Raw genomic sequence first — 124,607 nt, 5'->3', positions numbered from 1 at the left:
CAAAAATTAGCTGGGTGTGGTGGTGGGTGCCTATAATCCCAGCTACTCGGGAGGCTGAGGTGAGAGAATCGCTTGAACCCGGGAGGTGGAGGTTGCAGTGAGCTGCGATCATGTCACTGCACTCCAGCCAGGGTGACAGAGTGAGACTCCATCCAAAAAAAAAGAAAAGCAGGAGGAAATCATCTCTCCTCTCCTAAATCTACTCTGAAGATTCCTCCAGGAAGGAGGGCAATCTGTCTCACACACACTTTGATATCTCATTTTTACTTCATCTTAGAGTCTTAGTGGAAACTTCAGTTTTAACATACTGTAACAGATTGTTCCACACATTTTTTGGTTGCTAGTAAAAACAAAACAATTGAAACTGGCTTCCACAATAACTGGAACTGGTTGGCTCACACAACTGGAAGGATCTAGAGATTGGGTGCTGTTTCTCTGTGATTCCCTTACTCAGATTGGGCAAAATTGAACTTGACAAGGCCAAGTTTTTATTCTGAGCCAATCCCTATTGCCAGGGGAGCAGCATGGGCAGCCAGGGGTAGGTGCCATGCCTGCCCCAATCACTATGGAAGAGTCATGGTCATCCTGATTGATCGGGTTAAACTGCTAGGGACTCATTCCCGGAACTGGTGGTGAGAGTGGTGGAAATGGACTCAACCTTATCCAAATCTCCTAGTTATATAACTAGGAGGTACGGGGTGAGAATGTAGTTTAGGAAGCAACTACAACCACGAACTATGAGGTCATCTTTTTCAAGCATCTCATTTTGTCCCCCCATAAATATGATGATTTTGTGGTTAGCTGAGGTTTTGTTTTGTTTTTTATTTTTTTGAGACAGGATCTCATTCTGTCACCCAGGCTGGAGTGCAATAGCATAATCACAGCTTACTGCAGCCTCGACCTCCCAAGCCCAACCCATCCTCCTGCCTCAGCCTCACAAGCAGCTGGGACTACAGGGGCGCACCACCATGACTGGCTAATTTTGAAATCTTTGTAGAGACAGGGTCTCTCTATGTTGCCCAGGTTGGTCTCAAACTCCTGGGCTTGAGTGACTCTCTCGCTTCAGCCTCCCAAAGTGCCGGGGTTACAGGCATGAGCCACCATGGCTAGCCTTGTTTTTATATTCATAATATTAATACAAACATACTTGTGCCTATAGAGGAATTCATTTTGCATCAGCCAACTTCATGACGTGCAGGAGGCATCATGCCTACAAACCATGATATTTTAAAGGATCATGATAATGTTTCAATTTTTTTAATCAAGAGAAATAAATGAACTTATAGGTCTAAAAATGTTTTATGATATCATTTTAATATAATCATCTTCATAGCAATGTGACTATAAAATGAAATTTTTATTAATTGTTTTAAGGAGAGAAAGGCCTACTAAGGCAAAAATAGGGCCCCTGAAAGTCACCATGCAGCTCGGCCTTGTATTCCTTCTTTCCTGGGGCATCGTATCATAGAACTTAAGTATTGACAACAGGAACCCAAAGTCTGAGACAAGATGATCCTTTGAATCCCAAAGTAACTAGCCACTTACTTAAAGAACTCATGTGGATTGTATCAATGTTGTACTAGAGATATTATGCTTGAGAACAACAGTCCAGGAAGGTCAGGCTCGGCTCTACAAAAGCAGAAGGGGCGAAGTATGGTGATGCCTGCCTGTAGTTCCAGTTACTCGGGAGGCTGAGGCAGAAGGATCACTTGAGGCCAGGAGTTCGAGACCAGCCTGGGCAACATACTGAAACATCATCTCTGAAAAAATAAAGAAAAGAAAAAAAAAAGGAGAAGGAAGGGAATTCTATGGGTGAAAAAAAAAGCCTAAATTATCTGAAGCATTTTCTTCCAGTAAGAAGCTGATTAACATGAGCATGGTGTGCCAGGGTTTACGAAGTATTTTCATGAATATTAGAAAACTTGATCCTCATGAACAACTTGGTGTACTACTGAAGAAACAGACTCCATTTACTCCATGAAGAATTAGACTCAGGGAAGGCAAACAGCCTTTTCCACAGTTCCCTACACTGTTACTACCTTGTGGAGGGAGGGGTAAGTTAACCAGGACCACTGGTAAGTTAACCAGGACTCCAAAGCTTTTGCTTTTTGCTGGTGGCTGTAACATTAAAATTGGAAGTACATTTACGTAAATAGTTTATGCAACCAAGCAAAGTAGGCAGTGACTTCGGGGACACCCAGAGCGTAGTAGGAACAGAGTAGGTCCTTGCAGGTAGTTTTCTTCCCAGGTATACCACCAGACTGTCTGTGGTGCAGCTGGCTGGTTCCCCGCCAGCTTTCCCTCCTGACCTATGGTGTTTTAGGCATAGGCTGGCTTTCTGGGGCAGCTGAGGAAATCTGTCCTTATCATCAACAAGGGATGCTTCTTCCTTGCAAGGACGAATTGTTCCTTGATCCAAGCAGCAGGGACACTTCCAGGCTTTCCAGGGGCACTGCTGCTTCCTCAACTTTTTCCTTGCAGTGACAGCCTGAGTGATCCGGGGCCCTTCCCAGGGTCTCATTCCAGGAATAGCAATGCGCAAAAGGACCCTGTGATGAGGGACTCCTCTAGCCCCTTCCTTCTCCACTTCATGGAAAGGAGGCCTCCAGGAGCCGACAAAATAGAGCAGTGGTCATCAAAAGTGGAGCTGCTTATATACAACTATAATTAGTCCACTTACAAAAAAGAAGAAAAAGGGTGGTGGTCTGGCAGTGTGGCTCACGCTTGCGATCCTGGCATTTTGGGAGGCAGAGGCGGGAAGATCGCTTAAGGCTAGGAGTTCGCGACCGGCAACATAGAAAGACTCCCCCCCACCCCCAAAAAAAGGTTGGGCTGCCAATACTGACAACGTGGGCACGCCTAGGAGCTTGTTAGAAATGCAGATTCTCGGGCTACCTGCTACCTGCTGAACCAGAGTCTGTGAAGATGGATCCTGGCGATATGCTTAAGAAGCTCGCCAGGTGGTTCTTAGACACTCAAGCTTGCAGCCCGTAACTTTCTCAGTGACGCTGCCCCTCCCACGGAAACGGGTGAATAATCCTTAGGAAGACAAGCAAACAGGTCTGCAGCATCAATTTCTTCAGGCTGGAAAACCTGACGCAGGCGCAGTGACTATCACCCCAGGCCCAGCCCACACGGCGCGCATGCGCACTAGAGGCCGCCCGCCGTCCCGCCCCTTTAAGGCGTTTGCCCCTTCTCGGCCGCCGCCACCGCGCCCCGCCCCGCGCATGGACAGCGGCGGTTTTTTTTTTCCCGTGGCGCTCTGGGGCGCGGGCGATTTGTAGGTAATGGCGGGCGTTCGGTCACTGAGGTGTAGCAGAGGATGCGCTGGCGGCTGTGAGTGCGGCGACAAGGGCAAATGCAGCGACTCCTCGCTGTTGGGCAGGAGACTCTCAGAAGACTCGAGCCGCCACCAGCTGCTGCAGAAGTGGGCGAGCATGTGGAGCTCCATGAGCGAAGACGCGTCGGTGGCCGACACGGAGAAGGCGCGGCTGGAGGAGGCGGCGGCTGCGGAGGAGAGGCCGCTGGTGTTCCTGTGCTCCGGCTGCCGGCGGCCGCTGGGCGACTCGCTGAGCTGGGTGGCCAGCCAAGAGGACACCAACTGCATCCTGCTGCGCTGTCAGTTGGGTCGAGCCGGGCAGGGGGGCGTGGGCTCGCTTTTTTCCAGGGGTGCCGCGCCTGGGCGGCCCGGGAGGAGGCGGGGGCTCCTTGGGACTGCCCAGGGACTTTAAGAGCAAAAGGTTTGAGAGTGTGAGCTGTCGCAGGAAAAGGGGAGGAGGGTCACCCCTCCACTTTGGCTCTCGGGCGGCGGGTTCTTTTCTGGGGTCGCCGATCCCAGAAGAGCAGCGGTTGAGTCAGCATCATCGTGAGCATTACTTAGAAACAACGGGCAACAAAGAATACACTTTTAAAGACCCTAAAGAAAGAGAAACAAATGGTCAAGTAGACTGTAAGCGCTTGAGGTGCAGCCAGTACTATTACCCCCCACAGAAATTAGCGGGCTGTTGGTGGATCAGCGGATGCCTCTACAGTCTCCAGTGATAGAGCCGCAGAGCTGTCGGAACACAGTGCTAAGAGGGAGAAAGGGAAGGAAACTTGCAATAAAAGCACCAACGACCTCATCAAAATTGGCGAGGAAGGAGGATATAGCAGAAGAGTTCAGAAGAAGGCGGGAATTAGTTTCTAATCCTGGTTCTACCAGTTACCTCTGTTGTTCCACTGTTCCCTCCTGGCTCAGCTTCCCAAGTAGCTTGGGACTACAGACGCACACTAACACCTGGCTGATTTTTTTTTGCAGTATTTAGGGATAAAGTGGTTCGCATATTTTTTCTGAATTGGTGTAAGAATGGCTGTTGTTTTTGGATTGTGGTTTTTCAAGATGAAGTTTTTTCTCTCTTTGAATACTGTAAATGTTTCGATGGCAGAAATTCATCACCGGCTTAGCGACGTTTCTGGAACATTTTCCTTGGTGTAATACTGGGAGTAAAGGAGCACACCAGTGTCCACTAGTTAACTGAAAGTTGAGATTAACTCTTTGCACCTATTAAAATCAAACCAGGCCGAGCGCGGTGCCTCCGGCCTGTAATCCCAGCACTTTGGGAGGCCGAAGTAGGCGGATCACGAGATCCGGGGATTGAGACCATCCTGGCCAACATGGTGAAACCCCATCTTTACTAAAAATACAAAAATTTCAGATCAGCCTCGCCAAAATAAAAAATTAGCCGGGCATGGTGGTGTGCGCCTGTAATCCCAGCTGCTCCGGAGGCTGAGGCAGGAGAATCACTTGAACCCGGAAGGCGGAGGTTGCAGTGAGCCGAGATTGCGCCACTGTACTCCAGCCTGGCGACAGAGCGAGACAACGTCTCAAAAAAAAAAAAAAAAAAAAAAAAAATGCAGATTTTTGGTCCAGTAGGAAAAGCTCCTTGTTTGAATGAGGTTAGCTTGCTTACATGTTTTTAAGGGATAACGTGTTTGGTGTTACAGCTTTCATTTTATTTGTACTTTGTTTCAAAAGAGTGTATTTTTTGCCATGTGGGCGCTTTTCGTTGTTTTGCTTTACTTATAGAAAGGCTGTTATTTTTGTTATTTAATTTTTATATTAATAGCTTTTAAATTTAAAACATAGTTCTAAAATAGTAAACAGTTTAAAATTTAAAGAACTATACATTTTTTGATTTATCAGATTTAGATAATAGGATTTAACACCTCCTCACCCTCCCAGTAAAGACAAATAAATGAACTCGGATTCATTTCCATTCCTTCCTTACCCAATTTGAATTAGTTTAATTATTTTCATTTTGTCAAGGTTTATACATTTACATTCTGTACATTTACATTCTGTTCTGTAGCTATAACAGCCTTACTATGATTTTTAAAAATAGGATTATTTATTTAATAGGTTTTTTTTTTAATAGGGTTATAGTGGGTTAACAGCCCTCTGTTGCCCAGGTTGGAGTACAGTGGCGCAATCATAGCTCACTGTAACCTTGAACACCTACTCAAACTATCCTCCCGGCTCAGCTTCCCAAGTAGCTTGGGACTACAGACGCACACTAACACCTGGCTAATTTTTAAATTTTTTGTAGAGCCAAGACTCTTGCTATGTTGCTCAGGCTGATCTCAAACTCCTGGCCCCAAGCAATCCCCTGCTTTGGCCTCCTAAAGTGCTGGGATTACAGATGTGAGTTACAGCACCCGATCCTATAATGTTTATATAAATTATTTTCCCAACTCCAGTACTCATTAACATAAAAAAGCTGCTTAACAGCGTTTTCATTCCTGAGTTGTTTGATTAATCGTTAGTGTTCCCCACGTCCACATCTCCAAGAAAATTTCCAGTTTATGTGCTAGAAAATATTTTCCTTTTTTTTTTTTTTTTTTTTTTTTTTTTTGAGACGGAGTCTTGCTCTGTTGCCCAGGCTGGAGTGCAGTGGAGCAGTCTCGGCTCACTGCAAGCTCTGCCTCCCGGGTTCACGCCATTCTCCTGCCTCAGCCTCCTGAGTAGCTGGGACTACAGGCTCCCGCTACCATGCCCTGCTAATTTTTTTGTATGTTTAGTAGAGACGGGGTTTCACCGTGTTAGCCAGGATGTTCTCGATCTCCTGACATCGAGATCCGCCCGCCTCGGCCTCCCAAAGTGCTGGGATTATTTTCCTGTTTTTATACGTGAATGCTAGCTTTGCTGCAGGTACAGTTCTTGGTCATGCTCTTTGCTTTTGACAGGTGCTGAGCAGCTGGTGCAAAAGCGTTGAGACTAGAGTATGGTCAAAGAGAATAAAGTTAAGAATTAGGGAGGAAGGAAGAGACCAGAAACTGCAAGGTGTTGTAGTTTGTTCTAAAGACTAGTGAGTCTTTAGAATCTGTTCTAGTGAGTACGTTATTATGCTAGCTTAGGCAGGGGAGTAATGTGACCCTGCGTTTTCTTTGGAGAAAGCACTGAAGGAGGAACAAGTATGGAAGTGGGAAGGTCAATGAAGAGCCAGGGCAGTAGTCCAGGCAAGAGGCGGTGCTGGTGGTTTGGGGGCTGGAGTGAGGTTTGTGAGGTAGAATTGATGGGATGGATCAGTGGAGTAGATACGGGGGAGCAGGATGAGGAGACGAAGAATCAAGCATGACACCCTGGTTTCTGATTTGAGCAAGCAGGTAGATGGAGTTGGAGTTTACCGAGTTAAGGTAGACTGTAGGAGGCCGTGAAATCAAGAGTCTGTTTTGGCCATTTTAGGTCTGATGTCCCTTCTTCATTTCTCTTCACCCTCTACCCTGTCCTTTAGTGTGTCCTAGACCTGGATTCTTTGGGAATGTTTGCTACTGCCTCTGGAGTCCAGCAGTGACCTCTGTCCAAGTCATTGTTCAAGTAAAAGATGTATGGCTGGGATCCTGAAGACCCTCTCAGTTACTTTTAGAGACATGGGCCCTGCGTTTGAAATCTGGAGATATATGTGTTGGCTATTTGCATCTTCCTAGGTTTGGAACCCAGTTTCACTATCTGGCAGATAATTCTTTGCAGTCTGTGATTTGAGATTCTCATGGTTCCAAGTTTACTGTGGAATGAATTTTTCCCTCTAATTTTAGCCATTCTATTAACGTTAGTGGTTTTCAGGGAAAGGAAGGAAATAACCTTTTAAAATTTTTCTTAAATTTTTATTTAAAATTTTTTTTGTAGAGATGGAGTCTCGTTATGTTGTCCAGGCTGACCTCGAACTCCTGGCCCCAAGCCATCCTCTCACCTTGGCCTCCCAAAGTGTTGGGATGACAGGTGTGAGCCACTGCACCGGTTGGAAATAACTCATATTCTGCCATCTTTTCCCAGAAGACCCCAGTATATTTAGTTTTGAACCACTCGTGTGTGTGTGTGACTTTGGGCTTATTTTTTGTCCTCCGAGTTCTAAAAAGTTGGATTAGAAATTCTCTGCACGTATGTTATAACGAACCACATTAATAAATTAATGTTACTTTCTCTGTTTCTAGGTGTTTCCTGTAATGTTTCTGTGGATAAGGAACAGAAGCTATCCAAACGTGAAAAGGAAAATGGTTGGTGAGTAAAACTGTATTTATATGAATATGTTAGAAAATTTTTTTTTAATAAAAATCTTTAAAAGGTCATTACTAGTAGTAAGATTACTTGGGATAAAACTTTTCATGATAGTAAAAGATCAGTCATTCGCATATATCAGTTCTTTTTTTGTTTTTCTATATCCTGTTTTAGAATGGAGTATATCAGTTTTTGAGTGGTTGTGGTCACCTTTAGATATTGAAAAGTTAGAGTTTCTAGATTTCTAAAAGCATATTCTGACGCTCTCTTTTTGGATCTTTGGGCTTGGTTCTGAAGAAAATTGAAAGTAAAAATAGAAAAAGAAGGTCGGGCACGGTGGCTCACGCCTGTAATCCCAGCACTTTGGGAGGCCAAGGTGGGCAGATCACCGGGGGTCAGGAATTTGAGACCAGCCTGGCCAACATGATAAAACCCCATCTCTACTAATACAAAAAGTAGCCGGGCGTGGTGGTGCAGGCCTGTAATCCCAGCTACTCAGGAGGCTGAGACAGGAGAATCACTTGAACCAGGGAGGTGGAGGTTGCAGTGATCCAAGATTGCCACTGCACTCCAGCCTGGGCAACAGAGCAAGATTCCGTCTCAGAAAAAGAAAAAAAAGAAAAGGAAATACCTGTATTATAAAATCTCAGTGTTAAAGGGTGCCTTAGGCTAATGCTGCCACCTTTCTCATGTTATGGCACACATATATGCTGCCGTCACACACACAGCCTATTGGCAAGAGCAGACAACACAGGAGCTCCAGCCATCTGAGGCCCTGTGTGGCTACTTCAAGGGTTGAGGGGACAAATATCTTGCCATACCTGCCACCCATGTGCCATAGTGACGCCTGAGCAAACTGAGCGGGAAGTGCTGCCCTATATAATTGTTGCTCCAAATGTAAACTGTATCTTACACTTGCATATGAAATAACTTTGGGTGGTACACAGTTAAACAAAAATTAAATATGTATACATTTTAATGTGTATTACAAATACTGGCTTTTCATTTTTAGTGATGCTAAAGTATCCTATCAAATAAAGTATATTTCAATTTAAAAAAAATTACTCTGTGCACTTATGACCAAATACCTCCTGATGATCCCACCTCCTAATACCATCACATTAGGAGCTACCATTTCAACTTATGCATGTGGTAGGGGACAGAAACATTCAATACTTACTCGCTCCTAAAACCCTTTCAATTTCTTGAGTGATGGGGTGATAAGGGTATCTTTTGTTACCATGTTTGGTCTTAGTCCCCAGTTCTGACAGAAGAGCTTCTAAGATGCTTGGAATCTCTGGAGTGATAATAATGTCATTTTGAATCCTAATGAGGTGACTGTGGCTGGGGGGCTCCCATGTAGCTTCAGGATTGGGGGCCAGAAGGACCAAGGCATGATTAGAGGGCTGGAAGTTTCAGCCCTACCCCAACCTCTTCTCCCACCTCCATGGAGGGCAGAGGGGCTAGGGATTATCAGCAATGATTTAATTAATCATGCCTGTGTTACAAAACCTCCAAAAAACCCATGGGTTTTAGAGAACTTCCAGGTTGGTGAATATGAGATGCCGGGAGGGTGGTGTACCTAGAAAGGTCTTGGAAGCTCTGTGTCCCCCTTCTGTAACCTTTGCCCTATGTGTCTCTTCCATAAAAGTGAAAAAAAAAAAAAAATAGTTTCTCCATTTAAGATAAATTAGTAATAGTACAGATAGTTTGTGGATGTGACAAAAATTGTGGTGCTGGCATACAGGCCATAAAATTTTGGAAAACCCACCTCAAATCATTTCTCATTTTGTAGTTGAAGAAAGTTAGGCCCAGGGAGGCTAGAACTTTGCTAAGGTCACAGGACTAATTAGCAGTAAGAGCTAGGACGATGCTTGTTATCCTTACTGCCTGTGAAGTGCTCTTTCTTCTCCACTTCCTAGCTCTAGCCATTTTGGTATCACCATGATTTTTGTCCTGTTTGCATACCAGCTACCAACTGTGCTATTACATACTAAATTTTTAAAATTAAATCAACTCAAAATTTTTATTTAAATTTGTCTTAAAAGGATTATTTTTACTATCATAAATATATATTTGCCATAACTAGAAAGTAACTCTGAAGATAATTACAGTGAAAACAAATGTTATTAGTTCTAGTTGAGATGTTGTTGCCTGGCTGGTTCTCTGCCTGAGATCTGTTCTGTTACTATTAAAAGATTTGCGACTATGAGACAAGTGTCAAAGACAGTCTAGCACCAAACCGAGACTTTCTTCTTTTTTCTAATCAGGATTGATAGAGAATTCACTCTCTTTGGTCCAGAGTTATTAATACTGTTTGTTTGTATCACCTAAACCCATCGATTAGACTGCCTTCAGTTATCTTGGACTTCACTAGGGTTGTGTGCTCCACGCTCCCATGTTGCTTTGGGATGCTTGCGAATTTTTTGATAGGCCCATCCTGTGGAATACCTGCCTGAGCCATTCTGCTGATGGTCAGCAAGAGCACTGTGGGCTTTAGAAATACGTTGTGAAGGTAGCAGTGCTGTTTTCTCTGTTAAGTCTGACTTTGTCCTTTGTTGAGGATCTTACAATCGGATTATTCCTTGTCTAACATTACCTTACGATTGTTGGCACTGCCTTCTCAATGTTATTGTTCAATGAAAAGGGTGAATGCTGGCCAAATTCTTGCCAACTGTGAAAGCAGAAAGATGCTGCCTTAATAGTAGCTACTATCTCTTCATTGTTCCACAAGAGGATTCTAAAAGTGTGAATGGGTTTGTTCCTATTTTTGGTGGTGTTTAGGTTGATTTTGATAACTCGGGATAAAACAGTCTTATTCATGGCTCGGTGTATTTGGGGAGTTCAAGCCTCTGGTTTCTCTGAGTGTCCTTTCTTGGCTGATGACATTACATATTAGTTTGCTGTCTTGGTAATGGTGTGAGGCGGTCTCATAATGGTAATGAGTTTGATATATAGCATGGAGGTTTGCCTGTTCACTGTGAGTAATTTAGGTGGGATTTACCGACATGCTTTTATATTTCTCATATAAAAATTTATACAAGCTGGCTGGGTATGGTGGCTCCTGCCAGTAATCTCATACTTTGGGAGGCCACGGTGGAGGATTGCTTGAGGCTAGGAGTTCGCGACCAGCCTGGGCAACATAGCGAGACCATTTCTACTATAAAACTAAAAAAGTATAGAAGCTTATAAAAGCCCATAGATACTAAATATGTAATCAGTGGCATACTATCCAGCTAATCACATCATCAGTGAGAATTCATGACTTAATCAGATGGTGATCCATTTTATTTGTTCCATATGTTGCTGTAATAATTAACAGCGTCTCAGTATCTGTAAGTAAACAATGATGTAGTCCAAGCTGTGAGTCTTGGGTAGCTCCCTTTTGCTTGACAGCAGGAATGGATATTTAGTGATGACAACTGTTTCACATACTGAGTAGGAGTTAGAATACTTTTGCAATAAAAATCGTTTGTAGTGTATGTTTTACTACTGTGATCACTACTAGATTTAAATCTCCAGTTGTCATTTTGCTGTGTGTTGGAATGGTAATTTTAGTATATTTATAGAATGGTAAATTTGGATGGGTCAGTTCAACAAGGCGTTTGGGAGACACTGGATTCTAAGCCAGGTTTTAAGGAGACATGAATAGGCTTTAGGGGAGGGTATATTCAGGTGTGTGGAACCTGAGTTGAGAGAGAACTAGAATGAAGGAACAATTACATGGATTGTCATCTAACTTTAGAGACTTTTTTTTATTAAGCCAAACAGTATTACCTTCCACTAGAGCAGAGTTTGGTAAACTATGGCCTATGGGGCAGGCACCCATTTGTGAATACGAGTTTATTGGAACACAGATTATTCAGTTAGTATTGTCTATAGGTGCTTCCGTTTTACAATGGCCGTGGTGAGTAGTGACAGACACCATATGGCTGGCGAGCCTAAAATATTTATTCTCCACTTTATTACATTAGTACCAGATTGAGGAATATATTCTAGAAAAACACCACCTCAATATCCTCTCTTGTCACTTTTTTGTATGTCCCTTGTCATTTGATACTTAAGGCATCATGGCCTGGAGATGACTGTCTTTACATTTTTATTGTAAATATCTTACTACCATTTTTTCCTATCCTTTATGTATGACCTAGTGTGGTGAGAATAGCATACTTTAGAAACTGAAGTGTTTATGGATTTTAACAGTGAGATTTTTATTACAATGAGTTGCTGCTTTGTTTCCTAAAGCAAGACACTTCTTTATTGCAGCATCCTTGAGACTTTGTGCTGCGCGGGGTGCTCACTCAATCTTGGCTACGTGTACAGATGCACGCCCAAGAATCTTGATTACAAGAGAGACTTGTTTTGCCTCAGTGTTGAAGCCATTGAAAGGTAAGTTTGATATATAAATGTTTACCTCACAACTGGTGTTTCAGAAAGTTAAGTTTGCAGAGAAATTGGCACGGAAGTGTCAGAACTAAATCAATCCTATTTGGTTAAATATATTTTCAAGTAATGATTTCTAACAAGCCAGTAATTTTGTTGTTGTTGTTGTTTTGACCTTTAAAGAAGCATCTTTATTTGGTATTGGAAAAGTCAGACACTCTAAATTGTAGGAGAAAACACTGTGAGAAATTTTTTTGGAATAAAAGTATATTCAGTTGTTTTTAAAAATTGAATGTAGTTCAGTAGGATATTGCCGCCCGCCCCCAGCTTTTAATTTTTATGTATTTTAAAACTTATTTTTTTAAGATACGGGGTCTCACTCTGTCGCCCAGGCAGGAGTGCCCTGCTGTGGTCATAGCTTTCTGCATCCTTGAACTGCTGGGCTCCAGCGATCCTCCTGCCTCAGCCTCCCAAGTAGCTAAGACTACAGGCATATTGCCCGGGGTCTTGTGTTGCCCAGGCTGGTTTCAAACTCCTAGCCTCAGATGATCCGTCCGTCTCGGCCTCCTGAATAGCTGGGAACAAGTGCACACCACCACACCCAGCTTGTATTTTAACCTTGTACCGTACTTCAGTTATGTTTTAGGGTCCTCTGAAAAGCAGATTGTGTCAGAAGATAAAGAGCTTTTTAATCTTGAAAGCAGAGTTGAAATAGAAAAGTCTCTAACACAGGTAATTTTATTCTGTACATTTTATATCTTTGTATGAACAATTTGTCAGTGAGGAAGTGCTCCCCCACAAATGATAATTCTCATAATGTCATCTGTTTTGATCGCAGGAAGAGTGTGTTTATTTCAGTTGTTAGTAAAGTTGATTTTTGGGGAACTCAAATGAAGCTAAAGCTTAATCAACAAAAAAGGAAGACATTTCATGTCAAAATCAAAACTATATATTCGAACTCTGCAAAGCTAGAAATACATCTTTGATTCAAATCAATATTTTGTTTGATTCAATTCTTGTGGTATAAGTAGCCTTGTTGTTGGATGTTAACATTTTCTCATTGCCAGATAGGTGAGATGGTGATGATTGTATGAGAGAGATGTAGATTATAGGTTGAGAACTACTGTTGATAGAATTATGCTTTATTTAAAAAAATTTATGCCTCTAAATAGTTTTGTTAAACACTGAATATCTACCATGTAATGTATGACATATCCAAAATTGCATTAAGTGTATATCTTAATTATATTTAACCATGTATAATTTTTAATTATATGTGTGTTTCTTTATTTTTTTATTTTTTCAATTCAATAGATGGAAGATGTCTTGAAAGCATTACAAATGAAGCTGTGGGAGGCCGAATCCAAATTGTCCTTTGCCACTTGTAAAAGCTGAACTCTAGTCTGTGTCCTCCATTCTGCCCCCGCCCTTCCTCCCCTTATTTGTTAAATGAAGCAACATAGTGAGACACCGTCTCTACAAAAAAAAAAAAAAAAATTAGCCAGGCATGCGAAACGCTGAGGTGGGAGGATCAGTTGAGCTTGGTAGGTCGAGGCTGCAGTGAGCCTTGATCATGCCACTACTGCATTCTAGCCTGGGCAACAGAGTGAGACCTTGCTCAAAAAAAAAAAAACAAAACCCAAAATTGCAGAATTACTTTTCTAGCTATATTTTATGGTGAAGAAGTGATTGTTTCTCAAAATCCCATTTTAAAGCCATTTTATGGTACTTGTTGGAATTGGGACTTAGGAGTTTTGATTTTGATAAGAAACTGGGATGATTTTTTGAACTTTTTTTCCTCTGTATCACATTTATTTACTATTTTTAAAAACTTTATTTGACCTTTAACACTTGGGACAATATTTATTATAAATGATAAGAAAAGTCTTAGAGGTTTGTCTACCCACGGTGTCATGGAATCTTCTCTGAAAACTAACGCATAAAGTTCCCTGGAGAAATTGGTCAGAATGATCTGTCAGAACCATGTGAAAACTTGCTCAAGAGCCGTTGCATATGTATAGTAGGATTTTACTTTTTCCTGCTTATGTACTACTATATGCTTAAAAAACCTGGAGAAATACCAAAGAGGAATAACCATCTCTGAGGGTGGGATTCTGGGGGAATTTTTGATTTTTCTGTTTTCTATAACGTGAAACTTTTGTAGTATGTATTTTTATAATTGAAGAGAATAAAGATTAAAACAAAATGCTTTAAGATTGACTTTTACAAACTGAATTGTATTTAACTGAGATCAGAAATCCTGCTGCTGTGAAGTCCACACATTACTGAGCATGGCAGTGTGAAAGGCCTGCTCAGGAATATAAAGGTAACCCCAAATTTCCCCAGACCCCTTTGTTTCTGGTTGCGAGTTAGGTCACGGAACAGTACTCAGTGTATGACTGACTCACTCAGCGTCTGCTCAGAAGTTCCCTGATTATTTGTGAGAATACTAAAGTTCTCAGAGCGAAAGATCCTAAGTCACATTGACTGGATCATGCAGGATTCTTGTGTTCTTTCTGAGAGATTGTCGACAACCTCAGTTAAATTTGAGTGAGTCCTTTAGGCGTTCTCTCTCGCAGACTCCTCTCCCACTAGCAGACTGTGGTGCTGTGTAAGCAAATGTCAACACCCACTGGCAACAAGGCAACATCCAGCTGCAGTAAGCTTGATGTAGTCCCAGGTGTCTGTCCTCTTAGGTGCTTTGGTGGCACCTTGTGTGAAAATGCATTCCAAACAGATGAGAGAGCATTTTAGCCACAAGACTCAGCTAACTCTCTGGTTGTGCAGGTTACAGAGTACTCCAGCAAGCATTTTCGGATTCCATTCCAAAGCCCTAGGCAATTTGGCTCCCCGATTCCTTATACCCTGTTGATACTAGGGAAGGGGCTGTACAATATTTGTAGCCAGTTCACTCATCTTGAAAACTCATTTCACCAATGAAAAGTAATTTTTAATATCGTGGTGCTAATTAAGATTCTGTTACAGGTCAGAAGATAAATGTAGCTCATGCCTTAGTGGCTGCCTCTAGAGTGGGCCTTTGATTACCTTTCCATCCCTGCACGTGTATTCCTGTTAGGGTTCTTCACATGAAGTTAACGAGGCTCCCCTGGGCTGCAGACAGAAGCCAGCACACATTTGTATTACATGGTCTCCACTGAAGCATCTAAAAGTCAATCCAGCAAACACTGTGTTTCATAAGACAGTCTTCATCTTTGGCCTCAACCTGTGGCATCCCTGAAGGGGTGGCCTTGCCATCACAGTGAGAGGGACTTCCAAGGCTGGGGTCCAGGTGGGAGTGCTGCATCCTGTCTGTGCTGCATGGTGACACTGGCGGGAGAGGGGCCTTCCCCTGTTCTGGGCCACCCTGTCCTGGGCCACCTGTTTCTCTGAAGCCTGGTGGCGTGGCTTTTCTGGCTTTCTGTGAGGTCTCATCAGAACATGTGTGTGTGAGAGTGTGTGTGTGTTTAACTTGTCCCATATATCCACCTGCTAAAACCTGCTACTTGAGGCAACAAGTTTTTGTTTCTTGTAATTGGAAAACCCAGTGTGTGGTCGTTTCTGGTAAATGAGCCCTGGGGAAGCACTGCCTGTGGGCAGGAGTAAGGGTCCAGAAGCAGGAGACGGATGTCCCAGCCCAAACCACACGGGACCCAGCAGAGGCTTCAGACAGATCTCCCCAGAAGTTATTCCTTCGGCCATTTTCATAAAGGGCACTCCCTAGTTCTTTAGGGAGCAGATATGGAAACTGATTCCAGAACCTGGTATGCGGCCTTTAAAGATTGTTGTAACTGGGTGTTTGTAGAACATTGTGCATGGTTTTCATCCCAGAGTGTGGGTGCTGTCCTTGGCAAGTTCTCCAGTCATGCTCATACATTTCCAAGCTAAGGAGTCCACAGGACGCATCGTTCTGTGTAGCATCGATGCCTGAATGGCATGTGTCCTACCCGGCTGATTCTAGTCAAGCATGGAACATTGAAAACGCCCAAGACCAGGAGAGGGACCCCTTGCAGAATCAGATCTAGCTTTTCAGTAGGAACTTCTTGAACCAAGGAGCTGTGAGCAAAGTTTCCCCCAGCTTGTTTTTGAAGGAGGGTCTTGGGGGTAGCAACCAGAAATCCAGGGTCAAAGTCCCAGTTTAACTGCTTTATTAGCCATGTGATCAGGGGCAAATCATGTAATCATCTGTTTTTCCATCTGTATAATGAAAGTATAATAACCTGTCTTCCCTGCGTCAAGGATGATCAAATTAGATAATGCATATGACAGTACTTTGAAAGCAGTAAAACATCATAAAAATAAAGGATAAAGATTTAGCCTTATTTAAATAGAGTCAATCTGATTCAGTCTTCTAGCCAGTCTATTTGTAAGATTCTAATGACATAATCTGAAATGCTATATGTTTTTTTCTAAACTATGTAACATTTATTGGCTTTATTTTTTTCCAGTTGTAAACATTGCACAAAATTTGAAAAATAGAAAAAAGCACAAAGAAGAAAATAAAGCAGATAATCTTACAATTAATAATTATTCACATTTTGGGGTATATCCTTCTAGTCATTTTTATATTCAAATTTGGGATCATACTGATCACACTATTTTCACTTAAAATAATTCCTAAAAATATTTCTATATAATCGAATATTATCTTATAACCTGAGTTTTAATGATCACCTAGGATGAGAACCGTATTTAAAAGCTTGTTTAAATGTGATTATATGGTATGAAATTCACACTTTTTAGTGGTTTATTTAACAACTGAGTTTACTAACCAAATAAAAGATAGGGCGTGAAAGAAATCTTAGACCAGTCACCTCTTTGTCTAGCTCCAGTGGTGTGCAGGGGAGAGCCAATTATTAAATTTTCAGGAATTTTGTCAGCTGGTCATTAAACTGTTGGTAGCTTGCAATTGGCCATGACGGGGATATTTACACCTGAGAAATCAGAAAGTGCTTAAAAAAAAAAAATGAAGGCATCTTCCCCCACCCCAGCTGGGTTTGCAGCATATTGCTGTGTATTCCTTCTGTACTGTTTGACTTAAAGTTGAAAAGAGAAAGTGACTTCTCTTCAACACCCAAAAGAACAAGTCCTAACATCTTTTTGTTTAGTACGTCTAAAATGACACTCATTTTTTTTTTAAAGTTAGCCATGTCTGGAAATATTTATTTTGAGACGAAGTCTCACTCTGTTACCTAGGCTGGAGTGCAGTGGCACGATCTGGGCTCACTGCAACCTCTGTTTCCTGGGTTCAAGCAGTTCTTGGGCCTCAGCCTCCCAAGTAGCTGGGACTACGGGTGTGTGCCACCACGCCTGGCTAATTCTTGTATTTTTATAATAGTAGAGACAGGGTTTCACCATGTTGGCCAGGCTGGTCTCAAACTCCTGGCCTCAAGTGATCTGCCCGCCTCAGCCTGCCAAAGTGCTGGGATTATAGGCGTGAGCCACTGTGCCCAGTCTCATTCTAAGACTTTACGGATTACAGCCACATTCTCCCTCTCTCCTGGAGAAAACCCAAAATACCTGAAACAAATGACTTAAAATTTTATATAAGTAGTTGATGTTATGTACATCTATTTTGCTGTCCCCAGATAGGATAAATAACTGGGCAGTTGCTTGCCAGTGAACACCCAGAGACAGTGCGTTGGCAATCACTTTTGAACTGAGGGAGAATAACATTTTTTGATCTAATCTGACATATTTTGGGTATTGATCATTACTTTTTTTAGTGAGAGCTGAGTTCTATCTGTAGGCTAATTCATTATTTAGGCAGCTAATCATGAGGGCAGTCATGGCCAGTCTACAGAGTTGTAGTTTCTTTGGGATAGTCACACCTGTTTAAATCCCAGTGATAAGCTCAAAGGTAGAGAAGGGAGGGGAGGATGGGATGAAGAATGGATGTGCTGGGGCCCAGAGTTTTATTGGCCTCAATGTGATTTCAAATAGAACTGGCCTCATTTCCTTCAAGTTGGCTCTGTCGACCTCTGCTAATTAGCTTAACAAAATTAAATGAACTCTATAACTCTTTTTTTCCCTGAACAATTACCACCATGGTTTTTAGTTCTTCTCTATCTAATTTTAAGGCAGAGATGGACAAGGTGACCCTTCAAGGGCTCTTCAACCTTCTAATTCAGGTAACCCTGAAAGGAAATGAGAAATGTTGAAAGGGGGGAAGTGAGACCATGAACCAACTGTGTGGATTTGAGGAAATGAGATAATTTAGGTCTTTCCAGGATGTCGTCTGTTGTCACTTTCACGTTTCTCTCCATTAACCGTTGTCCACCCTTACCAGGAGCTGCGGGGCTTGTCATTTTGGGGGCTTCTTGAGAACAGTAGAAATTTTGAGAAAGTAAAACGTGTGTTTGATTGCATAACATTTTCTGAACCAAAAAGAAGAGCATGTAGCCATTTTGAGGAGAAACCTTAGGAAGCCTTCCAAGGGTTTTTCTCAAAACAGGACAGCTGCTTTTTGACTGTCACAACTGCTTCCCTAGGGATGGCTTTTCTTTTCTAAGATAGCACTTAACGATCATCTAGGAGGTGCCGAGCACTGTGCTTGGGCTCCATGTGTGTTACTACCTCATTCTTACAGAACCCTCTTCCATAGGAAGCATCATACCCGTTTTACAAATACAGAAACTGAGGCTCAGAGACTTTAAATTGTCTGAAGTCCCACTTGGCTAATAAGCAGACCTAGTGCCTTCCTTCTGTGCATGGCTGCCTTCTTCCCTCACTCTGAGCTTGTTTTTTAGCAGTAAAACACATAAAGGGACATTGCGTCAGTTAATATAGTATTAGCAATCTTAGCGTCTAGAAGGGTTCGGAAATCCTGAGCTTCTCTCTTTTTCTTCTATAGAACACGGTGAACTCAGCATGAGTTCCCTCCTCTGCAGTTGTCCCTCCGTTGAGATTCTCTGGCTACCAGATCCCCAGCCCCTCTTCTGCCCAGAGGTACTATCTGGCCCCTCTTTCAGGCCCTCACCTCTTCATGTGTCTTCTTGGCTGTGTCGTGTGCCACCTCCTTCGAGTCATTTCTTTTACTTTATTGTGGTTATCATTGCTGGGCATTATATTTTACATTTGTTTGTTGGTTTAATGTCTGTCCCGCCATTGGAGTGTTAGCTCCACGAGGGCAGGGATTTTATCCGTCTCATGGCCTGGGCCAAAAAGAATGCAGCCCGGTAATACGTGCTCATTCCATCTTCAATGGAACAAATGAATGTTGCTGCATCGAGCATCTGTTTACTCACATCTTCATTCTCTAACCACTCTATTGATTCTTTATCTTGACCTGCAAGCATACTTACATCTCATCGTGGTGACAAAGAGCCCTCCCGTGGCCCAGGCAACTCGCTGAACTGCTGTCTTCTTTTTAACCGCACTGACTGCCCACTCAGGACTTCAACGCTGGGCCTTTGGTTGTCACTCCAGGCATCTTGCCGAAACTACTCTCTTGAAGGTTGCCAGTGAGTTCCTACAAAGTGATACTGTCTTTCTGAAATCGCTAAAATTTCCAACAATTTAAAATTGTCCTCTCCTTTAACATTTTCTTCTTGATTGCCCGCATTTCTGAGTGAGGCATAATGATGTATGCAGGGGCTGGATGCCATGGGGCCTGGGGTTTGTGGTAAAATGTCGGTAAAGTAACCACACAGCGAAAGGGATAGTATGGCCCTCATCTTAATCTCTGCTGATTAATTATGAATGGGCATGGGTGCAGGTTCATTATATCTGCACTTTTGAGTGTGTGTGGTTTATTTTATATCGTCTCACTCTGTCGCCCAGGCTGGAGTGCAGTGGTGCTATCTCGGCTCACTGCAACCTTCGCCTCTGGGTTCAAGTGATTCTCCTGCCTCAGCCTCCCAAGTAGCTGGGATTACAAGCATATGCCACCACGCCCGGCTAATATTTGTATATTTAGTAGGGATGGGGTTTCCCCATGTTGTTCAGGCTGGTCTCGAACTTATGACCTCAGGTGATCCTCCTGCCTTGGCCTCCCAAAGTGCTGGGATTACAGGCATGAGCCACTGCACCTGGCCTGTGTATTGTTTGAAAATTTTTATGAAACCAAAAACAAACAAGTTTGCTTTCATCCTTTGGGCATGGATGGCGTCCGACTTGCCCAGTGGCCTCCTGCCTCCTTGCTGCTGCTTTGCTGGAGTTCACCATCCTCCTGCTTCTCCCGGGCTCTGCCTTTGCCCTCATTTCTCTCTCTGCAGTCTCTCTTGGATACTTCTGCCCTGCCAGGATTTCAATGATCATTCCTGTGTCTCTAATTCCCACAGCCCGCAATTGTCTCCCCGGGTCCCTGGTCCTGAGTTTCTAATGATCTGCAGACATCCCCTGAATATGCCGTGTGTACACTCTGTGTCTCACACCTGACCCTTTTCTATATATACAGTTCTTGTCCTTCAAGATCTTGCTTGAGTGCCACTTCCTCCAGGAAGCCCTTGCTGATTTCTCTGCCAGATGTCATTTCTCCCACTTCATTATTCTTAAATGACTTCAGCATGGTCTGACCTTATTACTTAGATTTTGTATTCTAGTTTTGTGGGAACTGTTCCTGGAATACTAGGGTTGTGTTTTCCAGAGATCCAACATGTTGTGGGACCTTGTACACTGGAGGCAGTTCATACTTTGTAGACCAGTTATGATGGTAAATGGAAAAATCTGAAAAAAAATAAGCTGAGAAAAATGGTTCCACCAAAGTATTCAAAATTGCTTTTCATATTTCAGAATTGACATATAAGAGTAAAAAGAAAGTACCCCAAACTGCAGTGGTGCTGTGGGGCTAGCATAAAATGTTAATCAGGTAAATAGGAACTCAAGGGAAATTTACCAAATTGAGCTCATTTACATGTGTAATTACCCATCTGTGATCATTCTACTGTTGTATTTATTCTGTCTTTCTCCTCCCACACTGGGTTAAAAATACTTTGTATTAAAGATTTTCTTCATAACCAAATACAATGAATTCTTGGGATTGGGGGTAGGGTGGGGTGTGAATGCCACTCTGACACTGGAAACAAGATGCTGGAGTGGGCCTCAGTGCGCGCTGTCTGGGTGCGAGGGAGAAGTCCGGCAGATACACATTAACGCCACCTTCAGACATGCACATCCCAAGAGAAGACTTGGAGGCAATGGCATTGAAAACCACCTGCCGCTTTCAATGATCAAGAAAGAAACCTGTGGCTTTCATGAATGCGGAATCCATAAGACACAGCCAGATGCCGGCCTGGAATGGTTGCTTCCTGCAGTAGGAAGGTCCAGAGTAGGCTAAGGAAGTGTCAGGCAGCGGGCGGTCTCCTCACAGGACACTCTTTCTTAGGGGGAAATGATGACCTCGAGGTGAGGTAAGGAGTCCCTGGAGGTGGAAGATGCGAAAGAAAAGTGGCTCCCCAGGCTTCTCGGTGCTTGGGTGTGGGAAAGAATTGTAACCCCTGGGAGGCCAAGGCGAGGCAGAGAATGCCCTCCAGAGGCCTGCAGTCCTGGTGTGAGGAAGCCCTTATAGAGGAGACCTGGCCAACCCTTCCCTCGAGCCCCTGGCCACTCTCAGCGTGGGCATTGCCTGAGGCTTATCAGAAATGCAGACCCTGGCTGGGCACGGTGGCTCCCTCCTGAAATCCTGGCACTTTGGGAGGCTGAGGCAGGAGGATCACTTGAGTCTAGGAGTTTGAGACCGGCCTGGGCGACATAGCAAGACCAGCAAGACTCTACGAAAAAATAAAAAAGTTAGCAGGTGTGGTAGTGTGCACTTGCAGTCCCAGCTACCCTGGAGGCTGAAGTGAGAGGACTGGTTGAGCCTGGGAGGTCGAGGTTGCAGTGAGCTGCCATCTCGCCACTGCACTCCGTCCTGGGCAACAGGCCTATCTCTAAGTAAGTAAGTAAATAAAATGCGGACCCTCACGCCTCGTCCAGGCCTGCTGAACCAAACCTGTGCTGCTGCAACAAGATGCTAGGTGGTCTCCAGGCACGTTCAAGTGTGACACGAGCTGGCTTAGGGGACAGTTCTTCCCGGCTTTCTTGAATAAAATGGTTCTTTTATACGTTGGTGCGTTTTGGTGTGATTACTAATTTTGCTGAGTACCGTAGTCATTTTTTCAGTGTCACTGTTTGACACGCTGTAAAGTAGGTTAGTATCACTCTCAGGCTGCGAGTCGGACTTTTTTGTTTTGTTTTCCCAGTCAGGCCACAAGGGGCCGCATTTCACCATGTAAACATTCATCGTGTCCAGCCTGTTCACAACCACAGTGGGAAACTCAGTAGCTGCAGGAGGCCCTGTCCAACACGAAGGTTGCCTCATTGCAACCTGACTTTATCCCTTCACTCTTGTAACCAAGATTCTTAATTAAAATAAAATAATAGTCAAGTCCCCCCCGCCCCGTCCCCGATGCAGCCCCTATCAGACTGCTAACAGCTTTTTCAGTATTCGTCCCTAAAATTGCTTACATCTACACTCGCACAGGATTTTCCACAAGGCACTAGCATTCTACACTGGAAATTAATTGTGTTTTCTCTTTCAGTTTTCTGTTTTCATGACTCAGATTTGTTACTAAATCCCCTCCCCCAATGCTTTCTGAGTCCTTAATGCTGTGTTTGCCAGCTCAGTTTGGAGTTGCCAGCTGAGAGGTGGCAGTCTTCTGGAATAAGTACATTTCTGATCACCTTGCTAATGTGTCTGACTCACACGAGACTTTGCAGGAACCCTCTATCTGTATTAATGCTGTAGATTCCTTTGGAAAGATTAAGGAACAGTGCTGTCTTGTTATGGGTCAAGACATCCAAAGAACATTATTTAGATGACAACATTGTCCAAAGCTTTAAAGTGAATTCAGGCAACTACATTTTATGCCAGACTTCTATTTGCTGAAACAGATCAAAAAAAAATACTCATGCATTAAGTGATTATACTCTACAGAATGTAGCAGAGGCAAAGTGGTATTCTGTGAGGTTCCAGCACCCTGGGAGTCCTGGAGCCTTGGGGTCTGTGTCCTACTGAGACTCTAACAACTGGAGCAATTTCACATCCCTGGCGTCCATTTCCAAGCCTAGGTTTCCTCATCTGTAGAAAGAAGGGGTTGGATTAGGATGCTCCATAGGTTTCCTTTTAAAAGTAGTCTAAAAAAGCAATCAGAAATGTTTTATTTTAATGAAGTATTGATTTGAAATGGAAACCTCGATTGATAGCTGATAGAGGCTCATCTAAAGCATCTGTAATCTGATGGACATTGACAATATTCTACCCATTAGAGAGCCAAGACTACAAAAGAAGCTTAGAATAGAAGAGCCGCCCACATCTGCTGCTGTTGTGTAATGAACAGTTGTAGGTGGCACCAGGTGCATGTCTTGAAGAAATTCTTGAATCAGCTCATGGAATTCTGAACTGGATTAAAACATGCGCATGTGAACATTTTATTTAACAGCATCTCCGGCTGCCAACATTTCATCAAGAATCTTCATTATTAAAGTGCACCGGTTATTTCTTTTGCCATCATTTGAGTTACTCTCTGTGAAGAAGACAGATGTCTTGCTATAGTCATTTCACTTGCTCAAGTTCCCCTGTCCTCTCTCCTCCATCGCTATGTCCCCCTTAGCGAAGCCATAACCAATCAAAACTTAAGTGAGTCAGCTTTGGATGTCAGCCATAGAGCAGGCGAGCCAAGTCCCGTGATGCCAGCCCCTGGGCAGAGTTTCCAAGGCAACGACTGCTGTGTTTCTCTCCACTCTGAAGGAAAACCTGGGAGAATCCAGTCCTGATGTGGCTGTTAAGGGAGCCTGGGTGGGGGAAAACAATCTGTGAATGAGCAGACTTTCGTTCTAGCCTGTTCTTTTTTTTTTTTCTCTGTAAGAATGAGTCTTATTCACGTGTATTTTTCTGCAGCTCTGAAATGAGGATTTGAATTGAACTGTTTGAGATGGGTGGTTAAAAGAAAATATACACAGATCATCAGTCTGAGAAGCACTAGATGATCATCCAGATTAAGAAGTAATAAAGTCAGAATTCTCACAGGAACAAGAGATCATTTTTGTCACTGAGTACAAGAAAGATTAGCATGAGCCAAGACACAGAGGCTGAAAAAGTGGCAAGAGACAGTCCCCACTGAGAACAGCTTCCATCTTCAATGTTTTTCTCATCATCAGTAGGACTATAAAAATTATTGTCCAAATCACGGCACATTTGCGAAAGAGGGAACGTCTAATAATTAAGTCGGGATGACAGATGTCAACTGTCCTGGGAAAACCAGCACACGTGTCACCGTACTTTGTGTGCCTCCCGGTAAAGAGCCATTGAACAAAGGTGGCCTCACCTACCGGAGTGTGAAAGCCACGAGGCTCAAGTGAGAGAGGAGGATGCCAAGTCATCCGATGAAACTGAGTCGGGTGGGAATGGAGTAGAGAAATGAAAGAAATGTGGACAGATTTGAACAGCAGCTCAGGGAAATCTGATGATAGATCAAGCAGAAATAGATTAAAAAGACTTCGAGGCAATGGTACTCTCTGAGGGAACACAATTTGGGGTGGCCCAGTCAATGGTTTTGTGATTTTGTCCAGTAAAGAGTATAGTAATTCTCTTTAGGTTTGAGCAGCAATACATGAGGTTTCTGGGGAGAACAATCCCAACATAGTAGACATGAAAAAAATGTTTAATAATGAATCTTCTGTTTCCTAAAGAAATTCACTAAAAGTAGACATCATTAAGCTTGTGAAACACGTTTATGGTTATCCTCAAAGAAGTCAACTGGGTTTATCATCCATAGCCAGTTAGGGATGAGATAAAATAGATGGAAATGATTGAACTTTTACACTATTAAATGTACTTACCCCAGGTGTAAACACATGTTTGTTCTTCTTCTTTTTTTTGGGCGGGGGGGACAGAGTCTCGCTCTGTCGCCCAGGCTGGAGTGCAGTGGTGCGTTCTTGGCTTTCTGCAAGCTCTGCATCCCGGGTTTACGCCATTCTCCTGCCTCAGCCTCCCGAGTAGCTGGGACTATAGGCGCACACCGCCACGCCTGGCTAATTTTTTCTGTATTTTTAGTAGAGATGGGGTTTCACTGTGTTAGCCAGGATGGTCTCGATCTACTGACCTCGTGATCCACCCTCCTCAGCCTCCCAAAGTGCTGGGATTACAGGCCTGAGCCACCGCACCTGGCCAAACACACATTTATTCTTTAACCAGATGGGTCTTCCTGCTGGAATAACCTTGAAACTTTAAAAAGTACCCAAGAATGCCAAGTGCGGTGACTCACGCCCGTAATCCCAGCACTTTGGGAAGCCGAGGTGGGCAAATCACTTGAGGTCAGCAGTTCCAGACCAGCCTGGCCAACATGGTGAAACCCTGTCTCTACTAAAAAAATACAAAAATTAGCTGGGCATTGTGGCACACACCTGTAATCTGAGCTACTCAGGAGGCTGAGGCAGGAGAATCGCTTGAACCCGGGAGGCAGAGGTTGCAGTGAGCCGAGATTACATCACTGCGCTCTAGCCTGAGCAATAGAGCAAGACTCCGTCTGAAGAAAAAAAAAAGTACCCAAGAAATGCATTTTTACCGTAGAAAAATTAGAAGATTCTACAGAAAACTGAAATGAAGATGATAAAAGCACCTATAATCCAAGTATCCATAATTAACCACTATTAATATCTTAGGGTATATCCTTCCACATGATTTCCTATGCATTTTATTTATACATATAATTATAAAAAGGACAGCTTGCTGTGCATATTCTATATTACTATATTATGAATAGTTTGCTATATCACCAAATATACTTTTGCAACTTTGTTTCGATGACTGCATAATATTTCACAATATTGAATAGTTCACTTAACCAAACTCTCAGCATTATGTACTAGGCTGTTTCTAGACTTTTTTGTACTACACACAATGTAGTTTTGAACATCTAGTGAAATCTTTGTGCCATATAATGAATGAATCTGGATTATGTGAATTTTGTGGGAGAACTGAGGCTGTTAAATCTGGGCCCGGATTAAGATGTGGAATGAACACACAATAAGAATAAAAGAGGAGACGGGTTCTAGGTCCGGCCCAGCATAGAACCCTGAGCATGTTACTTAAACTCCCTCTGGTTAGTTTTCTTATTTATAGTAACATGACAAAAGTTAGACATAATTATTGAAACCTTGAACTGGTTTACTGAAAGGATTAGATATGGTAAAGGTGTGAAAAACCATTTAAAGTTATAAAGCAGTTTACTTTTTTTTTTTTTTTTTTGAGACTGAGTTTCACTCTTGTTGTCCAGGCTGGAGTGCATTGACGCAATCTTGGCTCACTGCAACCTCCACCTCCCGGATTCAAGTGATTCTCCTGCCTCAGCCTCCCAAGTAGCTGGGATTACAGGTGCCTGCCACCACACCTGGCTAATTTCTTTTTGTATTTTTAGAGACAGGGTTGGCCAGGCTAGTCTTGAACTCCTGACCTCAGGTGATCCACCTGCCTCTGCCTCCCAAAGTGCTGGGATTATAGGCATGAGCCACCGCGCCTGGCCAAAGCAATTTACTTTTTCTGGGGTCAGGGGTTGGAGTCTCGCTCTGTCACCCAGGCTGGAGTGCAGTGGCGTGATCTTGGCTCACTGCAACCTCCGCCTCCCAGGTTCAAGTGAGTCTCCTGCCTCAGCCTCCCAAGTAACTGGGACTACAGGCACCCACCACCACACTCGGCTATTGTATTTTTAGTAGAGATGGGGTTTCACCATATTGGACAGGCTGGTCTCGAACTCCTGACCTTGTGATCCACCCACCTCGGTCTCCCAAAGTGCTGGAATTACAGGCGTGAGCTACCGCCCGGCCAGCAATTTACTTTTATAGGGATTTATGATTTTTTTTTTTCAAAATGCTGTTAAAAAAATTCTATTAAATCAACTAAAACTATTTCCAATTTTTTGACTTTCTCCAGGAATACAAATTTTTATGAACCAATTGAATGTTGAGTAATTTGGAAGCTGTGGTGCCTGAATGGGTGCTTTTGGGGAGAAGCTTCTAGGAGCGTTTTGGGCTAATCAGACAGCAGCCTGCCTTCTGAATTATGACAACCCAAAGGCAGAGGGAGCAAACGCTTTGCAAAGGGTCCCACTTGGTGGAGGGGGAAGTAACCCTCGCTGTGTGATCACAGTGGGGGCAGGTCGCTCACTCTCCTGCTCCCCTCCCTGGGGCTTGCATCAGCCAGGAGTCTGCTAAAGCCTGCTCTGTAAATGGAGTGATCTGGGCATGATGCTGTCCAGCCCCAGAGACAGAGCCCAGCTTGCTGTCAGAGATAAAAATGGCTGTTGGAAGTGGAGTCAGAAGAAAAATATGTTAATAATGAATTCTGGGAATTTCAGCCACCCTTGGGAGCAGGCCTAATGGGGAGTGGGGGGAGGTCAAGTAGGTAACATGAATGGAAACCTTGCAGGCCAAATGAGCTCCAAAGGGACAATCCTCAGCTGGAAACTGCGCATGCCCGCTGTGTACCTGTCACTCACCAATAGGATGCAGAAGCATTGGGAGAAATGCCTCTGACCACACGCAAAGCGGCATGGAGCCTTCCTTCCCTCCCCCGCTCATCTGCAGGCCATCAGTGCACAACTCTGATGCTGGGGGTCGTTGAGGGGGGGCACCATCTGCATGGTGTTCTATGGAGTGACCCCCTAAAGCACATCCCACCCTTCTGTCCTCGCCCAGCTGGAGAGGTCCCGAGGACAGCTCCCCTAAAGCACATCCCATCCCTCTATCTTTTCCTAGCTGGAGAGGTCCCGAAGGCAGCTCCCCTTCCTTAGTTGTCTAAGCCTAGGAGGGATCTGGGCATAGAGTAGATGCTCATTGTGTGCTCACCAAATGGATGAGTGAGTAGCACCAGACCCAGAAGTGGGAGATCTCTGCACCACCTGTCTGCCAACGATGCAGGAATTTCACAGTCATTCTCTGGGATCCCTAAACAAAATCGTTTGTATTCTCACCCATGAAGGAAGACATCTTGGGTTAGAAAAAAATAGATACATCTAAATTTATAAAGACAACACTCGAGTTTTCTGAAAGGCACATTGTAAAGCTGACATATACTTCTTTCCTGGTTAGGCCCCCAAACTTGAACTCAGTGTGATAGGGGGTCAACTTAGTTAAGTGAGGGAGAAGGGAAGGGGTACTTCTGACAGCGGATATGCTGGAGCCTAGAGGATGAGAGTACACTCATTCTTCAGAAGCAGAGATGAATAAGTGCTACATTAAAAAATGTATTTTTTGCTTTGCTGTAGATATCTCCCTTGCAGTTATCCAACGCTGACCAAGTAAATGTACTAATACATACATGTCTTCTTTTTCCTCCTCCTCTCCCCTTCCTCCTCCTCCTCCTCCTCGTCTTCCTTCTTCTTCTTTTCTTCTCCTTCTTTCTTCCCTGTTCCTCTTCCCCTCCCTCCCTCCCTCCCTTCCTTCCTTCCTTCCTTCCTTCCTTCCTTCCTTCCTTCCTTCCTTCCTTCTTTCCTTACTCTTTCTTTTTCCTCCTCCTCTTCTCCCCTTCTTCTTCTTCTTCCTCTTCCTCTTCTTCTTCTTCTTTCTTTCTTTTCTTTTTTTTTTTGAGACAGGATCTCACTTCGTTGCCCAGACTGGAGTGCGGTGGTGTAATCTTAGTTCACTGCAGTGTCAAACTTGTGGGCTCAAGTGATCCTTTTGCCTCACCCTTCTGAGTAGCGGGGATTACAGGCACATGCCACGATGCCCAGATAATTTTTAATTTTCTTTTTGTAGAGACAGGGTCTTGTTATGTTGCCTAGGCTGTAATTTTCCAAAACTATACTGATGAAAATCTGGAAGAAGAGGAGTGCTGCGGCTGGGCGCGGTGGCTCACGCTTGTAATCCCAGCACTTTGGGAGGCCGAGGCGGGCGGATCACGAGGTCAGGAGATCGAGACCACGGTGAAACCCCGTCTCTACTAAAAATACAAAAAGTTAGCCGGGCGTGGTGGCGGGCGCCTGTAGTCCCAGCTACTCGGAGAGGCTGAGGCAGGAGAATGGCGTGAACCCGGGAGGCGGAGCTTGCAGTGAGCCGAGATTGCGCCACTGCACTCCAGCCTGGGCGACAGAGCGAGACTCCGTCTCAAAAAAAAAAAAGAAGAGGAGTGCTGCTTGTAAGATGGACTTTTAGTTGCTATTACAGACCAAAGAGAGGACTGTAGCATCTGATAAATATGAGAGACAGAATTATATTATGGACCATAAAGACAAATGCATAAATGTTTCTGAGAGACATTACCCTGTGCTCCTAGACAGTCTCCCAACTTCGCTAATTAGAGCAAAAGACATTAGTTTGGAGTAAATATCTAACTTTTTGGTTGCCTTCAAATCTGAAGTTTGTATTTTTGTTTGGTGATTCATCTTTTCATTGTTGACAAATCATAAAGGGAGGGACATATTTTATTTGGGTTCATTCTCTTAAATGACAAGTTCAAGAAGAGATATGCACAAGTTCTCTTTGGGGGCTGACAGGGTTAAAGGTCACACCCCTATCTGAGCTTCCTGGACGCTGGCATGGGGTGCTTCGGTGGTGGGGGTGGGATACATGATAGTTTCTTAAGAGAAGGGATGGTTAGCGATTTAAGGATTTGGGGTTAACCAACCTGAAGAGGAGGAGTGTGGGAGAAAGGAAGAGATAAACGGAGATAGAGAGCTGGGAGGTGGGAGAGGGAAGGAGAGAGAGAAAAGGAAAGAGAGAGAGAGACTGGGTGTTGAATTTGTACATTTAAGGGCCACAAAAATCCTCCCAAAATACTGCTTTCTCAAGGCTGCTTTCATGCAGGTGAGAGAAAGAATCACTGAGATTTTCGTGTTACTTGTTGTATTAGTCCGTTCACACGCTGCTATAAAGAACTCCCGAGACTGGGTAAATTATAGAGGAAAAAGGTTTAATGGACTCACAGTTCTTCAAGGCTGGGGAGGCCTCAGGAAACTTAGAATCATGGCAGAAGGGGAAGCAAACAGATCCTTCTTCACATGGTGGCAGGAAGGAGAAGAATGAGAGCCCAGCAAAAGGGGAAACCCATTATAAAACCATCAGATCTCGTGAGAACTCACTCTATTATGACAATAGCGTGGAGGTAACCATCCCCATGATTCAATTGCCTCCCACTTGGTCCCTTCTGCCACATGTAGGGATTATGGGAACTACAATTCAAGATGAGGTTTGGGTGGGGGCACAGCAAAACCATATCACCTGTTAAGAGACAGCCTTCGAGAAATCTGTTTAAAAACCTTCGTTCCCCTCTGCCACATCCAGGGCTCACGATTATATTGGGCCTTCTCATGCTGGGAAATAGGTGACAGGAGGGATGGGTGCTGTCCAGGGGTTTTGCCAGAGTGGCCTGGCCAAGGGCGTCTAGATGGCTACACAGAAATGAGATTTTACACACACCTGTCCAATCCACCTATGAGAAGCAAGGCTCCTTCTGGAAGGTCTGAGAGTTCCTCTGGACAGCCTAGGGAGCCAGAGCTGGAGAAGAAAGTGGAGGCAGCTGCCCCATGGGCTGTAGGGGACAGCCTGTACTCAAGTCCTTTGGGAACTGAGAAACAACCTGGGGATGGGAGAGGGATGTAAGGTCCCATAGTCACGTGGATGGGGGCTCAGAGTCCTGGCAATCTGATCATGAGTGTGAGGGTGACCTTGCTGGGATCCCAGCTGCTCGAAAGGGAAAATGGAAATTGCTGGTTACATCTACGTATCTATAAAGATAACTGATTATCTTTAGGGTTTTATTTTTTAATTGGGACAGGGAGAGTTGGTTAATATAGAATTTCTGTATTATTTAAAATCCCTTTTATAAGTGTGTCTTTTATAATTAGGAAAAATCTAATATCAAGATTTCCAATTTGGAAAAAATAGGGGGCAAGAATCAGGGTTGAACTAGGTTCAGATGTTGGGGGCTGGTGACACCCACACTGCTGGCTGGCTCGTGGGCTGGGCATAGTGCCGCGGGAAGCCAAGTCGAGTCCCAGGTTAAGAGATAGCACTTCTGTTTCTGGCTGCTCCTTTCTCTCAGGAGGCAGCTGTGTCCTAAGCCTCGGTTTTCTCCTCTGTGAAATGGGGGTGCCAAGAATTCCTCCCTCAGAGAGTGGTTGAGAGGCTTCCATGAAAACACCCTGATATAGTTTGGATGTTTGTCCCCTGCAAAGCTCATGTTGCTATGTGACCCCAGATGTTGGAAGTGGGGGCGGTGGGAGGTGTTTGGGTCATGGGGGTGGATCCCTCATGAATGACTCAGTGCCCTCCCCATGATACTGAGTTTTCAGCTCTATTAGTTCACTGGAGAGCTGGTTGTTTAAAAGAGCTCCCTCTCTCCCTTCCTCCCCTTCCCCCCATGTGTGGAAGCTTCCTGAGGTTCTGACCGGAAGCAGATGCTGGTGCCATGTCTCTTTTCTTTATGTGTTACTCAGCCTCAAGTATTCCTTTATAGCAACACAAAATGGACTAACACAGCCCCATAAAAATTACTTTGTAAATTGCCACGTAAACGTCAGTGGCTCTAATTCTGGAATATAATTTTGGTGTGTTTTTTCCCCTGCTGAGGCTGGAATCCATGGATCCTCCCAGAAGTCTTCATGGTTAATTATGGCTACGTATAATAGAAACACAAACAGTGTGGATAAGTGCCTGCGCGGCATGCTCACTGCACCTGTGCTGTCTTTCCCCACCCAGTCATCCTGTGTTAGAGGGTGGAAGACGAGGTGGCACAGGCTGCATCTCTCTACTGAGGGCTCCGCAGGGAGGGTTTCATGGTGGGGAAAAGCACCCCCACACTCACTCCTCTAGTCTGTAAAATGTCAGAGAATAACGCATTGCTCTCTCATTGCTCTGTGATGCTGCACTAAGAGGCCAGGGCCCCCTCCCGAGCTTGAAGCATCCACATTGAAATACAAGATGGCAGGGCCAGATCAACCATCTCTCTCTGCCAGGGAGCCTCAGAGTCTCGATCAGCCTGGGAAGTTTAATGACAGCTATGCAAGTGCTCTTAGGTTTATTTTGGGGCCTTTCCAAAGCAACAGGGGAAAAGTAATTTTATTTTTATAAAGAAGAGAAAAATACCGTGAAAGCCCTTGCCAGTGGGGCCCTTTCTTCATTTTTCTCCCCAGCTACTTGCTTCCTACAAAGCCCTAAGTGAAAAAAGGCAAGTTTACTGTTCCTAACAAAGGGTGGTTTATGTCCTTTTGCTACAAGACAAAAGGCGGAGGGGAGGAAGTTCAGATCTTTCTTTCTGGAGACTATGAAGTTCCGCTGGGGAAGTAGCTGCCTTGGTCTGCAGGTTAAATAAACATGGAACAGATGGGAAGAGTTAGAGGGAATTTGTGAATTCAATGAGACCAGACTATCTTGGTGTTACTGAGTGAAGCAAAGGGTTCCACTGAAACCCTGGGTTAAGCTCTCTGGCCTCATTAGGTCTGAATAGAGAAGGGTAGTGAGATGAATGAATTCCTCACACTGGTTTTGTTTACCTGTGGCTCCAATTGTGTGAACAGGCAGCATATTTATCTATGTTTTAGTCTAAAGATGGAACATATGCCTGTGGGATCTATTCCATTTAATAAGCTTTTATTGAGCACCTACCATATGCCTGACTCTTAGCTGAGCGCTGCAGGGGGACAAGGAAGAAGTGTAGCATCCAGGACAGCGTGGAGAGAGGAAGAAGCTTGAGTGCAGATCCCTATAGTTCCACCATTTTGTGACCTTGGACCGGCTGCTTAATATCCTTGAATCTCAGTTCCTTGGTCTGTAAGATGGGGCAGTAATATCTCGGGGAGAAATTACACTGTATGAGGTGACACATGTCAACGTCATGGCTAAAGTCCTTTGGGTTGCAAGAAACAAAACCCACTGCAAAAATAACCAAGAAAGGGAATTTCTTGGAAGGGTGTTGGGGTCTTTCCTGGATTTTACCAGGAAGTGTAGCCTGGGAGCCACAGGGAGGACAGAGAAGACCAGAGCTGTTCTGGGGCTCTCAGCAGCAAGGAGGGGGTATCTTCACCCCAAAGTCTCCACTAACAAGGCTCTTCCGTGCGGCGATCTCTGTGCCACTCTCAGTTCCAGCTCTTCACATAGAGTCTGTTTGGTTCAGTTGGCTCTGGCCAGAGAGGCAGGCTCCCAGCCTGGAAGCCTGAGTAGGATGGGGACTGGGTGCCTATATGAGTCTTCTGGGCTGCGCCAACAAGATACCACAGACTGAGGGGCTGAAACAACTGGGCTTTGTTTAGACGCAGTCATGTAGCTTGGAAGTCCAAGATCAAGGTGTGGGCAGGGTTAGTTTCTTCTGAGGCCTCTCTCCTTGGCTTGCAGATGGCCACCTTCTCCCTGTGTCTTCACACATTTTTCCTCCATGTATAGGTCTGTGTCCTAATCTCCTCTTTTTATAAGGACTGTGGTCAGATTAGGGCCTACCCTAACGGCCTCATTTTAACTTAATTACCTCTTTCATAACCCTACATCCGGATATGGTTACCTCAGGAGATCCAGGGGTTAGGACTTTAACATATGAATTTTTTGTGGCCCACAATTCAGCCCAAAACAATGTCCTCCAACAGACAGGCTTGTTAGGAAGACATTCCCAAAGGTGTCCACTCTAGCCATGTCCCTAGCCTAGCAACAGGAACATAGTAGGCTCTCTTCAAATTTTGGTACTCTTTTCTTCTCTCTGCAAAGCACGAGCTCTCTGCCACCAAGGAACTCCTTTTCCCCAAGGGAGATGACGCCTGGAGCTGTGAAACAAATCCTGAGCCACGGGATGAGCGTAGACTTGAGACTCCAGAGTTTGGGATCCTGGTCCAGATCATGCCACTGCTTACCAAGTGGGTAAGAGATGTCATCTTTTGGGTCAGTTTCTCATGGATGAAGTGGGGTGGGTAGGTAGAGGCAAGTGGGCCCAATGATCCCATGATTCAGTGATTCTAAGCCTTGCCTTGGTTAAGGGCAGAGCGCCAAAGTGAGGGGTAAATAATGGGTGTTGACGAGAGTTGCTGAGAAAGCCTTTATGCTTGCTCAAAATGGAGTGTTTCCCATAATCTGTGTTTGGGTTGGAGCCAGTCATCATCTATGACTGACTGAATTTTTTTGGTCAGAAGCAACTCGTCTCTTTTTCTTCTGACAATAAAATAAAATAAAGTTCTGCCCTTCAGAGCCGAAGCAGCACATATTTTGGAGGGAAGTCTCAGAGAAAAGCAGTTTCTGCTCATTTCCCTCCATCATCAGCCTGTCTGCCCCAGCTCCCGCTCTGGCAGACACTGCTGGGGGCTTGGCAGAGCTGGGATTGCTGCTCTTGAGATTCTGAAGGCCAGTGACTGAAAGAGAAGGCGCTGGAAAGGGTCTGTCAGGACTCCAGTGACAAAGGGAAGGATTCGGACAAGAGTCAGATAAGATAAAGAGAAGGAAGATGCCCTCAACTCTGAGTTCTGGAATGAACGTTTCTCAGGGAGTTCCCACAAGGACGCTGTGTCCGTCCTCGGTTTCCTGTGTGCTTGGATGAATCTTGGGGCTTTTCCTTTACACATGGAACCTCTTCTTGAGATTTGAGGGGCTCCATAAATCATACCCTCTCCCCCCTGCCAGACTCCTAGACCAAGACAAAAGGAGAGGAGAATGTGCCTCGGAGGCACAGTAGTGGGTTTCCTAACAGAAACCAGAGACTCGGAGGCCAGGGAAGAAGGGGCGTACTGAAGGGCGTACGCAGTCCCAGGTCTACACCTGGCTGGTTCTGAAAGACAAGCAGGAGCAGCAGCTGAGCTCTGCTGGCCCAGCTTCTCTTTCCAGCAGATGAGGGGTGGTGGCAGAGTTTGTATACATGTCTCCGCCCAAATCTCTGGTTGAAATGTAATCCCCGGTGTTGGAGGTAGAGCCTGGTGGGAGGTGATTGGATGATAGGGGCGGATTTCTCATGAATGGTTTAGCACCATCCCCTTGATACTGTCCTCACCATAGTGAGTCAGTTTGTGAGATCTGGTTGTTTAAAAGGGTGTAGCACCTCCCCCTCCATCTCTTGCTCCTGCTGTGGCCCTGTGCCTGCTTCCCCTTTGCCTTCTACCATGATTATGAGCTTCCTGAGGCCACTCCAGAAGCCGAGCTGACGCCAGCATCACGTTTCCTGTAAAGTCTGCAGAACCGTGAGCCAATTAAACCTCTTTTCTTTACAAATTACCCAGTCTCAGGTATTTCTTTATAGCAATGCAAGAATGGCCTAATACAGGTGTCCAGGGGCAGAGGGAAGCTGAGTGTCAGGTGAATGGATGTCCTGACTCATAGAAGGAAAGATCAGGAATAGGAAGAAAAGCTTTCCCACAACACTGCCGCTTACCCCAAAATAACTCACCCAGCATAGTCAGGTGTCAGGTCTTTACTGAAGGTTTGGAAGGACAGAGGGTGGGCTCACACTGCTTGACACTGATGGCTTATCCTTGAGTATTAGCCATTGGCCTCCTTGTCTTGGAAGTCCTTTGGCCTTGCCACCAAGAACTGTTACCCGGCTGCCTCCTTCTCAGCTGCAACCTCCTCTGGTGTTGCTAGAGCCTTCCCTCCTGGAAGGTGCTTCTCCTGAATTCCTCTTATGATGCAGAGAATTTTGACTCTTCGTCCCTCTGTTGGACATCTAAGGAACATTAAAGGGCTCAGCTTCACACACGATCACATATCTACTTCAGCATCTCGGAAGAGCTAGCAGGGATGTTGCCATTTCAGGGTTTCCATTCTCTCTGCTTTATCTGTGTAGGTGGAAGGGAACACTTCAGGTATTTATCTTCCCAGTGCAATGACTGATGCCCGCTAGAAGGCAGAAGTGACACCATCAGTTTGGGTGTTCAGGAGCATTCTTTTCATTTATTGTAGGGTCCTGCCTACCATAATCCAGGAAGTGGTCTTCCAGACGTTAAATAGGATCATGAAATCAATGGCGTGAGCCTTCACAAGTAAGTCAATTATCAATTAATCAATTAAGGTTTTATTGTTGAGAACGATGTGCATTACGGAACTAACAATTCTTTTTCCAAATGAAATCCTGATTTCAACTCCATTTATTGAATTGTGAACAGCCCATTTTTTTCCTGCAAATTTAAATTGCTGCCTAAACTATTTACTGAATATGTACATTGCTCTGTTTTTGGACTTTATTTTATGTCAACAGATCCATTTGTCTATTGCTGTACCAGTAGCATACTTTTAAAATATGGTTGCTTTATAGTTACCATAGTTTGATGTCTTCTATATAAAATCCTTCTATCATTGTGCCTTTTCCAAAAAAACTCTTGGCTTCATGTATGGATTTTTACTTCCCACTGGCTGGTTGGTTGGTTGGTTTCTGAGACAGGGTCTCTGTTGCCCAGACTCAAGTGCAGTGGCTCAATCATAGCTCAGTGCAGCCTCGACCTCCCAGGCTCAAGCAGTCCTCCCACCTCAGCCTCCCAAGTAACTGGGATTACAGGCGTGCATCCCCACACCTGGCTACTTTTTTTGATTTTTTGTAAAGATGAGGTTTCACTATGTTGCCCAGGCTGATCTCAACTTCCCGGAATCAAGTGATCCTCCCACCTCGGCCTCCCAAAATGTTGTGTTTACAAGCATGAGCCACCATGCCTGGCCCCATTGATTTTGTAAAAGTCAGCTTTTTGTGGCATATTTTACAAAGGATCAAATTAGTAAAAAATGAAATGTACAATTTGATGAGTTTGACACATATATACCCTCACGTAACCACCTTACAATTACAATGGAGCATATTTACATCACCTAAAAAAAAAAAAATTCCCTTATGCCCTTTTGGAGTCAATTTCCTACCTAGCCCTGGCCCCGCGCAATCCACTGTGCTTTCTTCTGTTGCTATGGTTTTTCCTTTTCTAGAATATTATATGAAGGAAATCATACTGTATGTAGTCTTTTGTGTCTGACTTTCCTTCACTTAGCAGAATGCTTTTGAGATCATCCATGTTATTGCAGGAATCACTAGGTTGTACCTTTTTATTACTGCTGGTGATCCATTGTATGGATATACTACAATTTGTTAACCCACTGATGATGGACATCTGAGTGGTTTCCAGTTTTATACTGCTATGACTTCTTCTTCTTTTTTATTTTTATTTTTTCGAGTCAGGGTCTCGCCGTGTCACCCAGGCTGGAGTGCGGCGGCACGATCTCGGCTCACTGCAGTTCATTGCGGCTCACTGGCTAATTTTTGTATTTTTAGTAGAGACGGGGTTTCACCATGTTAGCCAGGCTAGTCTCGAACTTCTGACCTCAGGTGATCTGCCTGCCTTGGCCTCCCAAAGTGCTGGGATTACAGGTGTGAGGCACCGCACCTGGCCTTGTCATGAATAAAACTTCTAATGAATATCTGCATACAAATTTTTGAGTGGACACAGGCTCACATTTCTCTTGGGTAAACCCCTATGAGTAGGATTGCTGGGTCATATGGTAAGGCTGTGTTTAACTTTATAAGAAATGTTTAGATGTTCCAGTTTCTCTGCATCCTCACCAGCACTTGTTACTGTCAGGTTTTAAAATTTATTCTAATAGGTGTGCAGTGGTGCCTTATGATCATTTTCATTTGCATCTGCCTAATGACTATGATAACCATCTTTTTCATATGCTTGTCACATATATATACCATTTGGTAACACACCTATTGTAGTGTTTTGACCATTTTTTAAAAACTGGGTTGTTTGTTTTCTTACTGCTGCACTTTGGTAGTTCTTTTTATATTCTAGATCCAACTCTTTTGTTAGGTATTTAAAAAATATTTTCTCCCAGTCTGTAGCTTGACTTTTAATTCTCTTAACTTTTCACTGAGCAAAAGTTTTTGATTTTGATAAAGCCCAATTTAGCAACTTTATCTTTTTTGGTGTCGTATCTACGAACTGTTTGCCTAATCCCAGATTGCGAAGATTTTCTCCTATGTTTGCTTCTAAAAAGTTTAACATTTTTCATTTAGGTTTGTGACCTATTTTAAATTTTTTTATAAGGCGTGAGGTTTATGCTGAAGTTTATTTATTTTGCCTCTGGATGTCCAACAGGTCCACACCGTTTGTTGGAAAGCCATCCTTCTTCCAGTGAATTGCTTTTCACCTTTGTCAAGAATCAATTGGTTCTATCTGTGTGGGTCTGTTTCCAGGCGCTCTCTTTTGTTCTGCCAGTACCACACTGTCTTGGGGAGGTAGATAAATAGTTCATTCATTTGTTAGGACTCCGGCTACAGTTTTACTGAAAGAAGTGTTTTAAAACATTACCAGTTCGACATGGCCCCACCATGTCTGGGTTTTCGCTACCCCTGTCCATCCATCAGAGTCCCACAACACTGGGAGCTTCTGGAGGGCAGGGATAGTGACATTCTTTTTGATAAGCCCAGCACAGGACCTGTCACATATCAGGTGCTCAGTCATATTTGTGGGAAAAAAATGACTAATGATTCACTGGCTAAATACTGTCTACATTCAAGAATACAGACAAGAAGTCACATTTAGAAGGAGGCTTTTAATCATAGAGTGACTATTTTACAAACAGGAAGCAGAGACATTTTTGCTGTGCTCCAGCACTCAAAACTTTTTTTTTTTTTTTAAGTATAGTCTAATTCAGATGAAGAAAATATACTTATGGGCTATGACCTTTTTCCCCAACCAAAATGAAATAATTATATTAAATGCCATGAAAAAAATGACATATATTTATACCTAAGATTATCTGTTTTACTCAATAAAAGAATATGATGAGGAAACAGGCACTGGCTTTCACCTTCCGAAATGGCCATATCCAGGCATCTTTGGAAAGTGACAGGCCACGGAGCCTTATCATCCTTCCTCCTGAAGTGGATTCAGGTTTGTACTGGAAAATTCAGTCGCTCTCAGGCTGCTTCTTGCTGCTGTAAAAATCCTTTCTGGTATGAAATTGTCAAGAGAGCAATACAGGAGAATTTCTTTGAGTCTTCTGTGGGACAAGAAAATAGCTCGATAAGGCAGTTTCCATTATTGTGCTCTTTATAGTGAAATGTTACCTGCTTTGCCTCTGGGATGTTAAGGGTTGACATGCGTGTCTTTTATTACACCTGCCAGGGGAGGAAAGAATGTCAGAAACCCAGCCTGAGAAGCCCTAGTTCCTTCTCTGATGTTTAATTTCTCACATCTCTGCTTCAGACAGTCTGGTCTAGCGGACAGGCAACAAGGCCGAGGAAGCTGGCTCCAAGTCTTCCTAAATTCTCAGGAACTCCATGTTCCTTCCTTCTAAGGAAAGGGAAATAGGATGTAGCCCATCACCCTGCCGCACCATCTTCACTGAGGCAGAATCATAAGAATGATGACACTTAAGTTGCCATTTGGTGTCACATCCTTGACAGTTGGCTCTCTCGCTTTCTTGAGGTTTTTTTTTTTTTTTATTGTCAGCTAGATATTTTGCTTCTTCAAATAAAGCAGTACTCCACTGGAATGTTGCTCGGATTTTAATTGTGTTTTCTTTGGATGGAGAAGAATTTGAAGTTCTACTTTCGTAATAACCACACCAAATGATTTACTTAAATTGAAAGTGAACAGTCAGTTACATGTTTACTTTTCAGTCATGACATCATATACGAAAGTTATGAAAAGGTAAGTGCCATCTATGTTGACTTTGAAAAAATATACATATAAAAATCACTATGGTCTCTCTAGAAACGCTCAAAGCCAAATATAATCTTAACATTTAAATGTGAACTTGAGGAATAGGGCCACATTTTAACAGCTTGACAGGCTTCAGTTTCAGCTGCTTTCTTTAAAGAGAAATTTCTAAATATTTAAGCAGCATCTGTCAAGTCTCCCAGACGTGAGCCATGAATGAGACTTCCTATATTACGGGGATTGTAGTGACTGCTAGAAAAATAAACTGCAAATAAATGAATCCAAGGGAGAGGGATGCAAATACGCTCTGCAGTACGAGTTCACTGAGAAGGGATCTCTGGACGAATTTCCTTGAGTAGGTACTTCAAAAAAAACCAAAACCACATCTTTTGGGCGTCAGTGTCTGTGGCAGTTCATTGCAGACACAGATGTTTGTGTACAAAGACCAGGGCATTCATGTATAGATACCAGTAAGTATCTATATTGTATATTGTATATCCAAGTCTTATTTAATCCTGACAACATTGTTGTGTGCTATTATTATCACCATCCTATAGATGGAGAAGAAACCAAGTGTGGCTGTATCCCTTGATTTTGCCCAGGGTCACTGTCTTAGTTTGTTTTGGCTGCTATAAGAAAATACCACCAACTGGGTGGCTTATAAACAACTGTGAGAAATTCAGTTCTCACAGTTCTGGAGGCTGGGAAGTCCAAGAACGAGGCCCCATAGATTTGGCATCTGGTGGCAGCTGCTCTTGGTTCCTAGATGGCATCTTCTTGCTGGGTACTCATGTGACGGAAGGGACAACTCTCCTCTCTTTAGCTCCTTATAAGGACACTAATCCCATTGATGAGGGCTTCACCTTCATGACCTAATCACCTGTCCAAAGACATTCCAGTACCACCATGTTGGGGATTAGGTTTTAACGTATGAATTTAAGGGACACAAAGGTTCAGTCCATACATCATGTAATTGGTTGATGTTGGTTCTGCTGTCTCTAGAACGAACATTGCAGCAATGTGATGCAACGTTCACAGCATCGTGACATTGACATCATCGTGTCCCCCACAGACCTGGACTGCGTATTTGTACATAATTCCCAACAACTCAAATGCAATTCTGCTTTAAGGATGCCTACTTATTTATTTATAACTTCTTTTGTTTCAATAGTACCCAGAAGAAAAAGATGTCTGTGGTTCAGGGAAGGTGATCAGGAATAACCCAGCAGCCCCTTTCAGTCAACAGCAGTGTATTTTTCTTTGAAACCACCAAAGATTTTCTCCTTAGGAAAATGTCCTTGGCATGTAATTAATGTGCCAATCCTGTAGCAATTTTCCTCCTCAGAGGGCTAAATAGAGTTTGAGCTTTCTTTGTTTAAAAGCAGCAACAGAAAATACCAAACCTAAGGGTGGAACTCACGCTGAGCCCTTTTCCCGTTCTGTTTTCTTTCTCTTGGCTCTTCTGTGGCCAGAGTATTATAAAAGCCTCCTATGGCTCACAGTCAGTCAAAGAATCCATTTTCCTTCCGAGGCGGCTCGCACATACCTGGTTGCGATGGCCCCTTTGTAGGGAACCTTTCATGGTGAGAATCTTATAAATAACAAAGAGCAGCACAAGAAAGCTTTTGGTGATAGAAATTCTTTTCTCACTTCAGTTTTCTGCTCAACATTTCTGGGTGAAAATGATTGGGATTTTATTTTCTGTCAAACCTTGTCACTATCAGCTAGGTTCTGAGGAATTTTTAGTCCAGCTGGAAGATTGCTCCTGGGAATGAAAAATTGCATAAATGCTTTCCACTTTAAGTTCAGGTAAAATATCCTTCCCCTTGTCCCTAGCTCCTGCCTCCCCACCAGAAAACTAACCCCTAATAATAATAATAGTTGGTATTTGTGCTGGGAATTAACTTCTCAAGGTTGGACAGAAAGCAAGTGTAGAGAAGTGATACCCTGGGGATGAAAAAGCTTGACTTCTTTAAAATAGTTCTTCCCCTACTCCATTATTGAAGGATGACATTTGTATGTTAAGAAGAAAATAAGTTACTCATAATCCCATTGCACAGGTGTAAATGCTGTTAATCTTTTGCTAAGATTTTTTCCCAGTGCACATATATAATTTTTTTCTTACACAATTGAAATTCTAAAGACAATGTTATGTTAGGTGGAATCCGTATTGCTTATGTAAAACTAAAAGAGGTATTTTTTTTTTCCCCCAAGAAACAAATCCTCACACTGTGAGGTTGGAATGATTATTTAGACACTTTGACAAACATCGAATTGTACACTGGAACAGGAATTTCTGATGTCCTTTTTCCTCTATTCATGATTCCCAAAAATCACCCCTCCCTCTTCTTGACAGCAGCAACAGGCAGAGGAAAGAATGCTTTCGACTTACAGAAGTCACTAGAGTGGTACAGTCACAAAGATGCAAGAAGGGCTTGGGACCCACAGAGTTCTGAGGAAGGGAGGAGTGACGTGGACCACACAAACAAGGGCATAGAGGTGATGGTACTGGGGGTTGATTGAGGAAGGGGCAAAGGGATAACAGAGAGGGAATGGTGATAATGGGGAAAAGCCAGCATGGCAGAGACAGAATTTCATCTGTCCCTGTGCATCGTCTAGCACTTACAGCAGAGTGGGGTCATGGAGCAAGTTATGATTAAAGTGGGTAGACGGAACATAAATTATTTCTAGACTGAAGTAAAGAAGAGCTGGTGTATGACCCTGTAGCTGTCTCACCCCTGCTGTAGGAAATGAGGAGGCCTCACATTAAAAATGGTGTATCCTGGATCCCTGAGAGACTTCTTGGACTTGTAGTATAAATGTGTGGAACAAACCTAAGTTGTATAAAGTCATTGAGATTTGGGTGGTTATTGTCACTGCAGCACAACCTATCCTATCCTAACTAATTCAGCCATGTGGATTCCTATGAGTACAAGAAATTTGCTTTCTTCATCTTGCTTGTGGCTAGGCATGGGCAAAGTGTTTGTGTGACACAGGGATTGGGTGAAATCTATTATGGGGCTTTAGAAAATGGCTTTTCTGCCTTAGAAGAAGAGATGAGTGTGGAGACACTGCCATTCTCCCCTCTCCTTTTGCCAGATGGTGTCACATTATATAGATATGGTACTTGGGGCTATGGCAGCCTCCTTGTGACCATAAGGGGAGTCATTACTGACAAAGGGATCACAGGGCAGAAAGATGGAGAGCATCTGGGTCCTTAATGACACTGTAGAGCCACTGAACCAAGCCTGGAGCTTCCCTGCCTCTGTACTTCTGATTGGGTCTGTTAAGACCATCCTTAGCCTTTTAGCTACTTCTGGTTGGTTCCTCCCCTACTCACAGTCAGAGTATCCTAGCTGTTCATCTAATAGTATGTTAAGAATAAAATAATTAAAATGATCATTTTTCCTAATCATCAGGAATATAATTTTACAATTCTGCAATTTGTAAAATGCTAAACTCATAAAATATATTTAGGGGCAGGGCTTCCTCCCCAAAGACTCGTATTTTATAAAAGGACTCATTAGAGTTGTTTCAAATACCAGTTACCCATGTGCATTTCAGTGATCAATTATGAAATGAAAGCCTTAGGAACTATCTGTAATTTGATTATCAACTCCAAGTGAAGCTTAAATGATTTCTTTAATGTTACTAAAATTATTAAGGCTTAGTCCATTGTAAGTGTTCAGTGAAAGGCAGCCATTAGTACTATTAAGCTATGGCAATTGGCTGTACTTTTTGGACATTGACTCCACTGTGGATTCACTGGCAGGCGGACATGGGACTGTACCTGGCAGGCCAGGCTGAGTTATGCTGTGCTAACACATCAGCAACCTGGCAACCTCAGGGACTTGCAGCAGCATCAAGGTTTGTTTCTCTCTCATGCTGCATGACCCTCTCAGGCAGGCTTGGTTCTGCCCACATCATCTGCAGTTCCAAGGCTGATGGAACAGCCTGTCTGGAACATTGCTGGTTTTGTGGCAAAGAGAAGAAAGAGACCGTGAATCATGGCCTGGCCTTTATAGCTTTCTTCTGAAAGCAACACAGGTCACTTCTGCCCACATCTCATTGGCTGAAGCAAGTTGATTTTTGTGGGGTGGGGGCGGGGGGTGTTGCACCATGAGAGGAAAGTAGAATTTGGGGGAACAGTAATACAATCCACTGGAGGCAATGAATTGGGGTGTCTGAGACCCTCAAGTTAGCCCAGTTTCCCTAAGAAGGTATCATTGCTCTCAAACCCTTGCCTGCATTCCTGATATCTCATTGCCCTGCCAACTGTACCCCCATATCCATTCTCTTTTCGCTCATAGCAATAGAACAGTCCATTGGTAGCTGGACTCATGGCTCCCAAGTTAAACCCTCCATCTGCCAGCCTCCCTTGCAGGTAGATGTGGCTGTGTATTTAACTTTTTGGTGAATGGAAATATAGCCTTAAGATGATGTGTGATCCAGGTCATGCCCTTAAAAGGAAGGGGCATATCCACCCCTTTACCTGTTCCCACTTGCTGCTGGCTGAAGTCTAGATGCAATGATGAACCACACTGGACTCACCAGACAAGAGTGATGCTCTGGAGATGGCAAAGCAACATGAGGAGGAATCTGTACCCTCTCAAGAGCTATGCCATTGAGCTGCCATACTAGCCTGGACTTCTACATAAGACAGAAATAGATAAATTTTGATTTATTTTTTTGACAATGTTATTTTGGGTTTCTGTTTCATCAGTCTTACATACACATTTCCTGCCCAAGTACACTCTTTTTTTGTTTGTTTGTTTGAGAGAGAATCTTGCTCTGTCACCCAGGCTGGAGTGCAGTGGTGCGATCTCGGCTCACTGCAAGCTCCGCCTCCCGGGCTCACGCCATTCTCCTGCCTCAGCCTCCCGAGTAGCTGGGACCACAGGCGCCTGCCCCCACGCCCGGCTAATATTTTTGTATTTTTTTTTTTTAGTAGAGACGGGGTTTCACCATGTTAGCCAGGATGGTCTCGCTCTCCTGACCTCGTGATCCACCCGCCTCGGACTCCCAAAGTGCTGGGATTACAGGTGTGAGCCACCGCACCTGGCCCACTCTTTTTTTATTTTAAATAAAACACAGCTGGCATTAAACAATAGCAGGGAAAAAAAGGCCAGGTTATATTTAGTAATAAAAATGCCCAACTGCGTGAGAGTTCCCTGATGCCACTTGCAGGGGGGCTCTTGAGACAGTGAGCCTGCTTCTTCACCAGGACACTCTTCAAAGGGAAAGAGAAATGCCTTCTGAGATCAGACAGGACAGCTCCTGGAAGTAAGAGCTGTCCCTCTTTACCTTCCTCTTTTCCCATTTTATCCTGCAGATGTCCTTCCCATAGAAAAGCTTGTTCTCCATGGTGGGCTGAGGACAGGCAGTCCAATGATGGATGATGGTGGGCAGGTCTCAAACTGTGCCTGAATGCGGTGTCTCCACAGAGAACGTGCAGGCTGTACACTCGCCTTGGCCTTTGCAGGGGCCAGTGGTTAAATAGGCTTCTAGCTTCTTTATTGATGTTTCCTTTTTTGCTGGCACAATTTCTCCCATTTGTTCGCATTTTTCCTAGTAGAGATGTCAAATAGGTTTCACCTCATGTGTCAACACTTATGTATTGGTAGTGGCTGCGTGAGTCATTGTGTTGGGTTCCCTGAAGCTGAACCTCAGGCGAGGATTCAGATGCACTGGGTTTATTGAAAAGGGCTCTTTGGAGAAAGGGAGTGAGGGAAGCCAGGTAGGGCAGGGGAAGGAGCTACGTAGGGATGTGGTCTCAGCTGCAGCTGAATTTCAACTTAATCCCATGCTGGCCTCTAGAGCATAAATCACACCTCAGCTTTGTACCCACTTCGAGGCAAGAGGGCTGGACTTTATGAGTCAGTTATTGGTTGCCGGCTGCCTCAGGCGAAGATCCTCCAATTACGCTGAAGACAATTCTCTGGAGGTGGGGGCAGCTGTGAGTATCCAGTATTGGCATTCATAGCCAGGAAATGGGTGCCCTTGCTGATAAAAGGGACCTGGGAACAATACCAACAGCATCTACTCCTCTGCATTCATGATCAGGGAATGAGTGGTTGTGATCAATTAGCTATGTCTGCCATGGGCATGGGCACCATCTCTGTGGAGACCCATGCTGGGAGGAGAGGAGAGGAAAGAATGAAATAGGTGCTCCTCTGTCTCAAGAGCTCTGGTAAAACGTTTACTGAGGAAAAGTATGAAAATTATAGAATAAGATTTGCATTACAGCTTACTGTTAGTCTGTTTTCATGTTGCTATAAAGGAATACCCAAGGCTGGGTAATTTGTAAAGCAAAAAGGTTTTATCTTGATTCATGGTTCTGTAGGCTGTACAGGAAGTGTGGTGCCGGTATGTGCTGGGCTTCTGGTGAGGCCTCAGGAAGCTTCCAATCATCCTGCATGTCACATGATGAGAGAGGGAGCCAGAGAGCCAAGGGGGAGGTCTCAGACTCCTTTAAACAAGGAGCTGTCACATGAACTGAGTGAGAACACACTCATCACCAAGGATGCTGCTAAACCAGTCATGAGGGGTTCCACTTCCAACATTGGGGATTACATTTCAACAGAAGATTTGGAGGGGACAAACATCCACACCACATCATGGCCCAACCATTGCCTTATAAATTGAGAGCTGGCACTACCTCTTTCCTGAGGACTCAGAAGCAGAGCTTCTGGTAAGAACCTTTGGTTGCAAGCAACAGATTTCATTCCTGGGTAGCTTCAGTACATTAGGCATTAGGACTATGGGAAGCACATTGAGGGAGCTCATGGGATCAAAGAAAGACCATAAGGCTGAGCAGGAATTGGGGCCACTCCAGCATCCTCAGCATCGGGACTGCTTTCTAGGGTGGGGCCAGAACCCTCCACTCCAACCACCTCTGGTCTCTCTGATTCCTTCTTTTTTACCAACTTATAATTTTAGAATAGTTTCAGTTTACTGAAAAGTTGCAAGAATATTAGAAAGAGTCCTGTACTATTTCCCCTATTGTTAACACTGCTATGGTACATTTGACACAAATAATGAACGGATGTTGACACATTGTTATTACCTAAATTCCACAGTTTACTCAGATTTCCTTAGTTTTTGTTTAATATCATTTTTCTGCCCCAGGAGCCCATCCAGGGTACTGCATTACATTTAGTAGTCATATCTCCCGAGGCTTCTCTAGACAGACTTTCTCAGACTTTCCTTGTTTTTGATGACTGGACAGTTTTGAGGAATATTGGTGAGGTGTTTGTAAAATATCCTTTACTTTGTGTTCCCCTTTAATTTTGGCTCAGTTTGAGTCCAGCGTCTTCCTCCTCGGATCAATTTGCCATGGCCAGGGGCAGAGTGGCAGCAGAACAAGTCCATGGTTGGGGTAGGGGTCATTGTGAACCCTAGCCATCCTATTTTGTGCCTACAACCCTGGTAATGAAATCAGGGTCCCCTGCCTGCAAGATAAGATGAAAGGAATTACAGCTCCCAGGAGGATGATTCCATATGCCCACAATGGTAGCATAAGAAGTGGCAGAAAATCTGATGGCAAAGGTTAAGCAGTTGTAGAGAAGAAACCTGAGTAATTCTGACCAGAATCAAAGCCGTGACTGCTACATACTTTATTCTCTGTGCTTCAGCTTAAAACAGGAGAGTATGCCTGAAATTCCTTTTCCATTGCTTGTCATTTTGATTACAGTATCACTGCACGTAGCCATTTTTTTCTATCAACAAAATGGCAAACCCTCAAACTGTAGATTCTTACAATTACACGATACAATTAATTTGCTATTTCTTTTGTTTCTCTCCCCATCCCAACCCTGAAGATTACAGAACAATTGATGTGCAAGACCTTGGTTAAAAACAACTGCTGCTGAGAAAAATTCAGAAATGCAATTCATTTCTAAATAGGTCATTTACATAGAAAGAGCTGTGGTGCTCACTGAACTGAGCTGAACTCATTGAACTCATTGACTCATGCCTTTATTCAGAAAGCAAGGAATTCATCCAGGAAAGCAATTAAACACTGGCCTATTTAAAGAAACCTGTTGCTCTTTTGTAAATTGGACAATTATTTGTTTGCCCAGAATATAAAGGTTAAGTGAATTTAGACTACTGCCTTTCCCGTTTTCAAATAGAAACAATTTCACTGTGTATGTCAAAGCTGGACCAGATAAAATGATCATTTTCAGGTTCCCAGTGATTCTCCATCTCTGCTCACTCTAATACCCTGTAGAGAGCACCTAAAATCTACTCTCTTAGCAAGCTTTCAGTATACAATATAATATTATAACTATAGTCCTCAGGTTGTACATTAGGTTTCTAGGTTTTATTCACCCTTTCTATCTGCAACTTTGTCTCCTTTGACCTATATCTCATTTCTTCCCTCTCCTTCCACCTTCCTGGTAACCACAGTTTTAATTCTTTGTTTCTATGCATTTGACTCTTTGAAAGTTTCCTCATATAAGTGAGATCATGCAGCATTTTTCTTTCTGTGTCTGGTTAATTTCACGTAGCATGATGTCCTCCAAGTTCATGTATGTTGTCACAAAGATGAATAATATCTGTATTTTTTAAAGGCTGAATAATATTCAATTATGTATATATACACAATGGATATTATTCTGTACACAATGGATGTTATTCAGTATACAATGGATATTATTCAGCCTTAAAAATGATGGATCTGTAATATATCTGTAATATAAAGATATATAATGTGTATCTATGCATACCACATAGATACATATATTGTGGTATGCACATATATTTATCTATATAGCTATATGTATAGATATATCTTTATATCTATGAATGGATAAAGAAATTGTGGTATGCGCATATATCTATATATCTAGATATATCTGTAGATCTCTGTATCTGAATATATAGATCTTCATGGTATATTTACTCAGGTCCTAGATATATCTAGATATATAGTTATAGGTATAGATATATAGAGATAGAGATAGATATATACATACATGTGCATACCACAGTTTCTTTATCCATTCATCTGTTGACAGATGCTTAGGTTGTTTCCGTGTCTTGGTTATTATGAATAATGCAGCAGTGAACATGGACGTGCGGATGTCTCTACAAGGTGCTGATTTCATTTCCTTTGGGAATATACCCAGCAGAGAGATTGCTGGGTCATATGGTAACTCCTTTTTTTTTTTTTTTTTGTTTCGAGAGGGAGTCTCGCTCTGTCGCCCAGGCTGGAGTGCAGTGGCGTGATCTCGGCTCACTGCAAGCTCCACCTCCCGAGTTCTCGCCATTCTCCCGCTTCAGCCTCCTGAGTAGCTGGGACTACAGGCGCCCGCCACCACGCCTGGCTAATTTTTTGTATTTTTAGTAGAGACGGGGTTCCACCGTGTTTGTCAGGATGGTCCCGATCTCCTGACCTCATGATCTGCCCACCTCGGCCTCCCAAAGTGCTGGGATTAACTCTTATGTTTAACACTTTGAGGCATTGCTAGACTGTTTTTCAAAGTAGCTCCACTAGTTTACATTCCCACCAGCATCATATGAGCATTCAAATTTCTCCACATCCTTGTCAACACTTATTACCTGTCTTTTAGATTCTAGCCATCATAGTGGGTGTGACGTGATATTGCACTGTGGTTTTGACTGGCATTTCCCTGATGGCTAGTGAGGTTGGGTATCTTTTCATGTGTTTGTTGACCATTTGCATTGTCTTCATGGAATATTTGTTGAGATCCTTTGCCCAATTTGTAATAGAATATTTGTCGTTTTATTATTGAGTTTTAAGAATTCTTTATATCCTAGATACAAGTCTTTATCAGATATGTGATTTGCAAATAACTTTCCCCCATTTTGTGGGTTGTCTTTTTTTTTTTTTTTTTTTTGAGACAGGGTCTCACTGTGTCACCCAGGCTGGAGTGCAGTGGTGTGATCTCGGCTCACTGCAACCTCTACCTCCCAGGTTCAAGTGATTCTCTGCCTCAGCCTCCCGAGTAGCTGGGACTACAGGTGTGCACCACCATGCCTGGCTAATTTTTGTATTTTTTGTTAGAGACGGGGTTTCACTGTGTTGGCCAGGCTGGTCTCGAACTCCTGGCCTCAAGTGATCTGCCCACCTTGGCCTCCCAAAGTGCTAGGATTACAGACATGAGCCACTGCGCCCAGCCTGTGTGGGTTGTCTTTTCACTCTCTTGATGAAGTCCTTTAAAGCACAAAATATTTTAATTTTGATGTAATCATATATGTGTATTTTTGCTTTTGTTATTTGTGCTTTTGATGTAATATCTAAGAAACTATTGCTAATTCAAATTCACAAAGACTTACCCTTGTGTTTTCTTGTAAGAGTTTTGGTTCTTACGTGTAGGTCTTTGATCTATTTTGAGTTCATTTTTGTATATGGTGTGAAATAGGAGTCCAACTTCATTCTTTTGCATGATGATACCCAGTTGTTCCAGCATAATTTGTTGAAAATAATATTCTTTTTCCATTGAATTAATTTGGCTCCGTTGTTGAAAATCAGTTGAGGGTAAATATGAGGGCAGGTATGAACACAACTGACCATTTAGTCAGATGACTCCTTTCCATTCAGTTACTACCCTTTATTTAGTCTACGTGATGGCAGTGATACCAATACTGTTAACAGGGACAGTCCCTCATTTGGGCTTTGAGTCCCTTGTTTGTCCTGGGAGCCAGGCGCTGTGTAAAATACATTATTCAGGTTATCATATACTTTCCAAAAATGCTGTATTGTTAATCCATTTTACAGATGAGGATACTAAGACCCAGAGAGATTAAGTGACTTGCCTGAATTAGGAGGTGAAGGAATGGCAGATTCTCCTGATGCTAGTCAGGAGTATCGTATATTTTGATATACTTGAAAATATGAAAATTTAGGGAGAAACCAGTTACACTGTAATATATAGAATAATTAACCATCCGAAGATGATAATTCAGTTCTTATTTAAAAGAGAGAAAGGAAGAATCTGAGTCCTCTACCCTTTGGCAGACCTATCTGGAACTTTGGAAGTACTTGATAGCATCCATCAGGAAATGGTCAGATGACTTGGGTTTTGTATGCAGTTGTTGATGAGGTCAGATAGACTGGAGAATCAATGGAAAATTTCAGAGCATTCTTTTGTTTTACATTATTGGCTAGTTGTAAACTCTGTACTTTGTTGAAAGACACAATAGAACCAAGTGTTGAACAAGAAGGGATAACTTAATAAAGGAATGAAAGCAGAACTTTAAGAAACTGCTGATGTTTCGGAAATGAAAAGGGGCTGATAATAGCAATTAATGATTGTGAAATCTGGGCCTCTTACTGTGAGTCTTAAAATCAGTTCTAAAACAGAAGATTAAATACATATTGATCCGCCGATGGGCAAAGGTAAAGTTCAAAAGCAAAGAATTGACCAATATGTATTATGTAAATTAAGCTCTTTTCTGTGATGTGAATAAACACAAGCTGATAATTAGTGTCAGTGAGATGCTGAGTTGATTCTGTATTTGGCAAAGATGCAGGACCATGTCTGTCTGCAGTCACCTTCAGAAAGGCTATCTTGCTGCGAAGAGATGCCATGAAACACTTAAAGTTCTTGTTGCAACTGGTCTTCTTACTTTACTAATGCAGCGGGTAATTGCAACAGGCTTTGAAGTGCAAAGCCTTCTTTCGGTTATGCGCTTATTAAAAACCACCATGCTCTCGCAAAGATCCAAGAACTCTAATGGAAAGGATTTTACAGTAAGAGGGCCACAAAACCCCAGATTGCCCTAGATCCTTGCCCTCTTGCTTGTTTGCCTGGCACCTGCTGCAGATTCAGACCATCGAATTGAACTTTAGACATGGCACATGGTTAAAATGACTATGTCCTTGAAGAACTTTCCTACCGACTTACCCTGAATTATTCACCTGAATATTTCCATTCTCTTATTTATCTCATTTGTTTTTTTGACATATAGTCAGTTAACACAGGTTTTGTAAGAATCCCAAGGGACTAAGAAACATAGTAATTAAGAAATACTTTGGGAATTTAGAGGGCAGTATTTCAAATCAGTGAGGAAAAGATACATTTAATACATAACATTAGAATTAGTGGCAGCCATTTGGAAAAAAAACTAGATTGCTTGTGCTGAAATAAAAGAAAAGATTTAAATACTTAAAAATGAAAACTAGAAGCATATATAGGTGATTTCTTTTCATAATCCAGCTTAACAATTTTAAGTCTTCCAATCTATGAACACATTGTGTCTTTTCATCCATTTAGCCTTTCTTAATTTCTTTCAACAATATTTTATAATTTTCACTGTATGAGTCTTGCACTTTTTTTGTTAAATTTACTCCTAAGCATTTTATTCTTTTTGATTATAAATGGAATTGCTTTTTAATTTCATTCTCAGATTATTCATTGTAGTGTGTAAAAATATAATTGAGCTTTGTTTATTAATCTTTTATCCTGCAACCTTGCTGAACTCGTTTATTAGCTCTAATAGGTTGGGGTGTGTGTGCATGTGTGTGTGTGTGTATTCCTTAGGATTTTCTATACACAAAATCATGCCATCTGCCAATAGAGACAGTTTTACTTCTTCCTTTTCAATCTGGATGTCTTTTATTTCTTTCTTGCCTGTTGCCCTGGCTAGAATCTCCCACTAAATGTTGAACAGAAGTGCAGAGAGGGGACATACTTTCCTTATTCCTGATCATAGGGAGAAAGCACTGCCTTTCACTATTAAAGACGATATTAATGGCTGGGTGCAGTGGCTCATGCCTGTAATCCCAGCACTTTGGGAGGCCGAGGTGGGCAGATCACTAGGTCAAGAGTTTAAGACTAGCCTGACCAACATGGTGAAACCCCGTCTCACCTAAAAATACAAAAATTAGCCAGGTCTGATGGCACGTGCCTGTAATCCCAGCTACTCAGGAGGCAGAGCCAGGAGAATCACTTGAACCTGGGAGGCAGAGGTTGCAGTGAGCCATGATGGTGCCTCTGCACTCCAGCCTGGGTGACAGAGAGAGACTCCATCTCATAAAACAAAACAAACAAACAAATAAAAAAGACGACGTTAACTTTTTTTGTAGATGCCCTTTATGAGGTTGAGGAAATTCCCTTCTATTACTAGTTTATTGAGTGTTTTTATCATGAAAGGATGTTGATTTTATCAAATGCTTTCCATGTCTACTGAGATGACCATGTGGTTTTGTCCTTTATTAATATGACATATTGCATTGCTTGATTTTTGTATGTTGAATCCACATTGCATTTCTGGGATTAATCTCATTTGGTCACTGTGTACACATCTTTTCATATGTTGTTGGATATGGTTTACTAATAGTATGTTCAGAAGTTTGCATATATGCACAAGAAATATTAGTATGTAATTTTCTTCTCTTGTGATGTCTTTGATTTGGGTATCAGAGTAATACTGGCTTCATAGGATGAGTTGGGAAACATTCTCCCTCTTCTATTTTTTGGAAGAGTTTGTGAAGGATTGATGTCAAGTATTCTTTAAACTTTTGGTAGAATTCACCAGTAAAGCTATCTGGGCCTGACCTTTTCTTTGCAATGTTTTTCCCTACTAATTCAATCTCTGTATTTTTTATAATTCTATTCAGACTTCTGTTTCTTTTTGGGTCAGTTTAGGTTGTTTTATCTTTCTAAGAATATGTCCATTTCATCTAGGTTATCTGATTTTTTTGTGTACAATTGCCCATTGTTTTTTGTTATAATCCTATTTTCTTTTTCTGTAAGGTCAGTAGTAACATTCCTTATATCATTTCCAATTTTAGTTATTTGAATCCTTTCTTTTTTTCTTGTTCAGCTTTGGGAAACATTTGTCAATTTTGTTGATCTTATCAGATTCTACTTTTTGGTTTTATTGATTTATTTTTATTATTTCCTATTCTCTATTTAATTTATTTTGTCTCTAGTATTTATTATTTCCTTCCTTTTTCTGCTTTGGGTTTAGTTCTTTTTCTGGTTTCTTAAGGTAGCCAGTGGTTATTCATTTGAGATCATTCTACTTTGTAAATATAGACACTTACAACTATAAATTTCCCTATAAGCACTGCTTTATTTGCATCCCATAGATATGTTGTGTTTTGTTTTCATTCTGCTCAATTTCCAATTTCTCTTGTGATTTTATTTTTGAGCCACTGATTTTTTTAGAATTGTGTTGTTTTCCTATTTGTGAATTTTCTAAATTTTCTTCTGTGATTGATTTCTAATTTCATTTCATTATGGTTGGAGAACATATTTTGTGTATTTTTAATCAATTTAAATTTATTGAAACTTGTCTTATGGCAATATAGTTTATCCTAGAAAATATCCCATGTGTGCTTGAGAAAAATATGTATTCTGAAGTGTTCTGTAGATGTCTATTAGGTCTAGTTGGTTCATAGTACTGTTCAAGTCTTCTACTTTCTTGTTGATCTTCTGTCTAGTTTTTCTCTATATTATTGAAAGTGTGGTTGAAAGTCTCCAACTGTTATTGCTGACTTGTCTATTTATTCTTTCATATTTGCCCATTTTGTCAGTTTTTGCTTTATGTATTTTGAGGCCCTGTTTTTAGGTCCTTCTATGTTTATAATTGTTGTTTCTTTCTGATAGATTGATACTTTTATCATTATAAGATGTCCTTCTTTGTCTCTAGTAACGATTTTTGTATAAAGTCCATTTTGTCTGATATTAGTATAGCCACTCAAACTCTCTTTTGTATGAATGGTATATATTTTCCTATCCTTTTATTTTCAACCTATTTATGTCATTAAGTTTAAAATGCATCTTTTGTAGACAGCATATAGTTGAGTAATGCATTTTTTTTGAAAAACTTTTTTTTATTATACTTTAAGTTCTGGGATACATATGCAGAATGTGCAGGTTTGTTACATAGGTATACATATGCCATGGTGGTTCACTGCACCCATCAACCCATCATCTACATTAGGTATTTCTCCAGATGCTATCCCTCCCCTTGTCCCCCAGCCCGCAACAGGCCTCAGTGTGTGATATTCCCCTCCCTGTGCCCATATGTTCTCATTGTTCAACTCTCACTTATGAGTGAGAACATGCAGTGTTTGGTTTTCTGTTCCTGTGTTAGTTTGCTGAGAATGATGGTTTCCAGCTTCATCCACGTCCCTGCAAAGGACATGAACTCATTCTTTTTAACAGCTGCATAGTATTCCATGGTGTATATGTGCCACATTTTATTTATCCAGTCTATCATTGATGGGCATTTGAGTTGATTTCAAGTCTTAGCTATTGTGAATAGTGCTGTAATAGACATATGTGTGCATGTGTCTTGCTAGTAGAATGATTTATATTCCTTTGGGTATATACCCAGTAATGGGATTGCTGGGTCAAATGATATTTCTGGTTCTAGATCCTTGAGGAATTGCCACACTGTCTTCCACAATGGTTGAACTAATTTATACTCCCACCAACAGTGTACAAGTGTTCCTATTTCTCCACATCCTCTCCAGCATTTGTTGTTTCCTGACTTTTTAATGATCGCCTTTCTAACTGGCGTGAGGTAGTATCTCATTGTGGTTTTGATTTGCATTTCTCTGATGAACAGTGATGATGAGCTTTTTTCATATGTTTGCTGCATAAATGTCTTCTGTTGAGAAGTGTCTGTTCATATCCTTTGCCCACTTTTTGATGGGGTCGTTTGTTTTTTTCTTGTAAATTTGTGTAAGTTCCTTGTAGATTCTGGATATTAGCCCTTTGTCAGATGGAGAGATTGCAAAATTTCTCTCCCGTTCTGTAGGTTGTCTGTTCACTCTAATGATATTTCCTTTCCTGTGCAGAAGCTCTTTAGTTTAATTAGATCCCATTTGTCAATTTTGGCTTTTATTGCAAGTGCTTTTGGTGTTTTAGTCATGAAGTCTTTGCCCATGCCTATGTCCTGAATGGTATTGCCTACGTTTTCTTTTAGTGTTTTTATGGTTTTAGGTCTTACGTTTAAGTCTTTAATCCATCTTGAGTTAATTTTTGTATAAGGTGTAAGGAAAGGATCCAGTTTCAGTTTTCTGCATATGACTAGCCAGTTTTCCCAACACCATTTATTAAATAGGGAATCCTTTCTTCATTGCTTGTTTTTGTCAGGTGTGTCATAGATCAGATGGTTGTGGATGTGTGGTGTTATTTCCGAGGCCTCTGTTCTGTTCCATTGATCTATATATCTGTTTTGGTGCCAGTACCTTGCTGTTTTGGTTACTGTAGCCTTGTAGTATAGTTTGAAGTCAGGTAGCAAGATGCCTTCAGGTTTGTTCTTTTTGCTTAGGGTTATCTTGGCTATACAGGCTCTTTTTTGGTTCCATATGAAATTTAAAGTTTTTTTTTTTTCTAATTCTGTGAAGAAGGCCAATGGTAGCTTGATGGGAATAGCATTGAATCTATAAATTACTTTGGGCAGTATGGCCATTTTCATGATATTGATTCTTCCTATCCATGAGCATGGAATGTTTTTCCTCTCTTAGTTTCTTATATCCTCTCTGTTTGTGTCCTCTCTTATTTCCTTGAGCAGCAGTTTGTAGTTCTCCTTGAAGAGGTCCTTCACGTCCCTTGTAAGTTTTATTCCGAGGTATTTTATTCTCTTTGTAGCAATTGTGAATGGGAGTTCACTCATGATTTGGCTCTCTGTTTGTCTATTATTGGTGTATAGGAATGCTTGTGATTTTTGCACATTGATTTTGTATCCTGAGACTGCTGAAGTTGCTTATCAGCTTAAGGAGTTTTTGGGCTGAGACGATGGGGTTTTCTAAATATACAATTATGTCATCTGAAAACAGAGACAATTACTTCCTCTCTTCCTATTTGAATACTTTTACTTCTTTCTCTTGCCTGATTGCCCTGGCCAGAACTTCCAATACTATATTGAATAGGTGTGGAGAGAGAGGGCATCTTTGTCTTGTGACAGTTTTCAAAGGGAATGCTTCCAGCTTTTGCCCATTCAGTATGATATTGGCTGTCGGTTGCCATAAATAGCTCTTATTATTTTTAGATATGTTGCATCAATACCTAGTTTATTAAGTGTTTTTAGCATGAAGTGGTGTTGAATTTTATTGAAGGGCTTTTCTGCATCTATTGAGATAATCATCTGGTTTTTGTCATTAGTTCTGTTTATGTGATAGATTACGTTTATTGATTTGTGTATGTTGAACCAGCCTTGCATCCGAGGGATGAAGCCAACTTGATTGTGGTGGGCAAGTTTTTAATATACTACTGGATTCAGTTGGCCATTGTTTTACTGAGGATTTTTACATTGATGTTCATCAGGGATATTGGCCTGAAATTTTCTTTTTTTGTTGTGTCTCTGCCAGGTTTTTGTATCAGGATGATGTTGGCCTCATAAAATGAGTTAGGGAGGGGTTCTTCTTTTTCTATTGTTTGGAATAGTTTCAGAAGGAATGGTACCAGCTCCTCTTTTACCTCGGGTAGAATTTGGCTGTGAATCCGTCTGGTCCTGGGCTTTTTTTGGTTGGTAAGCTATTAATTACTGCCTCAATTTCAGAAGTATTGGTCTATTCAGGGATTCAACTTCTTCCTGGTTTAGTCTTGGGAGGGTGTCTGTGCCTAGGAATTTATCTATTTCTTCTAGATTTTCTAGTTTATTTATGTAGATGTGTTTATAATATTCTCTGATGGTAGTTTGTATTTCTGTGGGATCGGTGGTGATATCCCCTTAGTCATTTTTTATTGTGTCTATTTGATTCTTCTCTGTTTTCTTCTTTATTGCTCTGGCTGGTGATCTATCTATTTTGTTAATCTTTTCAAAAAACCAGCTCCTGGATTCACTGATTTTTTTTTTTAAGGGTTTTTTGTGTCTCTATCTCCTTCAGTTCTGCTCTGATCTTAGTTATTTCTTGTCTTCTGCTAGCTTTTGAATTTGTTTGTTCTTACTTCTCTAGTTCTTTTAATCATGATGTTAGGTTGTCAATTCTAGATCTTTCCCATGTTCTCATGTGGGCATTTAGTGCTATAAATTTCCCTCTAAACACTGCTTTAGCTGTGTCCTAGACATTCTGGTATGTTGTGTCTTTGTTCTCATTGATTTCAAAGAACTTCTTTATATCTGCGTTAATTTTGTTATTTACACAGTAGTCATTCAGGAGCAGGTTGCTCAGTTCCCTTGTAGTTGTGAGGTTTTGAGTGAGTTTCTTTCTTTCTTTTTTTTTTGTTTTTTTTGAGACGGAGTCTTGTTCTGTCACCCAGGCTGGAGTGCAGTAGCGCAATCTCAGCTCACTGCAAGCAAGCTCCGCCTCCCAGGTTCACACCGTTCTCCTCCCTTAGCCTCCCAAGTAGATGGGACTACAGGTGCCTGCCACCATGCCTGGCTAATTTTTTTGTATTTTTAGTAGAGACGGGGTTTCACCATGTTAGCTAGGATGGTCTTGATCTCCTGACCTTGTGACCTGCCCGCCTCGGCCTCCCAAAGTGCTGAGATTACAGGCATGAGCCACAATGCCTGGCTGGTTTTGAGTGAGTTTCTTAATCCTGATTTCTAATTTGATTGCACTGTGGTCTGAGAGACTGTTTTTTATGATTCTCGTTCTTTTGCATTTGCTGAGGAGTGTTTTACTTCCAATTATGTGGTTAATTGTAGAGTGAGTGCTATGTCGTGCTGAGATCAATGTATATTCTGTTGATTTGGGGTGGAGAGTTCTGTAGATTTCTATTAGGTCCTTTTGGTCCAGAGCTGAGTTCAAGTCCTGAATATCCTTGTTAATTTTCTGTTTCGTTGATCTGTCTAATATTGTTAGTGGGGTGTTAAAGTCTCCCACTATTATTGTTTGGGAGTCTAAGTCTCTTTGTAGGTCTCTAAAAACTTGCTTTATGAATCTGGGTTTTCCTGTATTGGGTGCATATATATTTAGATCATTAGCTTTTCTTGTTGCATTGATCCCTTTACCATTATGTAATGCCCTTGTTTGTCTGTTTTGATCTTTGTTGGTTTAAAGTCTGTTTTATCAAAGACTAGGATTGCAAACCCTGCTTTTTTTTTCTTTCCATTTGCTTGGTAAATATTCCTCCATCCCTTTATTTTGAGCCTGTATGTGTCTTTGCATGTGAGATGTGTCTCCTGAATACAGCACACCAATGGGTCTTGACTCTTTATCCAATTTGCCAGTCTGTGCCTTTTAATTGGGACATTTAGCCCATTTACATTTAAGATTAATATTGTTATGTGTGAATTTGATTCTGTCATTTTGATGCTAGCTTTTTTTTTTTTTCTTTTTTGGAGACTTGCTTGTTGTCCAGGTTGGAGTGCAGTGGCATGATCTTGGCTCACTGCAACCTCCACTTCCTGGGTTCAAGCAGTTCTCTGCCTCAGCCAGTAGCTGAGATTACAGGTGCCCTCCACCACATCTGGCTACTTTTTTTTTTTGTATTATTTGTAGAGATAGGGTTTTGCCATCTTGGCCAGGTTGGTCTTGAACCCCTGACCTCGTGATCCACCCACCTTGGCCTCCCAAAATGCTGGGATTACAGGTGTGAGCCACCACACCTGGACCACTAGCTATTTATTTTGCCCATTAGTTGATGGAGTTTCTTCATAGTGTTGATGGTCTTTACATTTTGGTATGTTTTTGCAGTGGCTGGTACTGGCTTTTCCTTTCCATATTTAGTGCTTCCTTCAGGAGCTCTGGTAAGGCAGGCCTGGTGGTGACAAAATCCCTCAGCATTTGCTTGTCTATAAAGGATTTTATTTCTCCTTTACTTATGAAGTTTAGTTTGGCTGGATACAAAATTCTGGGTTGAAAATTCTTTTCTTTAAGAATGTTGAATATTGGCCCCCACTCTCTTCTGGCTTGTAGGGTTTCCGCAGAGAGATCTCCTGTTGGTCTGATGGGCTTCCCTTTGTGGGTGACTTGACCTTTCTTTCTGGTTGCCCTTAACATTTTTTCCTCATTTCAACCTTGGTGAATCTGTTGATTATGTGTCTTTGGGTTGCTCTTCTTGAGGAGTATCTTTCTGGTTTTCTCTGTATTTCCTGAATTTGAATGTTGGCCTATCTTGCTAGGTCGGGGAAGTTCTCTTGGATAATTTCCTGAAATACGTTTTCCAACTTGGTTCCATTCTCCCCATCACTTTCAGGTACACCAATCAAACGTAGGTTTGGTCTTTTCACATAGTCCCATATTTCTTGGAGCCTTTGTTTGTTCCTTTTCATTGTTTTTTGTCTAATCTTGTCTTCACACTTTATTTCATTAAATTGATCTTCAATCTCTGGTATCCTTTCTTCTGCTTGATCGATTTGGCTATTGATACTTGTTTAGGCTTCACAAAGTTCTTGTGCTGTGTTTTTCAGCTCCATCATGTCATTTATGTTCTTCCCTAAACTGGTTATTCTAGTTAGCAGGTCCTGTAACCTTTTATCAAGGTTCTTAGCTTCCTTGGATTGGGTTAGAAGATGCTCTTTTAGCTCGGAGGAGTTTGTTATCACCCACTTTCTGAAGCCTACTTCTGTCAATTCATCAAACTCATTCTCCGTCTAGTTTTGTTCCCTTGCTGGTGAGGAGTTGTGATCTTTTGGAGGAGAAGAGGTATTCTGGCTTTTGGAATTTTCAGCTTTTTTGTGCTGGTTTTTCCTCATCTTCATGGATTTATCTACCTTTGATCTTTGATGTTGTTGACCTTCGGATGGGGATTTTGTGTGGGCGTCCTTTTTGTTGATGTTGATGCTATTGCTTTCTGTTTGTTAGCTTTCCTTCTAACAGTCAGGACCCTCTTCTGCAGGTCTGCTGGAGTTTGCAGGAGGTCCACTCCAGATCCTGTTTGCCTGGGTATCACCAGTGGAGGCTGCAGAACAGCAAAGATTGCTGCCTGTTCCTTCCTCTGGAAGCTTCGTCCCAGAGGGGCACCCTCCAGATGCCAGCTGGAGCTCTCCTGTATGAGGTGTCTGTTGACCCCTGCTGGGAGGTGCCTCACATTCAGGAGGCGTCTCACATTCAGGAGGCATAGGAGTCAGGGACCCATTTGAGGAGGCAGCCTGTCCCTTAGTAGAGCTCAAGTGCTGTGTTGGGAGATCCACTGCTCTCTTCAGAGTCAGCTGGCAGGAACATTTAAGTCTGCTGAAGCTGCACCCACAGCCGCCCCTTCCCCCAAGTGCTCTGTCCCAGGGAGATGGGAGTTTTATCTATAAGCACCTGACTGGGGCTGCTACCTTTCTTTCAGAGTTGCCCTGCCCAGAGAGGAAGAATCTAGAGAGGCAGTCTGGCTACAGTGGCTTTGCCACGCTGTGGTGGGCTCCACCCAGTTCGAACTTCCCTAAGGCTTTCTTTACACTGTGAGGGGAAAACCACCTACTCACGCCTCAGTAATGGCGGATGCCCCTTCCCTCACCAAGCTTGAGCATCCCAGGTTGACTTCAGACTGCTGTGCTGGCAGAGAGAATTTCACACCAGTGGGTCTTAGCTTGTTGGGCTCCATGGGGGTGGGATCCTCTGAGAAAGACCACTTAGCTCCCTGGCTTCAGCCCCCTTTCCAGGGGGTGAACCTTTCTGTCTTGCTGGCATTCCAGGCACCACTGGGGTATGAAAAAAGACTCCTGCAGCTATCTCTGTGTCTGCCCAAATGGCTGCCCAGTTTTGTTCTTGAAACCCAGGGCCCTGGTGGTGCAGGCACCCAAGGGAATCTTCTGTTCTGCAGGTTGCGAAGACCGTGGGAAAAGCGTAGTATCTGGGGCGGATAGCACCATCTCTCACAGCACAGTCCCTCATGGCTTCTCTTGGCTAGGGGAGGGAGTTCCCCAATCCCTTGCACTTCCCGGGTGAGGCGACACCCCACCCTGCTTTTGCTCGCCCTCTGTGGGCTGCACCCACTGTCTAACCAGTTCCAAGGAGATGAACCGGGTATCTCAGTTGGAAATGCAGAAATCATCTGCCTTCTGCGTTAGTCTCGCTGGGTGCTGCAGACTTGAACTGTTCCTATTCGGCCATCTTGCTAGCCCCCAAATAATGCATTTTTAAGAATTAGTCAGCTGCCAATCTTTGTCTTTTGGTTGGAATGTGAATCCATTTATGTTTAATGTAATTGCTGATAAGATTTTTTTTTTTTTTTTTTTGAGACGGAGTCTCACTCTGTCACCTGGGCTAGAGTGCAATGACGCAATCTCGGCTCATTGCAACCTCTGCCTCCCGGGTTCAAGTGATTTTCTTGCCTCAGCCTCCCTAGAAGCTGGGATTACAGGTGTGCACCACCACACCCAGCTAATTTTTTTTGTATTTTTAGTAGAGACGGGATTTCGCCATGTTGGCCAGGCTGGTCTTGAACTCCTGACCTCAGGTGATCCACTAGCCTCAGCTTCCCAAAGTGGCTGATAAGATTGATTTCTACCATTTCGATATTAGTTTTCTGTAAGTCTTATATCTTTTTTTGTTCTTTTATTCCTCCACTACTCCCTTTTATGTTAAACAGCCATGTTCTAGTGTATCAACTTAGTTCCTTTGTTCCTTGTTTTACTATATGTTTTTTAGTATTTTCTTAGTTGTTGCCCTAGGGATTACATTTAACATCTTAATTTATGACAAGCTAGGATTCATAACAACCTAACTTACAAAGGCATACAAAACTCTTTTTATTATAGCTCTATTTCCTCTCTGCTCCTTTGTGCTTTTATTATCCAAATTGCATATTTATATTATGTTTACTTGTTAACGCAGGCTTATAATTATTGCTTCATGCTGTTGTCTTTCAAATCTGGAGAAAAAAGAGTAAAACACAAAAAAGAGTACATTTATCCTGTCTTTCATACTTACTACGTAGTTATCTTCACCAGTGCTTTTTATTTCTTCATGTGGTTGCTTCTTCATGAGTTACTATTTTGTGTCTTATCACTTCAGCTGGAAGGATTCCCTTTAGTATTTCTTGTAGTTTAGGTGCAAGTGACAGATTCTTTCATTATTTGTTTATCTTTTTTTTTTTTTTTTTTTGAGATGGAGTCTCACTCTGTCACCCAGGCTGGAATGCAGTGGCCTGATCTCGGCTGACTGCAAGCTCTGCCTCCTGGGGTCATGCCATTCTCCTGCCTCAGCCTCCTTATAGCTGGGACTACAGGCGCCCACCACCATGCCCAGCTAATTTTTTATATTTTTAGTAGAGATGGGGTTTCACCATGTTAGCCAGGATGGTCTCGATCTCCTGACCTCGTGATCCACCCACCTCGGCCTCCCAAAGTGTTGGGATTACAGGTATGAGCCACTGCACCCAGCTTATTTGTTTATCTTGATGTCTTAATTTCACCTTCATGTTTAAGGATAGTTTTGCTGAATGTAAAATTATTGGTTGATAGTCTTTTTTTTTCCTTCAGAATTTTGAATATGTCACCCTTTGCCTTCCCGATTCCATGGATTCTGATGAGAAAGTTAACATTCTTGAGGATCCCTTATACATGATGGATCTCTGCTGTCTTGCTGCTCTCAAGATTCTCTTTTTATCTTTTGACAATTGGATCATGATGAGTCTATGTGTGAGTCTCTTTGAGTTTATCCTACCTGAAGATTGTTGAGCTAGTTGGATGTGTGGGTAAATGTATTTTATCCAATCTGGAAAGTTTTCAGCCATTACTTCTTCAACTATTCTTTCTGACCCTTTCTCTCTCTTCACTACTTTTGGAATTCCAATTATATGTTTGTTGGTCTTTTATGCTCTGTTAAATTTTCTTCCTTCTTTTTTCTTTCTGTAAGTCAGACTGAATAATCCCAATTAACTTATTTTCAAGTACGTTGTTTCTTTCTTCTGCCAGCTCAAGTCTGCTGTTGAGTGAATTTTTTTTCATTTCAGTTTTTGTACTTGTCAACTCTAGAATTTCTATTTGGGTCATTTTTATTCTTTTTGTCTCTTTATTGGTATTCTCTATATAGTGAAACACCATTTTCATACTTTAGTTCTTTAGATGTGTCTTTAGTTCTTTAAACATATTTAAAATACGTGGTTTAAAGTCCTTGTCTAGTATGTCTAATATCTAGTTTTCCTTTGAACAGTATTTCTTGACTGATTCTTTCAGCCTGTATGGGTCATACTTTTTGTTTCTTTGTATGTCTCATAATTTTTTATTGTTATTAAAAACTGGAATTTTTACATAATATAATATGACAACTCTGGAAATCAGATCTTCACCCCTCTCCAGGGTTTGTTCTTGCTGTTTGTTTTGTAAAATTTTTTTAGTGATTTTTCTGAACTAATTATGTAAAGTCTGTCTTCTTTGTCATAGGTGGCCCCTGAAGGCTCTGCTCATTTGGCTTAGTGGTACACTAATAATTAGTCAAATATTTCTTAAGTACGTGGAACCAATAAGTCTCCCAATTTTTGCTGAGAGGTTCTGTATGTGTATTGGGGGCACACCTTTAACATTTAGTCAAGAAGTTAAAAACTCTGCCTTAGCATTTACTTCCTGCTTCCACAGAGCTTCAAAGTCAGCCAGCCCTTCTCAGGTCTTTCTTGGGCATGATATAGCCCTAGGCATGCCCACTGTCCTATGCATATATGTGGCATTTTAGATTAACAGGAATATGTCAGAGCTTTTAAAAGCTCTCTATGAACAAGTCATTCTCCAGCTTTTCCTTTTAAGCTTTTTGGTTGGCCTATTATTTGCCCCAACTGCTATCTACTGCCTCAGGCAGTCAAGATGCTTTGTTTTAGACAAATATCCTCTGAAGAAAAGGCTTTTTGCACTGGAAGAGCTCTGAGTCACCTCACATAAAGACAGCATTGTTGGTGGGGTCTTCCAGGAAAATAGACAGGTGGAATGATGACAGTTCTCTGGAAATGGAACTTTGAGGGGGCTCCAGAACTGTTCTTCTCCTTCCAGTGGCTGTCAGACTAGGTTTTTGAGATTTTTCACTGCGATTGTGGGCTGTTGGTTTTCCAGAGTACTGCAAATCTGGGGGTACAGGTAAGGGATGGGAATAAGCAAATTAAAATACCACAAAGCTTTCTATTTTTTACCAAGATTCAGCTATTGTTACTGAATAAATGCACCTCAGATTGTTGCAAGCCTTTGGTTAATTTCTAAATTTCTGAAAAATTTGATTCTGACTTTTTTTTGGTTAGTGTTTTTGTTGCTTTTATGGAGGAGGGGAGTCTTAGAAGTTTTTAGTCCACCGCGTCCACTAACATCCCCCACATCTTCTTATGGTGATGGCACCACAGAGCGTTAGAACTTCATCTTAGAATTTTAGACCTTTTTGTTATGATCTAAATTTTTGTATTCTAGCCTGCAAACTTTTTGTTTTCATAGAATGACAAATAGTGGGAAAAACCTCCCACCAAAATAATTTTTACTAAAATGTGCCTCTCAGTTTTTGGTTCCGGTACTCTAGGTCACTGTAATCATAGAACCAGATTATCCCCTACTAGAGAAACAAGTGACTAATGACTAATTGGAATAATCCAGGGAGGCTCCTCCTGATCCTCTCCAGGACAAAATTATGAGTAAGACGGCAAGAAAGAAAGGCAGCAGCTATCTTTATGTTTCAACAAAAAGAAGATACCTATGTTCAGCCTGCCTCTGCTTATCCTCTAGAGCCCCCTCTGAGATGGATACCAGCTTGTCATCTGATTTCAGCTGGGGTGAGATATCCTGACCATCCCTGTTTTCCCTAGTGAACATCAGCACATGGAGATAACCACTTACCTCGCGTTCCTACCCCTTGGCCTACCAGGGCTGTTTTCTGGGAAATCAGCCTTGCTGGGAAGCCACAATCTTTTCTGTTTAGCAACAGCTGGTGGAGATGCTTTTAACAGTGGGTCACAGCCGGAGATCTCTCCCAAATATTTCCCCACAGTGCTACCCCTGTAAATTTTGGTGGAAAAACAATTTGGCTCAGACAAGGTGAGTGCAGGGGGAAAGGAGGGGTGAGAGGGAGAGAGGGCAAGCCCGGGCCGGCTGCTGGCTGGCGCTTGCTGTGACCCTGATTTGCCGTGTTTCTTTTGGAGGCTTTTAAATCACATTAGTCTCTGTCTGTCCCTGGCTTGATGAACAGTGTCAGAACAGCCAAGCGCTCTCCTGCTTAGCCTCACCAGGTGGCCTGAGCCCACAAGATGTCAACATTCACAGGCCCTGGGTGCAGCTTGGCTTGCTTATGTCCCCGTCCCATTTCCCTCCCTCTCACAGAGTCCCGAGTTTGTCCCCTTGGCTCCGGGAGACTCAGCCTGGAGTGTTCTCTGGGGCAGCTAGACCCTGTCCAACCAGTGGTCTTGGCTCACACTGGACTTACCTGGGGGAATCCCACCCTGGGCCAATTAAACCAGAGGCTCCGGGGCTGGGGGTTGTGATCACTGGGCAGGTGAGTGGTTTCTTAGCTTGGCACAGTGCGTGAGTGGCAGGGCAAGGGCCAGGCTGCAGGTATCCTGTCCCAAAGCCCAGAGCTCCTTGTGCTGTAAGTAACATTGCTGTTGTCATTGCTGTTATTTCTGTATCCTTGTTTTCCAATCTGGACTCCGGAGACTGTCAAGGGTTTATTTCGAAATATGGTAATGGGAGTTGTGTGCTTCTTTTCAAGATTTTTAAAAGTTTAATGGAAATTATGCCTTAATCTGTGATTAGAACATATAGGCTACTACTTACTAAATGTAGATGGTTAAGCAGACAAAAAGCTTTTAAAACCCAAGAGCTCATGGAAGAAAAATAATAACAAGATCACTAGTCAACCATATATATGTGTAAAAGTTTGGAAAGTGCAGCACCAAACCTCCCTGACTGGGACCCTTGCAACACGTCTGAATCCCAGCTCTCGCCTCTCCAAGGTTCTTGCCAAAGGAAGTGACTTTGTCAGAATTTTCTGGGTCCAATGCACTCTCTAGATGAGACCCCACCAACTGCCAAGATACGGAGCTCTGAATCAACCTCCTGAGGAATGTGGTGGATCCTCTCATGTCCCGTCTCAGAATGGGGGTTTCTGGCCTCCAAGGTGGACCTGATAGCTATGTTCCTCAGAGAAGAGAGGTGGGGTGTGGGGTCAAGGGCGTGGGCACCATGGGAGCGAGAGACCACAGCCTTTAACACAGCAATCCCTCCACTGGAGAGCCCTGGCTGGTGGATGTCAGAGTGTCTACTCCAGTTTCCTAGGGGACAGGGTAAATGGAATGAAGAGAGAACAGGAGTATTTCCTCCCATACCCCCGTGGTAGGCTGAATAACGAACCCCCAAAGATATTCAGTCCTAGAATTCCCAGAATCTGTTAATTATCCCGGTTTACCCAAGATCCCAATGTAACCACAAGGATCTTGATAAGAGGGAGTTAGGAGGGTCAGTGTCAGAGAGGAGGAGATGTGAGCACAGAAGCAGAGGTCAGGGTGATGTGGCCACAAGCCAAGGAATGCAGGGAGCCTCTTGTCCCCTAGAGATTCCAGAAGGAACAAGACTTGCTGACACCTTGACATTAACCTCATGAGACTGATTTTGGACTTCTGACCCTGAGAATGTTAGAAGAGTTCCTGTTAATAGTCTTTATAATGCTGTTTATAGCTAATTTCTTTTTCAGTCAAAAAACTAATACTTGAATGTGATCCACACATTGAAAGGTAGAAAAGGGTACACAACGCAGAAAGACTCTCTTCTCCCATCTCCCAGCCACTGGTTTCTCCTCCCTAGAAGGAACTGTAGTTAATCAGTTTCTTGTGGATATTTCCAGAGGTATTCTTTGCATAAACAAGCATATATGTACATAAAGTTCACTTTGTCCAAAGAGTAGCATATTATACACAGTATTTTGCACTTTCTTTTTTTTACTTTATATTATCATGGAGTGAATTCTATATCAGAATGTACAGTACTGATTCTTCTTTTTAATAGCAGCATTAATTTCCTTTGTGTCTATCTATGTGTTGTCATTCATACAATCAGCCATTTGGTGATGGACATTTGGGTTGTTTCCAATCTCTTTCCAAACAATATTTCAGTGAATATCTTAGTAATGTTATATTTTGTATATGTATAAGCCTATCTACAGGATTAAATCCCAGAAGGGGGATGGCCAAAGGGCGTGTGCATTTTTTTTTAATTTGGTTAGATATGGCTGAGTTGCCCACCTCAAAGGTTCACACTCCCAGCAGCAATGTTTGAAAGTAGTTTTTCCCCAGCCCCAGTTATCTGATCTGGTCTTTTCTACAAGCTTGATAAGTGTATTAGCCTGTTCTCATGCTACTAATAAAGACATACCTGAGACTGGGTAATTTATAAAGGAAAGAGGTTTAATGGACTCACAGTTCCACGTGGCTGGGGAGGCCTCACAATCATGGAGGAAGACAAAGGAAGAGCAAAGGGACTTCTTACACTGTGATGAGCAAGAGTTTGTGCAAGGGAACTCCCATTTATAAAACCATCAACTCTCATTAGACTTTTTCACTACCTTGAGAACAGTATGAGGGAAACTGCCCCCATGATTCAATCATCTCCACCTGGTCCCCACCTTGACATGTGGGGATTATTACAATTCAAGGTGAGATTTGGGTGGGGACACATCCAAACCATATCAATAGGTGAAAGCTTGGGGACCTGATGCACTCTTGAAACAGAAGCTGGGGAAGGATCACCAGCATCCAAGCCCAGAAGGGCCCCTGTCCTGTGACCTCAGTCACTGCACACCTGAGCAGCACCCCTACTTCCCCCTTCACCTTCAGCCCTCCTGGAGGTGCAGGTGCGAGAGTCTGACTTCTCCAGCTCCTTCTTTGACAGCATTCCTCATGGCTGGATAAAATGTAGACCCTTGCAGCTGAGAATGCAAAGTCTGGGGCATTCAGGGACAGGATGGAAGCAGTGAGCTGCTGCAGGTTCCTGCCAACCTCGAGAAGTAGGAGGACGGAGGCATGACTGCATTTTCAGGACACATTAAAGTCATGCCTTCTGATTGTGCTGCATTTGACACTCGTCAAATTCTCCTGGTAATCTGAGTAACAACTTTACATAAGAGGAAGCCATCCAGTTATTTGAATAAAAAGCATACCGGGTTGCCTTGATGTAAGCCTCTCCTCTCTGACTTAACTTACCTCTGTCCTGCCTCTCTCCACCGGGTTTATTTCACGAGTAGCATCATCAGCCCATACTCACTGCTGGTAAAGAGGCATTATTAATTTTAGACTTTCGTCATACCAAAAACTTCTTATTTATCATCTAGTCCCTCAAATGCATTCATTGCATCAAAATCAGAGTGCCAGGGGAGAGAAAGGGTATGGGTCTGGGGAGAGGCCTGAGAAGGGAGAAAATAGAATCTTGGGTTTTAGATATTTAGTCTCTGAAAAATGCAAAGTGATTCTCTCAATGCAGGTGGGAACAAAATCATATAATTTGGGCTGTGCCCTTTGTATGCAGCATTCTGGTCGTTTTCTTTTCGTTCTATTTTTGCTGTTGCAGCTTGCATGATTATGAAGTTCATCATGGAAATGTCTGGCCTAATGGTCAGTGAGAGTAACCAGAAACTACCAATGGGAAGTTTCTAATCTCTAGTTCAAAACAGAGCCTCTCCTAAGACTTCCGTCATGGGTTGCATGCCTAGGATTTCTCTCCGATTGTAACTCAGTGGTGGCAGGGAGGACACTGAGCTAATCTGTCTTTTGGGATCTTGGAAACAGAATCATAGGGAGGTGACAGCCATCTCCCCAAACAGCCTCTCATTAGGAGATGGTGTCTGAGGTGGCAGTTAAGTAATATAGCTGGCAGGGGATGCACGTCATTTCCCGATTGAAATTCAGAAAGAGAAAGAAGAGAGAGGCATGATTTGGTGGAACGGTTACATGTTTCCTCTTTCCTCCTTTCTCCAATTAATAATCCTGCCCAGTCAGGGATGGTGGCCCACGCCTGTAATCCCAGAACTTTGGGAGGCCAAGGTGGGTGGATCACCTGAGGTCAGGAGTTCGAGACCAGCCTGACCAACATGTTGAAACCCCATCTCTACTAAAAATATAAAAATTAGCCAGGCATGGTGATGCATGCCTGTAATCTCAGCTACTCAGGAGGCTGAGACAGGAGAATTGCTTGAACCCGGGAGGCAAATGTTGCAATGAGCTCATATTGTGCCACTGCCCTCCAGCCTGGGCGACAGAGCAAGACTCCATGTCAAGGAATAAAAGAAAAAATCTTGCCCATTGGTTGGCTTGTGTGGAGTGGTGACTGGCTTGGCACAGGGCTATCAAGATGACCTGAGAGTTATTTGGGAGGCAGACTCAGTAAAGTATTTTTTTTTCCAGAATTTATTTTATTAATGGAAGTGAAGAAATGGGCTGAGTAGGAGATGAGAATAAATCCCACACTCATAGTTTGGTCAGAAGGAAGGCAAGAATGGTGATGTGATAAAAAGGCAGCAGATTGCATGTGAATTTAAAAGTCACCTTTATAGGAATAGAAGTCCATCCACCTTTTAATGCCTCTATTAACAATGAGTAGGTTACACTGTTTGTCTTCTCCCTTACAGTTACGAAACTGTTAATGCCCTGAGTTGTCAGCATAAACATTCCTGCTCCCCCCACACTGTTCCAAGTGAACAATGAATTTAATTTTCAAGGGACCTTTGTGCTCATGACATCTAAAGTCCATGTTCAATATGCAGATGGGGGGCAATGGGGAGGAGGAACATTAAAATACACCGATCCCATCTGACGCACACCGTCAGCCTGAAGCCCATCTCGACTGTTGAAAATGCATGAGGACACTTGAGACAACTCACAAAATAGGCACAAATGGCTACTAGAGATGAAGAGTTTAGCCTCTCTAGGTATCCAAGTGTGTAAATCAAATAATTTCCAATACTGATGAGCTATAAGGATAATAATAGTATTATTAATAATGACAACACCATGGTGCCTACCATAAGCTAGGGCCTTTTAAAATACAGTTGTACAAATAACAACTAATTTAATCCTCACAATAATTCTGTGAGATGGAGATTATTATTATTCCCATTGTAAGCATGAAGAAACAGGCAAGAAAAGGTTAAGTGACTTGCCTAAGATCACACAGCTAAGAAGTGAGTGCCAGCACCTCCCTATGAAGCCACTCAGCAGAGACTTTGCAGAGAAGCTATTTGGGGAAAGCATCACTGTCTCTGGTAGTGAAAGGAGCACTTGATTCAGAGTCCAACAGCTCTATTCATCCTGCTGCATTCTTGGCCTTGAGCATGTTATACAGCTTCTCTGAGTTTTGATTTCTGTATTAGTCCATTCTCCTGCTGCTATAAAGACATACCCAAGACTAGGTAATTTGTAAAGGGAAGAGGTTTAATTGACTCACAGTTCCACAGGGTTGGGGAGGCCTCAGGAAACTTACAATCATGGTGGAAGGGGAAGCAGACATGTCCTTCTGCATGTAGCGGCAGGAGGTAGAAGAATGAGCAAAAGTGGGGAAAGACCCTTAAAAAACCATCGGATCTCATGAGAACTCACTCACTATGATGAGAACAGCAGCACTGGGGTAACTGCCCCCATGATTCAATTACCTCCCAATGGGCCCCTCCCACCACACGTGAGGATTATGGGTACTACAATTCAAGATGAGATTTGGGTGGGAACACAGCAAAACCATATCAATTTCTTTACCTGAACAATGGGGATAGTGTTCTTAGGTTGGTGCAAAAGTTGTTGCGGTTTTTGCCAGTTTTAATGTCAAAACCTGCAGTTACTTTTGCTCCAACCTAATGCTTCACAGATAATTGAAAAGACTAAACATAATAATTTGGGCTTGTGGAAACTCTTTGCTAACTCTAGAATCTTAGGTAAGATGGTAGAGCCAAGGTTCAGCCCCCTGCTTTTCTGGGACTGTGTTCATTAAGCAAGTGAGCCTGTGTGCTTGACGAAGAAAGATCTCAAAGGGTCCATTTAACCTGTCAAAATCACTAGACTAAATAAACTTTGGCAAATTGTTTCTAAAATGCTTTAACATGTGCTAAGCTTTTTGCAAAGCAGTTTCTATCTATTTCTAGGAATGTATCCAGTTTTAACACGCCATGATTCTGATTTTTTTTTCAGAATTTATTATTATCTGGGGGATTCCATTAAAAGTAAGTAACTCTTAAAGCCACACCATAATAAATGAATTTTCTTTTAAGTGACTTCCTTACATAAATAAAATGCCTCCTTCTAGATAGAGAGCTACTGCGAGAACTTTGCTTTCAAGCAACTGCTTTTTGATCTCAGGAGAGAGTTTGACTAGTAATTATACAATTTCTAGCAATTTTAAACAAAGGAGGTTTGCCCACTGTTTGGTGCAGTCTTCTCCTTTGGGAAGGACACCTGGTGATGAGAAATGCAAGGACGCGGCTCAGTCTACTCAGTGAACACTCCATGTAGTTATAATTTATGTGCCACCTGCTATAAATAAGGCTTGGAGGTGACATAGGATGACATCCACATTTATGCTGAGTGGTTAAAGAGAAACTAGAAGGCCAAAGCTCCTGTAAATTGGTGGTTCTCAAATTTTGGAGGCCACAGCACTTTGGGAACTTGATAAAGGCTAAGGAGATACTCTTTCCCGAAAAATGCACTGTATTAGTCCATTCTCATATTGCTATAAAGAAATAGCTCGGACTGGGTAATTTATAAAGAAAAGAGGTTTAATTGGCTCATGGTTCTGTAGGCTGTATAGGAAGCATGGTGTTGGCATCTGCCCAGCTTCTGGGAAAGCCTCAGGAAACTTACAATCATGGTGGAAGGTGAAGGGGGAGCAGGCACCTCATATGGCCAAAGCAGAAGCAAGGGCAAGAGACAGGGGAGGTCTCATACTTTTAAACAACCAGATCTCATGAAAACTCCCTCATTATCCTGAGATCAGAGCCAAGGGGATGGTTCTAAACCATTCATTAGAAATCCACCCCCATGGTCCAGTCACCTCCCACCAGGCCCTACCTCCAACGCTAGGATTAGAATTCAACAAGAGATTTGGTGGGGACACAGATCCAAACCATGTCATTCACATTCACATGTCCACAGAAATGTTTGTCTGCAGTTTGTGGAGTCCCCAAGTTAAGAGTCTCAGAGAGAGAGAGAGAGAGACGAAAGGCAGATGAGGAGGCAGGAGAAAAGAAGTACACTAAACCGAAGTACACTAAACCTTGACTAATGAGACCTGTGTGTTTATGCCTAAATTTGGTCCTGGACTTTGAGGTCCATGGAGGACTGGCTACATATTTTGCAGGACCCAGTGCCAAATGAAAATGCAGGGTGCCTTGTTCAAACATCATTAAGGATTTCCAGACAGCAATACCAAGCATTAAACATTAAACCAAGCTTGAGCATAGGCCCCTATGCCATTGCACGGATCCCTTGCTCATGAAGTAGACGCTGGGCCCAGGAGGCCAAGAGGTATACTGGACTCTCTGGTCTGTTTTTGAAAGCACAGCCTTGTAAAATGTAATATCCTGCATTAATAAATGTTTGGCGAACTTGGTATTATAATTTTTAAAGTTTCAACACGACCTTTATATTTATGGTGGATAAGCCAAAAAAAATGAAAAAGAAAAGAAGAAACCAAAAAATTCTAACGAACCAATCTGTTTCCCTATTTATGCCAGTGTTGAACTATTAGCAAGAGAGGCGCAGCCCCTCCACCATAGACAGCTGCAGGCAGATTAGCAGAAAATGCATGATTTGGCAACATGCCAGATATCCTGGCAAGTGGCTGTACCAGGCCAGCTGGACTGCAGTACCTGAGGTGCAGTACCTTTAAAATCTGATGTTTATGAAATGTGACCCCTTTCTCAGTTTTATATTTATCAGGGTATCACATGCACATGCTATAAAAAAATTTAACATTTCCCAATGACTTATGTAAAAAACATCTGCCCTTGACCCACCATCGACTCCCCTCATCCTTCTTTCCAAGACTTTCAACCCTGAGCTGTTTCTTTTGGTATTTACCATTATCTTTCTAGACGGGATGCTTATCTGCAATTTTTGCATTTATCCACTTTCCTCATTATCTGTTGACTTCCTGAAGCAGACATTTGTTACTTGTAGAAGCTCGACATTTTTTGAACACGCCTTGTATTCTGGTAATTTCCTGAGTTCCCAAGATAGCAGTCATAAAAAAATGCGTCATTACATTACAGCTGGGGTGCAGGCATGGAATTTAGACTTCATCAATCAGATGCCCCTTATTAAGATTTTGATCCCAAAGTAAGCCCATGAGGAAAGGGGCGTGCAGGGGAAGGAGTCTTCTGGTAGCCATGGTGGGTGGCGCACAGTTTGGTGTTTGTGAAACTGAACGGGTAGAGCCTCTGGTACATGGTCGCAGGCATCAGTGGTGTGATGTATCAGGTGTGGTGTGGGTGCTGGGCACTAGAGACAGCGGGGCATTCACAGAGCAGCCCACAGTGTGGCTGGGCATTGTTCCTTAAGATGCTGGAGAGTGACCTGATCTCCTTTAATAACCTCATTTCCTGCTTTCACTAGCCAGGGAAAGTCTGCTGTTTGCAGTTCAGAGCCTTGACTTTCACACTTGGTAGATGAAGCTGCGGCTCTCTCACCCTTCTGCTCATCTTCCGTTACGGTGCCATCATCATTTTTTGTTAAATCAGTCTTCAGTGTTTACATTATTACAACCATGTAAATGTTATTTAGTGCTGAACCAAGTTGTGTATTATGTGTAACAGGATGGTAAAATAGGATGCTTTTTCCCTCCATTTAAGCTAAAACTCCAAGACAAAAGAGGCTGATGATTCCCACACTTCAAAGTGAGGAATAAGGCCGCCAAGCAGGACTTGCAATGGAGAATCCAATAATGAGATTCTGCTCTTAACTGACCACCCAGCTCCAGTCTATACAAAGAGACTGTAGAAGTCTAGGGAGTTGGAGATTAGATGAGTCCTTTTGGAGAGAGCTGTCAGAGTGCTGAGAATCTTAACACTAATCCCCCCTCACCCAATATACACCCTAACACACATGGAAGGGATGGAAAATACTTTTCCTTCACTCCCAGCCTAGGGAAAGGGGTTTCCAGGGGTCCCTGATGCAAGTCTCCAAGAGCCTCTGGAGACCTATTAGGTGGTGCCTGAATCACACTTAAAATCTAAAAGTGAGACTGAGTCAGACGGGACCACACGAGAGGGGTCATCTGAATTCTAAGAGTTTGGCCTGGAGGACTTGGTGACTACAGTGGTTTGGGGGACGACTGGATTCCCAGGAGCTGAAGGGAAAACAAGGAGTGGTCAGTCAGGGAAAGGCATTGGCCAGTATCAAGAGAATTGCAGGCGAGAAAAACCCCAAGATCGATTGGAATGGGGGGGTCTCTCAAACCCCCCTATCCAGCCCAGAAGCAGCTTGGCCATCTTATGGCAAATCTGACCTTTCTTGCTCCCTTGAACTTTACCTCTCCTTTCTCCCATCCAGAAGGGGCCAGAACCCTTGGTTAACAAGCTGAGAGTAGAAAGCAGAAAATGCAAGGCTGAGCTGCCAACCCCCTCAGGCAGCCAACTGGCCGAGAATGGGACAGTCAGAGAAGGTGGAACTCTAAATTTAAGTAAAATACATATCATTAGGTAGATCTGGAGATTTTAACACTGAAACAAGTCATTTTTTTTTTTTTATTTTAGATGGCCAGGAAGCTTTTAAATTACTTAATAAAGACCCTCCCCACCCCCAACACACACATAGAGATCATTGGATTTGTCTTAGATTTTATTCAAATGGTGAGGCTGTGCAGGCTGGATTTAAGTAGGGTTGGGGGGAAAAGTGAAAAATGGGGTTTGTTTTCATTGCAGGTGCTCTATCTGCAATATGATCCCACAAACTAGGAATGAGGGAGCAGGGAGAATGAGACAGGTAAGAAGGACAAATTCGCCTGTAATCCCAGCACTTTGGGAGGCCAAGGCGGGCGGATCACAAGGTCAGGAGTTTGAGACCATCCTGGCTAACACGGTGAAACCCCATCTCTACTAAAAATACAAAAAATTAGCCGGGCATGGTAGCGGGTGCCTGTAGTCCCAGCTACTCGGGAGGCTGAGGCAGGAGAATGGCATGAACCCGGGAGGCAGAGCTTGCAGTGAGCCGAGATCAGGCCACTGCATTCCAGCCTGGGAGACAGAGTGAGACTCTGTCTCAAAAAGGAAAAAAAAAAAAAAAAAAAAAAAAAAGAAGGACAAGTTCTTATAAGGGTGTAATTAGTAAAGTCACTGAGGTAGGCAAAGGTGGCTCAATCTTGCCAGGACTTTGGTGGAGAACGGAGAATTCTTACTAGAATTGGCCATCCAATGAATGGGAGGCTGTGCCATTTATCCTTCAACTCCAGTTCTTCATTGTTGATAGTTATAGTCTAGGGTTGTTGTTGTTTTAAATTACATGCTTGTTTGTTTGTTTGAGCCAGAGTCTTGCTCTGTCACCCAGGCTAGAGTGCAGTGGTGTGATCTTGGCTCACTGCAGCCTCTGCCTTCTAAGCCCAAGCGATTCTCCTGCCTCAACCTCCCGAGTAGCTGGGACAAGAGGCACCTGCCACCATGCCTGGTTAATTTTTGTATTTTTCGTAGAGACAGGGTTTCACCATGTTGGCTAGGCTGGTCTCCTGACCTCAGGTGATCCACCCACCTGAGGTGGGATTACAGGCATGAACCACCGTGTCTGGCCTAAATCACATGTCAAGTTGCAACATTCAGTGTAGCAATTACATGTTTCTATTTCCTTTCTTGTACCTTTGGATTTTTTCCCCAGAGTTAGTAATTGCTTCTTTTTTTCTTTCTTCCTCTTTTTTTTTTTTTTGAGACGGAATCTCATTCTGTCGCCCAGGCTGGAGTGCAGTGGCGGGATCTTGGCTCACTGCAACCTCTGCTGCCCAGGTTCAAGTGATTGTCCTGCCTCAGCCTCCTGAGTAGCTGGGATTACAGGCGCCTGCCACCATGCCTGGCTAATTTTTGTAGTTTTAGTAGCGATGGGGTTTCACCATCTTGGCCAGGCTGGTCTTGAACTGCGGACCTCATGATCCACCCACCTCAGCCTCTCAAAGTGCTGGGATTACAGGTGTGAGCCACTGTGCCTGGCCTTCCTTTTTTTCATTTGCTTCATTTTCTATGAACCCCTCGAATTGCTCCATCAGCAGCTTGTTATTTTACAAATGTGCAATATGTCTTTCAATTCATTTGATTAATATCCTCTTCCTGCTGATCTCTCTTCTAGGGTCTCTCTACACCTTCAGCCGGACTAGTTGTTCTTGTCCTGCCCTTTACTTCCTTCCTGAGACATTCTTGTGCTCCTCTCTCTTACAGGACTGAATCCATGAGTCCAATGATTGGGCCTTGTCTTCCATTTATAAGCTCACCCATTCTTCAAAAAATTTGCTGGGCTGGGCACAGTGGCTCACATCTGTAATCCTAGCACTTTGGGAGGCTGAAGTCAGCAGATTACTTAAGCCCAGGAGTCCAAGACCAGCCTGGGCAACATAGTGAAACCCTGTCTCTACAAAAAAATACAAAAAATTAGCTGGGCATGGTGGCATGTTCCTGTAGTCCCAGCTACTCAGGAGGCTGAAGTGGGAGGATCACTTGAGCCCAGAAATTAGAGGTAGTAAGCTGTGATCATGCCACTGCACTCCAGCCTGGGTGACAGAGTGAGACCCTATCTCAAAAAAAAAAAAAAAAAAAAAGCATTTAAAAAATGTTTTATTCCACTTGATTGATAGTTTAGCTAGGTATAGATTGCTAGGTGGAAATGCCTTTTTATGCAGAATTTTAAAAGTAACACTACCTTTTTTTTTTTAAGCTCACAAGGATGATATTGAGAAGTAAGGTACCATTCTGAGTTTCACCCCTTAGCATGTAAACTGATTCCTCCCATGACTCTCTAAAAGCTGTAATATCTTTTCTTTATCTCTGGGGTTCTGAGATTTCATCATGACTTGTACTAAGCTCTTAGTGACCCTTTCATTTTAGAAACTAATTTTCTTAAGTTTTAGGGTAAATGTCTTGCATTTCTTTAGATAATAATTTTTTCTTCTTTATTTTTTCTATTCCTTCATTTTGGAGTTCCTCTTAGTAGGATATTTGACCTTATGGAGCCATCCTCATTTTTTTTTCTCTTTTCTGTTTTATATTTCTAGTCTCTTTGTTCTACTTTCTGGAAGAGTTTCTTAATGTTTTCTTTCATCTTTATTTGGAGGGTACTTTTAAAATTTTCTATTACATTAAAAATCTTTATGAAAATAGTATGGTGATTTCTCAAAAATTTAAAAATAGAATTACTATATTACCCAGCAGTTCCACTTCTGGGCATATACCCCAAATAATTGAAAGCAGGATCTTAAAGAAATATTTGTATAGTCAAGTTCATAGCAGCATTATTCACGATAGTCAAAAGGTAGAAACAACAAAAGTGTCCATTAATGGGTGAATGGATAAGCAAACTGTGGTATATACATATGATAGAATATTAATTCAGCCTTAAAAGGAAGAAAATTCTGACACATGCTACAACATGGGTGAACCTTGAAGACATTGTACTAAGTGATATAAGTGTGTCATAAAAAGACAAATTCTGTCTGATTTCACTTATGTAAAGTCTCCAGAGTAGTTAACTTTATAGACATAGAAAGTTGAATGGTTTTTGTCAAGGGGGGATGTGGAATGGGGGATTATTGTTTAATCAGTACAAAGTTTCAGCTTTGCAAGATGAAAAGTGTTCTGGAGATAGAAGGTGGTGGTGATGGTTGCACAACAATATGAATGTACTTGATACCCTTGTACACTTAGAAATGGTTTAGATGGTACATTTTATGTTATGTGTATTTTGATTACAAAAATTTCCAAGAGCTCTTTGCTATTTTCTAATTGTTTTACATAGCATCTTGTGCTTGTTTCATGAATTCAAACTCTTCTTATCTTTCATAGTAATGATTTGTTTCCTTTGAAGTTTAAAACAAATTTCTAGAACTAGAGTTTCTTTTTGTCTTTTCTTTTCTTTTTTTTTTTCTTTTTTTGAGGCAAGGTCACACTCTGTCACCCAGGTTGGAGTTCAGTGGCACGGTCACGGCTCACTGCAGCCTCAACCTCCCAGGCTCAAGTGATCCTCCCACCTCAGCCTCACAAGTAGTTGGGACTACAGGCATGCATCACCATGCCCAGCTAATTTTTAAATTTTTTTGTAGAGACAGGGTCTCGCCATATTTCACAGATTGGTCTTGAACTCCTAGGCTCAAGTGATCCGCCTTCCTTGGTCTCCCAAAGTGCTGAGATTACAGGTGTGAGCCACTGCACCTGGACTCAGGGTTTCTTTATCCCTGATTTATATGTTTGGGTATATGCCTTTAATTTTGATGGCCTTCCTTGAATATCAGGTAATACTCGGCTTTCTATTTATATTTAAGAAAGGCAACGCAAAGTTGAAAGGACATTTCCTGTGTTGCAAGGATTTTTTTTAAAACATTTTTTAAATTTAAATTTTATTTATTTATTTAGAGACAAGGTCTTGCTCTGTCACCCAGGCTGGAGTGCAATGGCACCATCATAGCTCCACTGCAACCTTGAACTCCCAGGCTCAAGTGATTCTCCCACCTCAGCCTCCCAAGTAGCCGGGACTACAGGTGCATGCGAGGGTAATTTTTAAATTTTATGTAGAAACAGGGGCTCACTATGTTGCTCAGGCTGGTCTCAAACTCCTGGTTTCAGGTGATCTTCCCGCCTCGGCCTCCCAAAGTGTTGGGATTATAGGTGTGACCTACTCTGCCCAGCCTGCAAGGAACTTTTTGATGGGTAGATGTCATTGTAGCCTTGGGGGACAACTGGGGATCCCAAAATGTCAATACTGGAGGTCTTTATTTTGGGGCTTTTAAAATCTCAAGAGAAAAGTTTATTAAATTGCCTTCCAAAGTTCTGAGGGTAAGTGGGGGACAAATATAAGGATTCCACCAGTCTGTAAACAGACTTTCAGTGTATTCTGTTTTTTTTTCCACCTGGTTCCTCTATGTATCCTCTGTCTCAGGGTCGGCTCCAGTGTTGGAGGTGGGGCCTGGTGGGAAGTGTTTGGGTCATAGGGGCGGATCCCCATGAGTGGCTAGCGCCCTCCCAGCAGCAATGAGTTCATGTGAGCTCTGCTTATTAAAAGTAATCTGATACCTGTCCCCTCTCTTTCTCCCTCTCTCGCCATGCCTGCTCTTCCTTCACTTTCCACCACAATTGTAAACTTCCTGAGGCCTCACCAGGAGCAGATGCTGGTGCCATGTCTCCTGCACAGCCTACAGAACTATAAGCCAAAATATACCTCTTTTCTTTATAAATTACCCAGCCTCAGGTATTCCTTTATAGCAAGGCAAAAGGGACTAATAGGCACAGGTATGTTGACTTCTTCATCCTCTGGTTCTCCTGCCTCCTGAGGGTTATCAAAAGATAATTAGGAGAGTTTTAAGTAGTAGATAATTAGGAGTGCTCTAAGTGTGCAGTAACCTGAGTTTTGAACATTTTTCAGAATAAGGAGCATGGTTGAGGAATAGAAATACATCACATGTCCTTAACTTTTAAAGAAAAAGCCTTGGGCCGGGTGCGGTGGCTCACGCCTGTAATCCCAGCACTTTGGGAGGCTGAGGAGGGTGGATCACAAGGTCAGGAGATCATCCTGGCTAACACGGTGAAACTCCATCTCTACAAAAAAAAAATACAAAAAAATTAGCCGGGCGTGGTGGTGGATGCCTGTAGTCCCAGCTCCTCAGGAGGCTGAGGCAGGAGAATGGCATGAACCCAGGAAGTGGAGCTTGCAGTGAGCCAAGATTGCACCACTGCACTCCAGCCTGGGCAACAGAGCGAGACTCCATCTCAAAAAAAAAGAAAAAAGAAAAAGCCTTGATATAAAGTATTCTGCTCCATTAATAGAGCTGGGTTCAGAAGCTAGTGAGACCTTGAGTCTTGGGACCAGGTATAACCAAACCCACAACTGATCTAGAATGTTCCACATTTTATGAAGACACACTTGTTCTCTTGGGCCAGGGGTCAGCAAACTACTCCCCATGAGCCAAACTGGACCCAGCACCTGTTTTTGCAAATAAAGTTTTATTGGAATATGGCCCTGCCTACTTGTTTGCATAATGTCTGTGGCTGCTTTTGCACTGCAGTGATATAGTTGACTAGTTGTGACAGAAGCTATATGGCCTGCAAAGCCTACATATTTATTGTCTGGACCTTTACAGGAAAAGCTTGCTGACCTCTGCCTCAGGCAACTGCCAAGTATCCCACTCAAATCTCCCTTTTCAGGAAACACCTACTTTAGCCCAGCCCCATTCCCGCCTTTCTGCAAACCCCAATCCAATCCATTTCAATTCTTGAAAATGAAGATTTTGTAATCTTAATGTGCATATGAATCAACTGGCAATCAGTGCTTAGAAATACAGGTTCTGACTCAGTACCTCTGGGATGGTGCCCAAGACTGTATTTTTTCCTTTTTTTTTTGTTTTGTTTGTTTGTTTTGGTTTTTTTGAGACTGAGTCTTGCTCTGTTGCCCAGGCTGGAGTGCAGTGGTGTGATCTCGGCTCACTGCAACCTCCGCCTCCTGGGTTCAAGGGATTTTCCTGCCTCAGCCTCCAGAGAAGCTGGGATTACAGGCGCGTGTCACCACGCCCAACTAATTTTTTTTTTTTTTTGAGACAGAGTCTCGCTCTGTTGCCCAGGCTGGAGCGCAGTGGCGCAATCTCGGCTCACTGCAAGCTTCGCCTCCTGGGTTCACGCCATTCTCTTGCCTCAGCCTCTCCGAGTAGCTGGGACTACAGGCGCCCGCCACCACGCCCGGCTAATTTTTTTGTATTTTTAGTAGAGACAGGATTTCACCGTGGTCTTGATCTCCTGACCTCGTGATCCGCCCGCCTTGGCCTCCCAAAGTGCCGGGATTACAAGCATGAGCCTCTGCGCCCGGCCCCGACTAATTTTTGTATTTTTAATAGAGGCGGGGGTTTCACCAGGTTGGCCAGGCTGGTCTCGAACTCCTGACCTCAGGTGATCCACCTGCTTCCCCCTCTCAAAGTCCTAGTATTACAGACATAAGCCACCACACCCGGCCCCAAGACTGTATTTCTAACAAGCTGCTAGGGCGTGCTGTGTTCTGAGGCCACACTCTTTTTTTGTTCCTTTTCATTTTTTTAAATATTTTTTTTCTGTTTTCAAGGCAAAATGTTTTATGATTTTTTTCAACCCAAGTGTAACAGGATTCAAATGGAAGAAGTAAGAGGGAGCGTTTAAGCAAAGGTAGCCCCAATTCCCATTCCAGTTGGTCCTGAATAATGAAGGCAAGTCAATCCTTTTCCACAGCATGACGTTATAAATCAGGGCTCCCGTCTTGGAAATCCATTCCACACCCTACCCTAAAATACCTAAACCCGTTAAAAGCACAGATATAGGCTTTTACAAACATTTGTTAAATATGCAAATCCATATAAAATATGTTCCCGTTGGGAATTTTTTCCATACCATGAGAAAAACACCTGCTTTATCCCGACCCCATGCCCACCTTGCTGCAAATCCCAATCCAATCCATTCCAATTCCTGAAACATGCTTTTGTGACCTTAATGTGCATATGAATCAACTGGCAATCAGTGCTTAGAAATACAGGTTCTGACTCAGTGCCTCTGGGATGGTGCCCAAGACTGTATTTCTTTCTTTTTTTTTTTTTTTTTTTTTAGACAGAGTCTCACTCTGTTGTTGCCCAGGCCCATGCCATACCATGGGGTCAACTGGTTAAAACTCCTTATCATCTCAGGCTAATAACATATGGACTAAAGCCACCTTTTCAATTCCCACCTTTTCAATTCAATTCTTGGAGCATCATTGCTCCAAGAATCTCTCAACAACATTCAAAGCTGGGTCTTCGGCCCCTTTGCCCTCTGAGGCCTCCAAAGCCTTTGGGAGACAGTACCACTGGGGGTAGCAGCTAGGGCCTCCGCAGGGACAGCCCCTCACTCTTCCACTGTGAGTGTCCCTGCTGGGCTCCTCTGGAGCAGAAGCCATGGGCAGAACCAGGCAGACCGCCCAGTGCTTTGGGTCCGGGGCAGTGGCACCCGAGGGGAGGCGGTGGCAGTGTGGACCCTGCCTTCTCTGCACTAACAGGTCCCAGCTCTCTGCTGGTCAGTGTGCCCGGGTCTCTGCCAAAGGAGTTGCTGGTAAATTCTTATCTCATTTTTGATACACACCCGGGAAGGAACACACTTTGAGGACCAAGTTTCTAGAAGTCTTTTTCAGGAAAAGCAATTTCTTTTTTAAAATGTATTTTTAATTATTTTATTTTTCTTTTCATTCAATACCTTTGATAGAAAAGCAACTTCTCATCAGTGTAGCTCACTGTTTGGCACTGCCTGGCAAAACTGCCCCTTCCCAGGCCCTCTTCCTTCCCTTCCCATATGTGCACATGCACGTGCATACCCTCCTAAATACAGAAATCACAGCCTCCCTTTGTTGATGAATTCTGGTCTTTGATCTGAGAAGCAACTTCAAGAGTTAAAGAGCTGTGAAGCCCACAGCAGGAGCGATGCCAGAACTCTAATTAGGCTCCGTTTTTATATTTAGTTTGCTATTTGATAATGCTTGACACCTGTTTACTAGACAGATCTGTTTTTAATCTCTTATATTTCACTTTCTTGGATGTGTGGTTGCACAGACATGTTGCACTGCATGAGTAATAGAATCAAAGCCAAATAAAATAGCTGTTTCTTTGGAATTAAATGCACAAGGCACTAAAAACAACTGAAGCCTGTTTGGGGCCAACCATGAGGTGCTGGTGGAGAAAACAGCTCTGTGTCTGGAATGAGCCCTCACAGAATTCAGGTGTGGATTCTTTTATCTTTCCTTGATTTAAAGCTCCAGTGGGTCTTTGAAACATGCTTCCCACCCTCAAAATGAAAAGGGAGGAAGTTACAAGGAAACTTTTCCTCTGCTGTGCTTTGATCAGAGAGCAGGCAGACGGTCTCTACAGAAATGATTTAAATAGTTCTAATTTTGATTTGATTATTTCATTAGTGCATAGTTGCTCAAAATATTCAGTTTCAGCCTCAGGGATCCTGAGACCTTTTCCCAGATGCTACAAGTGAACCAGAAATATTGAATCCATTAAAAAACCTTTCTTCTTGGATCCTTGGGCTCATTATCTGCTTGGCATGGCTGGAACCAATGGTCAGATGCGGAGATTCAAATCCATGTATCATGCAAGACCTATAGATGGGCAGTGAATGTCTAAATGTCAGCCCCACGTGGGTGGGTAGGAAATAGGTAGCAAAACCTCAGACAGCTACAGCTCTGGGGATAATAAATGTGATAGCATGACATAAGGAACTACCAAAGGGTAATGTCTTTTTGACCTAATAAGGACAGACATTGTGAAGAAGGTGCTTGGCTTCAAAATTTCCTTCTTTCCAGAAGCTATCCCGAGGGATCGGAACTTAACTTCAGAACTACTTGGTAGGTTATACTCAGTTTATGGGACTATGTACTTACCGTGTAATAAACCTGTATCAGTTCATTTGGTATAATAGGTTCTGTTATTCTCAATAGGTCTTTATTTATTTTTTTTAAATCCTGCTGTCCTGAGATTAAAATATTAATGACAGGCTTGTACATTGGGAAAATTGTAAACTTTCTGTCTGCGTGTACTACATCTTACACAAACACGTGTAAACCATGGACTTTAGGCTTAGATTTTGTTTTAGGGCTCCCCAGAGAAACAGAATCAATAGATGTCTATCTTTCTATCAATCTACCTAACTACCTGGCAGTCAATTATCTATCTATCTGACCTACCTCTCTATTAATCATCTATCTATCTCTAAGGAAATTTATTAGAAGACATTAGCTTGGCCAGGTGTGGCGGCTCATGCCTGTAATCCCAGCACTTAGGGAGGTCGAGGCGGGCGGATCATTTGAGGTCAGGAGATCAAGACCAACCTGGCCAACGTGGCGAAACCCTATCTCTACAAAAATACAAAAATTAGCTGGGCACAGTGGCGTGCACCTGTAGTCCCAGCTACCTGGGATGCTGAGGCAAGAGAATTGCTTGAATCTGGGAGGTTGCAGTGATCTGAGATTGTGCCACTGCACTCCAGCCTGGGCAATGGAGAGAGACTCTGTCTCAAAAAAAAAAAGACATTAACTCACTCAATTATGGAAGTTGAGAAGCCCCAAGATCTGCAGGCAGCAAGCTGGGAACCCAGGAGAGCTGAGACCTAAGTCCTAAGACCTAAGAGGCGGTAGAGCTGATGGTGTGAGTTCCGAGTTCCAGTCTGAAGACTGGAGAGGACCAAATGTCTCAGCTTGAAGACAGGCAGGGAGAGAGCAAATTCTCCGTTTTTCCGCCTTTTTTTCCATTCAGTCCTTCAACAGGTTGGACGAGGCCCACCCACATGGAGGTGGCAACCTGCTTTACTCAGTGTACCAGTTCAAATGGTAATCCCCTCCAGAACACTGTCACAGACACGCCCAGATAGTGTTTGACCAAATATCTGGACACCCCCATGGCCCAGTCAAGCTGACACATAAAAGTAACCATCACAGACAGACAAGAATTTTTTTTTTTAAGATGGAGTCTCACTCTGTTGCCCAGGCTGGAGTGCAGTGGAACAATCTTGGCTCACTGCAACCTCCTCCAACCAGGTTCAAGTGATCCTCCCACCTCAGCCTCCTGAATAGCTGGGACTACATGCATGTGTCACCATGTCCAGCTAATTTTTGTATTTTTAGTAGAGACGAGGCTTCACCATGTTGGCCAGGCTGGTCTCGAACTCCTGACCTCAAGGTATCCACCTGCCTCTGCCTCCCAGAGGGCTGGGATTACAGGTGTGAGCCACTGTGCCTGGCCCAGATAGACTAGAATTTTGAGGCACCTGCTTCCCACCTCCATTCCTCTAAGCTGCTCTGGAGCACGGAGCTCATAATTAAATAAACACACTCACAATATCCCCTGTGCAAAGAGAAGATCTACCTTGAGAAATTTGTCAGAAAGTTCCAGAAAGGACCCTGATTGGTCTGGTTCAGGTCAAGTGCCTATCCCTGGAAAACTCACTAGGTCTTCAGGGAGGGGCTTCCAACTGGCTAGCATGGGGCACCAGCCAGCCCCTGCGGTGAGGGAAGAAGAGCTCCTGCCTTGGGACATGGAAGCCACTGGAACTTAAAGGCCTCAGAATTCAGGAGGTGTGCAAACTTGGTCTGAGAACTTGCATTTTAATTTCAGCTGTCCTCTCTAACTGAAATCGAGGATTTTCTTGAATGACACACATAGGCCACATAGCCCAGTAATATGAATGGTGCCTGCGACTTTGAAACCAATAGACACCAAAGACATATTTTATATCACATTACAGTTAAGACAGGCATCTCAAAATATTTCTTGAGCTCATCACCATGTTAAAAGTACAGTCATGATGAGGCCTGCCATATGACAGATTCAAATCTTTTTGATAACTGTCTTTCTGTAGAATTGGTGCATTTTGTAACCCTCTGCTTTTTATTTTATGAATTTTATTATTTTATTTTATTTTATTTAAAATTTTTAAATGGGTTTAGGGTTACAAGTGCAATTGTGTTATGTGAATATGTTGTGGACTGGAGAAGCCTGGGCTTTTAGTGCAGGATCACCCAAACAGGGTACACTGTAGCTAACAGATGGTATTTCATCCCTCACCCCCTTCCCACCCTCCCCCCTTTGGAGTTTCCAATATGTGTTATTCCACTCTGTATGTCTGTGTGTAGCCATTGTTTAGCTCCCACTTGTGAGAAGTTGCGGGTTTTGACTTTCTGTTTCTGAGTCTGCACTAGGAATAACTGCCTCCTGTTCCTTCCGTGTTGCTGCAAGACATGATTTCATTCTTTTTTATGGCTGAGTAGTATTTCATGGTGTCTATATCTATACCTATATCTTTTTTTTTTTTTTTTTGAGACGGAGTTTTGCTCTTGTTGCCCAGGCTGGAATGCAGTGGCATGATCTCGGCTCACTGCAACCTCCGCCTCCCAGGTTCAAGCGATTCTCCTGCCTCCAAGTAGCTGGGATAACAGGCATGCACCACCACGACTGGCTAATTTTATATTTTTAGAGAGACAGGGTTTCTCCGTGTTGGCCAGGCTGGTCTTGAACTCCCAACCTCAGGTAATCTGCCCTGCTCAGCTTCCCAAAGTACTCGGATTATAGGCGTGAGCCACCATGCCTGGCCTATATCTATATCTATCTATCTACTATATATATATATATATATATCATATATATGGAATATATATATGCAATATTTTTTATCTAATTATTGATGAATTCTTAGATTGGTTCTATGACTTTGCCACTGTCAATAGTGCTGTGATAAACAAAAGTACAGAAGGACTTACTTATGAAGACAATTGTTGTTTTCCCATTTTCCACACAGGTTCAGGGACTTGCATGGAAAGGCACAGGTGTGGGTCCTCCAACTTCCAGGGAGTCTAGAAATATTGGTGCCCAAATTTCAGTTTGGGTCACTGAGATTCCCCATTCCACAGCCTCATCATTTCAGAACTGGGGCTCTCAGCTGGGGGCCTCCCACTTGACAATGTCTGGAGACATTTTTGGTTATCAGCTGGCAAGGGGGTACCACTGGCCTCTAGTGGGTACAAGTGAGGGATATTCTAAACATCCCACAATCATAGGACAGCCCCCTACCCTACAACAAAAACTGAGCAGACTCCAAATACCAGTAGAGCCAATGCTGAGAAGCCATTTCAGAGTTTTATGCCAAAATTGTCACCAAATCTTTCTTAGTTTGTTTATTGGTCATTTGCAGAAGTACACATTAAAACATCAGAAAAATAAAACCAAAGCATGACAAATCTGCTATGCAAAAAAAAAAAAAAAGAAATAGTTTAACAGATTATAGTTGACAGTAGTGGACCTCTTAAATAAAACACATTTCTTAGAGAAATAGAATGGTTACTGATTGAGGGCAAAAATGAAACAGAAACCATTAGTTTCTATAGATTTATTTTCTTAAAATTATTTATGCAATTCCAGAGCTCATTATGGTTTTAGCTTGATTAGATCGATCCATCCATCTATCTATCTATCTATCATCTATCATCAACCTATTATATCAAGCACAGATTGCTTGAACTTTGGTAAAATGGAACAAGGTAATTTCTCTTTGGGCTGAAACGTGTGAGTTTCTGTTTCCACTGCTGACCCAGGATCTAGATGTGCACTGCTGATTGTAATCTGCCACGTGGGAAGAACCCACGAACACAGTCGTTTGTCCATGAACTCTTCAGGATGTGGGAGGCCTTTTCTCCTTGCAGTTAAGGACAGGACTGTCCCTGGGAAACAGCTCCAGGAGCCCCAGGCCTGGCCTCCTCATGCCCTCGCCTCTTGCTGCGCTGCCTGTCCCTGGTAGTGGCTCAGGGGACAGAGCGCAAGGGAATTGCTTCAGCTCATGTTAAAATAAAACGAAATGAAAATGTGAGGCAGATTCTGGGCATGGAACCTTTGCTGTCTTCCCTCATTTTTCATGATCAAGAAACGAAAGTGTTGACCCTCTGTTTTCTCGTGTGCTCACAGGCAGCCTTTGATGTTGATTTTAATCTGATTTAATCAAGCAAACAAGAGATGGGGATAACGGTCAACCTCAAGCTGGGGATGCAGTTATCTGTTTAGTGGCATCTTATAGCTCCTAGAAGCAGCCCTCACAAAGACGCCAGAGCTTCTTAGGTGGGCCACGTGGGTGACTGCTCCCACCTTGCAAGCGGATGCTCCTACGAGAGGGTTCTTCAGCCGAGCTTGGGTGTTTGCAGTAAAAGAGGAAGGAGGAGTTTGGAGGCAGCTGAGATGTGGAGGGGGAAGTGGGGAGAAGTGAGCGTTGATATTCCAGCCACGATTCCCCCTGCTCCCTGCTAATGGGCAGCGTGATGCCTCTTGGAGGGCAGGGCCAGGGCAAGAGGCTGAGGGAAGTGAATCCACGAGAGTCCACGTGAGACTGTAGCATAACGAGATGATGGAGTTGGAAAGGGGACTAGTCTCTGACCCCCCCCACAACTTCAGTGTGGCTTTGGTGGCCTGGGGGTCCTGGGCTCCCCAGCAGAATTTGCCAAGCTCCTGGAGTGTGGGGTGGGGGACAGATAGAAAGGAATACCCATGTGGAGGCCAGGAGGGGGACCTCAGTGACATTGTTCCTGAGCAGAGGGGAGACGCAGCCATGCGAGGAGACCCCAGGCAGGGTTGGGGTGGGGCTCAGTTCTGCAGTCGGGCTGGAGGGCCTGGTGAGAGGGTCCCTATGATGGCATTTGCAAAAGACATCCACAGGGCAAATGCCAGACTGCTCGTCCTGTCCTGGGGCTGCCTATGGGAACAGAGGGGACTCCACTGGAACAGTGAGTGGGGTGCATCTGGGCACAGGAGTCTGTTGAGTCCAGAAAGAGGATACAAGCTCAATTCAATCAGCACCATGATTGATGGCATCAGGATTTGTTGAGATATCTTCCCTTCCTTCCAATGGGTTTTATTCTACTCTGTCTCCAAACATTCGTGTCACCTTAGTTTGAAGGAGAAAGAGCGTGGGTAAAAGGGGGTAAGGGGAGATAATTTCTCTTTCTTTCTTTCTTGCTTTCTTTCTTTTTCTTTCTTTCTTTTTCTTTCTTCTTTCTTTCTTTCCTTCTTTCTCTTTTTTTGAGATGAAATTTCACTCTTGTTGCCCAGGCTGGAGTGCAATGGCACGATCTCAGCTCACTGCAACCTCTACCTCCCGGGTTGAAGCGATTCTGCTGCCTCAGCCTCCTGAGTAGCTGGAATTACAGGCACCCACCACAACGCTCGGCTAATTTTTTGTATTTTTACTAGAGACAGGGTTTCACCGTGTTGGCCAGGCTGGTCTTGAACTCCTGACCTCAGGTGATCCACCTGCCTTGGCCTCCCAAAGTGCTGGGATTACAGCCGTGAGCTACCATGCCTGGCCAATTTTTTTTTTTTCTTTTTTAAGGGAAAAGGTCTTGCTCTGTCACCCAGGGCTGGAATGGGTCGTAACTCACTGTAGCCTTGAAGTCCCAGGCTCAAATGATCCTTCCGCCTCAGCCTCTTTAGTAGCTAGGACTACAGGCTTGCACCACAATGCCTGGCTAATTTTTTAAACTTTTTTGTAGAAATGGGGTCTTGCTATGTTTCTCAGGCTGGTCTTGAACTCTTGGGCTCAAGCAATCCTCCCACCTCAGCCTCCCAAGTGGTTGGGATTACAGGTGTGAGCCACCATACCCAGCCAAGGGCAGGACTTTTATGCTGAAAATTTGAGGTGGATTTCGGGCTGTGGGATACAGTAAATTTCTGTACTTTCATAGAGAAAAGATATTGTGGGGGCACTGGGAATTTATGGTGCACTTTACGTTGTCTATTCATGCGTTTTTCCCCTGGACATTTATTTGTTGGGCACTTATTATATGCCAGGTGCTGACTGGAAGTGCAGCCATGAACAAGAGATGGCTACTGCTGTCCAAGAGCGGATAGCCTGGTGGGCTGAACTCAGGTTACACATTCAAAATAGAATCCGCCTGGTTCCTTCTTTCTGCACATCTTTTGTTTCAATTTCAGGGAAAGCCGTGTGCCTCACAGGATGTGGGCACAGGTGGGGGAATGTATGTGTGACGCATCTGACTCCATTTTGCGTATTCAATACAACTGGCAGTGGCAGACGGACATGGAAGTGTCCAGGAGCAGGAGGAGGTGGAATTAATGAATGCGGACTTTCCAGGTTGGGCTGAACTTTCGTTGGTCTGAAGATTACTGAAAACTATTCTCCTAGCTTCTCTGCCTATTTATCACCCACATGCAGTGAGACCACAGCAAACAGTCACATGCCATCTGCTCCTCAGTCCCCGTTGTTAGATCCCACGGTTGGCTCACTTGACAGGAGCTGCAGGACCTGGCCCTCTCATGAGACAGTGTGCTTCATCGCTACGGAAGCTTAGGATCTAGAAAAATTAAACATATGTGGATGTCTTGTTTAGTGTTTATAAAAAATGTGTTCTTATAGCTGCAGACCATGGGCTTATATGAACTCCCAGCAATGGTCTGTGAAATTTTGTGGGTAGATGGGCGTATGCATTTTGAGGGAACTGTGTACTTCATCAGATTCTCAGGGGTGTCTATCAGGAATGCTCACTACCAATTCTCAAAACACAGACAAAGGTTTGGAACCATCTAATCATCGAGCATCTTCCATTTCTCATTTTTCTCTGTAGAACAGAGGTGGGTGGCACCTTTAGCTACCAGAGGGGTTGTGCAATATCATTGCATGCAGCTAGTATAATCATGCCACAAGAAGGGAAGCAGGAAAAAGAAGAAAAGAGAGAGAGAGAGAGACAGTGAGATGATACTGCAGTTGATGCTTGCATTTCAAGAGAGGAAGAAGGTGAAAATAAAGTAGTGGAAAAAATCAGCTTCACTATCTCATGGCCCTTGGGGGCTATTTGAAAATAACAGAGTTTTCTGTGGCACATGGTTACCTTCTTCTGTAATTTTCACATTTGCTGGTGGATCCTTACACCTTTGTAGACCAAGACTCATAATGTGAAGGGCTGGGTGGAGGAGAAAGTGAGGGTTGTTCCTTGTGTATTTGTTGGGTAACTGCTCAGGGCTAGGTCCTGTGCTGGGAGCACAAACAGGAAAAGACGTTGCTCCAGGTATCCCAGAGTCGGTGCAGAGACAAATACACACAGATAACTAAGAATGGTGTGGAAGGGCAGTGACAGGGTGGATGCAGAGGATGACAGGAAGCAAAAGAAAGGCGTCTCCTGCAGCCTGAGGTGATCTAGGAGGACTGCCTGCAGGTGACAGTATTGGAGCTCAGTCCTAAAGGACACAGGTGAGTCAAGGGAGCTGAATTTAGGGGTGGGAAAGACAGAGAGCACTGCATGATAAAAGGTAAAGGGATGGGAGAAACAGCAAGGTGCGGAATCAGGATCATGGCAAAGTATAAAGCATGAGGCATGGCTGGGAGTGGTGGCTCACGCCTGTCATCCCAGCACTTTGGTAGACCAAGGCAGGTGGATTGCTTGAACCCACGAATTTGAGCCCAGCCTGGGCAACATGGCGAAACCTCTTCTCGACAAAAATTATAAAAATTTACCAGGTGTGGTGGTGCATACCTGTGGTCCCAGCTACTCTGGAGGCTGAGGTGGGAGGATCACCTGAGGCTGGGAGGTCAAGTCTGCAGTGAGCCATGATCATGCCACTGCACTCCAGTCTGAGTGGCAGAGTGAGACTCTGTTTCAAAAATTAAATAAATAAAATAAAATGAAGTATGAGGCAGGGAGTTCCCAGACACAAGGCAGGGGAATTGGGCAAGGACCACATCGTGAAGGGCCTTGAATACCAATTCCTGTCTCCCTTCTGATGCACCTGCACATGGAGTCATGGCGGCACTCTGCACACCGCCTGCTTTTCCATGGCCACTTCCCCTCTTCCATGAGGTGACAGCTGAGGGGGTTTGTCCGGAAGTGCCACTGTGGGTTGTATTTTAAGGGGATTCTATAGACAGCCCAACCACAGAGAAACACAACCTTGAGAAAATTTCTGCTTCCTTCTTTGAACACATCTTGGCCTTTATAAAAATCCTTTGATTGGGAACTGACATCCATTGATTTGGTGGCCTCTTCTGGGAGACAATTCTCCATGGGTCTCTTGCGTTTTTGCACATCTTTGAACAGCACTCACTGCCTTATTCTCCATTCTCTTTTCATGGGTGTTTGTCCAGTGGACACCCCATCTCTGATCATCTCAGGCTGCAGGAGATGCCTTTCTTTGTGCTTCCTGTCATCCTCTGTGCCCAGCCTGTCACTGCCCTTCCACACCATTCTTAGTTATCTGCATGTATTTCTCTCCACACCAGTGACTGGGATACCTGGAGCAACGTCTTTTCCTCTTTCTGCTCCCAGCAAAGGACACAGCCCTGAGCACTTACCCAACAAATATTCACTAAGGGAACAACCCTCACTTTCTCTTCCACCCAGTGCTTGATGTCATGGGTCTGAGTTTACAAGGGACTAAAGACAGAGTTAGTGTCTTTCTCCAGTGCAAAAATGGGGCATGTTTACTGCCCACTGTGAAAGATTTGGGTTCCCTAGCTCCAGGGTTCCTCTCTTGCAATGTAACTTGCCATGTGTGCAGGTGTCATCTGGCCTTCTTTGTGTCACTCTGTGGGAACTGAGCTTGGAGAATCCATACAAAAGCTGATATTCTGGCTACTGCCAATGTTGTGAGTAATAAAGTCCTTTGTCTCTGACCCTGGTGTCTTGTGTCTTCTGCCAACATGCATGAAACTGTGGCTGGCTGTCTTCGTCAGCTTGGGCTGCCAACGCAGAATACCACAGATTGGGCGGCTTAAACAACAGACATTTACTTTTCTCAGCTCTGGAGGCTGGAAGTCCAAGATCAAGGTCCCAGAATGGTTGGTTCCTGGTGAGGGCCCTTTTCCTGGCTTGCAGATGGTCACCTTCTTGCTGTGTCTTTACCGCACGATGGAGAGAGAGAGAAAGGGACAGAGAGAGACAGAAAGGGAGCTCTTTGGTCTCTCTTCTTGTGAAGACCCTGATCTCATCATGGGGGCCCAACCCTCATGACCTCATCTAAACCTAAGCACCTCCCAAAGGCCCCATGTCCAAATACTATCACACTGGGGGTTGGGAATTTCACATACGAATTTTGGGGCATTCAGTCCATAATGCCAGCCAACCTGTTAGCATGCAAATAGGGTAAAACCTCAGATCCTTTATAATTCTGGACAACTTCCTCAAATCCTCTGAGGAAGAAGGGATTTCCTCATCATCTCCCACACCCTAGCACTTTATGCTTCTTCCTATTAGAGTTCAGATCCTATTATGTAGATTTATTATGCGAGGGTCTCACCTTCTGGTCTGTCAGCTTTGGCCTTAAAGGGATGGACTAACATCCCTAGAACACATCCTTTTATGGGGCACAGAGTGGATGCTCAGTAAATATGTGACAGATCCTTCGAGGCAGAAACCATGCATATTGTTTCCAGAAAGAGGTGGTAATGAAGAGGTGAATTTCCCCCATCCCTCTGGACCCAAGATGACTAACTGGTTTCACGCAGCTGAACCCCAAACCCAAGGTCACCTGATAAAAACTCCATTCACTCCACTTTCTGCAGACCTTGGTGCGGAATCATCCACAATCAGTCTGCCACCCTCCTGGCCCTTGAATTGACTTCAAAATATGACACTGGCAGGAGGCAAATGTCCTAAGTTCAAGCTCCAGGAAAATAAAAATAAGTAAATAAGAATTCAACACCAGATGGCCTGAAAGGACAGAGCTGCAGTGGAGGATTAACTGGCTGGTAATAAAAGCTGTCATTACAGAGTGTCATCGTTGGCGGGTTATTTATTAGCCCTTCCCTTTAGATACCAAATGTCAAATGTGTTAATGTGCAGAAACCAAGCCTTCCCCTCCCAGCTGCACCGGTGTCAGGCTGCCAGCTCCATTGTCCCCTTTGCAGGAACTGCCAGGAGTTTAGCATTCATATGTCATGTTATGCAGACCATATTGCACTTAAAAAAAGGCCAGATGAGGCCAACTCAGCCTAATAATAATCTGCCTGTCAATCATTCAGCTGCATTGTGTGGGAAACTGCTTTTCCCTGAACCTTTGTTCTTGGTTAGAATGGGCTCTCTCTGAGCTCCTTGCACCAGCCAGGAGCATATGGTTTACTTCGCCAACCATTGCCTTGAATCAAAGAGGTATTTCTACCCATTCAGTGCTCATGGAGGCTTAGGGGAGGGCAAAATAACTGTAATGAGAACGATTTTGCTCGTGTGAATGGTACTTTGTTTAAAGACTGGCCTTATTGCTCTTAATTTCTTTCTCTCTCTCACTCTTGCGCTCTCTCTTTCACACAGCTGCCCCCAACAAGCTAGTTGTAGATGTATCACCCTCTTCTTTATTTTATCTGCAACTAAAGCATAAAGTTTAACCTCAAGTAACAAAATACCATATTACATAATCAAAAGCAAAGGTGACCCTGATGTCAGAGTTTGGAGATCGTTCCCACTGTTAAATAAGTTGAGCTAACAAGTGTTTCCTGAGCACCTACCTTGGACACAGCATCCATGCTACTAGGGTACTAGGGAGAAGAAAAGAACATTAAGACTTAGCCTTAAGGAGCCTGCAGACTCATGGGCAATGCAAAGCTAGCATGCCTGTGCTCTGTGTTTGTTGTCTTCTTCTATTTTACTCACTATTCAAGGCAAAATTATTTGGTACAGGATAGACACATTGTCAGAGAACAGAGTCTCTGAAAATCTCTCAAGTCGTTGTGATCATTTCTCCATCTGTCAGGTAGAGTTACTGTCCAAGGCCACAGTCAAAGTGTCAGGAATGAAAAAGGACCATGCCAATGTTGCTGTGATGCCATAATTTGTAGCTTCACATTGTCTAGGGCTGAGATGAGAAGGTGGGAAGCCACCTGTGCATTGTCAGCGGCAAAATTAAACAGTCACCCAGAGCTTACCTTGAGCAAGACCCTGGGCAGGTGCTGTAGAGGGGAAGCATGATAATGAGGCTGAAGGGAATGCAGCTGTCCTCGGGTGAAACTTACCAGGGAGGCAAAACATAAACAGGTGAGACCCCTGCACTAGAATGCAGGATGAAGTTACCGGAAATATGATGTGGCTGTGCATAGTTGCCAAGTGATGAGTCTAGCCAGGAACTGTGAGTTCAGAGGGAGGGGAGGTGGCGGGGGCCCAGGGAGGATTCAGGTGATATTGGACTTTAGGAGCGTCTTGAAGGTGGGTAAGAACTAGACAGAGCGAGAGGGGAAGGTGCTCCTGGGAGGGAGGAATGAGAGGTGCCAGACCCAGAGGCAGCAAAGCTCCAGGTTGTTGGTGTGTAAAAGGGCCCCATCAAGAGCTCCTCTCTTCCCTGGGGTTCTACACTAATTGAGAATGAATCAAAAGGAAAATGGCACCTGGGAGTCCAAAACCATGATCACTTTTATTACTGATAAATCTGATATTGGAGGATGCATGCCACATTGACAGGGAAGGGGGCTCCTCACAGCATCACAGGTATCCTGGGAGCACCACAGACCTCCCCATGGGAGCATCACAGGCCTCCCTGTGGGAGCACTGCCTCTGGAAGCATGGCCTGGAGGAGCCCAATGGGCTGCTCAGCTCCCAGGGTAAAGAAGGAAGAGAAAAATGCTGGGCTGGGCGTTCTCCGTTTCTTCTCCCAAACTAATCAGTCAGTTAAGTCCCTCCTGGGGAGGAGCGAGTGAGGGGGAGGAGGACCAAGGTGTTTATAGAAACTGCCCCAGGTGGAAACCAGCTGTGGGGGAGGTGAGATCCCCTTTAGTAAGCGTGCAGGGAGCAATGGAGAGGCCCGTCTGAAGGGGTAAGGTTAAATGGGGACTATGTGAAGAGTTCCTTGATTGACAGAGAGGGGCTGGGGTACTTACATCGTAGGCAACGGGAGCCATGGAAAATTTTGGGAAATGCTTTAAGCAGCCTTTGAGGGAGATGAATCTATGACAGACGTGAAGTGGATATCCTGGGAGAAGGGACAGTAACAGAAAGGCTGGTGGGAGCCGGCCCTGAGCTGAGGCTGTAAGTGCCCAAGCTAGGGAGTTGGCTGTGGCGGCCGGGAGCCACAGAGGAGGCAGAATCACCAGGACCCTGTGGCTGGTTGTGAGGGACAAGGAGAGAGTGGCAATGAGCAGTCGAGGTTTTGTGCCCAGAGGACTCAGAGCATGATGCTATGGGGACAGCAACTAAGGTGTCAGCGGAGGGAGGCCAACCTGTAGTGGGCGGGGACGAGTGCGCATTTGTGCAGCTCAAGCGTGAAGTGCAAGTGGGACATCTGTTGGGCGTATGAGACTGGGACACAGGAGGGGGTTGTGCAACTGAAAAGGGATGCAGGAAGCAGAAGGAGGTGGGGAGGTGTCACATGTCACGGATATCAGGTGAGATGAGTGCAAATTGGAAACCATTAAGGGTGATAATTGGGATGTCTCAGATGACCTTTCCACAGCCCATGTAAGAACAGAGATGGCGAAAAAATTTCAAATGTCCTATTTCCTAAAGGAGGAGCCCATGTAATCTGGGTCTGGCATTTTCTATTCAGTTTGGTGGCAGAATTATAAGTGAGTCAGAAGGTGGCATTTGGACATTTTATTTGTTGCTTCCTCTTTTATCTTCTCAGTGTGGAAGCGAGATCCCGGTTTGTTGCTTCTCCTGACGACGTCTTTGAAAATGCCCTGCTGTGCAGCCTCACCCTGTGAGTAGGCGGCTAAACAAGTAAGTGGAGTCTGGAGGGCAGTAGCAGTATCTACAGAATTTCTTGACCGCGGATGATAAGCAGATGATATCCCAGTCATGCCCAGGTGGCAGTTGTGATGCCGGGGGCTTTCTGAAGTGGCTATTTTGACACAGCCACTTTAACAGGAGTCAGGGAGAGGGTGAGGCTGAATGGGTGTAGACGGTGTGGGGGTTTAGAAATTGACTTGGAAATCCCTGAGACTCATATATAACTTGGTATTTTGAAAAACGTAAATGAATGTCCTTCCCTTAAATACAGCCGCTTTAAGGATGGTATCAACAGATTGTGTGTGTGCTGCCCACGTCTAAAACGTGTTTGATATTGTCCATGAGGAACTGCATTCAGATATGGTGCACTTTCTCCAGTAACCTTAGTGGTGACCACTTTCCTCCATAAAGGGTAGATTTGGGTTTTGGACAACAGCAAAGAGCCATTCAGAGGCAAATCTCTATACATGGTTTTTGAGACTCGAAGTGAACTGTGTCATTGTGATGGATCTGGAAATATTGTTTTGGATCTAAAACAAGGTGTGTCAGCAGCTGGGATCCAATTTCCTTCTGAGACTCCTTTACTGGCTCTGAAAAGCAGTTTCTAGGGAGAAGGATCAAAGATGACCACACCATGGCAGTGAGGACACTTACTCCCAAGGAGGGGGTTGTTTGGAAAAGGACACTTCTCACTCAGATGAGAGGACCTGGATGGTTCGGAGAAGTCATTCATATGAGTTTGTGCTGACAAATCATTACATATTATACTTATTGTATATGAGAAAAGACAGGTGCAAAATCCATTATGGTTTTGGGAAATTATCATGATGTTTTCAGTATATAGCTGTTGGCAAAAGCAATTGCACGTTTGCTTGATGACATATTACCAAAACAGACTACATAGCTATGGTTGTCTAGGTGCTTTGTGTATGTGTGTATTCAATGGATGCTTGCCTCATGGTGAGGAATTTAACAGTTGTAGTGTTAATAGCAGAAGTCCATGATAGGCACTAATTTGTAACTTTGTTGAAATATGACATTGGTTCAATGGACAAAGAAGTTGGTGTGTGTGAGTACAGGTGTGTGGGGCAGGATGGGCGGGGGAATAGATACTAAGACAGGACCAGCTCCTGCCCCAGAATCCATTTTTCTAATTCTTGCTTTTCTGTAATATCATCTTTCATACTGATAAACCCTTTGATCATCGTGAAAAACTAATCCCCAGAAGAAAGGGGGCTGGAGTGCTATTTCGCCATTTGGGAATCTAGGAAAGTTTTGGAGCTTCCCCTTCAAGAAAGTCAAGGGTCTACTAAAGTGTACATCTTTGCACGTTTCTCCCTCTTTCAAACACACAGTAACTACAGGAGGTGCATTCCCTTTGCTAGAGCAGAATAACAAAATTGGAAGAGATCTTGGAGATCATTGACTTTTATTTTGGTGACAGGAAACTAGGCCTCTGTGAAGTCACTTGCCGCACCCAGCTTCATACTGTGGGTTTCTGCTGAACCTGGAATCCAGGCCTGTGGATTCCCAGGCATTTTTTATTGTACCGTGTTCTTATGTGAATCTCTTGGCACCCTAGGGCTGTCTGCTTTAGTAGCTCCAGCTGTGAAAAACTATGTGTGGACCCCACTTATGACAAGCCCACCTGAGGCTCACCTGCCACTGCAGGCGGGGATGCGGCTGAGCAGCTGGGAGTGATGAAATGGATATTGTCTACAGAGCAGAAAAGGAGGGAGAACCTGCTTTCAGTAGTTTAAAAAGAGCCATGTGCAGTTGGCCTCATTTAAAAACCAGTCCTTTTGTGTGGGGGCGGGGGGATGGGGGGTGGTATTCATAGGTACTCTCTTAGAAACTTAAAATGGGAACATTCCTGAATCAGTATTTCCTGCCAGATAAATTGTGAAATGTAGACCACGGGAGTCAAGTGCATGGCGCCTCTGCTATTGCTCCCCGTCTAGAGCCATGGCAGACATTGCCAATGGATCACAGTCCACTGTTCTTTTCAGATGAGCACAAGGGTGACCATGGAATCCTCAGCAGACAACCACTATCAATCAGAATTGATGGATAAGATGCCAGTCCTGATTTGCGGTTTGCTCCAAGGAAGCTGGTCATAGGCTGTGATTTGAAATAGCAATAATGATGGTGATAAGAATAACAACTAACATTTACTGAGTCCTCACTATGCACCAGACCCTTGCTAAGCATTTTACTGGTATTATCTCATTTATTTTCATGGCAACTTTATAAACATGTGTGAATATTCTCATTTTACAAACAAGGAACCAGAGGCAGGGAGAGGATAAGTGGTCAGTGTAAGATCATGGACTCATAGGTAGAAGACCCCAGCTTAGCTACCTTCTGAGGTCATGCTTAATCACTCTGCCCCCGTTGCTGCCTCTTGACACTGACAAGTGGAATGATGGACAAACACATATCTCAGATCCAGATGTGCACAGAGATCTCCCAGGCCTTTCACTGCCCTCATTCCTATTTCTTTGGCCCTTCTTTGCTTGGCCTCCTCTGCCCTGCCATCTATCATTGAGGCCAGATGTGTCACTACCCTTTGGCTCCAGGACCTGGTGTTCCCATTATCAAGGTACTGTGTCCCAGCAGCAGCAGGCGGGGCAGTTTCCCTGGTTCAAGAGTCAGTGCTATTTCTGACCTTACCTCCAAGACCCATGCTGGTAAGCAGTGTGGGTGGTAGAAGCCTCATTTCTCCTTCTCTCTGGCATGTGCTCCCACTGAAAGTAAGATAGACTCATTATTCCCCATGTATTGTGAGGGTTCCCCAGAGAAACAGAACCAACAGAGCATATTAATGTCTGTATCTGTATCTACAAAGAGATTTATTATAAGTTATTGGCTCATGCAATTATGGAAGCGGAAGAGTCCTACAATCTACTACCTGCAAGCTGGAGACCCAGGAAAGCCAGGGATACAGTGCAAAAGCTTAAGAACTGGAGAGCGTGGTGTAGGTTCCAGTTTGACTCTGAAGGCCTGAGAACCAGGAGTGCTGAGGGCAGGAAAAGACTGATGTTCCAGCTCAGGCAGTCAGGCAGAATTAATTCAACCTTTCTCTGCTTTTTTGTTCTCCTCAGGCCTTCAGTGATTTGAATGATGCCTACTCACACTGGGGAGGGCCATCTGCTTGATTCTATCTGCCAGTTCAGATGTTACTATCTCCTGGAAACAACCTTCCAGACACACCCAGAAATAATGTCTAACCAGCTATCTGGGCATCCCATGGCCCAATCAAGCTGACCCATAAAATTAATCATCACATTCCCTTCTCCCAGTCAGCTGCTGGGAGGAATTGGCAGATCTCAGCTCACTCTTCAGAAAGTGTTATAGACCCCTGCTCTAAGATCTAATGTCCAGAAGAGCCCCAACTAGTGCAAATGTGTTATTCACTACCCATCAGCAGGTCAGAAGGGAGTAGTTCACTGGATAGGCTTGTAGGGAGAAGCTCCTTAAGAATTAAAGTCTGATAACACCATGTGTTGGCAAGGATATGGAGGATCAGGATTCCACCGTATGCTGTGGATGGTAGTGCAGTTGGTAAACCACTTTGGTGAGGTCTTTGGTGATATCTAGGAAAGTGAACAATGTGCACACTCTATGATCAACCAATTTCACTCACTGGCATTTTTCCTGGAGAAACTGACGCATGTGCACAAGAACATGTATTGCAGTTGTGATAGTGAAAATTAGAAACAACAATGCATTCACAAGATCACGGAGAAGAGGGCTGTGGGAGAGAGGGACTGTGGAGGTTTGGTGGGGAAGGGGAAAGGATGGTCAGCTATAGACGGAAAGCAGGATGTGTAGCAGAGGGAAGCCTTGGGAAATGAAAGTGGCATAATGGGGTCTGGCAGCAGAGACCTTAGGAGCTGGGCTGCTGTCCTGTTTTTTGGATGAGGAGAGCTTTGGCTTCAGTAGAAGCAGAGTTCCAGCTTGGCTGACTTCTGAAATTGATCCACAGAAGACCATGCTGTATTTTCAGTGTAGGTTCACCTGTCTGAAAGCAAAGAACTGGCCTAGGTGAGTCTGCATATGTAGTTCTTTGAGGAGGGAACATGTCTCATTGATTCCCCCCAATACATTTTGCTTACTTTGCTGAATTTAGGGCTTTCTGAAGTCTTCACCTTGATAAGCCAGTTCTGGGTGTCTTTGAAACACACCCGTGTTTAATAGGCTATTGGCTGTGTCTGCTCTCTTGTGGCATCTCTTGTACAGTATTCTACCTGTGTACCTGAAGAAAGAGCTGTCAGAAAGCCTAGGCTAAGGACTAATCTTGGAAATTAGGAGGTGTAGATTTCATTCCTAACTCCATTACTGGAACATTGTATACACGGTTTCATGAGAACATCCCAACCTCCACCCCATTCACACTCCTCTTTGTTGTTGTTGTTGTTTTTTATCCCACATTCCTTAGTGAGTGACATTGTCTGAACTTGAGAAAGTCATTTGACCCAACAATGGGCTACTCCTATTTATCTAATAGAAACCCTTAAGTTTGTATTTCCTTTTCAATAAAATTGGTGTTATTGATGTCTGGAGAGAAACTCTCAGTACATAGCAGCTAAAACACTGATAAAATAGATGAAAAATGAATGCATGGGTGATCTGGCAGTAAAGCGAGGGAAATCCTTCAAGGTTAGGTGTGAATCTAGAAGGGCACATCAGTGCTGCAGCTGACAGTTACCCTGGGGTCATCTGCAGGCTCCTGGAAGACTAGAGTGTAGACGTGTGTATATGTGCATTTGTATACTCATGTGTGTGTGCATGTGTGCATGAAGGGGGACATAGAAGGTGATCTTGGCCCACACAAAGTGTGAAGTTGAATCAGAGACCACTCACCTCCACTAAACCTGAGACTTCTCCCAAAGACAGCCAAGAATCTCAAGAAGGAAGCCTGTCTCACAGAAGTAAAAAGTGAAGATTCTTCACTTTTTGCATGGGTGATCTGGAAGCCTTCACTTTGAGTACAGGGGAAAAGAGAAAGTCTAGAGAGTTCCTAATTTCAAGTTCTTGTGTGGGTCGGGAACTGAAATCCAGTAACATCACACTGAGATACATATTCCAGATACTGGAATCAGCAAAGAGAAATATAAGATATATATTTTTTATATATTTAAAAAATAAAAGAGAGTATTGAAAATAAAACTAAGGGACAAGACAGTATTATAAACAACTGGGAAGATTAATAAAATTCTAAAATTCTAAATATAAACAATATAATACTTGGGATTAGGAACTCAAATGGTTGGGTTAAACAGCAGATGAAGCAGCTGAAGCAGCTGAAGATAGATGCTGAGAAATTACTGAAAGTGCAGCAGAGAGAAATAAAGGATAAAAAAAGAAAGATAAGAGACACAGAGGGCAGATCGAAAAGGTTTCACGTGAGTTTAATCAAAAGGAGAGACTAGACAGAGTGGTGCAGAGGCAATATTTGAAGAGATAATGGCTTAGGATTTTCAGTCAATGATGAAAGATATGAATTAACAGACTCAACAAGCTCAATGTATTCCAAACAGGATAAGGAAAGAGTACCTTGTACTTGGTCAAAGACCAAGACAAAGAAGATTTTAAAAGAGAAAAGATAGATGACCTATTAAGTGATGACAGATTGATAGCTGACTTCTCAAAATCATCAAGACAACATTAAGATACTCTGTCTTCAAAATGCTAAAGAAATAATTGTAAACCTAGAATTGGAGAGCTAGCTTGAGATAGTTTAGTAAGTAGACATTTATTAGTACCTTTAAAAAATATAATTCAGGAAGAAAAGAAATGAATCCAGAAGAAAGTCTGAAATGCAAGAAAAAATAGAGAAAAACAAAAATGTAACTATGTGAATAAACCTAAGAAAACAATGACTATATAAAAACAACAACAACAGCAATAATGTCTAATTTCTTCTATGAAAATGTCTTGGCTTTTTTTGGTCTCTCTGCATTTCCATGTAAATTTTAGAATAGTTGTTTAATTTCCAGGAATAAAAAAACATTGCTGGAAATGAGGTGCTGTGGCTCATGCCTATAATCCCAGCACTTTGAGAGGCGGAGATGTGAGGATTGCTTGAGCCCAGGAGTTGGAGACCAGCCTGGGCAACAGAGTGAGACCTTGTCTCTACAAAAAATAAACAAAATTAGTCTAGTATAGTGATGTGCACATGTGATCTCAGCTAGCTACTCAGGATGCTGAGGAGGGAAGCTCTCTTGAGCCCTGGAGGTCAAGGCTGTAGTGAGCCACGATTGTGCCACCCTACTGCAGCCTGGGTATCCAAACGAGATACTGTCTCAAGAAAGAAAGAGAGAGAGAGAGAGAGAGAGAGAGAGAGAGAGAGGAAGGAAGGAGCCAGGATTTTTATTGGGATTACACTGAATCTATAGATCAATCTGGAGATAACTGACATCTTCATAATATTGAGTCTTTCCATTCATGAACATCATCTCTCTCTTTACTTACTAATAATTACTAATTAATAATATAATGTTAGCAATAGTAGTTTTGTAGTTTCTGTATAGAAAAATTTTCTTTGGGTTTATTCCCACGATTCTGATTTTCCGTGCTATTGTAAATGCTGTTGTTAAAATTTCATTTTCTAATTGTTCATTCCTTGTATATAAAATACAAATGATTTTTAAATTGACCTTACATCCAAGCACCTTGCTAAAATTACTCAACTGTCCGCAAGTTCTTCGGAGTTTTATACATACAATTATGTTGTGATTATGTTGTGTGGGAATAATGACGTTTCATTTCTTACTTTCCAATACTTGCATTTTTTCCTGCCTTTTTTCAATGGCTGGGACTTCTAGTACAATATAGTTATAGTGAAAGCAGAGATTCTTGTTTTATTCTTAATCTCAGATGGAGAGTTTTCAGTAATGCATCATCAGTATCGTATTTGATGTAGGTGTTTTTTTTTAAAGATACTATTATTAGATTGAGAAAGTTATTTTCTATTCCTAGTTTGCTTAAGGTTTTACCATGAATAGAGGTGAAATTTTATTGGCTGCTTTTCTGCATTTATTAAGATGGTCTTATAATTTAACTTATTTATTATGTTAATATGGTAAACTCGTTAACTGAGTTTTAATTTTTAAACGGGCATCGTCTATCTGGAATAAACCCACTTGATCACGAAGGATTCTCCTTTTTATTTATCACTGGATCTGACTTGCTACTATTTTATTTAGGATTTTTGCATCTGCTTTCATGAGAGAGATTTTCCTGAAATTTCTCTCTTTCTCTCTCTCTTTTATTACCCCCAGCTCATCCCATGGAATGTAATTTTCTCTTCTTGTAATGTCTTCATCACGCTTTGTACCCATATTATTTCATCCTCATAAAATGGTTTTGTATGAATACTCTCTTTTTCGATTCTCTGGGATAGTTTTGTGTAATATCTGTGCTATTTCTTCTTTCACTTTTTTTTCACTTGATTTTTGAAGAATCAAGTTTTGCCTTGTTGATATTCAGTTGTTATACGTTTGTCTTCTATGTTGTTAATTTTTGCTCTTGTCTTTATTATTACCTTCCTTCCACTTTTGTTTTATTTTCCTGCTGTTTTCTAACTTCCTGAGATGGATCTTTAGACAACTGATTTTTCAGCCTTTCTTATTTTATAATATATACACTTTTAAAGCTATAAATTCCCCCTCTTTACAGCATTAGCTGTAACTCACAAGTTTTGATAGGTCATGTTTACATTATCATTCATTTAAAATGGAATTTTTTAAATTAAACAATATAGCTTACAAATATTTGAAGGTTTCCTAGGGATTTTTAGCTATAGTTGTGCACCACATAATAACATTTTGGTCAATGATAGTTTGCAAATACAGTGGTGGTTCCATCAGATTATAATGGAGCTGAAAAAATCCTATCACCTAGTGACGTCATATCCATTGTAACATCATAGCTCAATGAACTACGTGCTGCTGTAAACAAACCTATTATGCTGCCAGTTGTATAAAAGTATAGCACATACAATTACGTATAGTACATAATACTCGATAATGATAATAAACAACTATGTTATTAGTTTATGTATTTACTATATTATACTTTTTAGTTATTTGAGAGTGTACTCGTTCTACTTATTAAAAAAGTTAACTGTAAAACAGCCTCAGGCATGTCCTTCAGGAGGTATTCCAGAGGTCAGCACTGTTGTCATAGACAGCTCCATGCATGTTATTGTGTGGAGACCTGCCAGTGAGCTGAAATGCGGAGGCGGAAGACTGTGTGATTAAGGATCCTACTCTGTGTAGGCCTAGGCTCATGTATGTGTTTGTGTCTTAGTTTTTAACAAAAAAGTTTAAATATAAAAAAATTAAAACAAAGGCATATGGAATAAGAATATAAAGAAAAAAATTTTCTATAGCTGTAAAATGTGTTGTTTTGTTTTTGCTTTTGTGTTTTTTGAGATGGAGTCTCTCACTGTCACCCGGGCTGGAGTGCAATGGTGCGATCTTGGCTCACTGCAGCCTCCACCTCCCAGGTTCAAGTGATTCTCCTGCTTCAGCCTTCTAAGTAGCTGGGATTACAGGCACCCGCCATCACGCCCGGCTACTTTTTTTTTTTTTTTTTTTTGTATTTTTAGTACAGACTGGGTTTCACTATGTTGGCCAGGCTGGTTTCGAACTCCTGACCTCATGATCCACCCACCTCGACCTCCCAAAGTGCTGGGATTACAGGAGTGAGCCATTGTGCCCAGCTAGTGTATTTGTGTTTTAAACTAAGTGTTATTACAAAAGAGCCAAAAAGTTAAAAAAAAATTAAAAAGTTTATAAACTAAAAAAGTTACAGTAAGCTAAGGTTAATTTATTCTTGAAGAAATAAAACATATTTTTATAAATTTGTGTGGCCTAAGTGTACAATGTTTGTAAAGTCTACAGTAGCGTACAAGAACGTCTGAGACCTTCACATTCACTCCCCACTCAGAGCGACTTCTAGTTCTGCAAGCTCCGTTCAGGCATGGTAAGTGCCATATATGGGTGTACCATTTTGATATTTTTAATATCATTTTTTACTGTATCTTTATATGTTTGGGTATGTTTAAATACGCAAATACTTACCATTGTGTTACAACTGCCTAAAATATTCAGTCCAGTAACATGCTGTACAGGTTAGTAGCCTGGGAGCAATAGGCTATACCATATAGCCTAGGCGTGTAGTAGGTTATACTATCTAGGTTTGTGTGAGTACATTCTGTGATGTTTGCTCAATAACAAACTTGTCCAACTACATATTTATCAGAATGCATGACTGTATTTATTTCTAGCTTAATTCCATAGTGTTTAGAAAATTTACTCTGAGTGATTTCCGTTCTCTTATATTTGAGACTTGTGTTATGACCAGGATATGGTCTGTTTTAATAAATATCTTACGTGTCCTTGAGAAGGGAATGTATATTCTGTGTCATTGAATATTATGTTCTCAGTATGTCACTTGTGAAGTTGGCTAATCATGTTCAAGTTTTCATCCTTCTTACTGTCATTTTTCGGCTTGTCTTATTAGTTACTGAGGATGGTGTGTTAATGACTGTTACTGTGGTTGTGGATTTGTTTACTATTTCTTTTAGCTCTTTCAATTTTGTTTCGTATATTTTGAAGCTGTGTTATTAAACACATGCAAGTTTTGTTGTATCTTCCTGGGAAACTGACCACTTATTCATTGAGAAATGTTCATCTTTTTATTTTAAGTTCCGGGGTACATGTACACGATGTGCAGGTTTGTTACATAGGTAAACATGTGCCATGGGTAGTGTTCATCTGTAGCTCTAGCAGTGCTTCTTGTCTTCAAGTCTACCTTGTTTGAGAACTATGTCAGCATTCTTTTGATTAGTGCTTGCATAGTATATATTTTTCATTTTTTTACTTTCAACTTTCTTCTATATAGGGCATCTTGTAAGCAGCATGCATGTTTTAAAAATGCAGTCTGACAATTTTTGGTATTAAAAATTACTTAAAAAGGCTGGGTGCGGTTGCTCCCACTACTTTGGGAGGCTGAGGCGGGCGGATCATGAGGTCAGGAGATTGAGATGAGCTTGACCAACATGGTGAAACCCTGTCTCTACTAAAAATACAAAAATTAACTGGGCGTGGTGGCGGGCACCTGTAGTCCCAGCTACTCGAGAGGCTGTAGCAGGAGAATTGCTTGAACCTGGGAGGTGGAAGTTGCAGTAAGCCAAGATCGTGCCACCGCAGCCTGGTAACAGAGTAAGACTCCATCTCAAAAAACAAAAGAAAACAAAACAAAAAAACTTAAAAGGTAATATTTTATTGACATATAATGCACATACAGTAAAATTTACCACTTCACAGTATAAAATTCAGTGGTTTTAGTATATCCACAGAGTTTTGTAATCATCGCAACTATTTAATTTTAGATCATTTTCATTGCTACTCCCAAAAGAAACCGCATATCCGTTAGCAGTCATTCTTCATTACCCCCATCCCCTAGCCCCTAGTAAACACTGATGTATTGTTTCTGTTTCTGTGGATTTGCCTGTTCTGGGTATTTCCTATAAAAGGAATCATGCAATATATCTTTGTGACTGGCTTCTTCCACTGAATGTTTTTAAGGTTCATCATCAGTACTTCATTTTACTGCCAAATCATATTCCAGAGTATGTATATACCATCTTTTGTTTATTCATCCATTGATGGACATTTGGGTTGTTTCCACTTTTTGGCTATTATGAAAAATGTTGCTAGGAACATTCAAATACAAGTTTTTGTGTGAAAATATATTTTCATTTCTCTTGGGTATATTTGTAGGAGTGAAACTGCTGGGTCATATAATAACTTTATGCTTAACATTTTGAGGAACTGCCAAGCAGTTTTCCAAAGTTACTGCACCATTTTATAATCCTAGCAGCATTGCATGAGGATTCCAAATTCTCCACATTCTTGCCCCCATTTGTTATGGTCAATTTTGATTCTAGCTATTCTAATAAGTGGTATCTTATTGTGGTTTTGATTTGCACTTCCTTAATGACTAGTGATACTGAGCATTCATTCCTATGATGGTTGCTTCTGTTCTATGAGTTGCCTTTTCATTTTCTTGATTGTCTTCTTTGAAGCACCAAAGACTTTAATTTTGATGAAGTATGATTTATGTTTTTTTTGTTATGCTTTTGGTCTCATAACCAAGAAAGTACTGCCTGACCTAAGGTCACAAAGATTTACCCCAACAGTTTTTTCCTAACAGTTTCATAGTTTTATAGTTTTAGCTCCCACATTTAGGTTGATGATCCATTTTGAGTTAATTTTGGCTATGGTGTGAGGTTGGAATCTAACTTCTGTTGTCTTTATATGGATAACCAGTTGTCCCAATACCATTTGTTGAAAAGGCAATTTCCCTATTGGATTGTCTTAGACTCTTGTCAAAAATAAATTTGCCATAAATATGAAGGTTTATTTTTGAACTCTCAATTCTATTCCATTGATATTTTGGTCTATCCTTATGCCAGTACCATGCTGTTTTATTGTTAAGTTTTGAGGCTGGGATTTGTAAGTGCTCCAACTTTGTTCTTTTTAAAGATTGTTTTGATTATTCTGGGTCCTTGGCATTTCCATATGAATTTTAGGATCATCTTGTTAGTCTCTGTTAAAAAAAAAAAGGAAAGGAAAACGAAAAGGAAAAACACGCATTTGGGATTTTGATAGCAATTCCTTTGAAGCTATACATCAATTTGGTTTTTAAAAATTGTATATTCTTAGGGTGTACAACATGATGTTTTGATATACATAGTGAAGTGTTACTATAGTCAAATGGAATATTATTCACAGTTTCTTTATCCATTCGTCTGCTGACAGACACTTAGGATGTTACCATATCTTGGCTATTGTGAATAATGCTGCAGTGAACATGGAAGCACGGATATCTCTATGAAGCGCTGATTTTGTTTCCTTTGGGTATATGCCCAGAAGAAGGATCGTTGTATCCTATGATAGATCTATTTTTAATTTTTAGAAGACTCTACATACTATTTTCCATAAAGGTTGCAGCAATTTATATTCCTATCAACAGAGTACAAGGGTTTCATTTTCTCTACACCCTCACTAACACTTGTTATCATGTGTCTTTTTGATAATAGCCATCCTAAAAGGTGTGAGGTGATATCTCCTTGTGGCTTTAATTTGTACTTCTCTGTTGATTAGTGAATTGAATGCCTTTTCATATACCTTTTGGCCATTTTTATGTCTTCTTCAGAGAAATGGCTATTCAAGTCCTTTGCCCATTTTAAAATAAGCTTGTTTTCTTGCTATTAAGTTCCATAGACCAATATGGGGGAGTCTTGTCCTTCTAGCAGTATGAAGTTTTCTGATCTGTGAAGATGGGATGGTATCTTTGCATGTTTTTAGGTCTTCTCTTACTTGTTTCAACAATGTTTTCTAGTTCTCAGTGTGCATATCTTGTATAATCATGTGCCGTATAACAATGTTTCAGTCAATTGTGGACTGGATGTATGACAGTGATCCCATAAGATTATAATACTGTATATTTACTGTAGCTTTTCTGTGTTTAGAGGGTTAGATACACAAGTACTTATAATTGTGTTAAAATTGCCTACAGTATTCAGTCAAGTAATGTGCTATATAGGTTTGTAGCCTAGGAGCAATAGGCTATACCATATAGCCTAGTTGTGTAGCAGGCTATACCATCTAGGTTTGTGTAAGTACACTCTATGATGTTCATACAATGATGAAATTGTCTTAAAGACATTTCTCAGAATGTATCCCTGTCATTAAGTGAAACATAACTGTACTTGTTTCATTAAATTTCTTTCTAAGTATTTTATTCTTTTTGGTGCTATTATAGATAGAATTGTTTATAAAATGTTTTTCAAACTGTTTTTTGTTAGTATATAGAACTACAATCGAATTTTGTATATTGGTCTTGTAGACTATCTTGTTGAATTCAACCTTGATGAATTCATTTATTAGTTCTGATAGTTTTATTTGCAGATTCATTAGGATATTTTTATACAGATGATCATGCCATCTGCTAATGGAGGTACTTAATTCTTCCTTTTCAATCTGGATACATTTTATTTCATTTTCTTGCCTAATGGCACTACCTAAACCCTCCAGTATAATGTTGGATAGAAGAGGCAAGAATGGACATCCTTGTCTTCTTCCTGACCTTAAGGGAAAGCATTCAGTCTTTTGCCATTAAGTATAATGATAACTGTAGGTTTTTTCCTAGATGCCCTTTATCAGCTTGAAGAAGTTTCTTTCTATTCTTAGTTTGTAGGGTGTTTAATTATAAAAAGATGTTGGATTTTGTCAAATGCTTTTTCAGTATCTATTGAGATGATCATATGTTTCCCCCCTCAGCTTTATTCTATGAATATTGTATATTACATTGATGGATTTTTGGGTATTAAACTAACCTTACATTCCTAGGATGAATCCCACTTGGTCTTGGTGTATAATCCTTTTATATGCTGCTTGATTTCATTCACCAGTATTTTATTGATATTATTCTATATCTATTCTATAATATAGAATCATCTATATTCCTTTTGGGACTCACATTATGTGTATGTTGGTAGGCTTGATGTTGTCCTACAAGTCCATGAGGCTATGTTAGTTTTTCTTAATTTTTTTCCCCTTTCTATTCCTTATGTCCTTCCAATGGATGTATCTTGTCTTTCTATTTTTCTCTTCTGCCATCTCAAATCTTCTATTCAGCCCCTCTGCTGAAATTTTCATTTTAGTTATTCTACTTTTCTACTCCAGAATTTCCATTTCTTTATATTTTCTATGTAAATATAACATCACAAGCAGCTGTGATGTTAATTAATTGGCACTGATTGTGTTTTACAAATGCCCACTGAGTGGGCTCTCAGTCTGGTCAAATAAAGAAGGGCCTTATGAATGGGGATTTTCTGTAGTATTCCAGTGTACCACATTTTCTTTATCTAATCCATCAGTGATGAGCACCTAGATTGATTCCATGTGTTTTCTATTTGAATAGTGCTGTGATAAAAATATGAGTGTAGGTGTCTTTTTGGTAGAATGGTTTATTTTTCTTTGGGTATATACCTAGTAATTTTCTTTTTGGTGAGATGTTGTTGTCATAATTTTCTCTAAGTCTTTGGATACAGTTTCTTTTAGTTCTTTGAACATATTTATAATAGTTTGTTTAAAGTATTTGTCTAGCAAGTTCAATATCTGGGCTTATTCAGGGATAGTTTCTGTTAACTGTTTTTCCTATATATAGGCTATACTTTCCTATTTATTTTCATATCTTATACTTTTTTGTGAATACTAGTCATTAAAAATAATAGAATGCAGCCACTCTGGAAGTCAGATTCTTCCTTGCTCTTCAAGTTTTGTTGTTGTTATTTATTGTTGTTGTTATTTATTGTTGTTGTTGTTTGTTTTTCTAGTGACTTTCCTGGACTTATTCTGTAAAGTTTTATTCTTTGTTGTGTGTGGCCACTGAAGCTTCTACTTGACTAACTTAATGTTCATATAATTATTAGACACAGGTTTCCTCAAATGCCTTGAACCAGTATAGCTCTCATTTTAAGTTGAGGGGCTCTGTGTGTTTGTGTCGGGGTGTATCTTCAGTGTTCAGTGGCTTACAATTCTGCCTTTGCCTTCATTTCCTGCTTGTACAAAGCCTCAAGGTTAGACACAGATAAGAGATTAGGGTTTTCTCAGATATTTCCTGGGCATGCATGAAATCTTAGCCATGCTCATTGCCTTTTAGATTTTTCAAAGTTCCCTATGGACATCTCGTTTTCCATATTTTCCTTTTGAGTTTTCTGCCAGCCTCTCATTTGGCCCAACTAGTTTTGCCACTTAAGGCAGCTGTGATGTTAATTAATTGGCACTGATGATTTTGACAAATGCCAACTGAGAGAGCTCTGAGTCAGGTCAAATAAAGAGGGGCTTTATGAATGGGGCTTTTCCAGGGAGTTGCTAGAAGGGTCATATAATGACAACTCTCTGGGAATGAGTTTTTTTAGGGGGTTTCAAATCTGTTATGCCCGTTCCAGTGGCTGCTAGACTGCTGTTCTTCACAGCTACTGTGCTTGTGAGGCTGCTGATTTTTAAGCTGAAAGGTAGGGGTGGGGGTGAGACCAGGGCAAGTTAAAAAACCACAAAGATTGTTATCCTTACTAAGATTCAGCTATTTTTCTTGAATAAATGCACCTCATATTGGTTAGCCTTTGGTTAATTTCCAGAGTTCTGAAATAGGTGATTTTGACCAATTCTGCTTCTGTTGTTCTCTGCTCTTTTATGGAGGAGTGGAATTTTGGAGAGTCCCATCAATCCAGAAGTGCCTTACCAATCTTTGATTTTTAATTGTAATATGTAGATTGTTTACACTGATTAAATTACTGACATATTCAGGTACATATCCATCATCCTACTAGTTATATTCTGTTTGCTGCATATTTCTTATTTTCCTTTTTTCCTCATTTTATGCTTCAAAAAGATTGTATTTTAGTGTTTTTCCCAATACTAGCTTATTAGTTACATATACATTTTTTTACTACTCTTTCAGTGATTACTTTAAATATCACAACTGTCATTTTAAGAACTACTATTAATTAGTACCTTTGCCCTTCCCAGATAATGCTAGGGCCTTACAACACTTTGACTTGATTTCCCTCTTTTCTACCCTTTATAATGCATTTTTATTTTACAATATAAGAAACTGTACCACACATTATTATTATTTCATCTAGTCAATATAAAATTTAGTTTCAGCAATATATTTACCATTCCTCTTCCCTTTAATTCCTTCATACATTTCTGTCTTTCTAAGTAAGTCCATTTTTAATGTAAGTCTCCTGGTAGACATTAGAAAAACTCCTTTATTTCTTTCTCATTTTTATTGGATATTATTTCTGGATGTAGATTTCTCTGTTGACATTTATTTTCTTTTAGTACTTTGAAGATGACATATGTCTTTGTCTACTTGGGCTGGCGTAACAGAATATCACAAACTGAGTGGCTTAAACAACAGACATTTAATTCCCATAATTCTGAAAGCCAGCAAGTATAAGATCAAGATGTAAGCCAATGTGGTTCCTGGTTGGAACCCTCTTTTTCGCTTGCAGATGGCTGCCTTTTTTGCTGTCTCCTCACGTGGTGGAGAGACATTGATCATCTCTATTACATCTCTTCATATGAGGGAAGCGTAAGAGACATATGTGAGGGCCATTTGTGAGGGCTCCGTTCTCATACCTAATTACCTCCCAAAGACCCCACCTCCAAACATCATTCATTGGGAACTAGGGCTTCACCATGAGAATTTTGGGGGGACACAATTGTTCAGTCCATAACAACGTCCTATTATCTTCTGTATCCATTATTTTTGCTGAGATGTCAGTCTTATGTTTTCTCCTTGGAAAATAATATATATATTTTTCTCAGGCAGTTAAACAGACTTTTTTCCTTGTCTTTGGCTTCTGACAGTTTAATATTATGTGCCAAGGTATGATTTTCTTTGCTTGTTTTGCTTAGAGTTTGTAATACTTTTTGAATCTGTGGTTTGATGTCTTTAATTCATTTGGAAAAATCCTTGACCATTATTTCTGCATATATTGTTACAATTACATGGATGTTAACTCTTTCACCATGTGCTACATATCTCTTATGCTGTTTTTTTTTTTTTTATTCATTTTGTTCTCTATGCCCCAGTAAGGATATTTTCTGCTGACCTACCTTGCAGCTCACAAATCTTCATTTTTGCTATGTTTAACCTACTATTAACCTCATGTTATGTTTTTAATTTCAGTTTTGTAATATTTAGTTTTATAATTTCCATTGTGTTTAAAAAATAAATTCCAATTATCTGGGTGAAAACTTCCATCTGGTAATCTAGTTTCTCAACATATTAATTACAGTTATTTTAAAATCTATGTCAGATAATTTCAGCATATGGGAACCTGTAAGTCTATTCCCTAGTTGTTCTTTTGGTCCTGTTTTTTGGTATGTCTGATAGTATTTAATTGAAGCCTGGATGTTGTACATATAGAGCTCTGGATCATATTGTCTACTTCCAGAGAAGATTCACCCTATACTCTGGCAGACAACAGAAGAGAAGAACATCTCAATCCAATCAGGGACTGAGAAAAGTCAAGACTAATTTGTGGTCTTTGTTAAGCTCAGTTTGAGAACTTGGAAATTTCTTTTAAATTTTTTTCTTTTAGATTCAGGGGATAAATGTGCAGGTTTATTACATGGTAATAAATGCTAAGCATTACATCATGCTGAGGTTTGAATTATTATCGAGCCCATCATCCAAATAGTGAACTACTAACCAATAGGTAGTTTTTCAGCCCTTGCCTCTCTCCCTCTCTCCCCTGTTTTGGAGTCCCCAGTGTCTTTTGTTCATGTGTACCCAATGTTTAGCTTCCACTTATTATGTGGTATTTGGTTTCTGTTCCTGCATTAATTTGCTCAGGATAATGGCCTCCAGTTGTATCCATAATGCTGCAAAGGACATTATTTCATTCTTTTTTATGGCTGCATAGTACTCCATGGTGCATATGTGCCACATTTTCTTTATTTAATCCACCATTGATAGGCACCTAGGTTGATTTCATGTGTTTTCTATTATGAATAGTGCTGTGATAAACATATGCTTGTAGATATCTTTTTGATAGAATGATTTATTTTTCTTTGGATATGTACCCAGTAATGGGATTGCTGGGTTGAATGGTAGTTCTGTTTTTAGTTCTTTGAGAAATCTTCAGACTGCTTTCCATAGGGACTGAAATAACTTATATTTCCATCAACAGTTGCATAACTGTTCACTTTTCTCCTCAACCTTGGCAACAGCTGTTATTTTTTGACTTTCCAGTAACAGCGATTCTAACTGGTGTGAGATATATCTCATTGTGGTTTTGATTTGCATTTTTCTGATGATTAGTGATATTGAGCAGAAACATTTTTTCATGTTTCTTGGTCATTTGTATGTCTTCTTTTGAGGAGTATCTGTTCTTGTCCTTTGTCCACTTTCTTTTCTTTTTTTTTTTTAATTTAATGCCTTTATAAAAGACTTTACTCACTTTTTAATGAGGTTATTTTTTTTTTCTTGTTGATTTGTTTAAATTCTTTATAGATTCTAGATATTAGTCCTTTGTCAGATGCATAGTTTTCTCCCATTCTGTAGGTTGTCTGTTTACTCTGTTGATAGTTTCTTTTGCTGTGCAGAAGCTTTTTAGTTTGATTAGGTCCAAATTGTCAATTTTGTTGTTGTTGCATTTGCTTTTGAGGACTTAGTCATTAATTCTTCGCCTAGGCCAATGTCCAGAAGAGTATTTTCTTACGTTTTCTTCTATCATTTTTATTGTTTTAAGTCTTACATTTAAGTCTTTAATCCATCTCGAGTTAATTTTTGCATATGGTGAGGGATAGGGGTTCCATTTCATTTTTCTGCATAGGATTAGCCAGTTTTCCCAGCACCATTTATTGAATAGGGTGTCCTTTCCCCATTGCTTATTTTTGTCAACTTTGTTGATCATTTGGTTGTAGGTATGCAGCTTTATTTCTGGGTTCTATATTTTCTTCCATTTGTCTATGTGTCTATTTTTTGTGCTAGTGTCATGCTGTTTGGTTACCATAGCCTTGTATTATAGTTTGAAGTTAGGTAATGTGATGCCTCCAGCTTTGTTCTTTTTGCTTAGGATTGCTTCGGCTATTTAGGCTCTTTTTTGGTCCCATAGAATTTTAGAATTTTTTTTTTGTAATTCTGTGAAAAATGTCATTGCTATTTTGATAGGAATTGCATTGAATCTGTAGATTGCTTTGGGCAGTATGGGCATTCTAATGATATTGATGCTTCCACTCCATGATCATGGAATGTTTCCATTTGTTTGTGTCATCTATGATTTCTTTCAGCAACCTTTTGTAGCTCTCCTTTTACAGATCTTTCACTTTCTTGGCTACATGTATTCCTAGATATTTTATATTTTTTGTGGCTATTATAAAAATGGGATTGCATTCTTGATTTGATTCTCAGCTTGAATGTTATTGGTGCATAGACATGCTACTGATTTGTGTACATTGATTTTGTATCCTGAAACTTTACCGAAGTAGTTTATCAGGTCTAGGAATCTTTTGATGGAATTATTAGGGCTTTTTATGTATAGAATCATATCATCAGTGAAGAGAGATAGCTTGTCTTCCTCTTTTCCTATTTGGATGCCTTTTACTTCTTTGTCTTGCCTGATTGCTCTGGCTAGGACTTCCAGTACTATGTTGAATAGAGGTAGTGAGAATGGACATCCTTGTCTCATTCCAGTTCTTAGGGAGAATGTTTTCATCTTTAACCCATTCAGTATGATGTTGGCTATGGGAGAACCAGGAAGTTTCTTAGGGCTCTTTCTCCTTGATGAGTCCTGAAATTTAATTTTAATTTCTCAGCACTGTGAAACCACTGAAAGCTTGACTCTATTTTCAGCTGTTTCTGCTTGGTTTCTTAGCATCTTTTCTGCTAAGAAGAAAATGCACTTTGATAGAAAAACTGATGCTTAATGTCAGGCTTACCTGTCTGTGCTTTTTTTTCTCTCTGGAATCATGGCTTCTCAAGACATGGCTGCCCTGGCGTCTGTACAGTCCAATTTTTTTCTCTTTCACCAGGTGAGATTCTATGAAGACCTGCTGGCTTTTCAGCCTCATATAAAGATTGGTAAATGCTCCAAGGGGGAAAAGTTTCATGTAAAAAGCTTGGCTTCTTCAGTGCACTTCCCTTTTCTCTGGAATCTGCTGTCTGAAGTTCAATAGCCTTGAAGCTCTTTAATGCTTTCAATAGGTCACTTTTTTTTTCTTTTAATCTAGCTCTTCTAGTTGTTTTTCTACATGGGCATGGACCTACTGTATTAGTTTGTTCTTACACTGCTAATAAAGACATACCTGAGACTGGGTAATTTAGAAAGGAAATAGGTTTAATTGACTCACAGTTCCACATGGCTGGCTAGGCCTCACAATCATGGTGGAAGACAAAGAAAGAGCAAAGGCAGGTCCTACACAGTGGCAGGCAAGAGAGAGCTTGTGTAGGGGAAATCCCATTTATAAAACCATCAAATCTTGTGAGACTTACTCACTACCACTAGAACAGTAAGGGGGGCCAAACACAAACAAATGAAGACAACCACCATGTTACTTCCATTACAAAAAACTGCCTCCTTTAGACCTCTAGACCTTTAGACCTCCAGAAATCTTTTTTTGATCTGGAAATGTCCTGCCACTCAACTTCCCATCAATGCAAGAGTGGCCAAAAAGAGCCCTGGGGAAGCAATAGACGTAGCTTCTCCCAGTCATGCAAATAGCGAGATGAAACAATCTGGAGAGGAAGGATATCAATTCCTCAAGTCACATCTAGTATGTGACCTGTAGGAGGGGATCTCCCACTTTTCTAGGCTCCTGTGTCAAAGGGCAGGCAGAGTCACTTTGCCGATGCTGATGTAGAAAGCAAAGGCAAGGTCATAACCTTGGCCCGGGTTGACCTGCCAGACGAGGACACCAGTCTCCTTCTAAGAACTAGGTGTGAGGGTGAGTTTCCCAGTGTTGTGAGCATGACTCTTTCTCTAGTTGTTTTCTAAAGTGATGGAAAAGAACCAGAAGGGGTAGATGTGAGATTCACGGAACAGGAGGATTCAGCAGGAAAATTGGGCAATTTGCTTGTAAATGTATCTGTAGCCTCAGGGATGTATCTACCCAGCAAAAAATGAAGTGGAAATTTGGCAAACATGGTCATTAATTATCTAATTTGGCTGTTTATTCCAATCAAGCTAATTGCTTAACTGCCAGGTTTCCACTCCACTTTGAATTGCTCAGGGACAGCAAAAGGGAAAGGGGATTAAACCAGCATCTGATTCTCCTATACAGAGCTGATGAGAATGTCTTTGTGGAATAGATACTTGGCCTTTACGGTAGTTTATGATGGGACTTTTCCTGTGTTTTCTTTGCGAAATGACAGAAGAGGATCTGCTGGATTTCTGGCTCATTAACTCACTTAGGTACTGAGATTAAGCCAATTCTTCACTCTAAGGTCCTTGGTGTTACTCGTCCATGGATCCAACAAGATGCATTTAATAGTAAGATGGAAAACTCCTGGAGAGATTGGCCGTGTGCCCCTGGCTTTGGAGGAGAAGGGAGTCTGGAGGCAGCATTCAGTTCACTTTCAGGAGCTGTACATTCCTGCGTGGAAGATTGTTATATACTCTTGCATATTTATTCATTTATTTGTTCATTCATTCACTCATTATTGAACACTGGTGATGTGCCAGGCACTCTACTAGGTTATGGCAGGTATAAAGATGAATAGGAAAATATCCTTGCCCAGAGAAGTTCCATGTCTGGTGAGAGAGTAAGAGCTATACTTGAACCATATCACTATGATACGATCAGTACAATAATAGTGGCATGTACTATGAACTAAGGTGCACAATGTCGGGAGGATGAAGCCCACTTGGATGGATCAGAGGTTTGTTTCATAGAGTTAGGAGTTGAAACTGATGGGTGAAATATAAATAAGATCCCCTGTCTCCCACAGAGGGGTAAGAGATGGGAGAGGAAAGGTGTTCTAAGCATGACAAGAGCACTTACAAAGATCCTCCACGCAGTGTGCCCATTAGGGGAGTGGCCAGGGGCTTCCCATGCCTGGAGAAGGAAGTGCAGTTGGGAAAGTGGGAAGTGAGGGTCCGTTGGGCAGGCAAAGTTTCACTGGCAGTGTCGGTGAGGCTTTGGAGAGTTTTGAGGCGGGAAGGATCACTTGGTCGTCTTTGAGAGCTCACTGCGATGGTAATGGTGTGGGCAGAAACTCTAGGGGCAGCCACAGTTGGTTCAAAACCCAGGCCGCTTTTTCATGTGTGGCCTTGGAGAAGATGCTCCAGATACCCCTGAGCTTCAGGAAAATAGGATAATAATGCATTCCTTGAAATGTTGTTGAGAGAATTAGAAACGATATATACTATACTAACTAGGACAGTGTCTAGAAGCTGTTGATATAATTATTTTGAGGTTAATATAATCTACTGGAAAGGAGAGTTTCTGAGTCAGAGTCCTGGGTTCTGATCCTAGTTTTGCCTCTGATGAGCAAGGTATCTTTCAACACATTTCTTAAACTTTCTGAATTTATTTTCTTACTGGTAAATATTCATTTAGTCAAAAAACATTTATTTAAAAACTTCCAGCCAGGTGCAGTGGCTCATGCCTGTAATCCCAGCACTTTGGGAGGCCAAGGTGGGCAGATCACCTGAGATCAGGCATTTGAGATCAGCCTGGGCAACATGGCGAAATCCCATCACTACTAAAAATACTAAAGTTAGCCGGGTGTGGTGGCAGGCACCGGCAATATCAGTTACTTGGGAGGCTGAGGCAGGAGAATCTCTTGAAGCCGGGAGGCGGAGTTTGCAGTGAGCTGAGATCACACCACTGCACTCCAGCCTGGGTGACAGAGTGAGACTCCGTCTCAAAAACAACAAACAAACAAAAAACAAGCTTCCAAATGCAGCTCTGTGTTGCCTAAGTAAACGGTCACCCCCAAAACCCATAACACTAGTCTGATTTGAGAAAAACATCAGTCAAATCTCAAATGAGGGACATTTTATAAAATACTCAACCAGTACTCTTCAGAACTGTCAAGGTCACCAAAAACAAAGGACAGCCTGAGAATCTGAGAAGTGGTCACAGCCAAAAAGAGACAAAGGAGACACAACAATGAAATGTAATTTGTATCCTCGATGGGATTCTTGAAGAAGAGAGGATATTAGATAAAAATCAAGGAAATCAAGCTAAAGTATGAACTTTAATAATAATGTATCACTATCGATTCATTAATTATGATGAATGTACTGTGAAACGAAAATAAATCTTGGGGTCCCAAAATCACTAAGCTAAAGGGAAAAGTCATGCAGGGAACTGCTTAGGGCAAACCTGCCTCCTATTCTATTAAGAATCACCCCTCTGCTCACTGAGATAAATGCGTATCTGATTGCCTCTTTTGGAGAAGCTAGACAGACACTCAAAGAATGCAACTGGCCAGGTGCAGGGGCTCATGCCTGTAATCCCAGCACTTTAGGAGGCTGAGGCAGGCGGATCACCTGAGGTTGGAAGTTCGAGACCAGCCTGACCAACATGGAGAAACCCTGTCTCTACTAAAAATACAAAATTAGCTGGGCATGGTAGCACATACCTGTAATCCCAGCTACTTGGAAGGCTGAGGCAAGATAATTTCTTGAACCCGGGAAGCGGAGGTTGCGGTGAGCTGAGATCACGCCATTGCACTCCAGCAAAACTCCATCTCAAAAAAAAAAAAAAAAAAAAAAGAGAATGCAACCACTTGTCTCTCATCTACCTGGAATGGAAGCTCCCTCCCTGCTTAGAGTTGTCCCACCTTTCCGGACCAAACCAATGTTTATCTTACATATGTTGATTGATGTCTCATGCCTCCCTAAAATGTATAAAACCAAACTGTGCTCTGACCACCGTGGACACATGTTGTCAGGACCTCCTGAGGCTGTGTCACAGGTGCCCATCCTCAATCTTGGCAAAATAAACTTTCTATATTAACTGTGACCTATCTCAGATATTTGGGGTTCACATACTGTACTAATGTAAGATATCAATAATAGAGGAAATGGTGTGTGTGTGTGTGTGTGTGTGTGTGTGTGTGCGTGTATGTGTTGCGGAGGTGTTTATTGAAGACTAAGCTCTGATTTTTTATCTTACCCAAATTCCTTTCTGAGGGGTCTGGGGAGTCATGGCCTACAAACCATAAATTCTCATCAGATGGGTTTTATTGAACCCTGTATATCATGACTTACTTTCCAATCTGACTCTGGCATAACAAGGAAGAAAATCAAAATGTTTTACCCCAAAATATATTTCGTTGCCATACCTTGAAATTGCCCTGTAAAGTCTCTGGTGAGAAAAATCCACATTCTATAGAGAATCCCCTTTCCCCTTGGTTTTCCTTCCTTCCTTCTCAGATCCGGGAGATAATCAACTAAGAGCCAGGCACCCTTTTAAATCTGATATGAAACAATTTGCCACCTGCTCTCTCTAAAGTCCACTACCTAAGAGCTTCCTCTGCACAGTAAAACTTGGTCTCCACAATCTTTTCTTTCACCTGAGCATTCCTTTCTGTTGACTAGGTCTTCAGATAACCTCAACCAATTGTCAACCAGAAAATGTTTAAGTTTCCCTATAGCCTGGAAGCCCCCACTTTGAGTTGTCCGCCTTTCTAAACCAAACCAATGTATTTCTTAAATGTATTTGATTGATGTCTCACACCTTCCTAAAATACATAAAACCAAGCTGTACCCCAACCACATTGGGTACATGTTCTCAGGACCGTCTGAGGGCTGTGTCACAGGTCATGGTCATTCATATTTGGCTCACAATAAATCTCTTCAAATATTTTATACAGTTTGACTCTTGAATACTATAAGGTTTGCCATAAGGGTTATAAACTATAAAACACAGACCAAGACAAGATGATTTTTGCCTGTATATGCTTATGAAATATTGTTGCCTTAAATGAAAACAGCTAAATACTGAGTTATTGGTATAAATACTTTTACAACTAACTGTAAGTTTTATTACTAAATACCTGAAATTCATAGCTATAAAAATGGTTAATAGAAAAATGACTTTAAATATTGGCTCTCACGGTTCTTGTAAACAATCTAGGTAAACTACAAAATTAATGAGGTAAATGTAATGGAATACATGCTTGTAAACAAAGTTGTCATAATTTAGGACCTAAGGTTATTATTTGATATTAAGTATCTGGGTAATTTCCAATTTAAGAATTGTAGGAAAACTTTTTTTTAACGTTCTTATTAGAGGTACAACATCTTTGTCCAATTCCAACCTTTTTTAAGGGTTATGTATAAAACAAGGTAAAGAAATCAGGAAATAAGAGATGAAAAAAGTTAAAGATGTAAAGAGGTATTTTTGGTAAAGAAAGTATAAGGAAAGTAATTTTATATAGGAAAGAATCTTGTGTGGTGAATTTTTGCCCTAAAATAAAATAACTGGGTTGTTCAAGGAAGAGAGATATTTAGGATAAAACAGAAAGTCTAACCATTGTTAAAGGTCTATGTAAGTCATAATAAGGTTAGTAAAATAAATTTTTAAGGGTGTTGCATAATTCAGCTGGTGTTGGCTATAATTAAAAAGAAATCAGGCTGGGTGCGATGGCTCACGCCTGTAATCCTAGCCCTTTGAGAAGCCAAGGCAGGCGGATCACCTGAGGTCGGGAGTTCGAGAACAGCCTGACCAACAAGGAGAAACCCCCTCTCTACTCAAAATACAAAAATTAGCTGGGCGTGGTGGTGCATGCCTGTAATCCCAGCTACTTGGGAGGCTGAGGCAGGAGAATCACTTGAACTCAGGAGGCGGTGGTTGCGGTGAGCCGAGATTGTGTCATTGCACGCCAGCCTGGGCAACAGGAGCAAAACTCTGTCTCCAAAAGAAAAAAAAATCATAATAATCTTTCTAGAGATGGGTCTTTATTTTTTTTTTTATTATTTTTTTTTTATTATACTTTAGGGTTTTAGGGTACATGTGCACAATGTGCAGGTTTGTTACATATGTATCCATGTGCCATGTTGATTTCCTGCACCCATTAACTCGTCATTTAGCATTAGGTGTATCTCCTAATGCTGTCCCTCCCCCTCCCCCCACCCCACAACAGTCCCCGGAGTGTGATGTTCCCCTTCCTGTGTCCATGAGTTCTCATTGTTCAATTCCCACCTATGAGTGAGAACATGCGGTGTTTGGTTTTTTGTCCTTGCGATAGTTTACTGAGAATGATGTTTTCCAGTTTCATCCATGTCCCTACAAAGGACACGAACTCATCATTTTTTATGGCTGCATAGTATTCCATGGTGTATATGTGCCTCATTTTCTTAATCCAGTCTATCGTTGTTGGACATTTGGGTTGGTTCCAACTGTTTGCTATTGTGAATAGTGCCGCAATAAACATACGTGTGCATGTGTCTTTATAGCAGCATGATTTATAGTCCTTTGGGTATATACCCAGTAATGGGATGGCTGGGTCAAATGGTATTTCTAGTTCGAGATCCCTGAGGAATCGCCACACTGACTTCCACAATGGTTGAACTAGTTTACAGTCCCACCAACAGTGTAAAAGTGTTCCTATTTCTCCACATCCTCTCCAGCACCTGTTGTTTCCTGATTTTTTAATGATGGCCATTCTAACTGGTGTGAGATGGTATCTCACTGTGGTTTTGATTTGCATTTCTCTGATGGCCAGTGATGATGAGCATTTCTTCATGTGTTTTCTGGCTGCATAAATGTCTTCTTTTGAGAAGTGTCTGTTCATGTCCTCTGCCCACTTTTTGATGGGGTTGTTTGTTTTTTTCTTGTAAATTTGTTTGAGTTCATTATAGATTCTGGATATTAGCCCTTTGTCAGATGAGTAGGTTGCAAAAATTTTCTCCCATTCTGTAGGTTGCCTGTTCATTCTGATGATAGTTTCTTTTGCTGTGCAGAAGCTCTTTAGTTTAATGAGATCCCATTTGTCGATTTTGGCTTTTGTTGCCATTGCTTTTGGTGTTTTAGACATGAAGTCCTTGCCCACGCCTATGTCCTGAATGGTATTGCCTAGGTTTTCTTGTAGGATTTTAATGGTTTTAGGTCTAACATATAAGTCTTTAATCCATCTTGAATTAATTTTTGTATAAGGTGTAAGGAAGGGATCCAGTTGCAGCTTTCTACATATGGCTAGCCAGTTTTCCCAGCACCATTTATTAAATAGGGAATCCTTTCCCCATTTCTTGTTTTTGTCATGTTTGTCAAAGATCAGATAGTTGTAGCTATGCGGCATCATTTCTGAGGGCTCTGTTCTGTTCCATTGATCTATGTCTCTGTTGTGGTACCAGTACCATGCTGTTTTGGTTACTGTAGCCTTGTAGTATAGTTTAAAGTCAGGTAGCGTGATGCCTCCAGCTTTGTTCTTTTGGCTTAGGATTGACTTGGCGATGCGGGCTCTTTTTTGGTTCCATATGAACTTTAAAGTAGTTTTTTCCAATTCTGTGAAGAAAGTCATTGGTAGCTTGATGGGGATGGCATTGAATCTATAAATTACCTTGGGCAGTATGGCCATTTTCACGATATTGATTCTTCCAACCCATGAGCATGGAATGTTCTTCCATTTGTTTGTATCCTCTTTTATTTCATTGAGCAGTGGTTTGTAGTTCTCCTTGAAGAGGTCCTTCACATCCCTTGTAAGTTGGATTCCTAGGTATTTTATTCTCTTTGAAGCAATTGTGAATGGGAGTTCACTCATGATTTGGCTCTCTGTTTGTCTGTTATTGGTGTACAAGAATGCTTGTGATTTTTGTACATTAATTTTGTATCCTGAGACTTCGCTGAAGTTGCTAATCAGCTTAAGGAGATTTTGGGCTGAGACAATGGGGTTTTCTAGATATACAATCATGTCATCTGCAAACAGGGACAATTTGACTTCCTCTTTTCCTAATTGAATACCTTTTATTTCCTTCTCCTGCCTGATTGCTCTGGCCAGAACTTCCAGCACTATGTTGAACAGGAGCGGTGAGAGAGGGCATCCCTGTCTTGTGCCAGTTTTCAGAGGGAATGCTTCCAGTTTTTGCCCATTCAGTATGATACTGGCTGTGGGTTTGTCGTAGATAGCTCTTATTATTTTGAGATACGTCCCATCAATACCTAATTTATTGAGAGTTTTTAGCATGAAGGGTTGTTGAATTTTGTCAAAGGCCTTTTCTGCATCTATTGAGATAATCATGTGGTTTTTGTCTTTAGTTCTGTTTATATGTTGGATTACATTTATTGATTTGCGTACGTTGAACCAGCCTTGCATCCCAGGGATGAAGCCCACTTGATCATGGTGGATAAGCTTTTTGATGTGCTGCTGGATTCGGTTTGCCAGTATTTTATTGAGGAT

The 124,607-nt window shown here is 42.2% G+C and overlaps 1 protein-coding gene across 2 annotated transcripts; it reads left to right on the top strand.

The window, feature by feature from the left end:
* Nucleotides 1-3,143: 3,143 nt before the first annotated feature.
* MIS18A (MIS18 kinetochore protein A) lies at nt 3,144-96,641 on the top strand. 2 transcript variants are annotated; one of them, XM_003263857.1, is made up of 5 exons: nt 3,144-3,618; nt 7,468-7,534; nt 11,798-11,920; nt 12,550-12,646; nt 13,229-14,128. In XM_003263857.1, exons 1-5 carry the CDS (start codon nt 3,288-3,290, stop codon nt 13,307-13,309), a joined length of 699 nt encoding a protein of 232 aa, XP_003263905.1. In that variant the 5' UTR covers nt 3,144-3,287; the 3' UTR covers nt 13,310-14,128. The 2 variants fall into 2 exon arrangements, with proteins under 2 accessions (XP_003263905.1, XP_030662021.1); XM_030806161.1 differs by lacking the exons at nt 12,550-12,646; nt 13,229-14,128 and adding an exon at nt 96,553-96,641.
* Nucleotides 96,642-124,607: the final 27,966 nt, after the last annotated feature.

This window comes from Nomascus leucogenys, chromosome 25, assembly GCF_006542625.1.
Source record: "Nomascus leucogenys isolate Asia chromosome 25, Asia_NLE_v1, whole genome shotgun sequence".
In the NCBI taxonomy this organism is placed as follows: domain Eukaryota; kingdom Metazoa; phylum Chordata; class Mammalia; order Primates; family Hylobatidae; genus Nomascus; species Nomascus leucogenys.
The sequence above is the reverse complement of the archived record's forward strand: the minus strand, read 5'-3'. Positions and strand labels throughout refer to the sequence as shown.

What these genes read in the sequence shown, in the direction of transcription:
- MIS18A (XM_003263857.1), top strand. Translation starts at nt 3,288, where the DNA reads ATGGCGGGCGTTCGGTCACTGAGGTGTAGCAGAGGATGCGCTGGCGGC. An exon ending in CGTGAAAAGGAAAATGGTTG is followed by an intron (nt 7,535 to 11,797) that starts GTGAGTAAAACT and finishes TCTTTATTGCAG; the next exon opens with CATCCTTGAGACTTTGTGCT. An exon ending in TAGAAAAGTCTCTAACACAG is followed by an intron (nt 12,647 to 13,228) that starts GTAATTTTATTC and finishes TCAATTCAATAG; the next exon opens with ATGGAAGATGTCTTGAAAGC.